General features: G+C 41.9%; 4 protein-coding genes across 7 annotated transcripts in view; 2 read left to right on the top strand and 2 right to left on the bottom strand.

Moving 5' to 3' along the window:
- cxxc5a (CXXC finger protein 5a) overlaps positions 1-1,626 on the top strand; it is a 9,507-nt gene extending 7,881 nt beyond the window's left edge. The window contains exon 2 of the mRNA XM_076102665.1: positions 1,498-1,626. Within this exon, the coding sequence (XP_075958780.1) occupies positions 1,498-1,542 (45 nt within the window). The 3' untranslated portion in view covers positions 1,543-1,626. The remainder of the gene's footprint in view (positions 1-1,497) is intronic.
- A 44,667-nt stretch (positions 1,627-46,293) lies between these two features.
- Positions 46,294-61,317, bottom strand: LOC142960457 (uncharacterized). 3 transcript variants are annotated; one of them, XM_076102296.1, is made up of 8 exons: positions 61,167-61,317; positions 59,929-60,447; positions 56,858-57,005; positions 56,541-56,643; positions 55,454-55,492; positions 55,316-55,357; positions 53,705-53,981; positions 46,294-47,491 (listed from the first exon to the last, which is right to left on the bottom strand). In XM_076102296.1, exons 2-8 carry the CDS (start codon positions 60,113-60,115, stop codon positions 47,268-47,270), a joined length of 1,020 nt encoding a protein of 339 aa, XP_075958411.1. In that variant the 5' UTR covers positions 60,116-60,447; positions 61,167-61,317; the 3' UTR covers positions 46,294-47,267. The 3 variants fall into 3 exon arrangements, with proteins under 3 accessions (XP_075958411.1, XP_075958412.1, XP_075958413.1); XM_076102297.1 differs by lacking the exon at positions 61,167-61,317 and adding an exon at positions 60,559-60,693; XM_076102298.1 differs by lacking the exon at positions 61,167-61,317 and adding an exon at positions 60,535-60,645.
- Positions 61,318-63,646: 2,329 nt separating this feature from the next.
- On the bottom strand, positions 63,647-72,490 carry puraa (purine-rich element binding protein Aa). The gene is made up of 2 exons (XM_076101579.1): positions 72,349-72,490; positions 63,647-67,940 (listed from the first exon to the last, which is right to left on the bottom strand). The coding sequence occupies exon 2, from the start codon at positions 67,858-67,860 to the stop codon at positions 67,003-67,005; it is 858 nt and encodes a 285-aa protein (XP_075957694.1). The 5' UTR covers positions 67,861-67,940; positions 72,349-72,490; the 3' UTR covers positions 63,647-67,002.
- A 2,095-nt stretch (positions 72,491-74,585) lies between these two features.
- On the top strand, positions 74,586-140,350 carry nrg2a (neuregulin 2a). Of its 2 annotated transcripts, XM_076102118.1 has the most exons (11): positions 74,586-74,994; positions 106,184-106,352; positions 107,610-107,728; positions 126,494-126,614; positions 130,113-130,171; positions 133,547-133,570; positions 135,106-135,208; positions 135,527-135,650; positions 135,796-135,923; positions 136,116-136,337; positions 139,517-140,350. In XM_076102118.1, exons 1-11 carry the CDS (start codon positions 74,586-74,588, stop codon positions 140,169-140,171), a joined length of 2,133 nt encoding a protein of 710 aa, XP_075958233.1. In that variant the 3' UTR covers positions 140,172-140,350. The 2 variants fall into 2 exon arrangements, with proteins under 2 accessions (XP_075958233.1, XP_075958234.1); XM_076102119.1 differs by lacking the exons at positions 74,586-74,994; positions 130,113-130,171; positions 133,547-133,570; positions 136,116-136,337 and adding an exon at positions 129,633-129,709 and having other exon boundaries at positions 106,207-106,352.
- The last annotated feature ends 3,829 nt before the right edge of the window (positions 140,351-144,179 follow it).

Genomic DNA, 144,179 nt, shown 5'->3' with positions numbered 1-144,179 from the left:
GGTTTCAAACTGATTTCTCTGAACTAATGGCCCATTTGCTTCTAATGCCGTTGTAAAAAAAAAAGGGGGCGGCGCAACCAGATGCACACAATGTTAAGGCTAATTATACTGAGATTACACATTATTGGAATTGCGTTATAAATTGAAACATTTGAATGTCTTCAGTAAAGGGTGTATGACACTAACAAGCCATACATCCTCTGTTTACCTTTTCCATTAGATAAGTGTGATTGTTTGCCTGGGTGTGTGTGTCTCACAGTATGTATGGTTCCATAGTAAACCCTCTGCTGATGCAAAAGTGAATCTGAATCCATCGCGTCTGAGAATTTTAGCTCAACGGTCTCACTGTTTGGTGTGATTTCGGGGGTGTATTGTGAGTGTCGGTTAACGTGCCACTGTGTGTGGAGGTGTGTGACTGTACTTGAATACATATTGGTTCGGTGTGAGAGTGTGTGTGGGTGCATAAATGTTTGCCGAGCTCCTACTGCCTCGCTCCAGGCAGAGCTGGCTAACGGAAGAATCCTCGCTGCAGAATCGAGTTGCACTTAGCAGGACGCCAGCCGCGCTCCGGCTCCAGGGGCCCCGAGCGTCTCTCTATCTCCTGACTGGCAGGCCGCTGCCGAGCCCTGCAGCTGCATGCATGTGTGCCACTATTGCTCGGCGCAATCAGAGGCACAGATAAGCAAAGTGAGGGAAGAGTGAGGGACGGAGAGCGGTGGCGTGGGAGAGCAACGCGTGTGGTGGCTAAATAATAAATGTGGCATATCGGGTTTTGTGTGAAGCCAGGACTGAAGCCCGTTCCTGTGGTGGTGCTGAGGCGAGGGGGGGGAGGGGGGGGGGGGGGGCAGCTGTTGGGCCAGACGATGCAGGATGTCGAGATTTCACACACACACACACACGACTCATCCAGGGAGAAAGAGAGGAATAGAAGTTAATCGATTAGTTGGTGGACATTAATAATTTAAGTAATTTGTCAACTAGAAATACTAAACATTCTCTGGTTCCACCTTCTTAAATGTGAAGATTTTGTGCTTCTGTCTGTTATTGCATGTTGAATATCTTTGGACTGTTGATTGGACAAAACAAGCAATCTGAAGACTCTATCTCACCACGAGCTCTGATAACTTTTGATTTGTAATTTAAAGAAAAACAACAACCGGTAGATTAATCGATAGTGACAATAATCATTAGTTGCAGCCGGACTACAATGGGAATGCAATCTAAATTTCGTTGTGCAACCCTGTCGTACAATGACTAATAAAAGAACATGTAACCTTGTGAACAACAGAGAATTCAGGAAACAGGAGGGCAACATCATGAGAGCCTCTCTGTCAAGGTGTGAAGAAATTATAGCTTCTCAGTGAAGTAGTAGGTTTGGGATTATATTTGCAAACACTTGTAAAACAAATGTGCTGCTTTTCATTAACAACTCCAACCCTCTCTTCTCTCTCCCCTCTCCTCCCCTCCCCTCCCCTCCTTGTCTTCTGTTTCTCCAAGAAGGTGATGCTTCCTACAGGAGCGGCGTTCCGGTGGTTCCAGTAGGACTCCTCCTCCACTCCCTACCCAAAGCTCTGCCATCAAGTGCAATGCCAACTCCTGGATTGTCTCCAGAACAGACACTGGCTAATAAACAAACAAGCAACAAATAAAATTATAGAGAAAAAAAATAACAAAAAAAACAAAGCAGAAAAAAAAAAATCAATCGGGTAATGGATGCACCTACTTATTCCTTGAACCAAAAATGAAACGTAAAGAAAAGCATCTATGGCAACTTTCATTCCCTTTTCTATGTTTCCATTTTGGTACCTTTTGTCCTTTTTCCAGCAGGTTTTTTTCTGTCGCTTAAACATGGAACTGTTCATTGCCAGAAACAGAAATGACGGACTGAGTGTGGACAATCAACTAATTTCTGTGTTTGGTGTTAATGTTGTTCATGTGTGGAAAGATACAGTACTTGTGTAGAGAATGTAAATTTACAGCTATATTTCAAAACTAGTGGCTAATGGCAAACATTATTGTAATTCTTCACCATTATTTTACTTAAAAACATGTCCGTTTTATGATTCTTTTTGTTGAAGAGTCTAGTTTTCAGACGGATCGGTGGTTGTCTTTGAAAGACAAAGAAAATGTTTTTAAATTGTAACGCTGTTGATTTTGGATTTAAACTAAACTGAAAAAGTCATGTTATCGGCCCACTACTGTAGTCTGTAGTCTCCTCAATCAGCCCTCCTCTGCATTTCCAAACTTTTCCTTTAGTGATACTGGCAGCCTTATGTTACTGTGGCCCCACTGAGCATGTGCCAATACTGCTCAGGGCAATAGCACTAAGAGACAGCACTTGCTCTGAGTCTACCCTACTGAACGCACTGAGACAAGATTCATTTTTATTTTTGTTTGTTTGTTCATTTGCTATATTTTCATGGTTTTGTTATATTGCTGGGTAGCTACAGCTTTTTGAAATAACCAATCTTTGTATTTGTTTAGAAAATTCGACTGGTTTTGTGAATAAAAAGGAATGCATGTAATTGTGTCAAAATTTACAATTCTGATGTTTGTCTACTTGTCTATTTGCATGTTTTTTGTTGTTGAAAAAACAGCTGGTTTGACAAAAAGAAACATTAAGTATACATTTTCCATGAATTGAAAAAAAGTATTCCCTTTTCTTTGATAATTGGATGGAGTTGGGAAATTCTTAAAGATTCTGACGTGAGCAGAAGTCATTAAAGTAAATCAGGCGGTGGTATGGATCACCAAGATGTCCTTGGTTTGACTGAGACATTTCTCTCACGGCCTGTGTAATACCTTCCTATAGTGGAATGACTGATGGAGCCTTGCTGTGCTAAAAATGTAACCAAAATTATTTAAAAGACGTTTGAATAAGAACAATTTTTGATTGCAGTGTTTCTTCAAAATGCACAAAACCTCTTGAAACTTCCCCCAAATGTCTTTTTTTCCAGATTATTTTTACTCTTCTCTAAGACCTTTGTGACATTCAACGTACTCCATAACATTTAGAGTCAGAAAATCATTAATAGTCATGGATTACTGATGGGAAGTTTTTGTCCTCAGACCTATTAAGGCTATCGAGAAGAATCCTGGATAAAGTGTCTCGCTGTGTTTAGGGCTGGATGTGTTCTGCATACATGGAGTGGAGTTTGGATAAAGACATAGATAAGTGAGAGCAGTGCTGATTTAAAACCTTAGAAAAAAATCACACATGGGTCTCAGTGTAATTACTGATTCTAATGCCTCAGGTCTGTGACACCAGAGTGAATTTCCATTTCCTGCTCAGTGAGGATTCTCAGTGATTTTTCTTTCACAGCTCCACAGTCACTCTTTCATATCCAGGTGGGGAAGTAGATGCAGATTTCTGCCGCAGCCGTAGTGCTGAGTGTTTTTAATTAGTGGATATCCACGGTGGAAGGCCCAGTATGGTGGGCTTGTGTACGAGCTCGTGATCAGCTTGGCGAGCGGAGGGTTGGCGAGTGTAGCTATATTCCCAGCCTCCCCCCCCGGTGACAGTGCTGGGCTAGTGCCATCGCCATGGCGATGGGGGGAGTGTGTGCGTGAGTGTGTGTGTGTGTGTGTCTGGGGTGGGGGGGGGGGGGGGGTGATGGCTGAGGCCTTTCATTATTAATGTGCACCGCGGCGTCCTTACCTCCTCTGAGCCCGCACAGCTCACTGCCTGACCTGCCATCCGAGGGAGTGGGGAGGAGGAGGGGGGGGGGGGGGGACGAGGAGGCAGAGATAAAGAAAGAGAAGTGAGCCAGAGAGAAAGAAAGATACAGCACAACTAGTGTGTAGTGTGGAAGCACACAACTGGAAAGTAGAAATTCATTCATGTACTTTTATTTCACACCTGAGACGGAAAAAGAAGAGATTAAGATTTTCAGTTCGGGGTGTGGTTGCAGGTGACTGTGGCGCCTGCCTGCTGAGGTGTAACGGCCCAGGGGCTGGGGGAGGGGGGGGGGGGGGGGGGGGGGGAGGAGGTCAGGTGGTGGTTGAGGTTGTCTTCATGCAGAGAGGGGTGTACGGCTTGGTGAGCAGGCCTGTCACACTGGGAAAATCCTGGAATCTTATCACCGCCTCACAGACTCTGAGCCGCACTGATCTACTCACCCTCATTGCCAGCAGACATGCCCTTCCCCCATCCAAATGCCCCTGCACAGGCTGGCCCCTTCTCGGCTCGCTCGCCACCTTCCTCGAACGGGGAGATAGCAGGAACTGATGCAGTCCAATTGTTGAGGAGGGAAGAATGTTGCTTGTAAAATGCAGCTAACAGGAAGTGCAAACACAAGCTTTGCAAGTGAGTACACAGGCCAGAGTGCTGGGGAGTCAGCAGTGACTCTTTTTTTTTTTTTTTTTAATGCATGTCCATGAAGTCACAGTGAGGAACACAATGTGCTATATGTGAATATCAGAGAGAGAGAGAGAGAGTTTCTTAAAGTTACTTAAAGTAAACTTACAAAGCAACATTGTTACAGGGGGTTTAGATGTTTTGCATATTTTCATTTCAGTATCATGCAGACTGCATGAGCAAAGACTAGACAGAATGATGCCCCATTAATAAGAAAAAAATTTGATCTTGATAATGTAATATATTAATGGTCAATGACTTGTACCTATCCAAGGATGTCACATTTATTTCTGTGGAATAAGGAATAAGGGTGAAGACGTTTGTCTCATTAGGGTTCACATAATGTCCCTCTGTCTCTCCACATGTTACAGCAGCAAAAACAAAGGTCAGACATGATGTAACTCTTTTAAAATGTCTCCTTTCCACTGTGCATTGTAGTCTGCCACTTTTTCATTTTGGACTGGTTCAAAGCGTCTAAAACATTTCTCATTTATCCAGAAATAGACTTTAAAGTTATCTGACTGCTCAAAGATGTACTCCTGTTCATTCTCATAAGGAAAGTATGGTAGCAGGTTACTGATTGCTATGCCAACTGTTGTAGCAACAAAGGTAGTCCTATTTGGTCCTATTTTTTATTATGAATTCAGTAACATAAGTATAATATGATTAACATTAACTGCTCTTGTATTAAGTCATTATCTATGACGCTATGAATGATGCAGTTTGCAACAGTATTCAGTAGTACAAAAGGTGCTATGTGGACATTATTGATAATACATGTCTTCTTAATATTTCTCATAAATGTCGAGGTAGTTTTGAGGTCATTCTGAAAAAGTCACGACTAATCTGCTAATTGAAAATAAACTGCAGTTTGCCAGAATGCTGAAACACTGAACCATGAAATGAATGCAGCCAATACTCCTGCTGAGTATTGATCTTTTTAAATTGGTGCATTCTCTATTTAATTGATTTGATAACTGAGTATAAAGAACATGTAATAACGCTGATGAATTTTGCACAACGTTGCTTAACCTACTAGAAGCAACGACAGCTATAGTGATGATGATGTGATACAGACGGGTGCTGGGTGGCTCAAAGTATTAATAACAGTGTGTTATGAGAAAGCTAAAGAATTTACAAGAGGTCATTGTTTGATCTGCCACAATTAGGACAGATGTTCGTCATGTATGAAACATTAGGAAAGAAGATAAGAGTTAACCAGGAAGGACTATACATATACTACTACATATTCCTATTTTTTGTCAAATTTCTTCAGAAAAATTACAGTTTTTAGGTTGCAACAAGTTATTTTGGTTTAGTTTTTGGGTACATGTTGAGTCTGGTTGCACTTACTTAACCCTGACCACCCTGAGTGAGGCAATATACTACACACAGTTTTGTACATATATGGTTTCATAGAAACAGTTGAGATTGTCCCAGTGAGATCAGGCTTCTTATTGAGGTACATGTGTTAAATAACAAAGGATAAATCTCCCTTTGGGTATGAATGAATGTTTACTCTCTCAACCACCAGCACAGCGGCCCGCCCACACACCTCTCACACACGCGTATATATTTTGGTTGAGACAAAATTACTTTCAGCTGTTAGTATATTACAACAAAATGTGTTGATTTCACTCATTTGTGACAAACACACAACTGTCACCTGCGCAAACACACTGTGTTCATCGTGCTTTCAAATAGTAGCATACAGTTGACACTTAGCTAACACAGGCTTACGTTGGCTGTGCTGTTTCAGGAAACCATCTGTGTCTTAGTTTCATTTAATTATTTGAGTTGTGAAAGCATCTCTTTACTGCCATGATAGTAACACCCGTCTGTACTTTAAGAAAATGCTTAATTAAATCCAAAAATAATGCAAAGTACTTCCTGTTGCAGGGTAAATCCATAATATAAAAGTAATGTCTAAATAATGCCTTAATGAATACACAATAGGCTATAGCTAAAAACATATTGGAGTTACACGTTTCTCAGCTGTTAGAGTCTCACTGAGCGCTCATTCGATGATCTGTTTTACCTTTTTAACCTGAAGCACTGAACAGATGGAGTCAGGAAAGGGATTTTTCTGGGTATTTTTGCTGAAACAACATTAAAAACAAGAGCCAGCGACAATCTGTATTTAGTGGAGAGTTGTTCGTTTTGAGTATCTATAATTTCTACTAAGTGGTGACTATTACTGTAAAAACTGCTGAGCTCTCAATGCTTTCTGTTCTGTTGACGTTATTACAATAAAAGCTGGTGCTGTGAGGAGCTGTAAGACAACTTTCTGTTCAAACTTAACTGTACTGCGTATTCCATATAGTTCGTATAATCAATTGATCAAATTCACAGTCGATCTTTAAATGGATCAACAATCACATTTATACTATATTATGGCTCAATACAACCCGGTCTCGCTCCCAACTCGTCAACCCGTGTCGTTATGAGACGCTCAGAGCAGCTGACTGAGTGAGATGGTCTACACAGGTCGGGGTCAAACACACATAGGACTTTCATCCAGGAATCCGCTGTACCTGTCCCATGTGACACTAAAAGTAAACGTAAACGTATCCTAAACCTAACCTTTGTAGACGGAAGTTTATTTGGAAAAGACGCTATAAATGTAATGAGTGGGACCTGACACGCAGTACCTGACACGTCCAAAGCTGATGCTTGAGGGGTACGTAGAGCGCGATGGTTTGAAGCGTAGGCAAGTTGGCAAGATGGGAGTGAGAATGTGTTGCGCTATAAACGGAATACAGGTTAAGCAACTTGAAAAGTGGTTCAATTAAAGGGCAATCCACTACCGGCAGAAGGTGATCCGCTAGTCGCATGTCGATGTGTCCTTGAGCAACACACTTAACCCCAAAATTGCTCCCGTGCCTATACGGTGTATGAATAGGATAGAATCTGAAGTGTAAGTCGCTTTGGATAAAAGCGTCTGCTAAATGACTGTAATGTAATGTAATGATCTGAGATTTGGCCTTGAGATCGTGAGAAAAGCCTCCATGTCAGAGATGGATGGTTTCATTCTTTTCTTTTTTGCAGTCACTGTCGTCTCAAAGTCAATGGGTCTTTTAAATGGGTATTTAGTTAGATGCCTGATATACGGTGTGGGGTTAACAAGATCATTTAACAGTTTGTTCTACTATATTAATGTTTTTACGTGTCTTTACAAAAGCGATTGCAAACAAGTGGCTACATGAGAGTACAAAACGTCATCACAGTCCGCCTTCACAGCCTTGTTGTGTATACTTGCGCTCATGCTACTGTGGTGTAGTTCATTTGGTCACCCTACAGCTAATCGCTCAGTGATCTTTACTTTTGTTTATGCTGTTCCTTTGTAACACAACATAATGATGTAATATTTAGATATTTAACAACGGGATGTTCTTACAAGACAAAAACTAATAAGTAGAATAAAAGTTACATCTGGCAGACTTCCTTCTCCATCAGTTTGTAGTATTTGAATGTATTATTGATGATCAGCAGTGCTTTAGGGATGTCTGGGGGCATGTTCATCAGAGAGAAAATTACAGAGGATCAGCACAGTTTACAAGTGACCTTGCTCAGGGGGGCTTTAAGCCATTGTGCTTTACCTGTGTCACACACCTAGTAAAATGCAATTTAAACTGTATTTAAACATCTGATGCAATCACAATGACTCTTAGGTCAATAAACAACGTTGTAAAAATGATCTTGCAATGTCCGTCTAGCGAGGAGAAGCTCGGGCAAAAACACACTATGAACACACTGTGAATAACAACCACAGTGATTGTGTGATCATTTTAGTTAATGCATGACCCATTACAATATGCATCTTAACTCATAAAATGTTTTGAGATTACTCAATTTTGAAATTCATAATACACTTGACCTTTAAGCACCTGATGTAATTCTGAAGTGAAGTCACACCGCCTCGGGACAAACAGGAGGTCAGGGCCGTCAATGAATAGGGCTTAAATATAGCTGCTTTAATATGCATTTGTTTGTATGCTTCGGCAGACTGAGATGTACTGTTGCAGTGCACAAGATCTGCTCCAGTCTTTGACTACAAGGGCCATCAAGTCAGAGTCTGTGCTAAAACTATAAGTAAATCTCAATAAGTCATTTTCAACCTCTCGGATGTTGATGTTTTCTATTTGTAGTTATTTTCTGCAAATAGACTTAAAGCTTTTAAAGGCAACAAATTAATATAAGTATTAGGTTCTTTTTTCACCCCGCTCACCGATTTGTTATTCAATGTATACAGAAACCCCTGAATCCCTCATGCAATGATATGATATAAAATACAAGACCCATGGTTCAATTATGAAGCAAGATCCATACTTTATGGAAGCTCCTTTGAGTGTGCAAAAGGGAATGGTTTAAGTGTAGTCAGATTAATACACACACACACACACACACACACACACCATAAATAGTAGGAGAAATAAGGCTTGAAATTCACTGATGCACTAAATCATATTACAAACATAAACACATACACTTCCAAACAGACACAAAACATGCATACTCTCCCTTTCTCTCTCTCTCTCTCTCTCTCTCTCTCTCTCTCTCACACACACACACACACACACACACACACACACACACACACACACACACACACACACAAACAGACACACACACATACACACACATACACACTAACACATCTACACACACGCTCACGAGGACAAGTAGGAACAGATTAAGTCCAAATCAATGGCTGTGGCTGGACTGGGAGAGAGATTTCACCCAGGGTTCTCGTTAAGGTCTGACACATGCGGCAAAGGCTGGAGGGAGTGTTATTACCAGGGTGATGGTTGATAAGACACTCGTTTCTCCACGGTGCGTCTCGCGGGAAAATGCATCATGCAGCCATGGAAACCATAAGGCTAGGTGATATGCTATAATTGGGCCAGCGTTTTTAACGGTGCAGCTGCAGCTGCCAGGTATGCCGCTGTCTTCAAATGAGAAATTATAGTGGAGCCGGAGCAGAGAGGATGCGTCCGATTTCCAAGAATGTTTTTTTGTTCTTCCTGTGTGGTTCCTTATTTTGATTTGTTTCATCAAACAGACTTGTGCGGAGAGGAAGTGATAATTTGTGATAAACAAGTTGTATTCAACGACAAAAAAATCAACTTATGAAGAATATAAGAATTGTCTGTGTGATTGGATGAGCAAAGCATACACACCTATCATGTTATTTTAAAATAGCTTGCTGATATTTTCCTTTCTTATGTCCAGTTAAAAACTGCATCAGGAATCAGTATAAAATGGAGGAGGAAGACGAGGGAAAAGGAAGAGGAGGGAGTAGGAGGAGAAGAGGGGAAAGATAGTCGTCGGCCAATCCCTGCTCAGTCTCTGTAACTTGGTTGATTACGATCAATTTCCCTGGTATCGATGGCCTCCCTGGCCCTGAGCTACACTCCCTCCTGCACTTTGCATGGTACGTGCTTTGTGTACCATGTCATGACTCACACTCCACCACACCATCCACAGTCCCCTGGCTCTCCCACCTGCAGTCCCCCTAACCTGGCCTTGAGGAAACATCAACAGCTGTAATAGGAGGGATATAATCTAGCTATAAAAAAAACAAGTTTCCACTTCCATGTTCTCACTGTCAGATAAAAATCTGGGTTAATGCAGTATCTTTAACTGATTGGCTGGTGAGCGTGGTAGGTGTAAAAAGTTAGGGTGTGTTACTGCAGCAGTGAAGGCGGAAGGGAGATTTTTTTTCTTCCTGTCAGGGCTGTTGAAGGATTCAGCTCTCGATGAGAAACAAGGTGGAAATGATGAGTTGAAGTTTGGTTATGACGTGTCGGACCGAAAGCCCGAAATCTGTATTTGTTCTGGGGAATGCAAAACGGTCCTCCCTCCGGCATGTGCGAGGGCGCATCACGCTCTATCTCTGCACACTTGGCACGCTCTATCCGAATTAATTGCATCTCTGCGAGGGAGAGGGGGAGATAGATAGAGGGAGAGGGAGAGAGGTTTAGTCCTTCTGTTGGGCTGGTCTTGCTACAAGGGGAGTCATTTAAAATTCTGCCTCCCATGTGGCTCCTGGTTTTCACTTTAATGACCCCCCTCCTCTCTCGCTGCTTTTTTACCCCATGACTTTCCTAGATTTTGAGCTGTAAGCTCAGTTTCCTGGATGCACGCTGCTGATGCACACCTTATTAATGCGTGTGTGCACATAAATAATGCTTGTTTATTGACCAGCATTAAAGCCATTCGTGACAAAATACTGAATGCACCTTCAGTCTCCCCCTCTAAGCCTTTTCCTCGCTTCCTCCCCCTTCCACCTCCACAATCAACCATCGCTGCCATCAATGATCCAACTCTGTGCTACCTATGCTTGCTTACCAATTATTGTGTAAGCACCACCTTTTCTCTGGGAAAATGGCCGCTACACCTGTTGTCAAGCTGAAGGATCTTTGAATTAGTCTTTGCACTGGACTATGCTGTAAAAAAAAAGTAATCCTTTGTTTCGGAAAAGGTGAAAATCACTGCGGTTTCCTCTCGTATACAGTATGGAAACAAGTATCTCGGTAATAATTCATAAAATCAGGATCATAACAAACATATTGACCTATCCCGGTGGTTTTAGAGGTCCAGCTCTACATACGTGTATATGTGTGGTGTGTATGTGTGTGTAGCAGAGGCAGCTGAAGGCCCTGTGGACGGTGAACTGCTGCAGGGTTTACCGGTGCTACGTGCTACAGCAAAGCTTCGTAAGATAGGAAATGGCCTCAATAAGGCTAATAGGCTCGATAAAACTGAGCTTTCTGCATGCTCTGCAGGGGTCTCACACACACGCACACACATGTATCTGTGTGTGTGTGAGGTGGGGGGAGAGTGGTGTGGGCTGTAGGACAGCCACGGCCCACAAGGTCAGAGTAGGCAGTGTATATGGTTGTTTTTCCCTGTTTTTTCTCTCTCTCAGCGGTGGAGCTGTGTGCTGCCTCCCCAGGTCTCTCCTCTATCTGGTCAATACCACCATGCAGCTTCTGACGATCAATGGAGGGTCAATACCTCTCAGACGCCTGCCTCTTTGTGCTCTCACTGATTTAGATACCACCTACCCAGGCCATCTTTTTTTTTTTTACTTTTTCTTTCTCCCTCCCTGTTTTTATGACCCTGAACTCTCTCTTAAATACGTGAACCTGCTGAAATTAGACACTCAGCAGTAAATCTGAGAGGCAGAGCGCACGTTCTCTGCCAATCGGTATAAACCCTATAGCCCCTCATCAGGTATGCACATGGCTGTGGTGGCCTATTGTCTGCAGAAATGACGTTTCACCTGTTTCACTCGCTGAAAGGGAGACAAAGAAAGTCCATTCACCTCAGAGAGAAACTATAAATACAGCACATACCCACTTAACGCTGTAGTTAAGCAGGTTTTCTCACAATATTTCCGGTTCAGGCTGACCACACAATGGACTCAGTTTGGTTCACCTGTAGATGGGGCTAGATTAAGTCTAAAAAGTCCAAACTCTGACATAATGGAGCTTGCAGAAGTTCATACAGGACATTCAGTCATGCATGCTATCAGCTGACCCATGATCACACAGTTTACGATCAGACTGACAATAAGCTGGTCTGTAAATGCCGAAGTGGCTCACACTCATTCCTGCAGCACATTTGCACTGCTGCTGCTGCTGCTGCTGCTGCTGATGATGATGATGATGATGATGATTGGTCTTTTAGAAGCTTTCCTGCACCACTCCTCCCTGTCTGCACACGTTTTTACACAGAAACAATCTGTTCTTAATATATGTGGGTGGATGTGTTCAACGACCCACCTATATTGATATATACGTGTTGATATTAGGTCGTCAGGTAATTCTCCTTCCTTACTCTGTGTAATCCTTACTCATTGTTCTGTAGGAAAATTATTGGGATGGGGCCTGAATCTGAATTAAATAGAATATAATTTTATAAAAAAGGCCCATCACAACTTTATTCTTCGGACTTTTAAAAAAAATGCAATAACCTCCCCCAATATCTCAAAATAATATATTTATGGAAAATACAACAAAAATAGTGGAATTACAACCACTCCATACATTTGAATAAAGAGCTGCAGCTGCCTTCTGGGATGAGAACAAGTTGAAACACCCTTCCCTGCTCTCCCAACAAACAAAACAGAAATTAAAAGGACATAACCCTCCCCTCGCTGATATTTTGTGTGCAGTCCCTTAGTCACACTTGAACTTGAACTCGGCCTCAGTGAAACCTGAGAAGCGGAGCCAAATAAAACTCTCTTAGCACTTGTTGCATTAAATGTGTCCGCCTCCTTACAAAAATAAGTATATTAACCTGTTCTGACCCACTCGTCTACCCTCGGGATGCTTTCATGAACTGCTATACATGAATACGAACATGTACATGTACTGAAAGATTACTCCAACATCGTTTACGTCATTATGGTCATTTTTCAGAACGAACACCCTGTCACAAAAATCAACACAGCCTGGCAGTCCAACATTGTAAGAAATCCTTGAAACGTTTATGCCGTTGCACGGCAAGGCCCTGACAATCCAAAAATGTTTTCCCACTGGTTTCATTTCGGCAGACCTCCAGCCAAAGAGTTAATAAAATGTCATCTAAGTATTGCCTGTGGTAAAGATTACAAGTTGTTTACTTGACTACTAATCTGCAATCCTTGCTGAGTTCTTAATACTTTGGTCACGTCATCCGAAGAAATTTATCAGAGAATTTCTTGAAAGAAATCATTAGCACTACTGGTGCAGCTGTTATTTGACTACATTTGCTGCGGAATAATGGCAGTGTGACATCTGTTGTTATTCCACTATTAAGGTACCAGTTTCCCCCACTGATCAACAAAACAACTCACTCTCTTTGTACCAAAATAAATAGAAGCGGAGGACAAAAAAATGTGTTCCTTGTTCCACAGCAACTGTAAGTCAAACATGAAGGCCTGCAAAGACGTAACAGGAGAATCTCAAGTTATAACAACAATTTATTCAGCAGCCAAATATTTTCTTCATTTCTCACTAAAACAAACTCAATGACCATGATGCATATTAGGGGGGGAAAAATAAAGAAATATTGATTGTTCAATAGTAACTGAATAGCAAACACAAGCCGAACACAGTAGGCCATTAAAAACACCCACAGAGCCATTTGGCATTGTTCTACTGGAAACCCATTACTCTTCACTAAAAGAGAATCTAGTGGGGATAAACAAACAAACAAACAAACAAACTGTATTAAAAACGGTGTTTTTACCAAAATGTTGGCCACTCATTGATAATCAGAACTGAAACTATCTTTAGCTCCAAAATCAATTAATCTGCTTTAACTAGCATAACAGCATTAAGTGAAGTTATATGAAAGAACAGAGGAGACTACACATGAACAGAATGTCTGAAATAAAGTGTGAGGTTTGTCAGATGATTGACGTGTGTGTGATGATCACACTCAACAATCTATTTCACAACTTCTTGGGCCAATCACTTCCCAGTCTGACACATCAGAATCACCTTTATTGGACAAGTCCGCATGCACGTACAAGGAATCAGTTTTTTTGGCACCTCTCTTAATGTACTTACACAGAAATAGAAATAACAGCTTGGGACGAGGACAACAAGGCTGGACAAGTAAAGGTGAAGAATGGACAGGACTGTTAGTAGTGAAAAAAAAGGTGTAAATATAAATATTATATAAATAATATAAAAAAGCACCAATGACCAACAAAAGAATAATAAATAAAATGTCTACATTCAATGCAAGTGATCTGTGAGTCGTGATACGTGTATTCGGAGTCATAGATACAATATTTACTGTTGTAAGTAAAATTACAAACTTATTTTCTGGTCCATTCTGTCGTTTGTGCAACCCTCTCCATTCTGGCAAGACCATGGCAACAACTACTTTTGAAATCCCTGTGTAATCATCAGCAGTTCAGATTGGTGTATTTTTGGGTAAGTCTGAATCAGAGGCAAGGCAAGTTTATTTGTATAGCAGAGGGCTAACGAATTGTATTCAACGAGATACTATTTATTTGATTGTACTGCATCACAGCCAATATCATCTCTGTGCTCAAGCAGGAAGTAACTAAAGCGAACAGGACCAGCAACTTCTAATTCATATTAATTCATAACTGCAAAAACGTTGTCTGCTTTGGTGATGTTTTATTCTACTGTTGATTGTAAACACATATACATTAGAAATACAAATGATTTATAGTAAAGTGGTTTAAACTTTATATACTGCAGTTATGGTAGATTAAGGCACAGTCGATTTCTCCTTGGAATCTCTCTCTTCTTAACAGCTGACAGACACGGATCCATTAAAGGGAATCAGTCATTACACATCCGACCTGACTCACTCTTGACCTCCCCCTTTTGCTGCAGATGCAGCAACTTTCCTCACCATAGCGGTGAATGCAGGCGGGAAATCTGCAGCTGCTTAGAGTCCCATACTTACTAAAAGAGGATCACATTAAACACATTAGTTAATACTTTCAGTCTCCATCCATCTCCATTTTATGTCTGTGCTTGTGAGCTAGAGGTGTCATGGTGGGATTTCTGCTGTGATAGTCTGCAATGTTTTTTTTTTTTTTTAAATAGTCTTGCTGAAATGAAGAAGAGAGAGGGAGTGCTTAACACATGTGTGGGCACAGGCTAACATTCAATCAGGACAATAGTAAACAAGAGCGCAGGGGCACCCAGATTCAGGTTTGAAATAAAAAACAAACAAACCCAGTATGAAAATGACCTAAATCTCACCACTGTGTAGCACTTCACACTGTGACAGATCATTTACATGAAATAAAGAAAGAAAGACCCAAACCAGCGATAAACAATACCATAATTCATAATAGAAAATAAAGTTGATATGGTGTCCCTGAAAAGGCAAAGTAAAAGTGAGGCAGGTAAAGTCTGTTGCAGCAGGACGGTTAAGAAAAAGGTTTCAGTGTAATCAAATGCAGTCGTTGACTAACATCCCCTTTCCCAAAGTGACGGATGATTGGAAGGCCCCTGCAGAGCCCATGACATAATGGTAATTGTCATTACCGGGGTTGGAGTGCGTGCGTGACTGACGCCATTAGAGGAAGTGCAATTACAGTAGGCTTTGGTGACCTTGCTGACGAGTGGAGGTCAGGGCTTCTCATTAGAGTGTGGTGGAAGGCAGCCCAGTGTCTCTGCTGTGCCAATCAATAAGAGCGTAGCCTGGTCGGCGCTAATCATAGCTTTGACGCAGCCTCACGGCCTGCCACCCCCCATCAGCACACACCCCCACCAACCTTCCCCTGTTCCACCTTTTAGCTCCCTTATTCCAGAGCACGAGCACCTTTCTCTCTCTCTTTTTATTTTAGAGTATTTCTGTAATAAATCCTTAGGTTACACTTATTGTATATTAAGCATATTATTTTCATTTGTACACGCATAATGAAATACTGCGGGCACTCATGTGATGTATAGCTAGTGAGATACTGCATTAGATCACGTTGAATTGAATAAATTGTACAGTTTTCGCTTTCCAAGATGCGGGTGAATACGACCAGTGTGTTATGAAAAAGAGGCTGAATATACCGAAGCCCAGGTTTGGTAACTTCAAGTGGAAATTTGCGGTGCAGCCTATTGTTTCTTTCTATTCCTCAGACCTTTCTTTAACGGCCTAGGCTGTGAAACCTGTGGGTGGTTTCAAAACTTCCTTTCCTTTGAATTTGACCCTCAGTGTGCAGTGGTGAATGATGTATGATCAACAGTTTTGAACATCAGGTGCACTGACACCAAAAGAAACCCTGACGGTAAGCATAAGATTTTGGCAAACGTCTTTCTCTGTTTGCGATGGTGAGGTGATGTAATCTATGGACATCCATTATTAACCCCCGAAATGCTGTCAAGACTTAATAACAGAGATACTACAAACACACAGCACTAGATACCAGTGGGCCTTGTATTAATGTGAGAAGACATCTGTATTGATTTGTTTATTTATAAATCTCTTCTCCATCAGTTACCAGAATATCCGTCCCTTTTGGACTGGAGGGTAATGTGCTCTGATCCTCGTGCACCATGTTCAATTTTTGCTTCTTATTCTATGTTTAGATTAATATGAATTCTATGCATGTACCACACTTAATATTTAATTCTTTGCTGCTTGTCCAATGTTCAAATTACTATGAATACTGTGCATGTGGCACACTTAATCAGCTCAAGATATCAAACGTAAAAGAAGAAAAAACGTTTTATTTTTGATTGACCCGAAGAGGTTCTTATTAAAATCAGTCGTGATCTATAATCTGACAATGTATGTTCTCGAAACTGTTATCTTCAGTTTAGTAAAACGGGACTCGGTCAAAAAACAATAAAAATCTAAATTGATAATTTCTTAGATTTCATCCATTTAAAACATATTAATTTAAGGTGTCATATGCAGACTTTGGCTTCACTTTTTGCGCGCTGTCATGCCGCTGCACGCGCACTCTTTAGTGGCAGCCTGTGAAAAACTTTCCTGAATTTCTAAATATTTTGTATGTTACTTGTTTTACCTGTTGGCTCTTGTGCAACAGAGAAAAGATTCTCAAAACCAACATGCACTGAAGAAGAAGAACCAGATTTTTTAAAATATTTGCTATTACAAGGAATGTAGCACAACTAGCATAGCAGTGCTCTGTTGATATACATGTGAAAGTGCAATACAATTATTCTGTCCCTAAAGTCAGCGAATGATCGTGATAAATAACCAATGTGGATCAAATTAGTCGTGAATATCATTTTGTCCATAGTCGTGCAGCCCTAGTTACTCCAACTGTCATCAAAAACATGTTCAATAGGTGAAAATTGACCAATCGGTGTCTGTAGGAGGTCCGCCTTGTCTTGTGATTATGAGTCTATTCCACTCTGTTTCCATATATTTCTATTCTTCATTCATTGTGGTGAGCAGAAGGTTTGCAGATGAGATCGTTCAGTAACGTGTGTTACTGAGATGGAGGCCATTACTGAGCCTTCGTTCAACTTTCTTAATGTTGTTTCTTTGCTCTCAACAATCTCCACCAGCACCAGGAGGAGAAAACCCCAGCAGCCCAAAGCTGACCCGTCACAGTTCTTACGGCCCCCACAAGGCTTTTCCGTAGCTGCTGTGTAGCTCCAGACCTGTGGTTAAATTCTTGAGGAGGTTCACAGCAGCTACACGCATTATACAAAACAAATTTGTGGCACAATCTTTCTGAGACATCCCAGGACGCGTCTGTCACCACAGACGCCAGGAGAACCTTTCCTCGGCCGTTTTCCCACCTGTCATCAGGCGAGATGAACTCTTAATAAGCTGAAGGAACTGATAATGCCGCGGCGTCGTGTGTAGAAGTTGGCTCCGTCCGCGGCGGTGTGAGGTATGCGGTGTGGCTCGGGGGCAAAGCAGTCAGGAAAACGGGCTGTGAGCCAGTTGTCTACAGAGACAGAGGGGGGAGGGGTGGCCGGCCAGAGGACTCGGATCCGCCGCAGCTCTTTCCTCACTGTTTGCACTCCAGTGGGTTAGTCACTAGGCCCGCCTATTAAATCAAAGGCCCCCTTTGACAACCACTGCCAATTATGCCCAGATGAGATGCCCCCCACCCTGCGTCTTTCATGTCCCTACCTGGGTTTTGTCCTTCTCTACTCTCGTCTTATCTTGCTTCCACTCTGTTCTCTGTTGCTCCATCTGACTTATTTTTTCTAGGTCTCGGTCAAATGGGAAAACACTGTGTTGCATCTTTGATCGTCTGCTGGTGTCTGTGCAACTCTCACTCAGCTCCTCTGAAAAATGAAGAAAGAAAGTTGTTTTTTTGTTGTTTTGGCGATGGTAATTGTAGCTGCGGTGTAAAACTTGCATCCCACGGCTATTGTGGCTTTTTGTGTCTTGTTTGCTGTGATCCAGGTTGTTCGATTCTGATAACAAGAACAGGGTCAGGAGGGACGGGAGGATCAGGACTTTTCAGCCGTGGATTCTAATGTCAGTTTGTCGGTCCACCACTTTGGTCCAGAGTGAAATATCTCAACTATTGGATGGATTGCCATTACATATTGCACAGACATTAATGGTCCGCAGAGGATGAATCCTACTAACTTTAACTTTCACAACAACAATTTAACTTCGACAACAATTTTGGTCATAAAACAATTGTTGTTTAATGACCAAAATTAATGACACCCCCACAAGCCTCAGTGTTTCCTGCTAATTAGGAAAATATATTGTTTCCCCTACGTGAGGGTGGTAGTTTTGAATTTTGAATAAAAAGAGATGATACTGGTGTGTGTGGTGTTGGTGAATTGTTTTCCAAACACCTTCTTTTTTTTTTTTTTAAAGAAAGCACCTTGAGGTTGCCCCAAGCTTTGCTAACCTTTCTCTCTGCTCTCTCTCACACACACACACACACACACACACACACACACACACACACACACACACACACACACACACACACACACACACACACACGCACACACACACACACTTGCCACACATTTAATGTGCATACAATGTTAATTTTCTGAATTAACATTTGTGTATTGCCCTTGATCGCAGATTATATTCCAAGCCTCTGATTGATGATAATAAATAGTGTTTTTTACTCACTGTTAACCAGATACTGGTTACCTACTGTTTGTACTTCAAGGCCTACTAAAGTTCAGTCTTAAAGGATAAGGATGGCGATATACTCTCAGAAATGAAAAGACCAAAATCAACGATGCTTCAGGGCCTATTTTCAGCCACAGCTTTGGCACTCGAGTGAGTATTTATGGCAGCAGGACGGTGTATGTGGGACTGATTCAAAATAGTCTACAGTGCCCATGTTAATGAAGAAACATAACACCCAGTGCAGAGATGTGGTTCAGTGTTGATTTGGAAAACAATGGAGGTCTATGGCACAGAGGAATGAGCTTTAAGGGTTTGGCTACACAGGCAACACTAGATACATGCACACAGAGTTTCTATTTATTCTAGTATTAATACACAGAGTTAGGCTGCCATTATTTTCATTGATGCTACATTCATTATCAATTGACCCTTTGCCAAGTCCCGCCCCTCAAACACTGACTGGCCAATCATAGCGCAGCATCGGCAAGCTCTCACCAGGGTCCTACAACTACTGCTCTCCTCCATAAAGCGACTAGACAGCATGAATGCCAATGCCATATTTTTACTGAACATCGGCCCATAATAATAATCACATTTATTTTTCACTTTTCTGATCGAGCAACTTCACGAGGCATTCAACTTGCCCAAACACAGAGGTTACTTTCCCTGGGCAAGCTTTAATGTCGAGCCGTGGATTGTTATAGTGAATAACGATCTACCCGGCTTTACAGGAACAGTGTTTTTAACTTCATTGTCTTCTGTCTGGATTGTCAGGTGATGTGATCTGTAGCCTTTAGCTTCTTTCTTTATCTTTTTAACCAGTTTTCATTGCTGAATCAGTTTGACATTCCTGATATATCCTTCAAATGCATATTGTAGAACCTTTTTTGTCTGCTTCTCTATGAAATAGCCTTTTTTGTTTTCCCAAAAAATGAGATAAGGGTAGCTCTGACAAGTTGGTGGAGTTGCAGCGGTGGGCATGGTTTGGTGAAGGGTCAATTATCAATATAAAGGGTGAGCTCTTTAGTTTAGTGCTCATGTTGAACACATGCAGCATTTTACTGCTGCACTGTCAAACACAGAAGAGGTGTCACTGCTGACAATCACACTAAATATTATGCTGTAAAGTAGGAGTTGGTGTGTACCAATGGAAAAAGTTAATTGGGTAAAACAACCTTGACAAATTCAACGTTACACAGAAGAATAATTCACACCCATCCTTTCATTTTTGGAACAATTTTAACAAACCCGTTCTAATGAATGGAATTTTCAACTACATATTTATGACCGGTGGAAAATGGACTGCATTTATGTATCACTTTTATACCTTCCCAGACAAAGCGCTTTACAATTTGTGTATCATTCACCCATTCGCCCTCTCGAGGAAGGCGCTTGTCTGTCCATCGGGATTAAACTTGGGGTCGAGTTTCTCTCCAGATCGAACCATCAAACTTGTGATTAAGTGTCAACCGCTCTACCTCCGCCCACAGCCGCCTGGTGTAGTAAAGCTTTATGAACATAAAATGCTAAATAAGAGCCCTTAATAAAGTTTGATCCCTGAACAGTATTCACCAAACTATGTATCCATCCCTGTGTGAATGCAGGAGTGTTCATAGAATTTCAGAAATTTTCAAACTAATTATTTTTCCGGCTGAAAGCTATATGTGACTGCATGAGTCTGGCCCTTCAGCAAATGAATGAAGAGTTTGTCATGAATTACTTCTTGCTGTCATATTTATTAGGAAGTGGAGTACTGCTGCAAAACAAAATAAAAAAAGACAGTAAGAAGTGTGTGATTTTCTTTCTTTATTCATTTGATGTCGCGTGAACCTCATCCAGTTTAAAGCTTATTTATAGTATGCACAAAACAAAGGCTCAACGATTACGATCAGCTTTATTCATAAAGATTACATTTTATGAAACTAGCAACCATGTTTGGGTTAAAACGTTGGCTGACAGACCTTGCTGCTTGCTGTGTTGTCGATGTCTGTGCATCGCTCCAGCCACTGGCTGCCTGTGGCTGCTCGTAATGGATTGTAAACCCTGGTGTAGGCAGCCGAGGGAGCCGCACCCCATACCTCCAGGCGATGCTCCAGCCCTGCACGCCGCTCGAACTCTACGCTCTGCTTCCCTCTCTTGCATGGCCCTTCCTTCTCTGGTTAGCATTCCACCCAGCTCCAACTCTGCTACCCTACAGTATACCTCCCAAACGCTGGAATGACCTTCCCTCTACCGCCTGAACAGCAGAGACATTGTAGCACCCACCATGTAGTATCACGTAAACCAGCACCATTCCAAAACCCTGCAAAACCTTAGTTATTTTTATTGTAGATTTAATACTTTACACTCAAAGCTTTGTTTTTCTGGAGTCCTTTATGTCTCCAAAGCTCTTATTTCACCTGCTTCTCATCATAGCTCTTCTTTGTCTTTTATTATGGAGTCGCATTAATATGCCATTCCACATACAGCACTCCTGACCCTTAACTAATCAAAGTCGTACTAAAGTATATTTACTGTACATGCATGTATCGATTTTTGGCCACATTTGCATGTACCTTGTCTTTCTCAAAATAGAGATATTACCTAAATACCTGTATTTTCCTAAAAAGCAATGTATAGACTGATACTAGAAGAGTGAAAGTGTGTCGCGGTGTCCATATTTGCCTGTGTTTTCATATTTTGCTGTGTTCAGGGTGTTTCTGGGCATCAACCTCGATAGAAACGTGGGGACCAGGTGCCTGAATGTAAGCACGCAGCCAAGCGTCATGGTCTCGTTGAGCCGGGGAATGAATGTTGTGTTTGCAAACAGCAACCGACAAATCCTACTCATTTTGCCTTTAAATATAAAATGTTTCAAAGTGGATAACCACAACGTCAAAGTTCTTGATACGGCTGACAAAACTGACCAAAAATGACATTTGAATATTTGTTCTTAAGAACACATAGGTTCAAACTATTCCAATATCTATTTTTAGCATTATGTCCATGAAGCTGTGTCCTAAATGTCCACAGGCTACGCAGCACTGCGCAGCCTGCTGTTTTGAGCTGAAGCTTTGTTGGACGCCCTGTTTCTATTTATTCCTGTCGCTCGCTTTGGACACGCAACGGCTAAATCGTGACGTTGAAATGAGGAGTTACCTATACTATACAAACTCATTTCACTACAAAAACTTAAATAAGGTGTCAGCTGGCTGGCGGGAAATTACCAGGGAGCTGAAAGTGTCGTACTAGCTGTTGGCTATATTGTATGGTATGACATTTCCAGTAAAAACATTTTTAAAAAAAAGAATATAAATGTTGTTTAAAACGTACAAATGTCGGAAGGTAGCAAGTACAACTCGCCCATCTTTTAAATTGGTTACATCTACAGTTTGATCTGGATGGCACAGCTCATGGGTACGTGGTTTGTTTACATGACGTAGCTTAGCACTTGCTGTCTCTGAGATGAGTTCTCTGCCGTTGTTACGGTTGTTGTTGAATTATTCTTGTTGAGTTATTCTTCGTTCAGCTTGACCTTAACCTTTACATTTTTTTTTCATTCCATGAAAGTGATGTGTGACTCCCGTCATGTGGTGCATTCAAATTTAGAATATTCGCTGACAGCCCTAGTTCCTGAGTGACAAAAAAGCAAGTTCACTTACCCTTTGACTGTCATTCTAGCGAAAACAAAAACATTTTCATTTATTATTTATTGTTATTATTACTATTTATTTATATTAATTGATATTACAAAGATGACAAATGTGACTTTCACTACTGCTGCATCAAGGATTAGTGGGGAGCTCAGAAACCTCATGAATATCATGGAGCAGGCGCTCAGGAGAGGATATAGTGACATCGCCACCAAGCCAAAAGCAAGCTCAACAAGGCAATCGGACTGGAGAGTCAGGTTGCCAACAATGACTCATACTACAGGAAAAGACTCAACAGCTCTCCTTCCCCTCACTCGCCAACAACCTCAGACCCCCCTTTATTGCCTAACCGAGCAATAAATCCCCCCCCGTTCAGCCTCCCCCTACAGAGAGCAGAACTGATCTATTTGACCACAGAAGATGCCATTTGTGTCATTTGTGTCATTTGTGTCATTTGTGTCATCAGAAGCAACGTTTGTTTGCATATCAAGTCACATTTTTTCAGGATCACATGTCAGTTTTAAAATATCCCGCCGACCGATTCACTTCTGTAGAGAAGGGTGGTGTCGCTGTGATGCAAACGCACCCGGGTCTTTTTTTTAGGGAAACAAATAGCTGTGCAGTTTGTGCTGTGGGGTGCTTTTCATGGCAAGGACACCTTCTGACCGTATATGTGAGAATGAGGAGTCTCTAACGTAGTTTCAATCACTGCTTATGAACTCCCGTCAAACGAGGCAGCGCAGATCAAATATGAATCATGATTCTGTCACAGTATTGTCTATTTTTCGCCTCATATGTTTTCAGAAACGTATTTTAGTGTATCGTTTAGTGGACCTGGCTGCCTTTTTTTTAAACGGTGGAGCCAAAATGAAAGCACAGCCCACTGACCGGAGTGTACTTTATCGTTTAGTGCACTAAACGTTCTGTAAATATTTGGGGTGAACAATGGGCAATACAGTAACAGAGTCTGGATTGATGTTCGATCAGCAGAGCCTAGTTGACAGCTGAGTTCCTGAGCTGGGAGTGTATTCATTCATATAAAAATAATTCTAAGATCATAATGAAAAGTTAAAAAAAGCTATGCAGCTGGTTCACTGAACCAATCGGTATTCAAACAAATACATTAACCCATAATAAATGCAAACGTCTTTGTGTTAATATAATAACAATACATGGTTGGTCACTTTGTGTACGGGCTGTTGCTTTGTAATCATCAAACTCAGCTTTTGTCACACATTATCCATCTAAAATCCCAAATAAAATCAGATGTAGCACATCTCTCCATTGAAAATAACATCCACATTAACCTAACCTTGAGACGAGGGGTCTAAAATACTGTAACTTTATGTCCATAATCTCGAAGGCGTTTCTTTATTTGTGTGGTCACCACCAGTTTGACCATTTGCAGCAACCCGGCGCACACTGACAGTGAGGGAGAAGGGAAGAGGAATGGCCCGGTCTGAGTGGGTTCACTTTTCACTGGGGGAGACAAGATGCTTGTTTACTGGCCTCATTATGTCAGCAGCTGTCCTGAGCAGGTCACACTATGGTCCTCTGTCCACCTACTGAGACCCATAAGTCCAGCACCTGACAATGGACACACTGTAAAGGGTTGCAAATAAGAGAAAAGCTTGAGAGGCTCTTCATTTAAATTGCTGTCACTTGGCCTCTATGTGTCCAAGCATAATTGTAGAGGAGGTGAAATAATGGCCTAATGGTAGTAATTAATTTAAAGGTGGAATGAGTATTTTTGGACAATACATATTCACATATATATGTCATTTTCAAAATAATTAAACAGCCCTAAAATACAGCCCATGGATACAACAAATGAGGAAGCTTTTTGCTTTACATTTTGATCACGCACCACCTGCCTTTTAATTGATTTGTCCAGTGCTAGCACTCAAGATGTCGACAGAAATGTGTTAGAATTGGTCCGGCTGAGAAAATATATTTTACACACTCGTGTTGTGAATCAATCAGGTAATTAGAGTTATTATGTTTCAGGTTGTGTGAAGTTCTGTAATTGCTAAGAAATCGTTCTTCTTTCTACAATTTAATGAACTAAAATAAAACATGGGCTACATAATCTTACCATCACAATACTGCATAATATGCCAACTGCATATTCACAGTCATGCTTCTGCCCCAAATGCGTACATGAATGTGTTGTTCTTTCCTCTCTGCAGTCCCCACATCTATAATCCCTTTTATTGAAATCCGTGTCACCTGCCGCCTGCGCAGTCCAGCACCCCGAAGCATTAGACGGCTGGCAAAGTGACGGGCACTGCAGTGAGTGCAGAGATTGGGAGAGACATAATGTCTTTCATTTAGCTGTGATAGTCGGCTTTTAACATGTCGACACATTTGTGGATTATTCCATGTGTAAATTTAACTGGAAGGCTGCAAGCAGCTCATCAGCAGGGTGTCCTACGCAGATATTTGAGCCAGTGAAAGCACCTAAATTTTCACTGACAGTGGTACCAAGCTTGACATCTTCCCTGTTGTTATGGCAGCACACTGTCACCAGGACTGCCCACACTGTTGGTCAGGCAGACGGAGTCATGGTGGGCATCTTGGCTGGACGCTTGTTGCCTGCCTCCCCGCAAGTATATTAGCATTTCTTCTTCCCTTTTAAAAGCACACAGCCACACCAGACTGAGCATTGTGTTTGGGGAAAGATTGAGATGGAGAGGGTGAGGTAGCCCACGCCACGAGGGAGGTAGGGAGAAGACGGAGTGAACGAGAGAAAGGAAAGCCAGAGGGAGAGAGGAAGAAGGGAGGATTGAGCAGAAGGAGCGTGAGGCAATTTTGCAAACCTGTGATACATTAATTATTAACAAACTCGGGCTAAATGCGTAAACTCTCCCTCCTCATTCTCTCTTCTCCTTTCTTCACACTCGCCTCCTGCGCAAAACGATGGTCACATGCAATCTAGATGTGCGCACACGCACATGAACACTCGCACAAAACCCAGCGAGGTGGTGCGTGAGGCTCGTAACATGAAGTGGAGCATGTCAAAGGGCTGGGGACGGTGTCAGGCACAAGGCCCACAAAGAGTGGGAGACCGGAGGGAAGAAGTCAGCAAGGATGACGTGAGGCAGAGAAAGGAGGAGGTATACAGCTATAAAAAAAAAAAAAATAAAAGCTGAGGCAGAGGAAGGAGATAGTAGAACTACAAAGTGAGGATAAGACAAAGATATAAACAACAGGGCACTGAGACAGATTGTGGGGAAGGGGAGTAAAAAGAGTGCTTGTGTTCTTACAGTTTGGGTGGATTCAGTTTTTAAGAGCTAATGAGGCTTCCAGCTCTGTTCATGAAATAAATATAGACAGCAGGAACATGTGGTCTCACTTTGAAATGGGAAAATGATGGATGAATAGGGGTATAGTGTTAAAATGTAAAGTGCACTAGACAAAGATTAAGTGTGATCTTGTACCGCAGTTGAGGTAAATTCACCCTTTGTTTGGAGAGCAGCGGATCTTTTACGCAGCTCGGTTAGCTGCTAATCATTAATACATTAATAGGGTGGTCAGTCCATTTGGCATTCAGTATTCTCTAATCAATTGAATAGAATGTTGCAACGGCATTACATGAACGTGCCTCTGTGTGTGTGTGTGTGTGTGTGTTGAGGCAGGCACTGCTTGAGCGGTCACTCTGCCCCTTAGGCTATGGTGTGTTTGGAGGGGAATGGATCCTCCCCCAGGAGTGCAGGGAGGAGATGTGTGTGAATGTCCCTACAATACTTTTGCTGCAGTCTGTCCTCTCACACAACACTCGGGTATCCGTGAGCCTACGTAGACGCAAGCACGCACACACACACACACACACACACACACACACACACACACACACACACACACACACACACACACACACACACACAGCATCCAAAAAAGATTTGGACATTTTTGGAGTATCGGTCATCATCTTCAATGACTATATCTTTACATGCCTAACATGAACTTGTTTGCGACAAAATAATGTAACATTTCCTCATGATGTATTGTGACATGATAATCCAATAATCTGTTATTCAAAGATCTATTCAGCATTGTATTCCTGTAACATTCCTGAACTCGCGATGTACAGTTAAAAGTACAGTTCAAAAAAAGGAAATGATGAAAGTCAATGCAGCAGAGCCAGTTTTATTCCCTGCATTCTTCTTACTTGTCAAAACCTGGCACCTACATTACCCACAATGCAACTGAACAGGTGAGTATTTGGTCGGAGATAAGGGTGTGTTATGCTAGTATCAGCTACTGTAGCCTTGAGCGCGGATGTAGAACTAGATACAGCGTCGGAGGAGGCGCTCCGTTCATGTGAAAGTTGATCAGTGGCGCATGAAGCAAAAAAAGTTTGACTTCTGAGAATAGAATCCGAATGAAGCCCTCGGTCCAGCCTTGCTCTAGTCCAGCCCTCGGTCCAGCCTTGTTCTAGCCCAGCCCTCGGTCCAGCCTTGTTCTAGTCCAGCCCTCGGTCCAGCCTTGTTCTAGCCCAGCCCTCGGTCCAGCCTTGTTCTAGTCCAGCCCTCGGTCCAGCCTTGTTCTAGCCCAGCCCTCGGTCCAGCCTTGTTCTAGTCCAGCCCTCGGTCCAGCCTTGTTCTAGCCCAGCCCTCGGTCCAGCCTTGTTCTAGTCCAGCCCTCGGTCCAGCCTTGCTCTAGACCAGCCCTCGGTCCAGCCTTGTTCTAGTCCAGCCCTCGGTCCAGCCTTGCTCTAGTCCAGCCCTCGGTCCAGCCTTGCTCTCGACCAGCCCTCGGTCCAGCCTTGATCTAGTCCAGCCCTCGGTCCAGCCTTGATCTAGTCCAGCCCTCGGTCCAGCCTTGATCTAGGGCTTATTCACATGAAAAAAGGAAGAAAAATAACTCTGGAGCATTTTACAACCTTTCACACCTAATAAATTAAAAAAGGATCATTCACGTGTTCGTAGTGGTAAATTGATATACCTAAAAAAGATTATCCGCTGATATTTGGGGGGCAAAAAGTATTTTTGGGCCCCATGGCATCATGTGACGGACCCAGGAATTGTAAATCCATCGCTTGGCCACTATGTAATCTTTGCTTCAAAGCAAGATTCTCTTCCTGGGGGCTTGTTAGCCTCAAGCTGAGATGAGTTGCGGTCTAAAGAGGTCTGGTAAGCTCACTTCTTTCTAACTCCACAACTCCGCATTTCTTTCATGTTCAAACTTGTAGTTTACAGCTCTAAGCGTCGCTGACTTCACTTGAGGCAATTTAATCAGACTTCACTCAGTTCCTACCGGAGCGACAAAGGCCATGTAACCTTTTTTCAAATATGCCGTAGTCCTCTCCAACACCTGTGAACAGTCTTTGACGTGTAAATCAGTGGTGTTGAATTTGAATGCATCATTCATCAGCCTCTAGAAACATTAATCCAAGAGAGTCTATTTTAAATTTCTAAATTAGTTAAGAAACCTTAAGCTATGGAGCCACTTAAGAGTCAGGCACAGATTTTCTTTTTGAGACCCTGGCAATATGTTTTGCATTCTCGCAATACTTTTCTTCCTTCTTGTCATACGTCTATTTTAGCTTGGCTGCCCTCAACAAAAGCTTTTGACAGTAAACAAACATAACATACGCCTAAATTACACTGTGTTAGAATAACACCTTATAACGCCTTATTAGACCCAAAATATAGCCTATACTTATTACAACAAAATGTACTTTAATTAGAAAGCAAACAGGATATTCTAATACACTATTAGACACCATTTGAAGCTACAATGAGGAACTTTTATTTTGTGTGGATTTTGAAAGTGGCTGTGGACAAAAGCATTAGGGTTTCCGAGTCCTTTTAGAAAACCTATTGACTTTTTTCAAGATGTGTAAATGTTGTTATGCCCATTAATATGATGATAATAAAGCTACAGTATCCCTCTCTCAGTTTCAGTAATAATACACATAATACATATGTGCTAAGGGGACTAAATGTAAATCTGTATTTTCATAACCTCTCTGTGTCTTACCGCATGTTCTTCACAGGTGAACTTTCGTCATGCTTCCACTTAAATGGCAACTGAATAAAATGGAGACATTTGAGAAAATGAAATGTTCAATCAGTGACTTCAACCCCTCACTGAGTTGAAGTGTATAAAAGGCTTCCTGAACGTCACAAGAAAAACAAATCAGTGTGGAAGTATTTTTCCGGAATTGATTAATATTAGTTTTGTTTGTATTGTTCTTTTGTTCAGGCGCATGATCGCTATATTTCATTCTGCCCAAAGACAAAAACAACGTCTTATAAAATATCCAATATGCTAATGCACAAGCAAATAGCCCTATATCATATTATGCACCTTTATATCACAATGGGGAACTTTACATTAGAATTGGCACCATTAATGTGGTTTGACAATGGCCACCTTGATGCTTGCAGCGGGGTGTATGACATTTCTGTGATTTCAAGGGGGGGGACAAACCTCTTTGTTTCCGATTCATTTTAGCACAGAAACTCCTCTGTGATGCTGAATTACTGCTTGGTCTCATGGTGTGCAAGTCATATTTTGAATCTTATAGCTATATTCTGATGTTTGCAAAGTCTGCTTCCTGTTAAATGTCCTCATTTGCTCATCCTACACAATTATATGATATGAGCAGTTCTGGTATAATTTCAGTGTGGGAATTATATGTTTTGAAAGTGCTAAACACATCTAGGACCTTAAAAGTCACTGAAGTGCAAACTTTAAAAATAACGAGGTCAAAATGGTGCAACAAGCCGGGTATGTGCCTCATCAGGCTGCTTTGCTTTTGACAGCTTTGTCGTGTGAAAGGTTGATCCACAATATGTTCACAACAGCTTTAACTGCTATAAAAGCTCAGTGAGTCAGTGCAATCTGTTTGACCATGATCATATTTCTCAAGAAAACATTATCAGAACATTTCTCAAATGTCTGCCAATACCTGTTCCAGTCCAACTGTACCGCACTGTGCCATTTTGCCAATGGCAGCGGTAATGCCATGTCGACTTTTACGCCTGAGAAAAGCCAGTTGTTCAGGCGCTTCACATCACCTCAGAGCTTCACATCTTTCCTCGAGCTAAATGGATCCGGAGATAAAGCATCCTAAGTGGACAGTAGTCATCAAGACTATCACTGCGAGCAGTTGTGCGTCATTTCAGAGCGATAATGTGGCCTATAAAATGCCAAAATAATTACCAAGTTCTGCTCTCAGAGACAGTCATAATGGGTTACTGTGATTTTGTGTCAGCCATATTAATAAACAATGTTCCTGCTCTCTCCTTTTTTTTCTTTTACCGGTTCTAGTTCGGCTTGGAGAATGAAAGTGGCTGGCAGCTTCGGCCTTGTCAGCTTTACAGCACCACTTGCCTGGACTTCTCGGCTTTCCGGGGCTGTGAAATTAGTGATCGCTGCACGCTCTCTCCCCGCGGGCAGTGACGTAGCCTCCCTGCAATCTGCGGACCCCGTCTTGTTTACCATGCTTAATGAGTGTGACATTTTTGCCGTTTTATCACCTTTCATTTTAATACAACCGATGTTTTAATGATCAAATTATTTACGAGAGCACGGTGTAGAAATACTGCTACGAGTAAAAGTACTGCATTCAAAATGTTACCTAAAAGTTGCATAAGTAAAAGTACAATAGTATTGGAATTAATACTACTATACTTAAAGTACCAAAAGTAAAAGCCTACTCATTATGCAGACTGGCCCTTTTCAAATATGTTTACAGTACACCTATATTATTGGATTATAATTATTCATGCATAATGTGTTCACCACATTAATGTTACAGCTGGTAAAGGTGGGGCTACTTTTAACTACTTTACTTAATAATTAGGCTTTATACTACTTAATAATACATCATAGTTAATTAGTTGATCTGTATTTAGTATTAAGAATCTGAATCTACAAAGTAACTAATAATTAATATTGTCAAATAAATGTAGTAAAGTTAAAAGTACAATATTTTCCTCTGAGATTTATTGGACTCGAAGTATAAAGTTACACAACGTGGAAATATTCAAGTAAAGTACAAGCGTCTCCTTATTGTAATGAAGTACTGTACTCGAGTAGCCTGAATGGACTTAAGTTCCACCACAGCTAGAACAAGATCACAAAGTTCTTCATAGATCTGGCCTCTCAATTTTCCAGATTGATGTCTTTGTTTTCAAAATGTCTGAGCATGCTCCCAGACAAGATGACCTGAGGTCCACCCACCACAGCCTCGCAAAATCCTGTGGGAAAGACTGGAATAGTTTGGCATTTTGACTAATATTAGGATTGACTCAACACAAACACATTTAGGGTCAGTTGATCGTCAAATATTCCAGAGTTACCATGGTAACAAATGTTCTTTCACTTACTTTAACAGGCAAAATCAGTTCACACATTTTGTAATTACACAGGGGCAGATATTGCTGTATAAAGATGTGTTATTTTATTCTGAAATTAGCCCTAAATTCATCTTCAGTAGGATTAGCAGTCTATGACCCCTAAGCCGAATCCCACAGTCACTATATCTAAGGATTTGATTGGTGGGGCTTGTTTGGGAATGCCTGAGACACGAGAGTCGGGGAATACATTTCCTTCACTGAAAGTTAAATCTGCTGTACCGTGAAAAGATGCATCTCAGAGACTAATTTGATCAATAAAGCCAGTAATGTTTTCCAATAAAATTAAACTAAGGGCATTTGTTATCCTTAGCATCCTTAGATTAGGTTACTCAATTTGTGACAAACTTGCCAAAGTACACGATAGTAGAATAAATACATTTCTGTGTTAGATTTCTACAATTATATTTCTACAGTACATGAGCCTAAAACCTCTGCAGCAATGACTGAACAAAGAGGCAAGAGAAGGAGTCCGCATGAGTCATGTTTTCAAGTCTTGCCAAGATGGCCAAAGCTCACCTGAAATTGTTATAGTGTCATGTACTGAGTGCTCAGCATCTGTGTCATTCCATGTTTGAGTCAGACACACAGGATATCATGGCTGTTCACCAGCACTCAGGATCTGATTTACCAAGGCTGTCCAACTAAGGTGGACGCCTGCAGGTCGAATGATGGACAAAGGCTGGGTGAGGGTATAGTCATTACGCTGTCACACATACGGCACCTACACTTTCTCTTTTACTCGGACCATAATATCTCAAATAATATCCATAACTCCACATCGATCTTAATAGCACTCGAGGGCAAAAGGTCATCTGGCACTGCTGACTAGACGATCCACAATTTAGTTCAGACAAATGATGTGATGACATCTGAGCCAACTCCATCTGCTGATAAAGGCCATAAAGGAATTTTTTTTAACCTTTGAACAAAGCCAGGCTAGCTGTTTCCCGTTGATTCCAGTCTTTGTGTTAAGCTAAGCTAACAGGCTAATGGCTCCAGCTACATAGTTAGTGTACAGACATGGTGCTATCACTCTTCTCATCTAACCCAAAATGTCCAACTCTTAATGTCCTAGTATTTGCACATATTTGCCCAGAACCCTGCCTTCGTTGACGCCCCTCTGAGAACCAAAAACCTCATAAGATTCCTCTTCCTTAGCTCGTCACACATGGACGACTATAACAGACCAATTGTACTTGGACAGTGTCACGGTGGCTCTCTGTGGGCTCTGCCTCTGTGGTACTGGTCCCAGTGGACATGATCTCTGAGGACTTCTCTCCCTGTCAGCTGCTTTGTCTGAGGAAAGAGGAGGAAGCACAGTTTGATGTAGCCACTGAGTTTCTGTATTAGCACTTCAGCTGCGACTCAGTTGCAAGCATTTAAACCACAGTTCTGTTATTATAAGTAATATTTTGTACCTGTGCTTGTGGACAGCGCTGCGCTAAAACCCCAATATTTAGAACGCACTTAGCCTCTCCAGCTGCAATGACCGTGTAGACTGTGAGGATGGTCTCTTTGGCCTCTACAGCCTTGCTCACCATGGCAACACTTCCCACTGTGCTGGCCCTGCAGCTGCATTAGTCGTCTGCACACTGCATGCAAACGAGACCTCCAGCCCCCGTAACACACATACATACCCCGTAAAGAGTACATATATAACACTTCCCTTCATAGACATGTAGGCAACATACACAATCACACTAAAGCAGCCGTTTCCTTTAACTTTCAGAAGGTAACTCCATCAGGCAGTAGTTATTATTAGAGGGAGGGGCCTATTTCTGCGGAACATGGAGTAAACAAGAGTAAAAGAAAAAACTAAACTCATTATTTTACATGCGTTCAGTTTAGTTTTAGTTAAGTGTTTCAATGTTCTTTTGAATCTTGTGAATGTATTTTACCACAGATGAAGGGTAAAGAGTTGAATCAATGCTTTGTACTTGGTTCAAAGTACTTGGGGTCTTTGGTCGGTGACACTGAGCAAGAAGCTGCCTACAAGCCGTGCTACTGCCTCCGCAGTTCAGACCAGAGGAGCCGCCTGCTGCTATCTGGCCCGTCTACTCTTTTAACAACTTTTTTTTTAACAACTTGATGAAAGCACGGGGGACCTCCGAGGTACTTGGCCGTGGTTACACTTTACACTTGTGAATGTGACATGCTTTTCTGTGTTACTTTGCTGAAGATGACATTTCACCAAATCAGCTTTGTATCCTCTGAGGCTATATATGTAAGGCAGCTTTTCACACTCTGTATATTTTATTTGCATAATGCGCTGTAATTACTGCGCTGTACTGTATTGTTGCCAAACTGAACATAGGGCACCCGCTCTACAGGGTGACCTATGTTCCAAGGCCCTTGGCCCTCTGCTGCCTGTGGCCCTCCCCTCTCACCTTTCCAGTCTGACTTTTTTGTTTATAATAATGAAAAAAGGGAGAAAAAATAAGTCTTAAATAAAAGAGAAACCGAGGAAATTTGACACCGAGTGAAATACTGAAGAGTTTCTACTACAAATATATTAAACACGACATATCTCAGTAAAAACTGTGAGCTTAGAACTTTCGTGAAAAGATCCTTCAGGATGTACACGATGCTTAACTACTGAAGCACTTGGTAGTTCAGACAGGTCATCAACATCAACCCTTTTAAACCCTCCAGACAGCCAGGCTATGTCCTCATCTCCACGTATGTTTGTGGGCTTGTTAGTTGAACTTCGTATCTTATTGTCTACAGGGTTTTATTTTCTAACAGGTGTTGGGGTGATAATGGTGTTCCTACAGACTTTCACTACCCACGTGTAAACCTGTATAACCTTTGAGCAGCAAATAGCTCACGATGTGTGAAAGGTTTAACAGTAGATCATTTGTGTCAAAGAAATGTGACTCATTTTTGCTACTTGTCTACTTATGCTCTCTGTCAAGTAGAGTTTCAGTTTGGCTGTAATAACGTGTTGTCACGTGTCGAGTAGGCAACATTCATGATAGTACACAAAAAGTGTACTTTGTTTCAATACATTTCAGTATTCATAATTCATCATTCTGTATATTCATTATATAATGACTATATTGAGCATATTGAAACTTTCTATTATTTCTTCACTGTAGGCTTAAAATGTGTCGTTACCCTCCCTTGCAGAGCACAACATCATGTCATTCATGTTGATTTTGTCGGGGGAAATCCAATTTTGTACAAGTTTTCACAGTGAAAAAAAAGGTGAAAGCTCTCAAACACACAGACAGGCCTGCGTATAGTGCTGCCACATTCATTAGATTACAGCTTTGGTTTCGTACCACTGGTTTTATTAGAACATATAGTAGTGGGCTGAGTGGGAATAATTATTTATATCGTGTTGGATGTAATTATTGAAATATGTATGCATGTGAAGATCTATAATTTAATTGTATTTTAAATATGTATTGTATATTGGACTTATATTTGTAATAATTACGTTACTTGTTTTAGTAGTTGTGTCTACCGGCGCAGATAAATCCGGTAAATGCATCTCTTTTTCTGTTATGAGATAAATGTCCTTTGGTCCATAACAAATATGTTTAATAAACTAATGTAACACAACTTTAGCATACCACTTCTGAATACATAAACAGTGTAGAAGTATACTTGAGTACACTTCTTTTTATACTTATCCCACACTTGCCACAGATTAGATATTTTTGTACCTTCGTTGCTGTAGCTGTTGATTTCCATAACAATTATGATGAATTAGGGAAAAAAAGAAGAGCCTCCTAACATTTCAGCTTACATACATGCAGTCAGCTGCACTAGAGTAACATAATCATACAGGGATCCTGTGCTCTGTGTGCTGTTATGATTCAGTCATCGTTTCTAGAGGCAAGGGAGCGGAGAATATAGCCGTAGGACACATTTCGAAAGGCAAATCAATTTACTGCAATTGATTGGAACTGGTTCGGTGATGTAAATGAATGCACTGACTACATCTGGATTGCTCGTCGTTACTTCTACCTTAGTATCATCTGAGTATCAGCTGAGTTTTATTACAGTGTTGAGTCTTTTCTCTGTATCAGATGACTGTCACCAGCCTCCTATAGATACTAACCTATACATTTAAATTCAGAGCCTTCAAATCATTGCTGTTAAGGCTCAACAAGGTTTCATAATACTAACATTTGTATTGGCTTATTTAACCAAAGTATTTGTATTAATACTATCACAAATCCAGAAAGTGGTTGGACATAAACTGTAAAAGTGGCTAATAGTTAAATCCTTACTTAGAATACTTTAAATCCTTGAAAAGATTATCATTGCTAATGTTAGCAGCTGTTCAAAGGAGATGCACAAGGGAGGACATTTTTGCAAATATATCGGTCAAGAGGCAAAGTTGTAATCTCTGCCAGGTGCTTTGACAGTGGGTTGAAAAGCAAGAAAAGAGAGATTTTTGTATTTCACTCTTTACAAATGTGCTAGAGGAAATGACACAAAGTTGAATGTATTTTCCAAACCTAAACGTGTCAGGGATTTTAGGATTGGTGTAGTATAGTGTGTACAATAAATTGCATGTATTTGTATGCAGTCTGTAACAACACATTACATGGAAAAGTCCAAAACGTAACATTTACTACATGCATTCAATTGTCTATGCTGTATACACATTGTAACGCAAGCATTACCAACAAGCATGTTTATGTCATTTCAAAGAAGGTGTGGTTAGACGTCAGCCGTCACAGAGCTGAGATGTAAATTCAAGTCCGGCGGCTTCCGATTTCAGGCTTGTTGTACGCAACATACGTGTTTAAGTGTCACTCTGACTTCATTCAGACATTTATGGACGACAACTGTGAGGGTGCTTTTATTTACCACTCAAAGATATCTTGAGATGCTTTAATTAAGTTGGTTTCATTTCTAAAGTTTGAAAACAAGCTTCAACAGAGCCTTGGGTATCTCATGTCTGACATGAAAGTGTTTCATACCAAGATGTATTCATATTTAAACCCATATACTCTGCACACATGCTGACCCTGACTGACTGGCCATTTCCCAAACCCTAACCACAACCCAATAAGGGGAAACTACCTTGTGATAGATAGAATCAAGTTCAGCAAACAACACATTTTGAACAAACTCAACATTCCCAATGCTCCTCTATTTAAATAAACTGGCCTTTACTTTCTAACTGATATCTTATTGGTTTTACACAACTTATAATTCGAAGAATCTCACCTCAAATTCACATCTCATATGTTTAAAAGACTTATGCTATATCACATTAAGGAAGAAAGATAATCAAAATAGCATCTTTATTACAAAACCACCGTATACATTAGGACAATAATTATTAGGTGGTAAAATAGGTAGTCAAAAATGTAAGGATGTTTTGATTGTGTAGAAGAGAGATGTGCACTGACGGACATCAAATTGAATGCAGCTCTTGCAGCTTTAGTTTTGAACACGGATTCATTACTTTATATTTGTGGTTTCCACTGTCAAGCATGGCTGTGGATTGGATCTGTTGTTCCTACATGTTATCAGTAGGTTGGACTAATGTGGACACAGCATGCGGTGTGTGGCTTGCCTCATTGGCTGGACTTATACTGTATATATACTGCTCTGTGCGTGTATGCATCAGACATACATGCATACATGACCAAGTGCCATAGTCCTCTAGATCGCGCACACACACACACACACACTGAGCCCCTGGTTTGTCCCCCTGCCCACTTCCTCTGCAGCCTATGGTGTTTCCGCTGGGGTGAGACAGTGCCAGCTCCCTCCCTCTGCTTCCCAGTGGGGTCCTGCCTCCCGGCATCTGTCAGGGCAGCTGTCTCTCCTCTCCACTCTGCACTGCACCACACTATGCCAGGCCTCCACATAGGATCGTGAGCGACACGCGCACACACACTTGCATTAATACGCACCAAGACGCGATAGGAAATGTCCTCATAGTTTTATTGTGTGAAGTCAAATGATTTTCTCAAATTGAAAAGCCAGATTTTCTCAATTGATTTAGAGCACTGAATTGCCCAAACTGCAGACACCATCTTACAAAAGACTGCAGTCGAATGAAATAAACTTGTCAAACCAAGGGGTTACTAAGTCTTGCTTGTGTATGTTTGGTGTTTCTTAAAAGCCCCCAATGACACCAAGATGTGCTCATAACTCCATCCTGTCAAACTGACACAGTCGTGCCTTTTTCAAGACAATTCACGCGGTATTGGACTAAATATATCTCATGCTATTCAGACGGTGAGCTCTGTCAGGACAAAGAGGGTTAATTAGAATAAAGATGTAATATGAAAACATGCACCCACTCAATCAGAGTCTAGTAAGAATAAGCGAAACCAGCAGAAGCTGCTGTTTTCTCTGTGGAAACTTACACACTGAATGGCCTCGTATTACTCAATTTCATTCGTTATTCATTTTAGTAGAACTGGAAAGAGGCTGGAGACATAACAGACAAACAGGGGAGGAGGGAAAAAAAGGAGGAGGAGGGGTAGCTCGGGGTCCAGGTGTGCCAGAAGCTCCAGGAAGTAAACATACAGGCACTGAGCTGCACAGGTGCTGAAAAATTATCCTTTTCCTAGCGAGGCCCTGCAAAGCGGATGTGGGTGGGGGTGGGGGCACTGAAACCAGGAGAATAATATGGAAAAGGATAGGACAGTGAACCAGAGAAGGTTGTCCGTGACTCTATTTGGACCGCAAGGCTGGAATAAGCCCAGCATCAACAACCTGCTCCTGTCTTTGCTGGCAAATCCTGACAAAACACACCCAACTCCCTCCGCTACCGTCTACACCGTGCACTCTCACAGGTAGCATGCACACAGACACTCACATGAACGCAAAACGTGTGTGCATATACAGACAAAAACCCAAACGTCTCTTCTCCACCCCCTCCCCTCGGAATAGAGGTCCATCCAGCACAGATGTAGCCCTGATTAATTGGGCGCAACGCAGGGAAGTGGGTCTGGAAACTACCTGGCAATTTCCCGCAGCCCATCCTCCCCCACTACCTTCTCTCTACCTACCCCCCCCCCCCTCCTCCTCACATTTGGATCACGTAAGTCAGCAGGTGGGCTGCTGGGAGGAGTGTCTGCCGTGTGCCGTTGATATTCTGCCTGCGTCCAGCTTGCTGGGCGCCCTACATTGCAGGCACTCCCTCTGGCAATGCTTGCCTTGGCTCTGGGCTGAGGGCTGGAAACGCTGAGAGCCTGACAGAATCCATGGGCGCATGTACAGGTACACACACACACATAACCCCCCCCCCCCCCCACACACACACACACACACACACACACACATGCAGAGAATGGACTGCTCTCCACTGCCCAGCAGAGCACATCATAGAAAGAGAGAAAGAGGGAGCAACGAAGGGACGAAGATGGCTAAACAGAGATGGTAGAGGAAGAGGAAAGGATAGACATACTGTATATTTACCTCACACTTTTTCAGTAAAGCATGTGGATTACCGAGCGGAGCACAGGAAGGCTTTTTAATGAAAGCACAGGAAGGGGGCAGCAGCTGGTGGCATGTGTTTGAGCCGGGAGGATAAGACCCCTTGCGCTCGCCAGCCCCCCTTCCTCTCTCACTTTCCTCATCTCCTGCACCCCCTTCATCCTACCATACCCCCCCCCCCCCCCCTCCTCCCTCCATAGAGAATGAAGTCCTTTGTCCGTTCCACTACTGCCCGTCCTGCCCGTCCTGGAGTCGGGCCTGAGCCGGGGGGGCCTTCTGGTCAGCCAGCACCAGAACCAGAGCAGAACCAAGTTGAGCCCTTCACAGAGCTGGCTACAGCCTGCCGCCACAGACCAACACAAGTCCCCAATCACCCTGTGCTGGGAAAGGAAAAAGAAAAATGAGCAAAACAGAGAGAGACATCAACAGAATGGTTGGACAATACCAATGAGAGAGATGGACAGAAGGAAAAACACAGAGCTGTGTGGCCAAAATGTACAACAGAAAAAGGGGACATTTCACTCTAAAGTCTTGCAGCCACAAGATGTCTTATTTTGAATGGGGAAAAAATGCCCAAAAGAACAAAGGAGTAAGTTATTGTGCTAAAGACACAACAACACATTGTTCTAGATTGATTGGCCAAGGAGCTCCGCTGAATTTACTGAATGAAATCAATGCGTATTTATTCCTTTCTGTCTTATACAAAACTGGATTGGAAATTTGAATGCTACGTAAGTAAATATAGATATGTAATAGATATAATTGGAAATATGTAAACTTATTACAATGCAATTTAATGAATTATAGACAACATTACTCATCCCCTGTATACTCTCCGTTACTCATTTCCAAATATGAATCATCCATACACGTATGTATGACGTAAATAAGGAAAAAGAAGAAGAGAATTAATAAAACGAGAGTAGAATCTGTCGTTGAGTGAAGTTCTGAGTTGAAGAATAAATAAGTAAATGATACTCATGGGTGTTGAATCACATGAAGTTATCTGGTTGTGGGAGAAAAAGTCCAGAGCTGCTCACAGTATCTGTCTCAGGTTGCCTCGATGGCGTTATGTGTGTTCAGTAAGAGTAGATATGAGAGGCTCCACTCATCAGAAAGGCTTGGTGCACAAAAGACCTTGTGTGTATTTCAGTAATTGGATCTGCATCATCTCGTTGCCCCTCAGACCCTAAACCACTGCTTCATCCCCCTATGCTTCTTAGCATTCACACATAAAAAGTGCCGTCATTCTGTCTCAACACTTCCATAGTGTTTCTGAGCTTTTATGCAACAGCAGAGTAGAAACGAGTAAAAATACTCTGGGAAAGTTTGGACAAACGGGAGGCGTCGGTGCTCTTGTTCTTTGTCCCCACAAAGCTTTCAAGGTTCTTGCCTCTGATTGGCTTTTAGGATATCTGAGAGCTGTCCTTGTTTTTGCTGTTTTTTTTTTTTTTTGTTTCTGCAGGTGACCGGTCTTTTCATTTGTTCAGCCAAGGTGGCTTTTGAAAGCTCATGCGAACTGCGGAGACCTTATTGTGCTGATTTTAAACAAGTTGCTGCTGTTGCTTTTGTTAACGTATCAGTTCCTGTGCACCCGAGAGGATTATTCCCAGGAATGAATATCTACAGTAAAGCTACTACCAGCTGTTCAGAACAGCGAAAGCAAAGTTAAACCTTCCTTAAGTTGGCCGTTATTGTGTTTAAATTAGTCTTTGAAAACTGCAGAAATGTATGTCAGAGTAGTACTTTTAACCTCCTATTTATCCAGGACAATCCCATTTAGATTTCAAGTCTCCTTTACAAGTACTTGTACATGTAATAGTGATCTACTTCTTAAATAAACAAATGAATGTAGAAACTTTTAGAGTAAACTTCTCTTCCACGGGGAGGTCAGACTAGAGGGTCGGCTGCAGAACATCAGCCTGGAGCAGGTGAGCTGTGAGTCAACGGAGGGCCTTGAACCTGGTTACTCTAACACACAGACTCCCCTGAAAATCTATTTATATATTATATATTATTAACGTCCTGTGACCCTGGGTGAGTGTAAATATCATTAAGACCTATAGTATATAATCATCTTGTTGCTCACAGTCACAATGTTGTGGTATCTGGTTTGCTACCATGCGGTGTTTGAGGCAGATTAGTGTACTGCCAGGCTGTCTCATGCTGTAGAAACAAGATGAACACAACGTCACACCACGTAGGAAGTGTGTCCGTATGCTTGGCTCTGCTGTAAAGATGTTGCTACCTCAATATCATCTTATATAGAGCATGACATCACTTATAAGTGAGGTTATAGTGATTTCTTTCAGCCGTTCTTCATCCAACGTCTGTGTTAGTTCCCCTGTTTCAGATTTCTCAGTTAATAAACTCCCACTAAATTTCTATTAAAGCTGCTATTTAGGCTATTGTACTGTACAAATGTCCATTATTTCCATGTTTTTTTGAATGCATTGAAAAAGAGGAAAAAGCGAAAACTCTGAGATGGTTGAGGAAAAACATCATTTTCATTTGAGTTACAGAAATATAATGGGCCATAAAATGTAATTGAATGGTGTTACACGAGTGGATATTCCTTGATCACAACTCAAAGCTTAAGTTAAAGAGTTTCAGATTCACAAGTTCATCACTGCAGCTGAATGGTTGTTTTATTGAATGAAGCACTGCCTTATCCGTCACTCTGTGTTATCTCTTACTATGTGTGTACGTTTCATGCACAGGTATGCGTGGGAACATTTTTCTGTTATCTGGATAAGTGCGATCATTGTTCCCTGATCTCTGTACTGTTGGTATTCTTGCTTTCTCTCTGTTGCTGGAACAATATGTGTGTGTGTGGTATTTAGCTGCACAGGTTTTCACAACTTTGTATGCTTTACTCCAATCTCACGGGTGACTGGTTGCACAGACCTGGCTTGCTTTTCCTATCCCATAGCCATTAGCCAATTTCCAAGTGATTTGAATGTCTTGCCTCATTTGCACCTCGACACCTCTTCCTCCTCACCTCCTACAAGGAGGAAATACTGACCATCTTCCCGGCAGCTCCAATGATCATGTGCCTGTGACATCTTTTTCTGGCGACCACTAACGTTGGATTGGTCACCGTTCTAGGGAGTAAAAGCTGGCTTTTGTTGGTCCTGTGACTTGGGTGCTGAGGGCGCCCCCTAGAGACGGGGGGAGTCATTACTAGTGGTCCCTGATGAGGCTGGTGACGACGACGATGACGACGATGATGGACGGGAGTTTTTCCTTTCTCCGTGGCTCCTAAGGTCCTTTCACACATGCTCCATGAAAGAGTGTTGAATCCTTGTCCTCCTGCACATCGAAGCATGGCAGGGAACAGCATCCACGCATGGCAACACCAGCCCGACAACCATCTCCTAGCAACGCACGTCCTCTGCCCCAGGAGGAATCTGGAGGTCTCTGCTGTAGTCACACCGCGCATTTCCTGGAGGGCAATCAGCGTTTCCTCATCACTTCTCAAACTCCCATCGCTCTTGCCCCGCGTCTCACTGCTGCTCGCATCCAAACACTTCATTCCAACTGGCTGAGCTGTTTTTTTGGAATGAGTCGTTCTTGGGATGAAAATAACAAGCCCGCAAAATTTAAGACAAAAAAAGAAAAAGCGGGGAAAGTAAATTAGCCTGGATTCTTAGAAACTGCTTTTGGCAAAGTGAACATGAGACCAATGCAAAGAATACAACTTAAACTGAGATTATTTTTTTTTGTCACCATTTTCTCAATTGTATTCACTTGTACTCGTATATCACCATATTACCAAAAATATGTGTCTAATGTATGATGCCAAAAGTTTTCCCTGACCGTGCATGACCTTTTTTGATTTGCCTTTTAAGAAACAAAGCAACAAAAAGATGAAACTCCAATGAGCCCTCGTGTGACAGAAGGTAATCAAAACAGCCTCTGCACGCAACTGCTAACATGCGTGCATGTTCTTTCCCCTCCGTGCTACAGTCCCCATAGCTTCCTCCCAGCCCCGTCACCACAAACTACCGTTCCCACAGTATTCCCGTGACTCTCGGCTGCTCCCCCTCTCTTCCCTCGAAGGGCCCAGACTCCACCAAAAAGGCAGGAGGGCTGCGTTGGCGAACAGCGAGCTGCTCTAGCCCACCTTCCTCACATCTGAGAACCTCTGTGAAATCCTAATCCCCAGAGCAGGGTGAAGCGCAGGCCCAGCTTGCCTGACCTCTCTGGTTGCCATGGATACAGCGCACTATAAATAAAACAGAGGGGGCTTTTTTTTCCCGAGCAGTTTGGCAGGGCTGTGTGGCCTGCTCACTGGTGGGGCTTATTTTCTCCCTCCCTCCCTCGGTCTGTCTCTCCTCACTCTCATTCTACTCCCCTTTTCACTTATTCTCTCAATCATTGAGTGTCCGTCCTCTTCCTCTGTCTCGTGCTTCCTCCCTCTCTCCTTGTCTCCGTTTGCTCATTCAATATTTTCATTCAACCCCTTCAAAACCGGAACACCTGTATTAGTACCGTAGCTGTATTGAGACTCGTTTAATTCTTGCAAGACACGGCAGTTTAACAAGTCGTTGTTCAAATTGAGAAAGTAAACACACAGACAGGCAACTTGTTTGGCTGGTAGCAATTTAAATCTGTCACGTAAACACACAAAGGGCCGTCTCGACAGAGGCCAAGTTAGTAAAAAAAAAAAAAGGAAGACTTTCGTTGATTGTTGCAGAAAGGCACCGAGAGACTAGGGAGGAGTGTGCTTGCGCACTGAATCAGGACTGCGCTGCAGATTTTTGTCTGGCAAGGCACATCTCGGAAGGCTGGAAAATAATTTGGTCATGGCTGTGGGAGGTTGTTGCGAGTGGGAGGCGTGTGTGTGTGATGTGGGGGAGAAGGTTTGAGGGGTGACTGGTTGGTGGGAGGAGGAGGAGGAGGAGGGGGGTCGGGTTTTGACCGTCTCGCTGTGGTGAAAACATGCTTGACACCTCATTCCTTTCCAGTTAATGTGGAGCGGACTGCAGGATGTTAACCCCTTAGCCTGCCTTTTGATGCTTGGTCTCCGCTGTTGCACAATAAGTCCTCAAACACTTCCTGCTTTACAGCCGGGCTGAAACTTTCCACGGCAGTCCATGGAGGATATCAGTCCTGCCAGTCGTGGGAGGGACGCTTACAGTATACATTATTTTCTGGTATCATGTCTACATTAGCTGAGTGTAATACTGTGAGACAATATGACAGGCCTGCTGTGCAATCTTCAGAAGCTGTCATGATGATTTGAAAATTTGACCATCACATGCCAGATACTCTTTGTCTGGGAGAATTTTGAAGAGTAAGCTGCATTTCCTGGACCATCTGCCTCGTATGAATTACACAAAAGACAAGACCGGCACCAGCAAACATCCACAATGTTGCCTGGGAGACAGAGGTCACATGAGAGGATGAGTCACAGAAACCCAGAAACTACCTCGAAACCGACGCTATCGAACGGCCTCGCTATCGCGGTGCTCTTTACAGTTTGGCGACACGCAGAAGGATTAGTGTCGTGTCAGTGCATAAACGGCAGTGAGACGGTGCCCTTGGCAAAAGGCAAGTAAACAGTTAAACTTAATGGGGCCGGAATGTGATACCTCAATAAGAATCCACTTCAGTGGCAGTCACTATCCTTTACTAGCTACACACACACACACACACACAGCCCTGTGTGCATATCAACCTGTGTCTGACCATGGGTCTACTGCTGCTGTGTGAGTGTGTGTGTGTGTGTTCATGCAGACCTGGAGAGTAGGGAGTTAATGCAGGGAGGGCTGTGGCAGTCCTCCTGCCCCTCAGCCAGATTAATCATGCAGGAGAGACACAGCAGGCCCCCGTTCATTCTGCCTGGGGGTGAAGCTGTGCCCGCATGCTCTCCGTATCACATGGCCCTGGCCCCCCTCTCCTCTCCTCTCCTCTCTCGCTCTTTCTCTCTCTACTGGGGGTGCTGTGGATGGGGCTGGTGATGGAGGAGGCGGAGGGGGTCTATTGGTGGTGCGGTGGAACGCCACAGCACGCAGTATAGCTTTCTTTCTCTTTTTTTTTGTTCCTCTCTTCCCCCTTCACTTCCCCTTCTGTGGGTGTGAAGCGAGTGAGGCAGAAAAAAAAGAGAGAAACAGGCGTCCGTCTCTCCTGCAAGGAGACAACAACAGCCTCTTTTTTTTTATCTCCCGTCGGAGGGCCCTGACGACAGCAGTGGCCAGGGTCGGTGGATGAAGAGAAGTGTGTGGGGCGGGGGGAGCGGGGGGGCATACCAAGGGACTTGCCACAGATATCTCCTGGAAACTGCTCGACGATGTCTGTGCGCATTAGAGAACAGCCACGGCCATTGTTGGGCTCATTGGGAAAGGGTTATCTAGGCGGCATCGCACAGTTGCGTGTTTCAGCATTTTGCAGTGTGTTGCACAAGCACTTACAGTGTGTGTGCAGTATAGAGCCATATATGATTCATGTTGTGTTATGCTGCAACTCTTCAAGATGAGCAGCCTACTGTCAAGTTGATTGTGAACGGTACATATGCGCCTTTTCTGGAATTGGCTTCCCTGCGGACTGTATGTCAAAGCAAGATGCACTTTTGGGAAAAATAATACCGACACTGGTGCCTACCTCTCTCTCACACACACACACACACACACACACACACACACACACACACACACACACACACACACCAACATCCATGTGTATTTGGACAGAAGTGCAGTGTTTTGGAATTCATACTTTGACAAAGAGACTTCATCAATTGTTTTGCTGGACATTTCCAATCACATCAAAAGAACCGTTGACACGCTTTTTTGGTAGAATTAAAGCATTGTCTTTTCGTACTTACCGAACAAAGCAATGATTTTACATATGTTCATACATAATTGTAAAGAAAGTAAAGTGAAGTTTTGGCAGCAGTATAACAGTTCTACAAGAGTCACCAGCCTGACTTGTTTCCCTTAGCTTGTAAATGTGTACTGGAGAGGTGAACAAGACACACTTTCACCCCCAGTAACAATCACTATCAACTTGTTTTAAATTAAGCATTTTAAAGTACATTTTCAGTGGAATTTAGTTTTTTTTTAAAGTCAAAATTGAACTGCATATTTGGCCAATTTCCTGCCATTTGGACTGAAATATACTCTACCATCATGTTGACTAGTTTATCATATAACATGTTGGCCATATTGTATGAGGTTTGTGCACTGACATTTTTTTTCTAACTTCAGTGTGCAACTAATTCTGATAGGACTACTTCTTTCTCTTCTCTGCCATTTGTAGTTATTGATAGTATAAAGTATAATATGTATACTTTTTAAATCTGACAGCAAATAGCTCCTAAGACACAGGTGCTACTCTTGCTTCAACACCCATAACCAGATTCATTAATGGACATTATTCTGCCACTTTACCGCAGCAGAGGGCCTTTCTCACTTCTTCATCACGGTAATGACACATACAATGTTAGTGTTGCTTTTATTCACCCCAGTGAGCTGATTTGTACAGATTAGCCTGCTGCCAAACATTAGCTGAGGTAACTGCGATCTGCAATGGAAGTTACAGATACAAATGTGAAAATATGCCATGTAAGTTTAGCATTGGCAAACATTTGAATTCCAATTCAAAGCTTGGGGAGCATCGCTGGAAATTAAGCAAGAGTTGTCTGAGCACAGTAATAACAAGCGTGGGGGTGGATGTGTGGCCCTGCTGGAATTCAAATTTTACACTGGCTCTGGTGAAGCATGCAGGTCTATGTGTTGAGGCTGGACATTTAAAAACTGCATATATTCTCAGTGAACTAGCTGCAACCTTTATGGCATGCTAGTGTTGTGGGTTGCATTCTGCTAATCAAGGTTTCTCATCTCATACAAGACATTAAAAAGAAATGTGTTTATTTCAGTGTGGAATTATGAAGATGACAAAAATAGAAAAAAAAGAGAGTACTTAAAAGATACAAGGTGCAAGTTAGACAATTTTATTATTTCTTTGATTGCACCATACAAGCTTGACAACAAAGATACAAAATGTCTCTCACTTTACAAGTGAACATCGCAGTAATGTTAAATATCCCATTACAAAACATCTTTCTCCCTATTTAAAATGTAAAAAAACGTAAAAAGTACAACCCAGCATCTCTAAAATAGTTCTGGAAATATTGCAGAAGAGTAACACGGAGCTGGATTATTTGGCAGCGACTGTCTGACTTGATCCACTGGGAGTGGCAGACGATGCATTTGGCACTGTCACTGGTCCACAACAGGTCGCAGTGAGGCTCCTGCCAGGTGGCAGAGGGAGACATACATTGCATTGTGACAAATAAACAACCCTAAAGTATTCCCAAGGAGGAGACAGCAAGATGAAGGAAGACCCTACTGTGCCTTATTTCTACCCCATTATGCCTGCCCATGCCTGAACCATGCCTGAACCACACACGTGTGTCTGCATATGAGCTCATGCAAACTGTCTGAAAATAATGTCATTGGTAAGTAAACAATATCGTGTGTGTAGGGTTTGTGAATTAGACATTAAAAAAAACGTGTGTTCTTCCCGCATGGTACACAAGGTGGAAAGCATCAACATCAAGTGAAAACATGTGATAGACATCAATTACCTGGAAAAAAATGAAAATACATACACGTTGCGATCAATTGCTTTGGAATTTCTTTCCCACGAAGAGTGTTTACAGTACTGAAGCTTCCAAAAATACAACAAAACCATTACATTCAAGCATTTCCATTGCTGTGCTTTGGGAGTGATGGCAACATCGTGAACATTACCATTTTCTTCATTCTCGCTTTTGTGTTGTTCATCCCATTGACCCACTGGCCGAGGCTCCACCTTAGGTGTCCGACATTGTTCAGCGTGGCTTTATTTGATTCACTGGGATGCGTGAAGCTGGGTGGGCGTCTGTGCATCAGTGTGCGAGGATTACCTGACAGTAGGTGTGGTCGTTAGACGCAAGTGGCCAGGCTTGTTGGGTAGAGGTGGCTTGACGCCGCGAGAGGGGGTCTGTGCGGGGGTTGTAGCGCCTTCGGTGCTGAAGGTTTTCATCAGCTGGGCCACCCGGCCGCGCCCTGCGCAGGTTGGTGCGCTCCCTGATGACCCGGCCTCCACCGAGGCAGCCCTCCGAGGCGCTTCTGATGCACCAATATCTGAAAAAAGAGAGATTTAGATTTCCTTAAAATATGGGACAACCTGACAGAAAGGGGTTATTCATTTAAATTCTTTATTTTTGGTTTTGTATTTAAAAAAAAGTTAAACAAATAAAAATTGGAATTTAGATTGTGTATTTTTTTATTTCAAAATTGGCTGATAATTGGATTTAAAAACTCAAACTTTAAAAAATAATACCATGTGCAGAATCTATAATGCCAGAGTTTATATAAATACATGTTCTTCAAACTGTATTTGTAACTTTATTTGTAATTGCATTTTCAGGTTCTTTGTTTTAAGTGCTCCACTCTGCACCTGCTGTAAACTGTCAGATCCTGAAATAAACTTTTTCCTAACTTCCTTCGAGGGATTTTGGTACATAATCATTGCTTCATTAGCATTTTCTCTGTTTTTCTCTTCATTGTGTATTATGGGACGATTTTCTGGGCTGTGCCTCAAGGGGACGTTGTTTACTGTAAACTACAGCGGTCAGTGTCTCATAGCAGCTGGAAACACAACACCATTAAGGAGCATGGGAACATAAAATCCAGGTGAAATTCGGTTTAAAACCATTAACCATAAACAATGAGAGTTACACATTTAACGCATGTATGCTATTGCTGCAAAAGCAGGAATCCAGTCTTTCCACACTACCTGATACATGTCTCCCTCAAAATACTGCGTCTACATTTTTCCTCACTCCTTTCTACCTGCTTTATTCTCGCCTGCCTTTATCCCACTCTGGCTGAGCAGAGGTCATCCTCACTGGAAGTGTAGGGACACAGCTGGGTGTTGTTGGTGTGTGTGTGCTTGCTGAGGTACTGTGTTTTGAAGAGGGTGTAATTGCGGGAGGAATGGAGGGAACAGGAGTAACTGAGGGGAGGGGAGGGGAGGGGAGGGGGGGGGGGGTGCCACAGGGACGGCAATGGAGAGCAGACAGACGCTGCTCAGACACCAGAAGGCTTGAGGAGCCACATATTTTTAGCGTCATCCCCGGGGGACAGAGATATGTGAGAGCGCCCGCGTGCACGGCTACAGACTCCTACAGACTCACACAAGCACACACGCACACACACACACACACACACACACACACACAAAGTGAAGTGAAAACATGCACAAGCATACACACTACACACAGTTTCTAACGGTTGAATTGAAAAGACACACGCATGTTCTCGCGTTACATTCAGGTCCGTGCATGCTCACACACAAACATGAACCTTCGCACAGCCCTCCTGCTCATGGATTCAGTCACGCATGCAGCCGTCTCTGACTAACACTATCGCATAGCACACACACACACACACACACACATAGAGGTGGGGTACAGCCAAAACCACGCAGGCACTCCCAGGGCCAGGAAGCCTTTAAAGCTCTTGATATCTTGCAGGCATGAGAGTGGGAGACCTAAAGTTGCCTTTAAGCTTGTGTTATTGTTTATTGTTGTTTACCGCCTCTCCTCGCTCTCTCTTTCCCCCTCTCTCTGTGGCTCTAACACCTCCCTCCACCTTCCTCTTCATCCTCCTCTCCCCCCGTCTTGCCCTGCCTCCCTCTGCCCCCTGACCCGCAGTTCCTGTGTTAATGTCCTCTCGCCGCGCTGCGTGGGCTTGCCTCTGATTGTCTCGTTGTGTTGTGTGGTCACCACGGAAACCTTGGATAGGCTCCAGCAATTGAGGCTGACACACATTCAGGCACGCACCGAGCACACACACGCAGTCGCACACACACATAGCGCACAGACACATACACAGGCACATACACACCCACGGTCAGAGAGTTTTTTGAGCTCAGAGCCTCGGTGCAGGGTCTGAGTGGAATGCTTAATGGAGAGACGGAGAGAGAGAAAGAGGAGGAGAGGGAGAATTGCTGCTGTGAGCTTGGACTGTCGTAAAGAAATAATACAAATATATATGTGTATATATATATATATAGATATATATATACGGATACACACACATATGTATTTCTTGAAGTAAAACCCTAATTATCCGCCACAGGTAACCTGACTAACCTGTCTTAACACACCTAAAACATGCTCAAGCCCCACGCCTTTCTGCCCGAAACTCTCCCCAGCAGCTGCACTCTTAGCCCTGTCAGCAGAAACCGTCATTAAAGCTACCTGCGAAAACACCTATTGAAATGAAAGAGAAGTCTCTGCATTAAATCACTCGCCAAGATTGATTAATCTCCCATTTGAGCTTTCGAACGCCACTCCTCACATCTCAGTCCAACTCGTAAATGTACAGGGAGGACAAAGAGGAGGGGGCGGGAAGTGCTGTCACTGACCAGGCTAGCGCGAAAATTAAAGACCAATCTTTCTCTTTAAAGACCTCCATGTCTCTGGGAGAAAGAGGGGGGGGGGGGGGGGGGCGGCTAGGGAGAGGAGGTGGGGGGCAGAAGTGGGGCAGAGGGCAGAATTCTCGAGCAGCATGTCTGTGGACTGAAGGGCAGGGTGGAGAGGAGGTGTGTGTGTGTGTGTGTGTGTGTGTGTGTGTGTGTGGAAGCAAGGAGGGGGGGTGGCCCTCCTGTGTGGGGGCTGGAGCCCCTGTCACTTATCAGCTCTGGCTGAGCGTCGCCCAGGGCTAGAGTCGGGAAGCAGCGCTGGAATGTGTGTCCTTCCCTCTGAAGGTGAAGAGAGAGGAGAGGAAAGCACGCCCGACAGACAGCGAAGGGCTTATAAACACGAACACACACATATGAACACATACCGCCAGCTGCTGGAGATTGATACTCTTTCATGCTCACGCATATATGCTAAAGTCGTATGACTCTTCCACTGACTACACTACACGCTCCCCGTATTATCTGGTAATGTGTCTTCACTGTCGTTTTTATGCAGATGACACATGACATTAACATAGCAACAAGTTATCAGTCAGCCTCATCATTTTCAGTTTTTACAGATTTTAAAGGAAAAATCCCCGGTTTGTAAAAGCCCTTGTCCCTAAACGGTTATGTTTCCTGCTGAGAGAGGACACTGATCATAGCAGTTTGCAGTAAATTAGGTCCTCTTTGTGACATTGACAGCACAGAAGATGCTTCAGGTTATAAACACTGAAGAGAAAAATTGTGAAAAAAGGGATTAGTAACTATAGCGAATCATTTGCATGGTGTAAATAAACACTTTCTGATGCGTACACGTTTTGTTCAGCAAGATAATCTTCACAAATGAAAGCCACTTTGTGATTTTAGAAGCGTCAATTCAACCGTCAGAAGTAAAAAGCCAACGTTAGGCTATAAACTAAGTACTCCACGGCACAACAATCATGACCAGGTTCCTCAAGATAATCCACAAACCTTGCTGTGAGCGGTTTCATGTCGGAACTATGGTTGAGAGTACAACTGTACAACTGTACAACTGTACAACTTCTTGAATTCTCAAGTGTTGTAGAAGTCAAAACAAGTTTAGTCCAGCTCCAGTGGGCACTTGTACAGATAAATGAGTGTCACTAACGCAGATTATTAAGTTCATCTTCTACAACTGTTGTGTGGGCCACCGTCTCTGCTCACAGGATGCAGGAGTCCTTGCCATCACCCTCATTCTAAAGAAAACAGCTGAGGCATGAGCCTTATCCTAATCGGCCTCCTCCTCCCCTTTGGAACAAGCTTCCTGCCATTGTCAAGGACAGACACTCTGTCAAGTATTTTTTTTTTTGTCCACAGTCAGGACACATTTATTCGGCACTGTGTTCAGCCCACCTCAACTCCCACCACGCCAGCTGTTCCTTTGCCTTTTCCTTCATTTGTCTGTTATTTGCTGCCCTGGCATTGCCCACTGGTCTCATATCCAGCCACCAACGTGGGTGCAGGCACACACACACGTAAACATGCCTGTGCCACCATGATTCATTTGTGTTGTATCTTTTGTTATTTTCTTTCTATCCAGGTTTTAGTCATTTGTGATCTGTGAAACTCATCCGATTGATAATCCGCCTCACTCACCGCACATGCCTCCACAAACAGATTTCATACTTGACGCATTAAGAGCACAAATTCACTATTTGATTATCATAATCTATGTTCCGCCATCTGTAAACATGATTTTATAAACACTTCCAGGATTTTGCCTCTTGGTGACAATATTAAGAGAATGTGAGCTCTCTTGTGTCTGTCTGGCTTTTGGAGAGATTTTCACAGCCTTCAAAATCTACAATAACCTGCCAGGAACGTTGCAAATGAATTCAGCTATCTAGATGCTAGAAAGCACGCAGGCTTTTTTTCTGAGGGAAAGGATCTACATTGACAAAATTTGACTCTGATAATGTTGAACTGATAATATATCAATTTTTTTCATACATTTCAAACTACACAAGTTAAACACGGCATTGACTCAGCACAACATCTCAAAGCAATAAGAAAAAGTGCTCTTGCAGCTGGAACAGCGATGCTATATGTTTCGTTTTGTGTTCGCTTTTTTGTTGTTTATGAGCCACATAAGAGTCAACTCTCCTAGAAAATATTCAAATACTGAAATTATCTTACGTTGCATTTAAGCTTTTCTGAAAAAAAACTGAAGTATGTCTTCCCACAGCAAGTTAAGCTCCAGCAAAAGCAGCAATGTGTTTTGCAGTTTGAATGTGCTGTAGGATGAACATTTTTCCAGCAGAGGGACCTTTTTATGGAGATCAGGATTTCTACCCGACTGCACTTTTTTTCTACAGTTTCACTGTTTTCCACTGGATGGTGCTAATGTCCCCTTACACGACCCATTTTTCTAAATAACTGGGTCACTGTATGTATGCTGAATGAGTGTTTGGTCAATTCATGAATTTGGGTGCTGTGTTCAAAGAGGACGTCTGGGATTCACAATGGTAATTCAAACTAGAGGTAATCTGCACAGCATACTGAAAGACCTATAGTGACAATAATAGTAATGTCAAGGCCCAAGATATCTGTTGAGAAGAAAAAGATCCCTACGATCTATGAGCCAGGCAGAGATATTCAAGTAACACCGACCATATAGCAGGCACAAAGAGAGATACATCATCCTACTGGTTTGTGGAAAATGGTGGTAACTAGTTTAAATGTAATGCCTGTAATTGGTGTAGTTAATCAGTTAGTTTTGCCACCACTCTCCCCATTACAAAGTTACCAGTTCTTACTGCTTTATTGACATCAAAGGCTGCCAAATAGCAGAGACAACATTGTGTAAGGCCAACAAAAAGGGCCCAAAACAGTGTGTCCAATCCACCAAAGCATATGACCTTATTTCCTTATGTCATTAAACTAAATTACAATTTAAATTGGGGGTAACTGTTACGAAGATATTTAATTAACGTAAAATGATCTGATTATTGACCAATTAACATCAACTGAGTGCAGGGTTATAGTGCCAAATAACTGAATAGCAGGGGAGGAATGTAAGATTTTAATTGAGCTAAATTTGACCATTTACTAAAATAGCATGGCTGTTAGAGACCATGACGTTTTGAGAGTTTCCCATCATTTCAGCCCACATCACAAATCCTGTATTTCTGTTCTGGAGGACCAGTGGTCCATCTTACCATCAGTCTGTCAGACTTGATCTGGCTGTATGACCAGGCACCTCAGCCAAGCTATAGAGTGTTTATTGACAGTTTCCCTGCCCTTGACAATAGCGCTAAGCTACCAAACAAACAGGTGTGTGGGAGCGATGCAGTGCCACCACGACACAACTCCCAGTCACAGAAGCTTTTTTGCCCCTCTTGGCTGGCCTCTCCCTACTCTGCCAGACCATAAAGATTCCAGCAGGCTGAGGCACTATTTGGCGAGCACGTTAGATTTGCAGAAATAAATCCTCCTTCAGTGCTGCAGCACTGAGAAACCTATAGTATGAAGTTTGTTCAGACTGGTTCTGCTCAGCTCCCTGCAGCCATCATTGCTCACAGAGAAGAAGCAGTAACTTGTGACGACTGTCGTGTAGGCTATAGTTGTGGATTTGTAGATTTAATTCTCAACCCGCATCTGTGTCCAGTCTTTCTCCATTACATATGCAACATCCAACTAAAAGAACACAACAGAAGTTACAGAGTAGGATTTATGGATATCCCAATTTCAGGGATGTCTGTATTGACTGTTTATCCATGATGACACCAGCCATCATTAATGTTGCTGTTTGTGTGGACTGGAAAGATATGAGCTCATTTAATGGACATAGAGGAAGATTTTCTTTCTTTCTTTTGACATCAGACCCGTTATGGACCCTTACCCGGGATCCTATGCTCACTCACCTTTCCCGCTCTGCGATTCCTTGGGCTTCTGAGCTTCCTGTGAGGACAGGCCACCTTTAGTTGTGTCCATTTTGACAGTGCTGCTGGGGGAAGGGGATGGTGCGGCGGTGGCCAGCCTCAGATTTGCGAGGCACAGTCTGGTGTTGACAGAGCCTGGTGCTGCATTTGGAGAAGCTGGTCTCACATTGACATGGCTAGCTCTCATGAGAAGCCTGGCACAGATGGAGGGCTCGCGAACTGACTTCTCTTCAGTCACACTGGCTGACTTCAACTCGGGCTGCAGAGGGAAGAGTGACAACAGGGGGACAGAGGAGCGCGATCAGTGTTGACGGCTAATTCACATACAGTGAAATTACCATCATGTTTGATTAAATCATTGGATAAATGATTCACCAAATGACAGTTCTCCAATGACTACACCGTGCATAATGACACACACAGAACTATGACCACTGATTACGAGTTTAAGGATGTGCGGAGAGAAAATTATAAGGTGACTTGGAAATCAAGCAGCCTCGCAAATCTTCCTTCCTGATCTCACGCCTTCTTAATCAACAATCTCACTCTCTCCTCCTCTCCCAGGCTGACTCCTTCCCCTCTCTAAATCAACTGGAGAAAATCTGCAGCAGGGCTAGCAACAGCCACTAATACATCTGCAGCACCAAACCAGCTCCTTCCTGTTCCCCAGAAACAAATCACTCTACCTATGTACAAGACATTCAACAGAATAATGCATCTTGCAAGGGGAGGCTCAGGCTGTCAGACTGGCCAAACCACCTAAGGTGTGGATTTTCATTGCCACATCGGCATGGGTTGCCCAGCGATGTGTTGGGGCCCGTAAAATAGAGAGTCTGGTATAGAAATAAGAAGTGAGGGAGAGACGTCTCCTTGTAAAGAGGAGGGAAAAACAGAGAACGGAGGAGAGCTCACGCGCCCAAACCTCAAGAGACTATCCCACAATCCCATCCATCTGCGACTGACGCATTCTCTATCTCTGGCGTTTTAATTCCCTGATCAAGTTCATCAACCATCTGTTCTAGGGCAGTCCAGAAATCCTGCCTTGCCTCTGTGATTCAGCTGTTCTTGCAGCGCGTGTCACCTACACACATACACGCAATTGCGTGCACATGAACACAGAAAGAGAAAGGAAGCAAGGGGAGATGGAGAGCATCCTCCCCAGACAACCCAAGGCTGGAGCGATGATGGAGCCAGTGGGAGGACAGTTCGGTTCAGCTGTTCCCCCGGAGAGAGCTGTGAGGGGTGCGGCGGCTCAGACGAGCAGGAACACAGAGAGAGGGGAAAGACGATCCGCAGAGAGGCTGGGAGTGAGGGGACAGCTGGCACAACCACCATTTCCTGTTACTCACAGAGGGTGTGACTGCCATGAAAAGACACGTAGGCACACCGACACCACATTTCAAAGAAGCTGAAGAGCGGATTAATCACACCTGTTTTAAAATGTGTCGTGCGGTGTAGACAACACTAGAACCTAAACTGTTCTTTTGCTTTATACACCATCTTGAATGTTTACAAAGAGCGGCAAAATGCTAAAACTGGATAGCAGCAACTATAAAGAAACAAACAACTACAGTTACTTTGATTCATAAATACCTGCTCTGCTGCTGTAGGTGATGAATGCTCACTCACTGACACCTGTGGGTTTAACGAAGACATTACACAAGTGTGACAGGCCGTGATGCAACCCCAGAACACAGAGCTCAATTATAGCAGGCAGTTGCTCCAACTCACCGGCAGAGGGGGTACGGTGCTGGTCTCCTCACACTTCCCCTGTAGGGAGAGACAGTGACATGTTGGAGGACACTAGAGGCAACACATCATCCTCCTCAACTTTGAGTCAGTTAGGTACTTTAATGAGCTGGGAAGTTAAGTAAGAGTTGATCGTAGAAAAAAAGAAATATTGCAAATGATAAGTCGACTATTTAGAAACATATCTGTGCAGTGAGTGTGATGATGCGAGTGCAGGAACATCAGTGACTGGCTGGGATGCTCATATTTCCACTGTGCAAGCAGCATGCAGCTTTAGCTCAGAGAAACCGTGGCGGTCAGGCCAGATGAGACCCGGCTCGCTCCGGCTCAGTGTGTGCGAGGTTGCCATGATAACGCAGCAAATCTCTTTTTAAGAGAGCGTGGAGAAAGCCCCAAATTTTCTTGTTAAATGCATTTGGTCTTTTCAAAAGATACTTCCGTCTTCACATGAAGTTAGGTTCAGGCAACATAAACCACTCACTAAGGTTTAGGAAGAGAGTGCTTTACGTTAACTTGACTCACATGACTAACCACTGATGTCAACAAAATGTCAATGTTTACTCTTAGTTTTAGTTTTGCACACAGCGAACAGCAAAGGCCTTGGATAAAAGGATGAAAACGGCACGGCTGGCGATTTCCACACGTTCTTAGAAGCAACATGTTGAAAGCGTGGTGCGTCTGTATCAGACGCTGAGGGGCACTGACCAAATATCAGCATTTGATAAGTTGGGAGTGAGACCGGGTTGATTGCGGGGAGGAGACAAAAAAAAATAAGTGGTCTGACCAGTGATTCACAATGTCAATCTTTTACACCTCTTTTGTTTCTATCAGTCTTTATATATCTTTGCGTTCATATACGGAGCGGTAAGTTGTTCAACCAGCCCAGTTAACAGAATAATGATTTTCCTATATTCTTTTGTTTTGTTTGATCAAATAATAAGAGGCCTGAGGAGACAATCACTTCACATAAAAAAAAAACAGAAGCAAAAGTATGAAATCGTCTCTGTTCCCCAGCTTGAGAATCATGACATGTTTGGTTTCTTAGGGTCACAGACAAATGGCTACACACCTTTAAATTCAGTGAAATTCCAGGTTGTGTATTACGAGGGAGGTTCTCTCTTTCAGTTCTGACAGGTTCTGTGGTTGTTCTGCTCTTCAAGATGGTTTGATGGCTGCAAAACACAATCAGACCATGTCATTTAAAGGCTCTACTTGTCATTCATATGCCACCTCATGATTAAGGAAACAGAAAGCCCTGATAACCCGTCAAAGTACAGTCTGTAAACAACACTGAAACACTAATAGATTGTTCCATGTTACATATTGTACACTGCGTGTAATTAAACAAAACAATACTGTCTGTGTTATATTACAAAGGTGTATTACTATGCATTGTTCTGAAGACTCTGCGCCTTCTTTTCTCCAAATCCTGAGCAGATGAATTTGGAGCTCAGCTCATCCAACTCCCCCCCGATCATGATGACCGCCACATCTCCATCCCGACCCAGCAGCCAGCTCACATTCTTACTGTTGGCTGGAGGAAACACAAACACAAAATAGTGAATAGAGTTAGTTTGGCACTGAGCATGAACATGTTTTATACATCTAACTAATGCAAAGATTCTCTATTCAAAGAGGGGTTCAAGAAACAAAAAGTTAAAGCACTATATGATAATTTTACAGGAAAGGCTGAGTCTGAAAACAGGGTGAGTGAGTCAGCATTTTTGCACTTCTGGTTCCCTCGTCTCTAAGTCAATGTTTTTATTTGAATAGGTTTTTGGGGAGATGCCTTAAGTAAGATCTGTAGTTAACACGAGCTGAAAAGATGTTGTTGTTTTCGTTTAACGATTACGTCAGTAAATACCCCTCTTGTGCATTTTGAAGCTTTTAAGCGTCTTAAAAAGGCGGCTGCTAACAAGTGCCGATATGAGACTAGCGTAGTTCTAGTTTCTAGCCTTACATCAGCTTCTTACATTTGCCGATACAAAAGTCATAAAGTGATTTGCAAAGACTATCTTGCTCGACAAAACGTGCAAGTATTACAAGCTTATTTTCTGCAATATTGCAAATTCCATTTGGCTTTTTGATGAGGGAACTGGTGTGATGCTAACTTCTAGGTTGACCTACAAAAAAGGATGAATTGAGGCTGCTAGACCAACAGGTGCAACAGCTGGTGGGACCCAAGCTGCAAATCACAAATGAGAGCGGACCTTCATAGATGATATGAGCAGAGCTGCCAGGGAAACGCTACCCTCGTTTTTTGTATGAATATACTTGTGAGGACCTTCCACTTACTGTTTTCATTCCATAATCTCAACAAAGTCTGGCACATTTTTAAACACAATTCCTAAACCTAAACTATCAACACAATATGTGCGAGGACATTGAGTCTACACGCGAGCACACACTTCCACGACATATAAACATGTCACTGTTTTGTGACTAATGTTTTGGGAGCATACAGAAGTTACTTTATAGAGAGAAACCAGCTGACATGGGCTCAGAGGGAGAGAGCTCGTTGGGTTTAAAAGAGGTTAACATATTTCCATAGTGAACTGGTTTTGCCAGCTTGCCCTGTGGATCGTATTGTAGCAGGGCATACCAGGGTGACAAACGCAGCAGTCAGAGAATACCTTGGTAAACAAGTTATTAGCCCAATCTGACAGCTACAACAACACCTTTGTCAGGGGAGATGAATCCTGTCAGCTGAGTAAAGGGACGAACCGAATGTGACTGTGTTGGCATAATGTCCTCGGCCCCACTGACAGACATCATTTTCAAACTTTTGGCATATCTTCAGAACAAGGCCAAAGTAACTAATCTGAGTCATGTCTCTGCCTGGTGTGAATGTCACCGGTTTGCACGCAACATAACACACCATGCACACAAACGCAGCAGCATATAGTCATGCGTCAGAGTACATAAACACAAATGACCATAAAGGCAGCCTAACCACAGCAAAAGTCCCATGCTCCAAAAAAGGCTAAAGGCTGAAACTGTTACCGGCAGCCGGGAGAGACGCCGGCTTCATTCAATGCATGAAAACAAACTTGGCATGTGAGCTCTCCCACAAGGCCGTCCAGACAACTCTCTCTTTGTTTCTCAAAACACATGCATTTCCTGCATGCTTCCTGTTTCGCTCGCTGCTAATTGTTTGAGGGATTGAGTCTTGACTCACTTCCTATTTTTACACGGAAACACAAACTATCCACCACTTCCTCTGCGTTTGCAGCCTGTGTGGAGAGGAGCCGTGTGGCCATGTGATCTCAGCCTGCAGTCTCCATCCAGCCTGCTCAGGACAGCTGCATTGGTCATTAAGAGATAGAAAGACCACTGTTCTCTCACTCTGTGCCACAGCTGATAAGTGCTTTGTTATTAGCCAAGACAAGGCAGATCACATTACTACGTCAATCAGTTAATGCTCCAACTGCAGAGTGCTAGCCGTTGATTGGCTGTAAGTAATATTTAAGTGGGTTTTTCAGCAACTTGTGTGTACTTCCAAACCTTCTGTAGTCTGCTTTGTCATCTACAGTAGGAGTCCTTCTTTGGAATATAAAAATAGAACCATTTATTATGTCAGTCATAGTACTTGCTACCACGAAAGAGAAAATGCAGACAGGCAAGATTCTGAACAATTCGTCAAACCGGTTTCAGGAAAGACTTGTGGCCTTCTGAGTTTCTAGTTGTTTTGTTTGACTGCATGTATGCCGTTGACTCAGACTCTCGCTTTCGAGAAGAAGATGATGAACCCATTTAGCTTTCACACTACACCTGCATTCCCCCCCTCGCCGACATGTTTTTCTGTCAATATAGTTTCCATCAAACGCACGCTCCACACATGAGCGACACCTCTGACACAGTGAATATTCTTCTCTGAGTTCTCTGATTCAGGCTCACGTGGTGTGGTGTGACAGGGAACAAAATGATCTAAGTGAGAGCAAAATATTTGTGTATGTGAACACGTACACACGCAGCCAGCATACTTTACAGTCACCGTGACGTAAATGTCCTCGGCCCCACTGACAATCACAATGGCACTTCTTCAAACACTATTAGTACACGTCTCCTCACACACTCATTTCAGAGTGAATATTATTTTACTGTGACATCTAATTTACTTTGCTTGTGTAAATGTTAGCGTCATCTGCGAGTGTGATGTCAACGTGAACTCACCGACATCATCAATCTGCTGTAATTGTTTAGGACTTCGGATATAAATAGAACTCCATGCGAGTGAAGTATAAACGCTCTTTGGTTTCTGTCTGTATATATCGTGCTGCATTACAGACACATTAATGTGGAGCAGCTGGTGTTTGTTAGCCCGAGTTTTCATTTCAGGAAACTTTAAACTTGCCAAATGGCCTTCTGGTAAACGCTGTGCCTGTCTTGGCCTCCAGCACACTGTAGATAAACAGGAAGAAGACAACTTCACAAAGGTGATGTGTTGGTGTGGTTACCTTTTTTTGGCTTTGTTTGTTTGCACTCAGCGTCCCCTCCTTCACTCTCTAGTTTCTCCTCCAGTTCTTCCCAGCGTCGTACCTGCTCCTGGCGCATTTTCAGGAACAGAGTCTTTTTCTGGTCCTCATTAAGAGCGTCCAGCACATCGGGGTCGATGAACATGTCCTTTAAAATCTGCTGGAGCATGTTGGCGGCTGAGTCGTGGGTTAACTTGGCACCACCTGGCCAAGTGGTTGGAGGTAGGAGGTGCTGCCCCTTGGCCAGCAGCTTCTTGAGGTGGACAGCGTTTGGTTTATAGTCTCATGTCATCCGAAGAAGACTTTCACAGCTCCTTTGATCCTGAAATCACTCGTATTTACCCCCATAAACTCTTCTTCATCAATCGAGGTGCATGCTCATCCTCCTAAGGTACAAACTCACACACAGAATCCTGTTTCCTCTCTGTGTTGTGCTGACGGTCTCCCCACCCTACTGAGATGTCAGTACTCTTTGTCTTTGGAGATCATCATTGGGACTTTCTACAAGAAAAGAAAAACAGGAAACACTTGAAACAAACATTTGGAAGATTCAGTTGTGCGCTATAGATACTACATTTTTTTTCTTACGTCCTATATATTTCTTGATCCCACCTTTGTCGCATTCAGTCATTCCTTTAGAAAGTCGGTTTCAGTTGGCTATGTTGTCCCTCCCTTCATGAATACGGAAGAGCCCAAACCCTGTTTCTAAACTGACAAGACTGTAGCCCAGAATGGGAGGAGATTCCAAAGCAATGGGACTGTTTCTGTCATCAGTAACCCACCTCCCTCCTCCCTCCCTCCCTCCCTCCTCCTCCCCCTCCCCACCACACATCCCTTTCCAAACCCCTGTTCCTTTCTCCCCCAAACTCCCATGAGATAGCGGCTCCATTTTAACATTGTCAGTTCCTGGTTGTAAGAGGAAAAACAACAACAACAGGGTCGTAGGCCAGGACAGCATGAGCCGGTTTCTTTAATAAGGAGATTGCAATGGACTCCTCCAATCACAGTGGGTAGTTAAACAATGGCTACCACATAAGCAGCACTTGGAGGGAAAGAAAGCTTGTCTCAGACTGAGAAGTATCACACTGCTGGAATACAGATGTGTCTACTAAGCACATTGTAGGGTGCAGAGAAGGCAACCCAGGGAAAGGGAAAGTACGTAAGTGATACAAAACAAAGGGGAGTTGTAAGAGAAGGGTAGAATTCGCTGAAGTACTCACAGTGGGATGTAGACAGCCGCTCCGCAGCAGAGTATGCTAACTAAGCTGAGAGAGTCAGAGCGGCTATGGGTCCTCCTTGTCTTTGTGTGTATGACTGGGCTGATGACATCACAGCATTCCATAATCTCCCTCCCTCTCTGCCTCTCTCTCTGCCTCTCTCTCTCTCTCTCTGTTTCTCGCTCAGGCACATACACACACTCTTTTTTTTATTTAAAAAAAAGGGGAAGACAGCAATTCAGGAAGTTGAACTCACACATTAAAGAAGTTGTAAAAAAAAGAGAGAAAAAAGGGCACTAAATCCTATAACCTAAACTCTCAAGCTCCCTTTTCAGTAACTGCTCTCCCACCCACAAAAAAATCCACATTTAAACACATTTTACATCAACAGTACATATATATATATATATAAATAAATAAAAATTCTAGTAGTTTATACATAGCCTACATTTACATAAACTAATAGATAGATAGATGTATTTTATTGATCCCAAATTATTGTGATACAGGTTATATACACCATAAATATACCATAACTAGTACAACTAGAATATAAGATTGCAGTTTTTTAAAATACATATTAAAATGAGGTAGAGAGAGAGAGAGTATAACCATGTGTGAATTCCCCATGTGAAAGGTTATTGAAGGAGCACAACAGAGTGGACTGTGGTTCAAACCTGCATTTAAAAAGCTGAGCTAGCTCTAATAGACAGAGGTGAGGTGTTGTAGAGGCGTATTGCTTTGAGGAGGAAGGATTTCCTGTATCGGTCTTTGTGACAGCAAAGCTGAATCAGCCTTAGAGGAAATAGTCTGTCCAGTGATGAGAAACGTATGTTGAAATGTGGTACATTATTACACATACTGCACCCACGCCTTCTTGTCTCTTCTTCCTTTAAATGATGACTTTGTACTTAAGAAATTTGCATGACGGATGTCTTGATATAATGCCAAGTACTGTGACATAAAAACATGAGCTCAGGCGGTGCAAATGTTACGTTGTGTTCAAGGAGGGTTTATTTGAACTAAGCAATCAAGCTTAGTTAGTGGCCTATCATGAATGTAGTATTTCTCAATTGCATGTACAGATGCAGGAAGAAGCTCAGGAAGCTCTGGTAAAAAAACTGTCCATGTGCCTTGAGGCATTTAATTATACCACATCGAAGCCATCTTCTCTCCCTTCTGTTGCTGAGCCTCTCATTTATAGGTAAAGAGCATCCTCTAGTGGTCAGAACCATAGAAGCCTGCAAAGAATTACGTCACCACCATGGCCAAACTGCTTCAGCATATAGCACAAAATAATTAAGATGAATAAAAATGGCAGCAACGGGTAACGAGGAGGCAGCATTTCCCGACATAATGCTGGAAAGCGCAGCAACACCGCAGCACAAACAAACCCGCATGCAGGCGCTCGTACACAAAAAGGTAAAAAGGTGGCAGGACGTTGCACAATGTAGCAGCACACTCATAGTGCAGTGCTGTCAGGGAATGCTCAGGTGATGTCGACCATTGTTGCAGCTTCAATTAAATAAGAAGAGCTAGCAGTGTGGCAGCTGAACCTGTTTTCTTAGTCTTCCCCAGCAGCATACCTGTGAGCAATTATTGCTGACTGACAAACTCCCAATCGAAAATAAAAGGATTTAGTACACTGTGCTTTCACAAGCATAGTCTCGTGCTTCCAAAGCAGGTGATGACCTAAACCAATCCTCTGTGTGGGTTTGTGTTGCCATCTGGGCTGGAATCCATCTTCAATTCAAGCACATCTCCTTCCTCCTTTCACCCTTCCTCCTGGCCAGCAGGGGGGCCAAGAGGCTGAGAGACCCTCGATTTTCCCCCACAAAGCCCAGACACATAAATGTCCTGCAGAAAGGCCTTTGAGCATGTCCACACCCTGCACTCTGACCTCTCTGGTGGTGGGAAGTACAAACTTAACTCACCCTTCTATTAACATTTTTTTGTAATGTGGTTTCTTCTGGCGCAGTAGGTGGTCGAGGAGAAGGTTGTTTAAAGTAATAAAAACCCTCTTGACGTAAAAGGCCCTGCATGGCGACATCTCCCCCTGTCATAGCAACTCGTTTTAGAGGCAGACACAACACCGAGGCAGCTGATGATCCGGTGAAGGATAATGCCTGGCTTATTCTTATTAATATTGATCAGATAAACTATTCATTATCCTCTTCTACATCTCACAATTAATAAGCATTACACCAGAACTGTAGCTTGGGACTAGACACTTATGGAACTTGTAAATAGCTATTAACTTAAAGTATAAATAAACTCTGTGACCCGCTGTTCTTGTGTGAATCACTATAGCAGTCGGGAAAACCTCAAAACCCGGATCAGAAATGGTTATTTACAAACAAAACTTTAAAGACCCGGTTATGTTGGGTCGGGATCAATAAGCTGTCCTTTTTCAAATGATAAGTGAAGCTCATAGAACAGCAGTCGTTGCATACAGATGATCACAAATAGCATAGTCGGGTTGATTAGAGAACAAAGTAATGCTTTATTTTACAGCCCAGTATTATACATACAGTACTAATGTTGAAATTGCTAAGAAGACATGAGTCATCAGTAACTTGTCATTGCAAAGTTTGCATTTTAAAGGCTGTAAAATTAAGCTTTAGTAATTAGTATCATTGTAAATGTAGTCAGACATTGTGGACAACACTACATCAAAATCAAACATACTCTTCATCAGTGAATTGAGGACATTTTGAGAAGGTCTTTTTTTTTTTTTTGTCTCCAACAACAAACGAAACATAAAGAACACGTACATTTTCAATGTAGATTTTTCCCTCATTGGGTAAATTAAATTTATTTTTGAAATTTGTCAAATGTACATAAATTATATTTAATGCATCAAAACCAAATGAGCAACTCAAATACTTTCTTTATCTTAAAAAAGAAAAATAAGAGACATTCTTTGTTGAGATAATTTTAAACAAGTATTGGTCAGGCATTTCATTAAAACCTGGGAAAGCAAAGTGCTACACACGACAACCACTGAAGACAGTTCACCATACACCTTAATGAGAATTGGACTGAAGCACCTTTTCTTAGCTTAAAGCTAAAATAGAGATTTCACTCATTTTTTTTTTTTTTAAGTTTTCCTTTTCACAAAAACTCCATTGTGTTTATAGTCTACCTTCAACAACCCACTAAGCCAAGTTGGGCCTTTTCCTAAAGAGAGGCATACTTGCAGTGAGCATTTCAAGTTAAAGTACTTATGTGAACTGCTTAACCCGACAGGCTGCTAAGACCGTGGTTTACTATATTTTCCTCCAGGATGGAGCTTTGAGTGCAAATAAAGGCATACAACTCCTTCATGAGAAATAAACATGGAATTCAGCCACATGCTTTCAAATAGTAATCATATATTTAATTGATATACATATATTGCCACCATTGGCACATACGATATTGCACACAGTGATGAAATGTTGCACAGAAAAAATAGATATATTTTTTGTGGGCGAAAAACATTCCAAAATTACAAAGAACGTGGAATAACGCTGAAAAGGTAAAACTAAGAAAAAACAAGAAAAGAAAGAAAGCAAGACATGCTTGCTGCTCCCCATAAATTGAGCGACTCACAACTTACACATAACTACCCAAGCCGTAGAACGAGCGTTTCAAAAGGGAGGGCCTGTCAACGATACTTGATATTATTTCATATTATTACTACTGATGTTCCCAATCGGCCCCTTGCTCCCCCCTCCACCACTAAAGCGCTGAGCTAGTGAAGAGCCAACTCCTCTGCATCATCTTGCATCTAGGTGACCGCCCCCCTTTCCATGTTTACATGTAGGCCGATACCTGGATGGCTGGAGAATGGGGATGGCAAAGAGGTTAGGAAAGAAGGAAGGGTAGCAGGAGGAAAGAAAAATAAAAGAAAGGTTAAGAGGTTGTGTGCACTAGCACACACAAGGGGGCTGAGACACAAAAAAAAAAAAAGAAAACTGGAAGAAAGAGAGGAAACGATAACCAAAAGAAGCCAAACTGCGATCCAAAGCACCAGGCCAGCGTGTAAGCATGCGGAGCGTGTAAGGCACCAGGCCAGCGTGTAAGCTGAAGAGGATGCTCCCAATCAGGTATCGTTCAGGCTCTACCAGAGGCTCCAGAAACAGGTGGTCGAGGACCGTCTAGGTTGCTGGTTTCCAGTCAATCTAAACACGGGAGCGATCGTTAAATTCTGAGGTAAATCTGACATTTATCTGATTGTTGCCAGTTTCTCTGGAGTTTACTGACAGAGTTTATAAAACTGCTATCACACATCTATGAGATGCGACCGAACTGCTCTGGAAACCAGTTGTTTTTCCGTGTGGCAGCCCAAATATTTACAATTAGACCAAAACAGAATCTCATCACCCCCTAGGCTTACAAATCTAAAGTGGAGCTATGGATGTGTGTCCACTGAACTTCACACCTTCGGGTCTTAAACTTAGAGGGCAAATCCACTGACACACTGCTGAAGGTTCACCAGTGGGTGAACTGAACCCTCCTCACCTCGATGGTGATATTTCGATTTCTGTTTGCAAGGTCACTCCTTTCACGATCGCGCTTTGAAAACAACTTTCACTACAACTACACCAAGCCTTTGGATGGAAATCACTCAGTACTCCAACTTGAGATCGGTACACTACAGGCGGATAAAGATACGTATGGAAGAGTCCTTGAGCCAATATTTTGGGAAAACCAACGAAATCTATCTTAGTGCAGATTAACATGCAGCAACAGCACTCCTTGGCCCCATTTGGACTTTTATGACTTGAACAAGATCACAAGATGTTTCAGATGTACTAACCAATAATGCTCTGCTGAATTTTTTGATTCTTTTTTTTTTGTTAGTTTTTTTCAGACCACTACGCCAATCAGCACAGTGTGTCGGGTGTTTGTCTTGTTAAGAAATCTGCAATTCAGGCCATTTGCTACACGTCGTCACTGCATTTCCTCTATCGATTACACATTTAGTACCTTTTTTAAAATGAACACATTGCATTAACAACGAGACACAAAGGTAGTCTATAATATATCCATCCGCATGGCAACAATGTCAACTGAAACAAAACTACAATATTAATATTTCTTTGAATGCCTCTGGCAAACGTCACCGAGAGCCGTCGACCAGTTCAATATATATTTGATTTTTATGCAATGCATATTGCACGACAAATAGAGCACTTATTTCATTGGATGAAAATGCCTAAATGGTCCTTTTTATACTGCATGACATCTAAAACCAGTTTTCGAAGCAGGCGTAGCCCTCACATGATTAATGTGTAAACACATCTCTACTCACAGGTAAAAGGGAAATAGGATGGCAAGTACACGCAACAACCTTTTACCGAGTTTTTGAAATTTTGTTTTTTGAAAATTAAGAATATCCGATTTGTGCTGAAGTCATTAGCTCACGTGAGAACAGGAAACGGGGTTTTCCTCCGGTTCCGGTTTGAACATTGTAGACACTTCTTTCTTTTTTTTTTTACAATAGCTTTAACTGGTACAAAAGTTTTCTGTTAATAAGGGAAATAAACACTCAGTTCAATATTGTTTGTCAAGTACGAAACAATGTTCAAATATAATGTTATTACTTTGTTTAGCAGCCTGTTACTGTATTAATGGTGGATAAGTGGGGTAACATCCAGCGATGAGTGACAACATGTCATAACTGTCAGGTTGTGGAGGTTTCTTATATTGTGGGTGATGCTCCCTTGGAGTTAAACCATTACAGTTAAATCTTTAGATTTCTTTCTTTGTACAGTAGAGTTTTTAATTATATTTCTCTTGTTATTTTCATTACTCTTGCATGTTTTTTTGTTTTGTTTTGTTGCTATCTATATCAATCCTCGTCTCCATCGTCCGCCTGCATCTCCTCTTGTTGCTGCTGCTCGCATGCCCTCTTCTCGCGCTGCTTCTCCTGGATCTTCTTCATCTCCTCGGCATATTTACAGAAAGTATTCCCAAATTTGGACCACACTTTGTAGGGCACCGTGATCGAGTTGCGGTACGTTGGCTTCACCTCGCTCACCCTCATGAACACCCCGTACTTATTGGATCCGACGTCGAAGAAGAATCGCTTGTTGTCCACAGTCAATGATGACCCTTCGGGCAACTCTGCAGGTTCGTCCTCTACACCGTAATCGTCAATAAGTTTAGCCAAAGCGTCACGAAACTCAATAAGTCCCTGTGCAGGCAAAGCGATCGTCTGGCCTTGCGTGGATCCCAAACCGGGCCCCCGGTTAACGGTCTGTCGAATCCTCAGGAACCGTCCCCTCTGGTTCTCTTTCAGATCCATATAGTATTTCCGATTCTCTCGGACCAAGAACTCGCTTTTGAGTGCTCGCCGGGGCTCGTCTTGCACCAGCGCCGGGTTGCTCGGACCCAGCTGGGCGTAATGTTCGATGAAGTCCCCCAAGTAGTCACGGAACTCGACCGCCACGGACATGGAGAGAGTGAGGCGGCTCTTGTTTCCACCGGCCCCGACTTCTGCTATCTTTAAGAAGCGGCCTTTCGCGTTCTGCTTCACGTCCAAATAGAAGCGTTTGTTTTGGATGTCAACCCGCTTCGACGCCAGCTCCTGTGTCTCGTGCTGGAGCCCGGTTGCCGAGCCCGCCCCTCCTGTCGCTGGTTGCATGGAACCGAAGCCTGGGCCCGTGGCTGCTCCTCCCTGCTCACTACCACTGTCTCTGTCCGCCATGATGCTGCCTGCCTGCCTTCTCCCTCTGTCTGCTGCAAAGCCACGGCCAGCTACAGCGCACGCCGGAGCTCTCGCGAGATCTACACAGAAAGGAATAAAAAGGCGAAGGGGGGCGGTTAATGCAGAGCGAGGACGCTGCGTTTTGTCATACAGTGTAATGTCAAGAGCTGTCAGTCATATCGAAAGCCAAACCAACGGGATGAAGAAACGCGTCTCCCGGAGTCTGCTTCAGTTTCGATTCGTCGAAACAGCTTCTGAAAGTGATGGTGTTCATGGTGTTCATGGTGTTACCTGGAAAGACCCGAGCATGCCCTCTGCTTAAAGCAAGAGTAGACTGGAAGAATACATCACAAGTGTCTGTGCAAGTTGAATGTGCTAATATATATATTTTTTATTTACAAAAAACAAGTTAGTTGTGTTAGTTTGACACAATAATTGCTTATCTTACGTTTAAGGGTTTTGTCTATAGATACAAAATTAGGCCAAGCTCATTGATTTCTTACGACTAAACTCATGTGAAGTCATAGCAATCAAGTCCCTCAAGTAGCTTAAACTTCAACAAAATGAAACATATTTTTAATAATTTAACTGCATTGTATTAAGCTAGTAAACTAATAAAATAATATCAACAATAAGACTAATAACCATGAGGGAATCATTGTGTCGCCCACTACCAGCCCTGTAGACCCACAGCTAATTGATTCAAAACGACTTCATCTTAAGCTATATTAACTTTAAGGCCTAAATAGAATAGGCTAACAGAAATGACACAGCATTGTAATTCATGTCAATTATTTATTTCAAAACTTGTGAATTAGCAACATCACACAATATGTTTCCAAAACGTTATAATTTGTTCTCTCACAACTGAAAATTAGCTTTCCTGGCATGACAATGACGTGCAGTACTGCCAAATAATGTCGTTTAACCCATGTTAATGTTTTTAGGAACTTTATTTAGGGACGCAAAGCTTACCTCCCCACATTGTGTCAAATAGGTGATGTCAAAAGCAATACAGATATCCATTTTGTTAAGGTTCGAAAGAGAACAGGTAAGAAAACTGAAACTCCTTCAGTGACGTGTAGTTGTGTTCAGCTTTAAGTCATTTCAGACGCAACATTTTCACCGTGGAAAATGTATGAAAACGTAATTTAGAAACTTTAAAAACAACAAAGCCTCGGCCTACAGTCCAAACACACGTCCGCCTGTAAACTATCTGGACCTAAATCTGCAGCATAAGTGCATGTAGCACACGAGCGCGCTCACGAGAAACACATAAAAGCATAATTTCTCATCTTTGGCCTTGTCACCACCAAGTCACGTCATTCTTGACTGGCAGTCCACACCTTACCGCCAGGAGACTTTTTTTTTCAATGTGTCCTCACCCAGGTAATGTCCGCATGGTCTGACCGTTGTGTGTGTTGCAGTAGTGGCTATGCCGCTAATAGGCCCACCTCTTATATTTAGGGATCTACCTGGCCAACTGACTGCATGCTGCCATCGCATTAAACGACAAGTGATGTTAATTGTACAGCTATTTTTTTTTTCTACAGCAGCATATGAAGTAGAGGCCTATTTGGATAAATCTATGTTGGATTCGCCTACCCATAATCTGCTGTGCTCTTATTGTGCATATTTAGACGTTAGTACAGCGTAGACAGTTATTGTTTTTAAAAAGACCAAAACATGCAAATGTTTATACGTAGGCCTTCACATTCATAGGCTATTTAGATCTTTATATATGAGATGATGTGGTGTAATTATTGGTCATGCCCAAGCTGATTGCAAATAGCTTTCAAATTTTAATTTAAGCATTCAAATTTTGCATTTACATGTACTCCAAAAAAAAAAAGTAACCAATCAACACATTTTTAACACATTTTAATAGCCTTCACACAACATATCTTTTATGGGTCACTTGTGAAAATACTGTTCCCATGCTGGTGATACTTTCTCCACAGTGTATCGTCCTTCTTGTCCTCCTGCGTAGACCTTTCACTAGAACCATCTATATGCTACATATGGCCTTTTAGAAAATGTTGCTTAAATTCGTTTGTGCGAATTTGCTACTGCTATATGCATCTATGAGTGTTTAATATTTTTCTGAAACAAACAAACTTTGGCATTCCTTGCAAAACATATAAGAAACTGATAAATAAGCTTAGTCCTCTATTTTGAAAACAGCTGTAAGAAAGACGCCAGACTTTTATATTTGAGTCATTAAACCAACAATTTATTTTCATGTTAAAAACTAATTAATACGACTTTTGTTCTCATTATTCAATATTGCCTTTACATATTACGGGTTAATCATTTCTGTCAATCAAGTCAAATTGAAATATTCATGAGAGTAACTAATACAATGTCTAAATGAGAATTTCACGTGCGTTTCTAACCTAAACCCTTAGGCTACATAGATGCAGAATCTCATCTCAAACCTCAAAGCCTTCTCATTTTTAGTACCGATGTATCTCGGAGACTCTGTGAGTGCGTAAAAGCGTTCAGTGTTTAAATTGGACGCTCATCCAGAACTCTTGCAGTCAATATTCGTTATGCACTTCACACAGATTCGTCTTAAAAGTGTAAGCATTGATCCTCAACACTTTATTTAGCTTAAAACGAGTTGATTATTATAGGGTACTGTCTGTGATCCTTTTTCGAGGTTTTTATGACCTCATTGTTTGAACATGCTTATCATTTTATTTTTCTTCCTAAAAAAAAAAAAATAAAATAAAAAAAATAAAATAAAAACTTACCACATTGACAGTTTTGTCGGGAAAAGATAAGAAACGTGAACGTTTCTTCAGTGTAGGCGTCCCAAAGGCTGGCCTGAGTGGAGTTCAGTAACATGTAGGAAGTCTAACCCAGAAACTATACTTCCAATCTGTTTACATTTAACGATGCCTTTCATTTATTCTATAAGCCTACTAGATACTTATAACTCCTAATTATGTCACACAGTGAAATATTAAGACATTTATTATATTTATAATAATTGTAAATGTCAAATGTTGCTTTGTACTTGTAAATAATAAAGCTTTCCACAATTCATTGCCCTACAATACTGAAATAATCCTCAAGTGAATGATCATATAACATAAAGTAATATTAAATGGACAAGTTTAGGCCAATATTGTGATATGGATAGTCTGAATGCCAAAGGAGAATTACGTTTTATGCTGGCAATTGTGAAGTAAAAGGAAATAAAAAATAAATAAAAAATACTATCATATTAGAGAAATAAAATATTTAAATTAATTATTGATAATATAACAACCATTAGGTTTAAAACGTTCATTTATTGATAATAAACCTAAAATAACGTTGACGCAACATTACGTCTACTCTGCTTGGCGAGGTGAGAATGCCGGACAAAAGGAGTTACCATAGTTTAGTCTCTTCTATAACTTTTTTTATTTACCTTAAATCTAATCGTTTAGATTTATTGTATAAAATCATTCAGATGTGCCCTGCAAAGGTCACGCGGCCTCCTGATCTGCTCCACGGCAGACATCACGTCTTCTCTCACAAAATCAATAATGTTTGGGGAATTAAAAAAGTGAGTAAATTATTAGGGATCGTATTAAGACAACCCAACATTCACGTATAGCCTAAGGAAATTAAAACATATTAAATAATAAAAAGGAGGACAATTCATATAGCTTGTTATATCATTTTGATGTTCAGCAATCAAAATGATATATGCTGAAACTTACGCGTTTATCCTCAACTCAGCAAAGCAGCGGCTGGCCTTATTGTGTTTTTTGTTCTTAACCAGGTGATAAACACGAGTATATATGCATGCAAAATAGGTAAGTAATTCATACATAGCTTATTTTAGTTTAACTATGGTGTTGTTTTGGTATGAGATATATGTTTTAAGCCTACCTGCGTAAAATGTAATATCAGCTTTCCTCTTGGGGCCTATAATGGCTATAAAATGTACCCATTTATGATATAATCCGGCTTTCTAATCCAAAACCTCACCATGTTACATTTCTGCCTAATTTACTTACCCAGCAGTATAGCCTGTCATCTCAGATGCTCCAACAGACCTCAAACAACCTGTCAATTTAATAATCTATCATCAATACGCCTATTTTTCCGACCAATTTTAACCATGAATATTAATCAGTAAAATCGGTTGTGATTGGATGCCGAAGCCACGTCCAATGCAGATTTCAGCCCCAAAAAAACAAAAACGTGCATGTCGTCTCGTTTTTTTAACAGGCTGCCGCAAAGTTTTGCCCTACATCTCAACACCGGGATGCAGTAGCGCTGCTCCAAATGCAGCTCCATTATTATTATTATTTCACAGGCACGGCTGTATGCTCAAGCATGTATTTTGCTTCTGTCAACCCTGCGAGGCAATTACATATATGCTTGGCTGCACGTTAGGACACTTAAATGCTGTATTGGCATTAACAATCCGGGATGACATGTAAATAACGCGTCATTCCGACCAAGCGAGACCCCCCATAAACCTACCTTACACCGCTCAGTCCGCAGTGGGCACCGTCTCACAGACACGACCGCGAGCCGCAGAGGACGAGACGAGGCAAATGGCACATGTGAATGCGCTCGGAGGCCTTTGTGACACCGCAGCAGACCGCTTCTGCCTGCTTTCACAAAATGGACAAGGAACGGCGAGTCGTGGCACGGAGAGAGAAACACACGCACAAGTTCAACGCCGCACGCTTCACCTCTGATGTCAACACGCACTGAGGAGGAACTCAGAGAACACGCGCCTCCCCTTGGTGCGATCGAGGAATTGCAGCTTTGCCTTCCGGTGGTAACAGGTAGGGCAACAGTCTTTGCAACTGTGAGGGAAGAAAGCAAGTGAGCGGTGCCTGTCGACACCGTGTCCAATTTGGGGTCGATATTATGTCGCGTGTTTCAATCTACACGGCTGCATCTCTGAGGAGATGAGTGTTACATCCACGCACACATCTTGTGCTCCATACTGTGATGAGTGTTGTTTAAAATAAAAAAAGCCCATTGGCGCTTCTTGATACAGCAAAGAGGGCTTCAGATCACACAGTAGGCTAATACATGTTTGTATACATTGTCTTACATCAGCACTCTATGGGCCCTAATTTATGAGAGTGACATTTATAGGCCTGGTAGAATTTCAGCACCACGGAGAGCAGCCAGATCTGAAGAGCATATGTGTTGTTGTGGGTGTATTTTATACACATTAGTTTGTTCTGAGCCTCCCAAATCCTATATACGCAGTCCACACTGAACATATTTTATTGGACAGGATTCAAATGTGGTACCCTGTTACACTTAGAGAAAGTATGTTTCTAACAGCTCATAAATACACTGTGGTCAGCAGATGTCGCTCTTTGTGAGTACTGTCAGTTTAACATCCTGTACCCGCATTCTATTTGGCTTAAACCAAACCATTACAATCATAACTAAAATCATAAGCATCGCTATTGATGATGACCTGTTATATTGTTGAATTATGTTAGGTTTTTTGGCAAAGTGTTCCCTCAGAGTCATAATATCACGTGAACACATTCAATTATTATATTAAGAACACAGAAAAGGATACTTTCATTGATTTTTCTCCTTCTAAAGTGATTTATGTTGTTTTTTTTCTATTTTGGACCCCGTGTTGCAGCTGTTTTAGCTGTATGGATTTAATGCGGTGCTTCAACATCAGTTTTTTTAGAGGCAGAGCAGCGAATGTGACCTGAATGCAGGGCATGACTTAATGGGATGAGACGCAAAACTCATTCAAAACAGTCTCTTGAAGAATCTGAAATGCTTTCGCAGCCTTAGTCATCGCAGCCATATGATTTTTTTAGGCCCACCGGACTATATATGCGGATGCATTTTTCAACGTGAACCTATTTCCTTATCGGAGTAATGCCTTGGCTACAGTGAGATGCGATTTTGGGGAGGGACGGTCATGGATTTAGGATTCCGTTTGTTTCATTGTAACGTGAGATCGCCGCTGATGAAACATCATGGAGTGATTGACATACAGTAGCTGGGTTTCGGGAGAGAGGAGATCGACCCTTTGGTCCGTCGGTTGCCTGTATCTCAGTGCTCCGATCCTGCGTTTTTGTTTGGTTTTGGCAATCGGCATTTTCTCGCCGTCTGTGGCTAGTGGGGAGGCGGATAGAGAGCCACGGTGGAAGGCGCCGTATTAGCGTTATAGCTGCCGAGCAGAAATATTTTTTTATTTTTTGGGGGGGAATGAAACGTGGCTTATGTTTTGCGACCGGACTACCAAACTTGTGGTTCACTGCAGCATTTTGCGTCTTTTCCCTCCGCTGCAGATGATACAGAAAACCATCATAGCGGTACCCCACCACTGCAATTTTTGGGCAAAGATAAGAGTGGCGTCGTCTTGCAGTTAAGGCTACTATGGCAGCATAGGGGGGGCATCTTCTGGAGGGGAGAATCCGCCAATTCCTCGCTTAGCCTATATCTACGATGCCTTATTATTAGCAGAAAGCAGTCACTGGATTTGAAGCCCAGCATCATCCCGCGGTTTCCCCCGTTTCAAAGCTGCTGTTTACCCATTAGAAAGCGCTCGAAAAAGCAGTGGATCCCGATGGCATGGACACTTATGCAAGGTCTGCCGCGCTGCCGTGCTACTGGAGCCTACTTGCTGTCTCTTCATTTAACCCAGCTCCATCGCCATCGCCCCGCAACCGAGAGAGCCCTGCCGCAACGCGACCAGCGACCACCGAGCCAAAGCAGGCGGCATGAGGCTTGATTCAGTACATTTATCCATGCTGGTCATCGGGGTCTCATTCGCCTGCTACTCCCCGAGTTTGGATTCCCTGCAGGACCAGGTTTACAAATCCACCGTGGTGATCGAGGGCAAGGTGCAGTCTACGCCTGTGAACGTCTCCGCGGAGCCGTACCGTGTGAATGTCAAAGTGCTAGATGTTTGGCCCCTAAACAGCGGGGGTCTGAAGCGAGAACAGCTCGTCACCGTGGGGGAATTTGGATCTGAGGCTCTGTGCACCAAAGTGAAGAAAAACCACAAGTACATTTTTTTCATGGACCCCACTGACGAGCCCTTGGTTTTCAAAGCATCGTTTGCGCCTCGGGACACGATTGTGAAGAGCCTAAAAAAGGATGTTGGGAAGATCTTGTGTGAGGACTGCGGTAAGTTGATGTATTGTGGATTACCGGTGAAGTCCAACCCGGAAGAATGAACGGTCTGTTAACAGCGCCTGGTTTAGGGCTTTTGGTAACAGCCACTCTGGTGAATTGTGGTTATTTTGGCCACAGACATGGTTTGGAGTCAGTGGGTACCAAATAGGTGCCTAAGGGGCGTCTATGCAGCAATTTTCGACAACTCTCGCAGGCTCCCATAGCCCACATGATCAATCAAACTCTCTTTCTCTCTTTCTCTCTCCCATTCTCTCTCCCCTGAACCGCATCAGACATGCGCCTCGCACTGTTGCTTGTGAGGAATTGCAGTTTGTGTGTATCGAACTGTATCTGCATCCTGCAAACCCGCATTATACTTAAAACGTTTTAGGCACATTCTAATGCATGTTTTTACTTCATATGGCTTCGTATGCAGTTTTTGTGTTTTCCCAGATTGTAGCGGCTTCTTATGTGAACATCGACCACATGCAGTCCATGGACCCGGTATCATTTCAGGACCAGGGACAGCGGCCTGTATCGCCGGTGTCACGTGTGGAAAATCACGCTGCCCTAAGCAAACTGGTTCCGAGGCTATATTTAGGCTCCCGCCCTGCTTTAATGCTTTAATACCCTACACTATGGCATAGGCTATCGTAGTCCTGTGTGCACACATGCAAACATAGGGCTAGCAGTATGTGGTGTAGTCCTAACCTGGAACTCATGGGGTTGTTGTTAAAAAGTACTAAATTATCAATTCTACCACCCACACTTTAGGGTTTCTCCTTTTTAGATTCATGCACAAGGAGTTCAGGGTTGGACTTTGGTCAGTAGATGTCACCCTTAGGTGGAAATTTTAAATCCCACCAGGCACAATTTATTTATGATACGGTGTTATTTAGTATATCCATTGTTAATGATGGTATTCAAGTGTATTTAGATTGTTTCATTCGTAGTTTCTCTTGCCCACATGTCTTGCTGTGAGATTTCACCAATGAAAATCGAGGCCAATCATTTTGTTGAGGCTATTGATTGAGAACATACTGTTGCACTGGTGTTGATGCAGTAGGCTGCACACAAAGACTGTCATTATTAACGTGCATGCGAATTCACACACATTTGTGTTTCAAAATTATGCATTGTTTAGCAACTTACGGGTCGCTTTGTCAGTAGTTTTGCGAGAGCAACAGCTCAAACGCCACAGAGAGTGTCTTTCCTGCTCTTCACCAGGGTAATATGAGTCTCTATCCTGCTTTAATTATAAAGTAGTGTCACTATCTGCAATTGGATCTTAAAAACAGCGCTTGTCACAGAGCCGCTCTCTTACTTGTGTCTACAACTGGTGTCCCGTGCTGGTCAGCCTGCAACACCGCTTCAAAATGTGAGGCAGCTCATCTTAAATACTCTGAATGTTTTTAGCCAATTAGAGAATGTGTCACGTATAATAAAACGTCTCTTTTACTACCATCGAATAGCACACACAGGTGTTCTTCCACTCAAGTATTGTGGTCTAGAACATGATGTGTGCATCCCTCTTGCATCCTCTTAGCCTGCACTCATGAGACACAAATGCTCCCCTCTCCTCTTGATTTTGCCATACCCACTCTGGTTTTAAACTCATCATCCCAATAGAGAGGTGACACAAAAGGGGCCTTATTACCTCTTGAGTTCCTTGAACATCCCCCTTCTGCCACTTAGATAAGCTTATCAGTGACGTGATCAAACTGGCACCGACAACCCACTGTATTACCTGAGGGAGTTGCCACGCCCACTTTCAGGGCCTCCGTTGATCTGTTTTATTTAGTTCAAAGCACCCAACAACATAGCTCATGTGGTATTGGTGGGCATTGTAGTTGAGGTGCTTCTTACTTGTTTGTGTGATTGATCTATTCACTGTATCTTATCTGACCACGCCTCCTCCCTCATCATGCCATTTTAAACAGACAGATAAACAGTCAGTCCCTTGACAGCTTGTCCCTTTGAGTTAATTTATTCAGCAGGGACTCAAGATCAACAATGTTCTGTTTACTGTTTCTTTCGCTCATATTTAGTCCGCTAACACCAAAACAGTGGATCTATATTTTAGGCCATTACGCCTTGAACCTTGAACCTTGAACTGCTGCATAAGCAGCTTTGTCAGGGTCCAGATATTGCTTTGAGGCCCACTTAGCACACATCCCAAACTTGCCTTAAATCCCTCTGGTGCACTAGCTCCCCAGTGTGTGAACCAGGGCACTGAACGTAGATACAAAGTGATGCAGGTGTTGTGTTCCGGCTGCCTGAAAAACAGCCTAGCAGTGCCTGCCACCTGCACCCCTTCCTTAGGGCTCAGCTGGGAGCTCTGGGTTCCTACCAAAAAATAAAAGGAACACACCAGCAAATACTTTTCTCTTGCTGGAGATTACAACAAACAAATGCAAACACACGCTCATGTTAAGCTATCAAATCTGTCCGCTCATACTTGCTGCCAGTGTCTCAAGCAGATCAAGTTGTATCTGACTGGAACTGCAACATTATTGTACTGTAAAGAAAGTGCAGTACAGACTGTAAACATCTCAGTACTGTATCTAAAAACATGGCATGTATTTCCTGAAAGTCCAGTGCTGCTTTGTGACATGTCATATGAAACAACACCATCATCTTTAAGAGGAAATGTGTCTAAAATGTAACCCAGGCACATGCATGTTTGAAACATTTGTTTCAAAGAATAAGACAATTCACATGCAGTGGACTGTATGCTGTATGATTACAGCCACCTGATATGGCATTATATGGCCCTATTCGTCAGTGCACACTTTGTATTGCCTTGCCTATTTAGCTGTTGATGAATATATGTTGTTAGTCTTGGTATGAAAGCACTGAACGAGGAGGCCGCCATCTAAACAAGTTAGCATGTCGTGATTATCCTCTATTACCAAACTTTGTTCATTGTGTGCTTTGTACTATGACACAAAGGAAAAATGACATCTGCCTCAATGAGAGTGGATATGTTTGCAATTTGAACAGAGTCTGACATTGCTGTACTTAGAACTGTAATTGCAAGTGTGTCACATCTGCCTTTTGAGCCTTCATTATTTAGCATAACAATAGTATTGTTGTCCCTCTTGGCTCAGTCTAAATCTAAAGTCTGTGGAATGAATGTGATAGGTGAGGTTCCTAGCTTTTTGTCTATCCAAAGACCTCATGGAAGAGACCTACATAATTGCATTGTTTTGTGTGGGGGTGTGTGCAGACTGGTGGGAGCATTGTGTCAGTAAAATCGGTGCAAACACTTGTACACAGAGAAAAAGGTCATCTGAGGCGAGGAGTAACACATCGCCCTAAAACCGCCTTCATACTTCTCACTCTGCAGATTTATTTATTGCTCATTAAGCCCGTTTATGTCTCTGAAGTAGATGAATGTAACACTGTCGTCGTGAATGCACACTCTATCACTAATCTGTCACCGTGTGGTCTCATTGTATGCACGTAGCAGCTGCTGCATTGAGGTGGGGGACAGGCCGAATATTGCCTCAAGCTGTGCATTTCTCTGTGAATTGGGAGACTTCCTTAGAAGAGCTAGATATAGGACATGAATGACAGCTGCTGATGGCTACTGGGTTCTGCTGTTAAACCACACGTTTATCCGGCAGAACAAGCATTCACCGGCTGGTCATTATACTCGGCTATAGCGCACTCAAGGGCAATGTAGAAAACAGTTGTTGATTGTGACAAAGGCACTCGTTTACTGTATTTCACCACCGAGATTATTGTAGAACAGGATGTGTTTGTTTAGATGAGAATGATTGAAGTGTTTTCAACTGTCAGTGCTGTAGTGTCTATAGCCCAGGGCAGAGGAACAGGCTAATGAGATTGGCCAGCAAGAAGCATGGATTTGTTTCGACTGTATGCTTGTCGGGATTGTTTTATATGTTCACTGAGTCCTTTATGTAGACTTTTGGCCCTGGTGAATCGCCGCTCGGCTGCTCTACTCTGACAAGACAGCTTGATGTATATTTATAAGATGTAAAAAAAAAAGGGCATGGCCATTTTCAGTACTTGGCCCCTCATTTTCCTCTCCTATTACGCATCTTCTCACAATCACTCAGTCTTTTACTCCAAATTTCTAAAGACAAACTTTTAGAAGCTATTATTGTGACAGAGTGAGCATGTTGGGTCTCTCGCTCAATTCTGCAATGATGGATGTGTTTTCCTGTTAGAGTTGAGGTTTAGTGAGTCAGGGTCATGGTTGATACCTGTCTGCAGAGCACAGATTTGTGCGTTTTGGTGTTTTGGTAGTAGTATTGTGTAAGCCAATACTTTGTCTAGTCCACTACAGTGTCAGTTGATTCATTATTTCTGTAAAGCATTGTGAAGCTCTTAAGAAGGATGCATGCTTGCGGAGGTTAGATGACTAATACAGGAGTGAGGAATTTAAATTCATGTTTTGCGCCAACTTTGGTCTTCTCAGCATTTACTTTGAAGCGCTGCACATTCAGCAGTCCTTTCAAATTGCATCAGTCTAGGATTCATTATCCATCTAAAAATTCAGGAATGTTTTGGATCAAATTTTCTTTTCTTTTTTGTCGAGATTTGTTTTATTAAAAAATAAATGATGCTCAATTTACAGCGCAGTTAGGTTCATAAACATTTCCCTTTGTGCTTGTATAAAATAATTAAAAAAAAGGAAAAATAAACATATAAACGGACACGCAAATGTACTTGTGGAAAAAAGGTAAACATATTATAAACATAACAATGTTACATCAACTTAAATATATATCCAATTATTAGTGATAGTAAACCCTAACCTATAATAAAAGGAAACATGAATAAATAACAATAATAATAAACACAATCCATTTTTTTGGTGATGAATCTTATTCATCATAAGTATAGCCTAAATCTGTTTCCCATTTTCATTTTGTGGACGTTTTGTCATAGTCAGGTCATTTTCCATTAATGAAAGCCGGCCCGTTCTCATTGCCAGTGCGTCAAATACCGACGCTTTGACACACTCCTCGCCGTCTGATATTGACACACAATGCACCCTTGTTTTCAAGTTACTACAAAGTGCACCAGAGAAAATGCTCCGAGTGTGTTATGACGTAGTATAAAGGCCCGAAAAAACCCACAGGGAGGGCTCAAACCAACACAGGAAGACCTGGAGACCAGTGTTAGAGACCGGTGTTACATTAGTGATGTTTGTGACTTGTTTTCTGTACTTGCGTTACGTTGTTTACGTTTTACTTAGTTTACGTACTTATTTTAGGCCCAAACATGATGTTATTCTTCAACCTAACTAGGTGTTTTTGTTTGAATTCACAGCGATAGCCAGGTGTTTTATGCGACCACGCGCTGGGTAGCCCAGTTAAAGTTCCACCAAGGGCTCTAACAAAGCGTCAGTATGTGGCCAGATGGAATGAGAACGTGTCGTGATACCATATATAGCAGATGTTAGTCCTTTAGTTGTCGTTGTACGTAACCTATTGTATAGGTATGTTTCAAAAGAGGATTCTTTTGGGATAGCTGGGAAAATGCCTTTTTTTTTTTCTTTAACTTAATGTCTAATTTGTAGGTATTGTGCGTAGGAAGGCTGCATTTTTCAGTTACTTGTTGGTAGTCAAATGTACTGTTAATAAATCAATCATCAGCCGGTTGGATTTCTCTGGACCTAAAGCCCATGTAGTATAACTATTTGTCTTAATATTTCATAAACACACTAAATTGAATACTAAAGTGCTGCAAAAATGCTGTAGCGTGTTGTAAAGTGTGATTTTTGTTTTATACTTTTTCGTATGTCGCCAAATGCACAAGGTGCTATAGCCATTGTGCTTATGAGTGTGCATTGCCTACTGCTGCTGTACAGCTGGAACTAATACAGCCCTGCAATAATCAGGGGTGTGTATTGTTAAGAGGATCTAGTCTGTAAAGCTGCAGTTAGTTAAGCTGCGTGTCATTCACTGTCCTAACACTCTTACCAAAATGTTTTGCCGGCATTGCCCAATGCATTTCAAGGTTTGCATGTTAAAAATACCATTGATAGCTCTGTGTAGTTTACATGGTATGTTCCTCCATTCCGTTTACCCACACACACAATTTTGGAATAGTAACAAGTAGCAGCTCGACCCCCTTTGTTCGATTTGATTTGATTTTTAAAACGTGGTTAAACACAAGTATATGACATCTGTGGCATATAAAAGTGAGAGCACATAAATAACACAGATGTGATCAGTATGAGTAATGAGCTCTGTCCAGGCTAACCCGTGTTGTTTTCATTTACAGGCCAACCTAACATTGTGCTAGTTAATATTAAAGCCAGCACACTAAAGCAAAGTCCCACAACTGCAGTGTTAGATGTGTAGAAATATAATTAATATCAGCAGTTTGTAAAGAGCATAATGTAAACTAACAGTTGCCTAATACATCCAGCTAACGCAAGGCAGCATAATCATTCATTTGGAGTCTTGTTTCTTGCCACTTTATGAATGTAAGTCCAATATTAATTATCCTTGTGTGTTTGTTTCGCTCTTTACCAAGTTCTGCATTTGGGTTTGAGCTTGCTAGGTGGTTCTGTAGTAGCTGATTAGTCGCTAACTTTGTCCGTCTCCCGTTTGGTGAAGGGAAAGTGGCGTAATGGTGGCGTAGTTTGATTTATTGAACCTTTTTTGGTAAGAACAGCTGCCTGGCAGGCTAGCCAGTAGGAATTGAGGATAGGGGGACAAAATCTTCCAAATTGGGCCCCTCATTCATACTTATTCCAGGTCGTTTCATTTGATAGCATGTATCTTCACTCTAGCTTTGAACTGAGCCAGGCACTGCAGGTTTTATTTGACAGTCTAGCTCCTCACTTTGGCCACGTTCAGCTTCGCCTGTCATACCTGGTGCTCCTTCACATTTTCTTGTTGTTTCTGGCGTTTCTTAAAGAGAAAGAAAGCATGTTTGCCATTAGCAGCATACGTAGTTTGGACAGACAAGTCATCTTAATGACAGCTACAGTGATGTTAAATAATCCCATGTAGCCAGACCTCTGTTTTGTTAAATTCACAGAGGTTTAGAGAATTGACAGCAGTATAGTTCTTTAGAAACCTAACGGAGTATCTTTATTTGAGTCAGATTGACAATAGAACTTTCTCAACGTGTACAGTTTGACTTGTCATACCAAGACAAGCACAGGTGTAACAGGTATCAATGGTTGCTCCGATGTTCCAGGACAATCTATAAACTGGGAGCTCGGGGTTCCTGCCAAAGAAGACAAGGAAATGATCTTTTGATGAAGATAGATTACAACAAATATATGCAAACACAGGCTCATGTTCAACTATCAAATCTGTCTTCTCATACTGGCTGCCAGTGTCTCAAGTAGATCATGTTGTATCTGATGAACCAGAATCAGAACCATTTATTGCCAACTTATGTTACATACAAGGAATTTGACATGACGGGTGGTGCATGACATTAAACAATCAACAATAATCAACACAGTGCAAAAAGTAGAAACATATTAAAATTGACAGTAAAATATCAAATAAAGTGAAATATAAAATAAAGTGCACAAACCAACAGATAACCGGACTATAAACAAGTGAGATGTACAGTAGGTGTAATGTGATTATATTCAGTTTTAATACCCTTTTATTCCAATTTTAATGTTATATTAAAAATGTTACAGCTATATTGCTCCTGAGTTCATATTGGGTTTATGGAATTCCAACAGGATTTGTGTGAGATTTGTGGAGATTTTCTGGATTACACTCCTAAAACACCAAAAAGGAGAAAGTGAAAACAAAGTTGTGTTTGACAGACTACAGTGGGCTACAAACCCTGGATTATACTCAACATACTGATATCACAACAGAGATCCACGTCAGATGAAAAATGACTCCCTTTGATGAGTTACAGCACTGTTTGCTTGTGAAATCTCTGGATATGACACAAAACTAAGTTGTCACTTCCTAACTCTGCTCTAATGTGCTTCACCACAGAACTAAAACACTACCAGCCATTATGAGTGGTTTAACATGGGTTTAGTTCTACATGAGTGGTTTAACCACTCTGTGACAGACATTTTCCACACACTTTTCTGTCTAACATGCCCTTTGATTTCACACACTCCGAAGCAACGCTTTGGATGATTATGAATTGACATGCTGTAATACAGAACTGGGTCTGGGTTCATGGAGAATAATGGGATTACTCTAAATTCAGCCGGATAAGAACAATGAGAACAAGTCTGCAATGCCATGTGGTTGAAAGCTTGTAATTTTACTCAAATTTAAATCAATTTTTTAAAGAACTTAAAAAAATATTTCTTAGATCTTGGGGACTGGTGAAGTAACAGTCTGCAAAGGACCATGTCAGTGAAAAAGGGGACCGATAGTTTGATCGTTTTCGGCTCAATATGCATCTTGCATTTAAAACTTGTTTTGAGCTCCTTACAGTGTTCACACACGTATTAATAACCACTAATAATCTTTTTTGTATCAATTTCAGGTTATCAATATACAGTTGTGTTCTATTTTTAAAGTCCTTTTGTAGGTACAATTATTATAGCAAACAGGGAAATATATTATTATGAATGTGGTTGATATTTTCTCAGTTCATCTGCTTGTTCCGCTGAATGAGAGCCAGGCTCTTACTTGCTGCTAACTTTTATTAACCAAAGCTACATGCATTCACATAACAAGAAACAGTCATCGTTTTCTGTGTTTCGTTACAAGAAACCCTGTTGTTTTATATCGTACTCCATCATTGGTATATATATCTATGGTACAGCTGCAACACTGCAGCTTGCAAACAGCTGGCTTACATCAGACAGAGGAGCAGGATTGGGTCGGCTGCTGGTGGTGAGAATGCAGATTAGTTTTACAGTTAGTACATTATGTCACAACCAATAATCTCCATTAATCTCTGGCTTAAATTCATAAAATGGGATGAAAGCTGCTTTTGGAGCAGCAAAACAGAATTTTGATTATTTTCAGGGGGGGGGGGGGGGGCACATGTCTTACGGGTTTGGTGATCAAATTGCTTTTGGCTTTGTCTGATGCTGTCAGTATTATGCCATGAGATCATTTTGTATTTGTGTGTGATTCCACAGCTGCATCCACACGGCCTGAATGAAGAATATACCTTGTATCAAAGTAATGATGGCTTTTTTTTCATGTGGACTTTAAGAGATGGCCTTGATATGCCTATGGGAAGATGAAGACAGCTCATGGAAACATCTTGAAGCAATTATTGTACCATGTTACTAAGATCTTACCTATTTGTGATGGATCATTGTGGGGTCTAACTTCATTATTGGAGGGTTGTTTGGACATTTGATTACTGCTATGAGTATGCCTTTCAATCACAGATGTCACAAGTTCCATTACCTGCGAAATAACTTGAGGTTTACTTTACATTTCTAGAATATCTAGAGCATCAAGCTGTATTTACATCCAGCCTTCACTCCCTTAAATCTCATCTCTCAGATACACTGTTGAACAGGAAAAACAGTCCCTTGCATTGAAGTTGCAAGCACAATAAGAATACACTGTCAAAATGCATAGATATTTTGTTAGTTGCAGAACTGAAATTGATGAAAATATGAATAATCCTTTATATAGTTTAGCTATTTGGACGTTGTCCCTGCTGTTACTGCCCATCAGCAAGCAGCTGTTTGTTCAGTAACAACCAAACCTCTATTTATTAACTATAACTGTAATCTGAAATGACAAAAAACATTGCAGTATTTGGCTTTAGCTTCTGCGATCACAGTTTACACCCCGTCTCTCTGCTTTTTCAATAATTAGGACTCCATTTTTCAGCCCACTGAAGAATGTTGCCTTCACCACAATGAGGCAGTATATGATCAGGATCAGGAAGCAGGAGAAACACCGAAAAGTTGAAAGGGATGAGTCCGTTGGGAATGTCACAGCAGTTGTTAGACTCCCTGCCCCTGCGGCTGGAGCTGTGTCAAAAACACTCAAAAGCCCACAGTCACGGCACAGGCTGTGAGATATGCACCAGGATAACAACTGTGAAAGCCACGGCCATTTGGATTGTATTTTGTTCACAAAAGCAAGTCATCTTTCTGGTGTTACTGCTATGCTTTTAATACTGCAGTCGGCTATAAGCCGGTGTGTTCTTTTGACTAAACGAACCATAATGTTGTCCCTCAGGGAGAAGCCATCATGTACAGTGTTGGACCGAGGTCAAAAAGATGTCCAGTAATAACTCTGAGCGGTTGTGTAGATAGAAAAATCCTCGGCTGCCTCCAGTGCTGTATATATTAACCAAAAAACAAAGGATCAGTAACTTTTACATACAACAGTATTAGATTATATTAATACATTTCAAACATGATGTCCTGAATACAGTTTTCTTTCTTTTTTTAATGTCAACAAACATTGAACTAAATAAAGCAAGTGCCAAACATTAAAATATCACTGCAGATGAATCACAAAACACGTAAGCGCTGAACAGAAACCTGCTTTTCCCAACCTGATACGACTGTTCAATGGGTTTGTATTGGCCTGCTCTTCACGACTTGTATCCCTCTGCTTCGTGAAGGCAGTTTAATACTGTTTCTATTTGTGACTGTAAGGGGTTAATTTTGTCAACAATCTTTCATGCTGTGCACAGAAAAAAACATTTTAAATATTTAATTACATGCACTGGCTGCAGCCTGTAAAGGAAGAACATTGCAGCCCAAGATAGCTGCAAATGACTGAATGATTCAAAAGGCAGGGTCAACTTAAACAAGAAATCAGGGAAGTTAAAAACAGGCAAATGTACTGTCCAACTAATTTAGGTGTACAGAAAAGAAGGCCTTTTTGTATTTTACTGTAGTTTAGCATGACCATGAATTTGTCATTTTGTAACTAAAAAAACAAATCAATCATTCACCTCCATTTATAAAACATTATTTTCTGTCTGTTTTGGCATGGAGTCTGGAGTGTGTTTTATTCAGAAAATAAAGTATTTTATGCCCCGAAGTTCTTCTACATGTGACTGCAAGATTGACTACTATTTGGGTTAAAACGCTGCCAACCATTTCTTTCCGAGCTATTAACATAACGTATAATTGCCCATAACACCAGGCTTGTTGTTAGGACTGTCAAGATCACACAAATTACTGTTGAGATAAACATTGTTTTGGCATGTTGTGTAGAAGTAACCTACTATTGCTCCGTCCAAGGAGGCAGGGTGAAGCTGGCGGGCACACATTTTCATGTTCTTTCACTTGTAGATCTTTCTAGCTGTGGGCGTAGCACCACGGAAAACACATTCCATAATATTCCATAAACTGGTTTATAGATGTCAACAGTGATCCTCAAACGCAGGGTATCAAAGGTTTGTGTAAACAGCTTAACGTCGTCAACGTCAATCTCAGCTTTAATTTATTAATAGTGCAATGTCACACAACATCTTGAAGTGCATTGTCTTGTTGCCAATGTCAATGAAAGACACAAGTTAAAACTTGAGCAATGTTGCAATTTTGGTATGCTATGTGTCTACATTTCTGATGCGTGTTTGTGCATCTTATTATGTTCGGTGAGAGGTGCTTTGGTGATGCTGTTTAAAAGTGTAAATGTAAGTCTGTGCTGTTTAGAATATGAAGCTTGCAGAATTGATTCATTACAGCAGTTTGTGCATGAAACCTGCTCGTCAGTTATTCATTTGGGCTTCTTCTTTGCAGCGGCTCCTCACCAAGGTGTCTGGTAGATTCACAGGAGATAGCCTTTTCACTGCAGACTCATTCTCTGGAATTCATTTACCATAGGCCCCAGGCCACTTCTTCACTCTCACCATGCACCCGTTTCTGCATCAACTCCTGGTTTTATTGGTATATTTGAGAATGTTATGTTAATGTCATGATTAGAATATCAGAAACGGCGGTGATAAGGCCATTTTTTACGTCATGGTATGGTAATAGTATGGTCTTCCAATACAGGGAACTGAGAATTTACTGGGACTGGCATGCTACTTATGTTCAGATACAAAACTATGCTTACCCAAATATCCTACCTTTAAGACCTTGTTTAAAACATACATGAACTAAAACTCTTTATTAATTATATTTGTCTGCATCAAGTTTAGCTTCAGGGAGTCTCAAAAGGTACAAGAACATTTCCTCCCAGGTCTGTGTAGATGCTTGCCAGTGCTTGGGTGTGTTTTTCTTTGGATAATTGTCTAAATTTCAGTGCATTCGCTATAATACTGTGTCTGCAAGCTTATGCATGTTTTCCTACGTCAGTTGTGAGATGGCTAGTTTTTCTGCATTTGCGCAGCACGATCAGCGCCATGTAGTCCGGAACAAATATCATACGTTGAAGTGAGTGTTTGTCCAAAAGTGTAATATAACTGTCTTTTATAAATGTCCAGAGAAAGCTGACAGTGTCCACGACAGGAACTTCAACGAAACGAGAGGGAACAAAAGGACCATGGGAAGGGCAACTGTGTTTGTGTGCAGCATGCCGAAGTGTTGAAAAGAGGGGCTGCCAGCACTCCCGCTGGGCGCCTCCTGGTGTGTTTAAGGGACGTGTCAGGCCATGTTCACCCCACACACACAGCACGTATCCTGAGAGAAGGTTTGTTTCCTCAGGTATGTTGTAGGTGTGGATTGATGTGTGTCTTAACATGAAAATACTTTAAACAGAATGGAATGGCTTGTTAGCAGTGTCTGGAAGTGGACCAAGAGAAGAATCATGTTTCCCTCAACAGTGAAGGACTCTCAGACTCAAGAGAAAACATGCTTTCATAGTTGATCGGAGATGAATTGCCTAATTCTGTGGTCCGTGATTGAGCGATACCTTCCTCAACGTAACACAGAGGAGGAGCTGATAAAAGATTATGACGCTGCTGACTCATAGAGCGACTTGTAAACAACTCGACCCACACATTCCTGGATACTTGCAGTATGTTTGTGGATATTTTGACACATTTTGATTCACCGTCGTCCCACTACAGGATGACCAGATACTCGACACCCACAGCGACCCATGCGTGCTGTCTGTGTTCCTAAGAAACTGTGACGCCATCAAGTTGTAAATCCTGGAGCTCTTCCAGAGTGACTGATTAGGGAATAATAGCAACACATTCCCACAGGGGCCTCATCTATATTCATAAGGGACATACTTAAACTTCACAAACAGCACACTTGACGGTTAAATTCACACGCAAAGTACAAGGGACAAAATACCGTTGCTGATTTAGACAATATTAAGTTCTGATAAATAAAGATAAAAGCATGTCTGTCTGTGATTACTCCGGCATGTATGTGTGCGGGGGTGAGTGTTTTGGTAGTCGGCTGTTACTCTATCCTTTACCCTTGCTTTCTTCTGACCTTCCACCAGTGCTTCTGCTCATTATTGTGTTGCTCTAATCTGGAGGGGACAGGACTGGGTGCAGAAGTGTATTTATCTTCCTGCACAAATAGGACCTCTTTCCGTCTGGTCCCTGCTCAGCTTGTTGTTGAAAGATAGTGAGCAGCGTAGAGCAAGCTTCAGTATGTGCGTGTGTTTGCGTGTGAGTGAGTGCGTGCACGGGTGAACTGAGATGTGTCCCAGCTGGCCCACAGACCAGCACACTAACCATCACCTCACTGCAGCAAATGCAGACAAAAGAGGTATATATCTCCCTTGTGATATTGATAGCCCTTAACTCCGGGGATGTTTTACCCAAAATGACAAAGCAACATTCCTCACAGAGGTCTGTTGTACTTGTAAAAGCTAGAAAGATCAGTGTTACAGAAAGTCCCTGTCGTGTGAGCCCTGTAGCCCCGTTTCCGCTTTTCCTCCATCACCATCTGTTGGGATGTGTACTTTTGCTACACATTGTCTAGGCATGTTTCTTTTCATTCCCTTGTTGTCTTCATGACATTAGGATTGCAAGCAGGCAGTTATCATACAGCCAATGGCCAAGGGCCAGGAAACCGCTGCAAGCAAGCCAGCATTGCAAAAAAAAGAAAGAAAAGAAAGTAGCAAAGGACATCTTCTCATTTTATCCTGCGAAAAGTCTGTGATGCCATGCTGATACAACTATTGGTCAACAGTTTGAGTTCATTTTTTGCGGTCAACAGGTTGACACTAACCTGTGCTCCCCTCAGTCTGCAAATATGGTTTTGTATTTACTACTGTATGCCATTTGAGCAACAATTAATGCTCTGTTGGCTAAAACTCAACTATTAGATTTTAGGCTAAAGCTTTTGCACTGCTCCTCCTTCGCTAAGCTGCTCAAACCGCAGTGGCTTGCCTATTTAGAACAATTACAGCTTTATAGCTTTAACCTCCTTCTTAGTACCGGGGTTGTCAGTCACTGGTGCGCTTGGCGATGAATTTAACTGCTTCTGGAGGGGTGGCGAGGGTTTTTGTGGGCCTCTGCAGTCATCCTGTTGCTCTGAGATGACCCAACCATGGTTCTGGCTTCCTGTCAGCCGTGCCTGGCTTGCCAGAGCACAGTGTGAGGCCATCATGGCACCATCCGCTGAGGCCACTCTCTTGCCCACATATCAAGCTCACTCAGTTTGAGACCGCCTTGATCTGGGCTTATGGCGCCAAAGCGTGATCTAAGCTTACACATGCGTAGTGGCCTGTTTTCCAGGAAAAGCCATTGTTGAAAAACAAACAAAGAGATAAGACAGACTGTTGATAAGCCCGAGCTCAGCCATGAGAGGCAAAAAGCAGAAATGCAAATGATTTGACCAAGAAGCTGCTTTCACTCTGTGTGACACTCCTCACAGTGTCCCCATCGTGACATGTTTATGCTGCTCTAAAAGCACATTCTGGAGATAAAGGACAAGTGCAGAGCGCAGAAGGAATTTGATTTGATATGAAGAAGAATGCCAAGCAGAGAGCGGATGCACGCATGTTTTTGAAGGGGGGGGGGGGGGCGGTTACTGATAAGAGCACAACCTTCCTTTGTTTTGCCTCGTAGTAATTTACACTACTGCAGTTTAAAGTGGATTTTAAACATGTATGAAACGCTGATGGATGATTGAAGTGACATTCATCATGGACTTATTTCAATCCACAATTTGAATGTTTATATACTATTGTAGTCATGGGTCTGCTCGAACTAATTTGTGAAGGCTGGGGAATCTTTCCAGAGATTAAGTCATTGGATTGTGTATAATACAGGGTCATTGTGTCCAAGTGTTGCATGTACAGACAGTACAAATTATAACATTTATGGCTATTCTGAACATTGAAAATTCTCTTTTAAGACTCGGTAGCTTCTTGGATTTTTATTCACATATTTGTTTTGACACATGATATGCAATGACGACATGTAAGATGTATAAAAAGTTTAGTCAGTTGCGTTTTGAATGACAAATGTGTGCGCAATGGAAAAAAACAAATGGAAAAAAACACACAGCCTGATATGCTGTGATTCAGATGTGGTGTCCTAAAAGTCTGCTTAGTAATTGAAATACAGGGGAATGGTTTGTATTAGGTCCACCAGGAGTGGAAAGGAGTGGGTCATTTTGAACGCATCAATGACCCATGTGCTTCTTCTATTTACACGTGGATGCACCTGTGTGTTTGTATGCGTATGCGTATGTGCGTGTTTGAGGGGGTATGTTTGTGTTTGAGTGTGACAGTGTATACTTTGTCGGCCTGAGGACACTTAGATTGAGTGCGTGTTGTTCTCTCTGGTGAGAGCACACATACGTGTTTGCATGAAGACCTGGTTCTATGTGGGTGTGTGTTTGATAAACTGTGAGAGCATGTGGGAGACTGTTTGTCTATTCATCTGGGTAAGAGCAGGAGAGAGAGAGAGCAGAATGAGGAGGTGGAAGAGATCGGCTTCCAGCCTCTATCTTCAAGTCAATCTGATCACAGTCACACAAACCTCTTTATCTCTCCCTTAGACTGAAGGGAGGGAGACAGGCAGAGAGAGAGAGAGAGAGAGAGAGAGGAAGAAAAATAAATACGTTTTAAAGAGGAAAAATACAGAGGGAAAGAGAGATTCAATCGGGCGGCCTTAAGAAGATAGAGCAGATTTATTTTTTGTTTAAGAGGATCATCACAGTCATGCTCAGACAGCATCTGTCATTGAAGATTTTTGTGCTACTTCGGTATCACAGCAATAAGCTATTATTGTCCAAATGAGAGGCTCTTTGTTATCAGTGAAGAAAGATATAAATGAGGATGTAGCACGTCAACTTTGATACAAAGTTGTATCACCAATGTTAACCAGCAAGGGGAACATCATTTTACAGTGTTCGCTATTGTTGCCAAAGTGGAAGTTGAGTTTCAACTGACATCCTCTCTAAAGCCTCTGCTTTGTCCTCACACACACACATAGGACACACACAGGGCACGCTCTCTCTCGCATACTTCATCATTCAGCCATGACTGATTGCAAAAAGAGGCGTCAATTTTCAGTCATAAAACTGAAAAGCACACAATTGTGTCTCAGCATGTCCGTCTGTCTGCTGGCAGTACAAGAAATAGTAAAAAAAAAATCAAATAAATCAACATGAGCTTAATTGCAGGTCTGACTCAAATGTATGGCTGTCATTTTGTATGCGGCTCTGGCAGCCATTCAGATAAGGAAGACGATCAGTAAGAGTTTGGAGGCACAGAGATCACATCCGGCAATTGGGCCGTGTGTGTGTGTGTGTGTGTGTGTGTGTGTGTGTGTGTGTGTGTGTGTGTGTGAGGCTGCCGTGGTGCTGGCCTGTTATTCCAGTATCATGCCCCATTGGCTGATGAGTTGCTATGCTCATCACTTGTTCCTCTCAGCCCCAATCAAACCTGTCACAATATGAGTCAGCCTGGCCGTAAGTGGGAAAGATGCCTCTTACCATTAGATCAATCAGTTATCTGACACATCGGTCAGATTTTATCCAGCGAGGAGTCACATCTGAACGCAGGGAGAGGCTCTGGCGGTGTGATGTGCTCATGAATGGCTGAATAGTGGCAGATGGAGGCTGGGATAGAGCTGGAGAACTGAACAAACTGAGAGGCTAAAGAGCTGAAATCTCATTTTCTCAGTGGCCTTGAATGAGGAGCGTGCTCAGTGCTGATGATTGTCATATCTCCCTCTCTCCGAGATGCTACTGCAGTGCTTCCCAGCAGGCTTGGCAGAGGCTTACCCCGTGGACATCTCTCTTATGGAGCGATACAGTGGCCAGGCTGCAGCTGCTCAGTGGATACCGCTCTCTCTGTGTGTCTTTGTTTGGCTCTCTGTTTCTCTGCCTCTCTTCACCGCTCTCCCGTGTTACCTTTCTTTTATTTTATGCCCCTCTCACTCTCCCCCCCCCCTCCCTCCCCCATTGTATGTCTTACACATTATCTTCTACTTTCTCGCTTGCATCCTTTTTTTTTTGGGTCTCTCTCCCCCTGTCTCTCATCCTCAATCCACCTTTCCACATCTCTCTCACATACTCTAGTTGCTACCCTTAAGACTGCGGTTACCATGGTGACAGCAATGTGCTGCGGAAACGTCAAAGAGCTGCATCCACCCAGGATCACTTCCTTGTGTAACACTTAAATGCTTGATTTTTAACCAAACAGCCATGCTTGATTTGAATTCGCCTCTTCCGTTTGCTGTTTGGTAAACGAGACGCTGGATGTGATATCTGGTCTCTTTCTGCGCTCCTGATCTCAGCTGTTGCTGAGCAGAGTCATTAGTAACACTCAGATCTGGAATCTCCGTTGACCTTGAGAATAAAGCCCCTTCCTCGGGCCTCCAGATGTCACCGATACCGATTTGTGTCGTGTCTAGTCCGTGCCAAGTGACACAAGTCCTCAGTGTCTCATGTTGTGCCATTTCTACAGAGAGCCACTTGCACGGACTCTATACATTTAAACTAAAAAAGCAGCAAGACTGGCATTATCAAGCAGATTGTGTTTAACGCAATCTCCTGTCTGTACTACAACAGATAACTGCCGCTGCATGTGCAGCTTTTTATTTAAGTGATCGGGCCGCCTGCATGTGTTGTTCCAACATCACACCTCAGTGCACGCTGAAGCAGATGCCTTGTTGAAAGGTGAATATTAGCAGGTGGGGCTGTTTTCTGTCATCTGATGAAGAGGACATTATTTCCATTACCAAATCTCTTCTCCCCACCTGTTTACCCTTCCCTTTTCCTTCCCTCCTCCCTTTTTTTCCCTTGTCCTCTCCATTTATTTATCTTAGAGGTTGTCCCCCCCCAACCTCCACCACCACCACCACCACCATACCTCACCTCTGATAGTCAAGACTACAGACATGTGTTAAAAGCAGGCACTATACGTTCCTTCAAGCCTCCGCCACCCACCCACCCACCCCCACCCCTATACACTTTGTTGGCAAAAAGGCAGACAGATGTAAACAACACAACCTAATGGCTGTTTAGCCATTATGTCTAAAAAGATAAACTCTGGTGCCTGTGAAAGGGCAGGAGTGCTGTTGAGCTGTATCAATGTGATGATGTGCAGGTATGCTGTTGTTAGGAGGGAGCTGCTCAGCTCCATCATACAGGAAAGCTGTCTCCCCTTTTTTAGGGTGGGGGTCAGCGAGGAGGGATTAGGAGGCAGGCAGAGATGGCGCCTGTGGAGCATTTATGAGCAGAACTTTTAGGGCTTGGCCTCATTTTTCCTTCTTCTTTTTTTTGTGGATGTGCTCCTCAAGCGATGCTCCTCCCACACTGGCCCACTGTGCCCCTCCACCTCCACACCCCGATCCGAGGACGGCCCACGGCTGTTGAAAAACAGCAGATGCTTTTGAGTAGACTAGAAAAAAGAGAAAGAGATTTAGATGCACATGTCCATGACCATATTTGTGTCTGGGTGTGAAAAATGGCGTTCATTTCAGACACTTGTTGTACTCCACAAGCTCGTATACGAAAGCTCAACCTTGTTCAAGGCTCTTCACACAATCTTGAGGACAAAAAAATAAAATAAAATCGAACTTAATTTTATTACAGTGTGCAGTCTAACAGGAACCCATTTCCTTCCCCTTTCCTTGTGTATGTGCCTCTACTTTTTAACATATCCATGTTGTATGTAACTGCCAAGTGGGACACAGCTGTGGTGAGTTGTGTTCGCAGAACTCACACATTTTAGCATACATACTGCTACATGATGCAAATGTTAGAATTCTTCACAGTTCAGCAGCAGCTCGGCAAGTTTGTGAAAACTTTGAGACAAGAGCTGCATATTGATGTCCAAACTAACCTCGAGGTTAACCTGTTCCCAATGCTCCTGCATGCCATATGTGCAGTACACCCTCATAACTCATGTCAGCTAATGTTACATTTCACTAATTTGCATCTTGTGTGGCTCTTCTTGAAAGGAGCAGGTTGAGAAAAGCTGTGAGCGCCACACAGACGGTCTAAATCTATATTCCATCATCCTGAAAGTGCCATTTCTTCTGTCCTGACGTCACATATATACTCACATTTCTGACACATACATAAACCACACTCCCACCCAGAGACACACGGGCCTGGGAACGAGTCTCATCTTGTTGAGACATAGAGGAGGAAGTGAGTGTTGAGGTTGGGGGGGGGAGATAGAGCGGCAGGGGCAGCTCTCTGACACACCGTGGCCCCTGCCAGCCCTCGGTTACCTCTGCTGACAGATTAGATCATCGAGAACAGCCACCGGGAGGAGAGGAGAGAGGAAAGAGCAATTTGTTTGTGGAGTAGGAAAAGCCCTATATTGTCAAACCTTGGCTTTGGTTTGACCCCTCCAGTTTTGTTGCCCACAGATGAGGCTTATGCCATTGAGTGTGCTGACCTGTTGAGACATGACCCTTCTGCTGCCCCCCTTTCCAATCCCTGCTTCTGCCGCCGCTTCCAAAGAGACGTGTAGGCTCCTCGGAGGGCTGAACTGAGACAAACCCTGGGAGGGCCCCGCAGATGACTCACCTACAGATTTCTTTTTTCACTCTGCCGTAGTTTCGATGCATTTTTATTTTGTTGCCACTTAGGACAGCCGAGTTCAGTCAGCATGAAATTAGAAAAAAAAAACTTACTTTGATACAGCAGCTTAAAATAATACTGCGATCATCATCTAGTCACAGTTTGGGCTACGTCAAATGAAGACAAACAGACGGGCCGCGGCGTTGTTGTTGAAGTCATGTTTGCATTAGATATTGTCTCAAATATTCTCTCGCTGTATTAAAGTCAGGCAGGGAGTCGATCGCCACTCTTAGAAAGTTCTGCTCTTTGATTTGTTTTGTTTTTTCTTCCGCCACACATGTGCTGCTGCTGGCCTTCAACTCAGTCTTGCCCCACCTTTATATGCGTCTCCCCTTGCCCTACTTTCCTCAAACTGTCTATTGACATACATAGAAAGTACAGAAGGTGAGATGCCAAACTTTCAGAGTAGAAAAATGGATTTGACTGATTTGCAGAAGGCCACGGTCTGGTATCGTATGCATAAAGCTGAGTTTTAAAAGTTGAAAGCTTGGTTTAATAGTTCTTTATCCTTGCTGCTGCGTGGACATTGATGACACCTGGCTAACAGCGACACTGAAAGAGCGAGATGCAAACGCAGACAAGCTGCAACTCGCCTGTACCACTGAGAGGGGGCTGACAGACAAGAGAGGTGAGGAAGGGGAGCAGCAAAGGAAGCCATGGATGATTTTGTCTAATTTTGCAAGAAGCAGTCTGTCGCAGATTGTGATCTGACATTCGGCACCTCGCACGCCGCTCTCTTGCACATATCCACAGAATATGTGCTCGGCAAATCTGAACCAGATGTGAAGTGTTTTGGGACCCCGACATCAACCTGGCAAGGGCATGTCTCCGCCTGAATTATCTGGGTGGGGTCAGCAGTGCAGAGGGGACAACTTAAGTGGTCTCGCTACACTTTTTTGCACGGGTCATTAGAAAAGAGAAGATGCTCCCGAGGTAGGAACTAGAAACAGAGTTGGCTACAAGCAGGGCCAAGACGAGCTTGAATGGGAAGACTTCAGATTTCTGTGTGGACAGGGTCTCTCTCTCTCTCTGTCCTCAGCTGTGGCTGCAGGGCCTGGCAGAGCCACTGCCTATCTGATAGATCTAGTGAGGGAACAGTTGATTGCCTTAAAGCAATGGGAAATGCCTTACTTGCTCCCTCCCTCTTTCTCCCCTCCCTCCCTCTGTATTCTCTCCCTTTTCTCCTTGGAGTGTCTTGAGCAGTGCCTCTCTACCTTTCTCTCCCTATTTTACTCCCTGCTCCCTCCCTCCCTTCCTCTCCCTCTCTCTCTCTCCCTCTGCCCTGCTGTGAGTAGGTGGTTCCTTGCTTTACTTGATTGGTGTGAGTCTATATAGCAGGAGAGACGCTCTAACAGGCTCAGAGTCTGGTGGAGCCCACTTGCCACACGTTCCCAATAGGACTACCTGGGTTTTTTTCTGTGTCTTCTCCTGAGAGGATTTACTTTCTTCTGACAGCATGACGGAGAGCAAGAGGAAAGATAAGAAAGGGAGAAAGAAGGGCGGTAATAAAGGACAAAAGGATCCAACAACAGGTAAAATGAAATTAAAGGTGGTTTCTGTGTAACATTGTATGTATATACAAATACATATATGTTTTTGTACATTACATTTATGTGTGTGTGTGCGTGTGTAGGAGACAGAGAGAGTCTTGGAGAGAAAGAGTGAGATTAAGTTTGTGTTACTGTTTCGCGGAAGTATGGGACAAAGTAAGTATCCCCTTGGCTTGTCAAAGCTTGCCGCTAGGTTGTCACATGGATCGGTCTCCCGATGGGGACAGCGTGTAGAGGCACATCTGGTTTTGGCAGCACTTTGGAATTGCAAGGAAGTGAAACGACATGACTTCATTACAAAAATCAACTAAAACTGAAGTTCCAGCTAAACCAGCTCTGGACCTCACAGAGCCAAAGCACAGTTGTATCATAAGCTCTCTGAAAAACAAATGAATGGCTACAACCGGGCTTTAAAGACTTTTGTTAATTCATGGCATGGTTTTCACAAATGTTCTGCCACATATCACAGGTTTGAAAGGTTTTTTTTCCTCTCCATAGAAGTGATGTATGTATAGCAGAACACAATGTTTCATTACACACTTTTTGACAGGGTTTAACAGTTGCTCAAGTTGCTTTCGTCTTAATTGTGAGTATGTGGTGAGTCAGCCAACATAAAAGTCTGTCTGTATGTTAGCTTTAAGCTACTTTGACATTGAATTGAAGCGCAGCTCGTCTCTCAGAGTCTTCAATGTGCTGGCTCAGTGGTGGATCCTACAAGCTGCAGCATGTCACTGTAGTTTGACCTCAGGTCACGGGGAAGCCCAACCCCCCGTTTCAGTGACCCTTCAAGGACAATACCATGACTATCACTGCAGCTACTATGGCTGCTCATTCTTAGTGTGGACAGATACTGTAGACAGCATCTCTTGATGATGGTAGCCATTTTGTACCTGCTGATGTCACTACTGTCAGCTTCCAACAGATAACCCTCAAGACTGGTTTTAGCGGGTTTTTTTAGATATATTTTTGCAGGCGTTCTAGATATTATGCCCCTTTTCAGCTTAAATGTGCTACTGTAGCTGTTTCTGGCATCCGTGGTTCATTTTTGTGTTTTATTACTCGTGAAAAGTTGAATGTACATAATTGCATTGTCCTCGTTCCAAGTTTGATTGTGAGCTATAAACACGTGAGATAAACAGCTCCCCGAACTACAAGAGACACAGAATGCTCGCAGAATATTTTTTGGCGTCTTTGTTAATCAATGAGCACAGCTGCCGTACACAGAGAGAAGAGCCGCGCGAGATGAACATAGTCAGGTTTATTTTCTCCTTTCACAAAATCTAAATAAACTATACTTGTCTATTGTTTAATTTCACCAATACGCATTTAACATTGTAACTGCTGTTGTTCATCAGTCAGCTGATAATTCTAATGTCAGTTTTAACAGGCTTTGAGAGCTTTTCTCTTTTTTGTGTTTTCTCAAAGTAGGTTTACAGTCCAGCCCCAGAGACAAGATAGGAAGACCGTAACTAGGAGCATGGTGAATGGCAACTGTAAAATACCACAACGTCGATCTAAATCAGCTTTCTCCATGAAGAGCAGTCGGCCCATTACCAACTGAAATCCAATTAATTCCAGATAAAAAAATATTTTACTTCAAAGGTTACGTGCTGGCTAAAAGCAAACCAGAGCTGTACCAATTTTTTAGCTGATTGTACTGTAAATTAAAAAGGTGTATTTCAGTCATTTAGCAGACGCTTTTATCCAAAGCGACTTACAATTCAGATTCTATCCCATTTCTACACCGTAGGTAGGCACAGCTACGGGAGCAATTTTTGGGGTTAAGTGTCTTGCTCAAGGACACATCGACATGCAATTAGCGGAGCCGGAACCGGGGATCGAACCACCGATCCTCTGATTGAAGGACAGCCCTGCTATCCACTTAGCCACAGTATTGTGGTTTTATGATCTATATTTTAATTAAACTGTACATGTAAAAGCCCAAACGGGGACAAGAGTGGAAAATTAGCAATAGCTATAAACTGTCTTTGCAGCAAACTTCTTTGCAGAGCTATGTTATATTGCATTGTCCCATTCAATACATTCAAATTCAAAATTATCCAGAGCATGATGATCTGATCTTGAATCATCAATTTCCTCATTAATGAGATTTGTCGTCATCGTGGGTGAATGGGTAACCTGTGTGAAACGTCATGCTTACTACCCTTAGTAAAATGGAGCTTTCAAAGTTGGCCATGATGACAACATGGGTGTTGCTTGTTGTGTCTGCACTAGTCGTACTTCATGCGTAGTGTGTACGCACCAGGTGCTCTGGGCCTAAGGCTCCTCAAATGGGTCATCCGAAATAAAAGGAGAGGAACCAAACACCACTTTTAAAGATGGATCCTCTACCCACTACTTCAGTCTGATCTGGCTCTTTAATAAATGCTGCCAGCCTGTAATTATCCACAAATGACATCACTTTGTTGAGGATGCGGTTTATCAATAAATCATGTTCAAAATAAATATCAAACCTGGAAGCAAGTCTGCACAACCAGACGTGCAGCTATGCGTGGTGTCTCTATTAATTAGAATATACAGCATCAGAACAGTATGCCAGCTTCCTGTATACTACCTTTGTTGTCTGCTCTGTTCAAAAGATAATCAAAGATCCTTTAGCTAGCTAGTTTGCTGGCGTTCTGACCAAGCAGCTCAGACGAACCCAAATGTAGTGAAATCTGCTCAAATAGACAAATGGAGGTCAGTGCCTGTTTTGTATCTTGTGCGGTTTTGCATGGACATTGCGTACATCCACCAAAATATGGATATATGATAGTTTAGTTTGGACAATTTTCTGAAAGTGCTACCTGACAGTTATATTTAAGCATGTGAAAATACATAGATGAAAAGCAAATTACAAAGAATTTAAGATTAGATCTTTGCTGCCAGACATGAGATGGATCTTCCCTGATTATTGATTGCAGTCACGTTGTTCAGCATTCATTCTCACTTTTTGTTTTGCAGTCGTGGTCGCTAATATGGCTGTCATATGCTTTGGATTTTTAAATTTTAGACTTGATATTCATTGCAACTACTTCAAGATGTTATTTCTACAAACTTTTTGCATAGATGCAACAGTACGTTGCATTTTGGATAATGCGATATACAATGTATTGTGTTTGCGTGAACGTGGACATCATGTGCTCGTGTGGAGATGTGTCAAAGTATAATTGTATGTAATATAGCCTATGGGCGCTTCGTTGAGGGCGTTAGGCTGTCAGGCAACCATCACCGACATCGCAGGAACAAGACAGTATTGTCTTGTTCCTGCGATGTCACTGTACCATACTTTCCCAGAGAACTTAGTTTCATACCTTTTATTAAAAGAGATTATACAGCACGTACTTCTCAGCTATAATTGCCCTTTCACTGGCTATGACGTCCTCTGGATTTGGAACAGAAAGTATTTCAAAAGTGTTGATTTATGGAATTCTGCTGCCTCAATGTTACATGATAATTTCCTCTCAAGTCTCTCGTTTTTTTTAGAGGCCTGTGTATTGTGGCTGAAAGTTGACACTCTTTAAATAATGTTTCAGGGCTTTTCTAATGAAGCAGGCCGAGGGTTAGAGAGGGAAAATACCCCCGAGGGTTGGAAAAACTTTTTTATGAATAAGACAAGGAGAGCAAAATGCCACAGGCATTTCATCAAATCTCATCGATACAATGAATGTATACCTCTCGTTTACAAATAGTAGGACAGTCTCTGTACAGTCTGCCTGACCTAGATAAATATCCTTGTGTTGGTGATCATTTCGTAATCCATTCACTTCTACCATCCATCTTATATTCAAGACAAAACTCAACAAGTTTGTTTTCTGACTGGGTTTGCGTACGTAGTTAGGGTGGTAATAATTAGCTGTGGAAGTGAAGAGTTGGCTCCTTCATTTTGTGCCAGAAGCGTCTTTATCATGTACTAACACCTACCACACATTTATAATTGAAATAGAGCTAGTCAAATTATTCATCAACAACCAATAGACAGAGGAGGTGGTGAAACTCAGACAAGCTCAGCTGACAATTCAGGTATGATCTTGCTTTATATAATTGCTCTTACAACATTGGCTTTTAGTGTGCTGGTGCAAAAAAACAACTGGAAAACTAATCAGAGATCCAGCTAATACAACTTCAACTGGCCTCTACGTTCAGCATTATAGTGCCTATAAAACACCTGGAAATCCGTGCATGGAGAATGTTTTGTGTGTCACAGTCTCAACATGGCTAATCAAAACCACTGATTGGTAAGCAAACAGAAGTCTCTTGAAGGGTGGTTCTCAAAGGAAATGTCTCGAGACAAATTATGAGAAACTTTTGAAATCGCTGGTTTACCAAAGAGCTTCCATGTAATGTTGTGAGTGCATGTTATACACATAGGCTTGCAGTGCTGTTAGTGTTGACCATTTTTCACCAATTACTTTAGAAGTGCCCTTCACTTCACTATACCAACAGATAATAAATACACCTATCTTTCAAGAAATGACATTAGATGTGGCATGTTTGGTGTGCCCACTTCATGATTTCCCTATCCTTCTCTTTATGTTTGTTTCTTTTGTAAATTAGTCGGCAGTATTACACAATAATGCCTGTTGATCAATGTCAGAAGCCCGGATTAGAAAGAGGGCAGATGTAGTTTTAATCCAAATCACTGTGTCCATCTGATTACACATCTAGCAGAAACAGAGTAACAAGTCCCCTTCTCTGTAACTGTTGAAGTGGAAAACAGTATTCCATCTGGATTGATCTACCAACTCCTGTAGTTAACATTGTCTCTATGCAGAGAACATCCATTGAACTTATAGTTGTTTATCTAAATGTTTTCTGGAAATCTTCATAAGAAGTCACAACAATTATTATTACAAAAGGGCAGTGAGACCACTAAAGGTCACAAAACTAAACACTGAGACCACTAAAGGCTAGGACTTAGATGAGTTTCTACTTAGGTTGTGCAAAAGTAATGTTACTTTAGTCTTTTGACAGTTTGCAATGAAACGTACTTTTATTTTGTTTTGGGCCGAAATCATTTTTGCTGTAAAATTATAGATTTTGTGAAGGTAATTGAAGCAGACCTGAGTTTAACACATGGTAACTTTGGACTTGTTGGCGGTTTTAGCACTACAAGATGTGGTGGTCATAGAGCTGACTGTCGGCAAATATGTTCTCCCTTCGTTAACTACGGTAACTTGTTGTCATTTAGTTCTTATACTTAGGCCTGTCACGATAACAAATTATGTTGTGATAAACAATATCATTGTAATTTGTATGATACTGTTATAATGATAATATATTGAATCAAGTAAAGTCTTTTAAAGTGCAGTGCACTTTTAATTCTTCAAAATATTCCTGCGTTAGAATTGGAATGTGAGAACAATATTAAAATAGATGAAATAAACAAAACATAAATTAACAAAATGGACTCTCAGGCTCTGTTGACAAAATGTTTGTCTAGTTAAGTTTAGTCTGTCATCAAAAATGATTGAGGTCGTGTCCATATATATTATTGTGACAGGCCTAGTTATACTGAATATTCCAAAACATTCAAAAATAACAGTTCACAGATAAAACTGCAATATTGATTGCTTAACCAATGAGACAAACGTAGAAACGGTTTTGTGATCACTGTGTGGAGGAATACTTATTCTCTGGCAGGGATGGACAGAAACACAGTGACCGTGGTCGATTGGTAACATTTTGGTTTCAACATGTTCAGGGCACCAAACTGACCAGTTCTGCTGCTTGTATGCAAATATAAATGATTTGGCTGCTTTTGGTCCCAACTCACCCAAAGTGAAACCCTGTTAGTAGCATCTCTGCAGAGTTTAGTGAAGGAGAAGCAGAGTGTTTTCAGTAACATGTAAACAATACAGCAAATCATTATTTGGGGAAAGTACAGTATATTGGTTGTGGTGGGAGGCTGTTGAAATGATCTCTTTGAGCAGATGTTGTGTTACAGTGACTAGTGCGCAGTGTCTGAAGACCATTCCCACATGCAGAACCCATTTCTCTTGCTGTCTCGCCATGTCATTTGTCTTTTGACAACGTGCAGTGAACTGACATAACACCAGAGTAATCAGGGATACTTTGTCTAGAAGGGGAAATACAAAGGCATGCCTCAGATTCCTTTTCTAAGCCCCTGGAAGTAAAACAGAAATGTTAACTCAATAATGCGAGCAATCCATTGTTAATTCATCAAGTGACTTTGTTTTTGAACCTCTCTCTGGGCTGAGGTTTCCAACTGTTACCCAAGGCAAGAGCTGTTGACACGCCGGTTAGGCTTCTATTCTCAAATTTGATTTTTATAGTCCATGTCTGCAGCTGCCCCTCCGCTTCAAAAAGAGAGAATCAGGCTGTTGTTCGGGCAGGGTTTTTTTTTTCCACTGGTGTAATGGAAAATGAGATAACCATTTGTCTCAGAGAAATTATTCTATTTCCGATGATATGGACTCTTTATTATGCTGTTGGAAAACATGAAGTAGAATACGTAAAATGAAGATGCTTTATCTCGAGTACGATGGACTTGATAGTGTTGCACTTAAGTTTTGTCCATCAAAGTATCGACTTTATGATACTCTGTTTTTTACATCTATCATTCCAAACATGAGAAACTACTGTAAATCACTGACCAAGCTGTCACGGTACATTATTTTATTATTTTTAGAAGTTTACGGATGTTGAGAGGCATTCGTCTTTATTAATTAATTTTGTGTTACGCAGATTAAGGAGCTGGAAATACTTGGCATGACCGTGAAGACTAATCTTGATGCAGTATAATGTTAAACATCTGTATCTGAAAGCTGGAAGTGTCTGATGGACTCCCGTGTCTTCATTAGCATGCTGTAGATGGAGCAGACCCTCTTACACATCTGGCTTCCTGGGCTGATGAGAAGTGCAGTCCTGTGTTTCTGTAACTATTCCAGGCGAGGACAAAGTTTGTTTAATTTGCTTGGCAAGGAAAAAACTGTGTCCAGGCGAAGTACAAAATATTCTTACTTTATGGCGCAAACTCATTCCTGCCGTTCTCTGACTATGAGTGACACGGCATTGCTCGGGCATTGTGCTGGGTTTGTATGCAAATCATGTTTAGATGCAGACTTGAGAGCATGGACATTTTGTAAGTCATCAGACACAGCAGTATTCTTTTTTTTTTCTAATTAGATTCAAAGAAAAGTTTTCCTGCTTAATTAAGTTTTGAGACTTTAGAGCAGCTCATGGAAATGTGTGATTACGCTGCTTTTCAAACATCTGTGTCATTACGTACAGTACAACTGATTCAGTTAGCCGGCCAAATGTGAAAATTAGGAGGATAAGCAGACCCTGGAGCAATTTGCAGTCTGATCTTTATTTAACATCAAGTCCCATATAGTATGTTGCATTTGTTAAATACCAGAACATGTTTAATGTAGAACATCTGGAGTATTAGGAGTCTCATGTTCAGTATATGGTCTTGCTGGAGGCTATCGATAAACCCTCACCATGCAGAGTTGATTTGATACACGGCATGTGTGCTGCCCATATAATGTTATGATTTCAGCCTTTTTTAAACATTTTTTTTATTGTCTCAAACCCTTTTGGGACAGTGAAATCTCCAACTAACAGCTGGAGAAATCGCAGCACAAAGATCCATCCTGATAATAAGGTCATTAAGGTTACAAAGTGTCTTGACACAAATGCACATCTGTGTTAGAATCTTTGTCTTTGTTTTCCAAACTCCATGAATATCGTCACTCACATTTTCCAACAGGAAGCTGCTCACAGATAAAAGTCCACTGTCTTACCCGCTACAGAATAATTTTAGGAACAAATAGATGCTATTGAACTAAGAATAGTTGTTTTTCCATTGATCTGAGCTGTTTTTGAGCTATTTAAAATTTGACATCTTCCCTATCTGTGATTCCAATGGAAATGAGCACAGCGTGTACGACAGACAGACAGCTCTTTTAGTATATGTGGTGTTCAGTATTGTGCATTAATCTTGACATCTCCAAATGTCAGTAAACATCAAAGGTCGTCAGCGCTGTCAAGGATCACTCCATGATCCGGCTACTGTACAAATTAAGGTAATTCCACTAATAGCATATGTATTTCTTAAATAATCTAGGAAAACATCTACATCTCTGGGCATCAGACCTTAAAGTGAGACAAAAAATGTATATGCAGTAAAAGGATGGATGACGGTCGACTTTTGATCTGCATCAACTGAGAGGTTGTTCAATGTCAAAGAGATCCACAGCTGGAACTGAGAGCTGGAACCTCTGGCTCCTATCAGGAGTATTAGTGCCAGGCGACCAGAGGTGGCAGGTCTCACAAGGCATACTCACAAGGCACAGTACTTCATTGCGGAGCTCTAGAATAGACACATATGTGCCAGACGAAGCATCTTTGCATGTGATCACTTGTGTATGTGGCTTATACAGTGAGCTGAGTTTGAATCAATAATAAACAACAGGATGCAGAACCATGAGAATGACTATTTCCCAATAGCTGACGTATGTGCTTTGTTGGCACATATCACATTGTCATGGCAGCGGAAAATGTGAAAGTATGAAAATGCTGTTTTAGATCCAACTGAACCCCAAAACATAACTGTCCACTTAAATCCCCGAAGAAAAAAGAAAAGCACAGCATCATTTAGGTTTTTTTTTTCATGCAAACTTGTCGTCATTACCAGGTCAGTGAAGTAGGACAGTCTCTCAAAAAGGAGGACGGGGGATTATTTTAGTGCACCTCTATTTCAATGTTTAATTGAAGTCATTACCTGTGTAAACTCTTCACTTTGCTTGTCATGCTTTGTTTGTCGCCATTATCCTGTAGTGATGAGGCACAGCAAACAGCTGTAGTTTGTAGGATCGCTCAGTTTAGCATATGCATGAAATTGTATATGTTACACGTAAAGAGAGGGAGTGTTTATGTGTAAGAGGGGGGGGGGGGGGGGGGCATCTTGGCCAGCCCCTGGTTGACCCTTGTTCACCCCTTCTCTCTCCCTCCACCCTGGATGAGTCTTCTCCTAAACATGTGTGCAGCTGTCAGCTGGCAAGTGTTGGTGTGTGTTGTGTGTGCGTGTATGTGTGCGTTTGGACAAAGATCATTTTTCATATTTCAATTAGGTTTTTTTTCTCCTGAGAAAAAACAAGGGAAAAAAGTAGGGAATATACCGGGTTTTTTTTAAGACCACATTTTTCGTTTCAAACATAACATATAATAAACAGTACAGTATAATATATGACCAGGCTCAAGAGAACATGAAAGTTGTAAAAATTGACTGAATCTTCAAAGTGTGTGATGGAGCAGGTTTTACAGTTTTGCTAAGTACTGTAGCAGATGAAAGAGTTATAATAAGTTATATCATTTCCTTTTGATGTTTTCATTACAACAAACTAGTTATTATAGAGTCAACGTTTTACTGGCTTTTCCTGCTTTTACCCCTTGCCTTTAATTGCGCATCAGCTTGTTGCAAATTCATGAGCTAGTGGATGTTTGCTAAATATTGCTTCAGGTGTTTTCATAGCAGCAAAGACGGAGTGAAATTCAGCCTGTTTATTAGTCTGAGGCAAAGTTGATAATGTCTCTAGTGACAACATCTGGTGGTCACATGAGAGAGTTGTTGGCTCAGTCCGTAGAGATGATGATTGGCTCCTCTGCTCTGTCCTTCTTTGTCTCGCTGTTTTTCCTAAAACACCAACACACACACAAGCCTAAATGAACTGTGCAAACCAAAACTATAATCAAGTGTGTGTCTATGGTGGTTAATAAACATTGACTATTTCTCTTTTTCTCCTTTTAGCTGCGGCTCCCAAGTTAAAACCAATGAAGAATCCAATAATAGTGGACGAGGGAAGCAAGCTCATAGTTAAGTGTGAGGCCACAGGGAACACAGCGAACTCCACCTACAGATGGTACAAAGATGGCAACGAGCTGAAGAAAAGCAAAAAAATCAGAATACGGAACAGCCAGTGAGTATAAGCCACCCGTGTCCTGTAAACCTAACACAAAGAGTGTAAGATGAAAAGAGACTGAGGAAGACTGAACAAGTTTTTGTTTAAAACCAATTCAAAAATCTATATCAATAGAGTAGTTAAAACAAAACATGTATCTATTGTTTGGGATTGTCAGGGTTTATTTATTATTGAAATGTAGTGTAATGATTATTACTAAATCAAGCCAATTTACCAGCCCTCCTTATGCTCATGTGTCTTTCTCATACAATTAAAAAGCAACATTTAGAGGAAATAAAGCACATCCACCTTCACTTCAGTACATTCACAAAGTACCACTGGTCACGTTTTGCTTGATGGAATACAACCTCTGGCTAATCTTCAGCCAGACATTGACGGGTATATGACTGACCTTACGGGGTCATTGTAACACCTCATTTTAGCATGTCGCAGTTAAACATTTCAGCGACTTAATTACGAGTAAAACCAGACCAAAACCCACAGTGCCTTGCACAATTGCTGTTTCCTGTTGGGGTCCTGTTCCATGGATGTATTAAAAAAACTGGATACAAGACTCAAAGATGGTGCCCATTCGTTGGAATAAAAATTGCTCAGCCAAACAAGCTGCTGTGTGGCCCATTGCTCAGCCCATAGACTTTACAAAAGGATGACATCACTCAAATAAATGAGCCTTTTGCTCTTTATTAAGTCATAACATAAAGAGTCATATATTACCTTGTTTGTAGTTTGAGGTGTTCTTTCTTTAATGATAGCGGCCCATTGGGAAAAATGCTGTTTGGGCTGCAGAGGATTTATTTTGTTGCAGTTCTACAGTCGACCACTGGGGAAACTTAGCAGCACTGGCACCGCCATATTCAGCTCTCTTAATACATCCATGTGAGACAATATCTCAAAGGTTTTTTAGGAGAAACTACCCAGCAGCAAAAAATAACTTAGTTAGACAGCACTACAGTAAAACCTCCTACTGATGTAAGGATATTGACTTGGGCTGTAAAACCAAGAGTCCCTTTTATAATAGAGAATGCTAGGTAACACTTGGTGCTATGCTTGCTTATTGTAAGCAGCTTATCCCCTCAAATTTGGCCCCAGAGAAAGAGATTATGTGTACCTATCAAGCAAAGAGTTGTTGCCATGCTGCTGCATGCCCTGTTGTCTGCCTCTCTGTCCCCCATGTTTCCACTTGTTGCGTTTCCATGCTATTTCCTCCCTGCCCCGATTCCCCTGACTCAGCTGTGCAAGTGTTGTCTCCCACAGGAAAAACTCCAGAGTCCAGATCAGCAGAGCAAAACTGGAGGATTCTGGGAACTATACATGTGTGGTGGAGAACCAACTGGGAAAGGACAACTCCACTGGCACTGTTAACGTGCAAACCAGTGAGTACTGACTCCTACGCAACAAGTGAAGAGGCACTAATGTAGATCGTTGATGTTCTTATGACTGCTCTCTTGCCAAATGAGAGATGAAAAGGAGCCATCGCAAACAGGCATGTGACAATGGTAACATGCATGAAGAGCAACTGTCCACACATGTGTCTGTGGCCCATTAATCAGTGGTACATCGTACTCGGAGACGAGTGGAATTTAAATGCAATGTATGGTTTGATCTCTGTTTTTAACATTCACTGCAGTCTGCTGGCAATGTGAAATCCAACATAACTATACTGCACACAGTGCCTTTGACCGTCACTAGCACACAACAAAAGCAGTAGAGTGCAAAATGCAAAAGATAGCTCGACAGAATATGAAGGTATATGAAAGTTGTAAAAAAGAAAAGAAAAAGAAAGTGTCTTTAGAGTGTGTGATAGAATCTAACAGGCTCGTTCAGCAGTGGTGTGTGTGCATTGCTGAGTTTTGCAAAGTACTGTAGCAGATGAGAGAGTTTTGAAAGCAGCTGCTTCCATTTGGTTGGGTGTTGAGTTTGTGTGTGTTCCAAGCAGTGCGGGTAGTGAGTGTGTAGCTGCTGTGGGTGGCTTGTTGTCTGAGTGGATGGAGCCAGTATGAAAGATATATATATAAAAGCATACACATACCTTACAGAGCAGATACAATTCATGTAGCTTTGCTTCTGCCTGGATCTAGGGAGGACTTGATGTTATCTTGTTCAGGACTGTCAAAGAACTATACGGCAGATTGTCTGGCGAGACAGAAATCGGATGTTCACCTGGAAGACCCGAAGACCGCTACATAATGTCTCAAGACTTTGATGCTGTGCAGACAAGGGGCTGTGATGTTGAGCAGAGTTAGTGCAGATGGCGTTTCCTTTTTATCAAACCTAACGTGCATGACCACATATTCATTCTGCCGCAGGTGAACCATGTCTGAGTTGACTAGATTCATATATCTGTTAATTTCTCCGCTTATGAAGAAAATACAGTGGCACTAGAGAGGAGATACTCTAATTCTCATTGCTGACCATGACACCACGATGACTTCCGTAAACATCCCACATTGGCATGAGAGGTATATTAGCTGGTAAGGAAAAAGCAGTGGCCGTGCATTTTATACCTGGGCCTTCAGTGCTGTCCTACTGAGCTACGGTTATTTGTTTATTGGTGTAATAATGCACGTATTCGTATTAAACCGTTTGGTACGAGGCTTACGAACCGAACAATACGTTTGAATAATACTAGTGCATTTGGAAAATGCAGAAGCTTAAATTGTGCGAAATATAATGTTTTCGGTGGACTGCGCTCACATAACAGACAACGGGATGTGTGACCTTTTGAACCCGGAACAATAACAAAAAACAGCTGAGGCCCTGCGTGTGTTCAGGGAGGCTAAGCTAACTAGCTTAGCGGGGAAACAAATGAATGAAAGAGAATCAAATGTCCGAAATAACCCCGCGATGACGGGATGCTTCGTCATTAACGGACAAGTCAGAATCAACGTATTTAACACAATGACAGTGTTTTCGTTTGCTGGCCGACGAACACGAACGCCGGCCGGCGAACGAGGACGCCAGCAAACACCAGCAAACACACATTCAATTATAAAATAGATATAACTTTGTGATTCTGTTTAGGCCAGCAGAGAAGGCTTAGCTGGCCCTGACGGCCCACCACTGGGAAAAAGGAAGGCATCACTCAGTGTCCTTGTATTCACATTCAGGCACAATAATCACTCCCCCTTCATCCTTTTTATTTGTCAAGGCCACCCTTTACCGCTATTGTTTACGGTTAAGAGAGACTTAAGCTGAGCTGCATTATCAGAGTAGCAGCTCTTTTCAGATAAAGAAAGGGCCCATTGTGTTTGAAAACACAGATTCTCAGTGCTTCCAACATCCAAGTTTGATTTCCAGCAAACAATAGTGCAAAAAAGAAGTCATCCATCTTGTATTTAAAGGCTTCACATCGCCTCTTTTTTTCTTTCCCGAGATCAAAAAAGCTTCAGTTGAGTTTTATAGCTGGATCATGTGACATGCAGCATACTGTACACTTGTTAAGACACTTTGGCTTTATTCCAGCGCAGTGATATATTTCTTTTTACTCATGAGCGTGCAATATTCAAAGGGTCAGTGACGCAAGATTCAAAGCCCCAGACATGCGGTGCTAACATTTATGAAAAATTCAACAGTAATCACTGAGTCATGTTTAATGGCAATTAAATAAAATAGGTTAATTTGTGCTGTACATCCTGCAAAGGTCGGGGGAATCCCTGGTGGTAGCACCTGTCTGCCTGAGTGTTTAATGAAGGCTTATGAACATGTGACTGGTGGCCCATGAAACTCTATATGATGATCTTAGCCGGCAAAAGGGCTCGTAATGCAACGATATGAAAGAAAATATAATATTACAAAGCGGTGAACAAGTGGGCTGAGGCGTACAGTAGCCACAATGGATAAAACATGACTGAGCAATTATACGGTACACTAGACACTGTTTTCACTTACAGCACACATTCTTTTAAACATGATATCCCCTAACTTCTGGTCCAAAATATTCACTGATGTTAAAACCGTGTGTATTTGTGGCACACATTTTTACACATTCATGTACGTATTCTATGCGTGGCTGTCTGTCAGCACTGACATTTCCTTTAGTCACTCTTGGATGCTCAAACAATGGCATCACTGAATGTCCTATCCTGTGCCGTGATCATCAGATGTCTGTCTCCGAGGTGTTTTTGTTTGTGTGTGTGCGAATGTGCCTGTTCTCTGTTAAATAAAAAAAAAAGTCCCATTGTGCTACAGCAGCACGCCTAGTTCTGTCATGCTTCAGGGGAGAAGGCAAGACAGGGCGAAGCTGGGGTGGTATGTCCATCGGCAGGGGAGGGCTTCGCAGAAACTACATACAGTACGTCAATAAAAGGAAATGGCAGCAAACTGCATGTTGCTGTGATTGTCATATGCTGATGAAAGGCTGAAATCAGCAGATGTTGAGTAAAGAAAGACACATGACGTTTGCGGAGAATGATTGTAACAATAATGGGCTCTCTCTGCCTATTAAACAGGTTGGATTTCAAAAAACATCTGTTTGAGGCTATTTGCTAGATTTGGATGCAGAGGACACATAATTCATTTCCACCAAGAGCTGCTTTGCATCCTAAGGTCATAAGATATATGACTATTGTGTTAAAGGGCTGCAGTGGAGTATGCCTGCCTGCTGCAGTATGTTGCCGAAGCAGCATGTAGCCGCAGTATTATCTGTGTATGTGTGCCTTTTAGGGAGGGAGAGCAAGGGGAGGGGTGCAGATGTAGATGGACAGAGAGAGCAAAAAGAAGAAGAGAGCGTGAATAAAGGTGGTGGGGGGGGGGGACAAAATGAGGGAATGCATGACAAGAAGCAGACAAAGACATTACGGTACAGAACAAGAGGGGGATACAGCTAGAGGAAAGAGAGACAGACAGTAAGGGACAACAGTATGGAGAGGAGGAAGACAAGAGCCCGCTGTGTTGCAGAGGAGACTTTCACACCCATTTTAGAATGCAGTAATTGCTTGCTAGCTTTGCCGAGGCACCTCCTGTATCTGGTACGTCTACAGTCAGCTACTAGGGCATGGGCTTTTTTCTACCTGTGTTGTGCAAAGCATGCTAACACGGCTTGAACCTGCTTCATCAATGTGAAGTCTCTGAGGAAAATGCAATCATTAGAAATATCGGCTTTCCCACTGACTCGCTCAAGACAGAAAGTGAAAGTCAAACATGAGCATCATCCTCTCCCTCACGGTGAGAGAGAACATAGCACATGGCTGTGCCTGCCTTGCTGTCTGTTCTGGTGAAGGCAGACTTTGGGAAAACCATCACTCAGCTCCACCACATGGTGAATACAGGCCACCACAAGCTCAGCAGCTCACACAGACTCCTGCACTGTACCGGTCACTGTTTTTCAGGGTTATTTTCCCCTCCCTTAATTTAGGGGGACAGGGGATATTTCTGCATTTCTATTCTTCCAGTAAATAGTCGTTCACGAGTGAAATTTCAGCTGTACCAAACGCAGCAAAAATATTTTATCAACTAGTTTGAACATATTTCACTTTGAGTTGATATGCATAGCATCAATTACACAAGGAGTGCTAGACAAACCTGACACGTAGCCCTGAGGTGTGAATAAATAGGAGTTGCCTAAACATTCCTTAAATAAAAAGTGATTGCTCCACTTAGTGCAAAATGTGTCATATAAAGGAGTATGTGGAGTCGAACAATCACTGCCACTTGCCATGAAAAAAGCAAAAACATATAAACCCTCATTATTGATACTACACATAACATCTGGTCATTACTCAGTCCAGCCAACAATATTTGTGTAGCAAGACAAATGCGACACCTTTGCAACTCTGAGCTGAGACATGGACGTGCAAATTGCCTTGGGCGGGAAAAATAGCCATAGCGTGTTCAAGGCTGAACCTAAACTCAAAGTGAACCCCTCATGCATTTCAAAGCACGCAGTACATTTCGGCTTCATGCCAGCCATGCAGTTTGACAATAACGTTGAATGATTGGACCTGTTTGGGGATTTTACTCATGTCTTTGTTGTTTGACCAGCAGAAGAGAAACGCACTCTGTCAGCTGGGCAGTGCCAGTTACTGTGTTATTCAGCACAGATGGTTGGATGTTCTGCTGAGGTGAACGTCTAAGTTGCTTGTTATCAATGTTGCAGCCTTAAGACTCGTTTTAATACTCTTTCCTTTTACTGTGGCTGCACTTTCGCTGCTTTTAAAACGTTATATCAATCAGTGGAGCAATTTCGTACATTCTTTTCTGAATCCACAAGACTTTCCTCCCCGTTTTATTGTTTGTGTTTTGCCAACTTCGGCATTGTGACAGAATGCGCACAAGTGTACAGTATGCGTGTGAGTGTGTGTCTCCTGGTGGTCTGGAATATCATATGTACTTTTAGCCATTTCTGTAACAATTGCTGCCTTTTTTCCAGAGTGGTGTTTGCAGCCTTATGCCCAACCCCCAGTGTAGAGGACTAGGGACCATTTGTTGTCCATTTGGTCTGACCTCTACCCTGTAATCAGTCCGGCATGGTAAGACCTGCTGGCCTTCTGCAGAACGGTGTAGTATATCATCGACTGTTTTCTATAAGGCCAGTGTGAAGGAGCAACGCGAGTCAAAGTTTGCTTGGCTCCACGTGGCTTCAGATTAAGGCCTCCCATTATCCTACAGGCTGCTGTGTTGTGATAAGCGCTTGTGAGGCAGCCATGTGTCTGCAGGCTGCAGGTCACATCCTTGGGGGGTGCTGTGCGCAGCTCCACTGAGAGAGTGTGTGAGCGTCCAGGAATGTGTTGATGGAAATCACAGCTGAACATATGATTGCTCCAACCTCAGCAGTCATGCTGGGGCCCACCAGCAACAATTTTGCACATGCACGCACACACGCGGGCCCGCACACACACACACACATATATACATATATACACACACAGACACATATATACATATATACACACACAGACACATGTGCGCACACCTTTACACGTATGTTTTCACTCCCCATCCTGAAGTCAAACACACACACACACCCCATCACAAAACTATTGCTTAACTAGCTCGAAATGACACAACTTTTGTGGACAAAACAATAATTCTCCGCAACAACGTGGCAAGGTCAATTTGTTGAGACTACACAAGGTGTTGCATCTTGGTCACACATACCGTGGCTGGATCTTTGCTTTAAGTAGATTGCACTCTCACATACCATATGCTGCATTTGACTTCAGGCCACTGCAGGAAGCTGAATTCACATGCACTGCTTATGTTTTAGCTACAGAAATAATCTACTAATCACAATTCAAAGTTATTTGTCGATGCAAACCTTTAAAGAACAAAAGGATGGTGCTGATTGGTGCTGATTTGGTATGCCAGAAAACCAGACCAACAGCAGAAAAGCATCTGAAAGTGATAAAGAATCAGAACATGTTGCACTTTTAGTGAGCAGTAAAGTCACCAATTGGCCATTACAACAAAGAAAATCATAAAATCGTTCCTCATACTGAATTTGCCTTCAGAGGACACAGCTACAATGGTCTATAACCATTAATTTCAAATTAAGATCAGTTGTTAGAGCCGATGTGTTACACTCCAGATATCCTTGAGTAAAATAAGTATTTTGTTAATAATTTAAACCAGTCAGCTTCTACTGTAATTATTTTTAGTAGAGTTTTAATATTTTAGCGACCTAATTGTCACATGTCATGTTAAACTATAGACAGGTGAAATCATGTTTAATGGCCTGTGGTCCGGTTCATTCCTCATACTTGGTGAAGATAGTCGGCGACACACAAGAGAAAAACGTACTAACTGATGTGATGACACTCTGACTCATGATTTGTAGAATATGATTCAGTAAACTTTAAGCCTTGAAATGGAAAGACATTCTTTTTTAAATGTATGTTTAATGTTACAGAGGACATGATTCAACACTAACAAACACCAGGCAAAAAACTCCCTCAGCCTTTTCTGTTTTCTTCAAGTAATTTGTCATATCGGTCCTACGTAAGTGAAGCATTAGAGTAACTACTTTGAACTAGATAAACAACAACTTCCTTCACTCCTTCTATGTCTCCATTTAGTCTGCGTAGTAAAAACAAAACTCAGTGACTCTTACTACGCAAGCGACAAGATAAACTCATGATGCAAAAGGATGTTAGTTGTGGTCGTGGCTGAATGTGGAGTATCTGTACGCCAATCAATTGTATTGATTGACGTGGGTAAGCAGCAGCAGCAGCAGCAGCCATGAGAGGAACAGACCTTTCACATCTGCCAAACGTTCTGTATTTACAGGCCACTGGAGAACAGCTTGTCAGGTTCTGTGGATCAAGCCGCAGTGCTATTAGTCATGCCCACTTTTTCAAAATGATCTTCAGTCCCGGGGTCTGGACAGGCATTCCTCCGAGGTGGCCTTCTGATTGCAACAGAATCTCAGGTCTTGACAGTTGGCGGGTTTGACCACAAAATCAGGACCCAATTTATGCTCTGTGGAAGAAATAAGATGTTGTAATCTAAAAGAAACGCATAGCACAAAACAAGTTGTTGTTAGCACGGGAATTGAAAATAACCTCGATGTAAAGGTCTAAATTTAATATCTGAGCAAATGCAAAACAATGACCACACAAAACCAACAGTTTAAAATTCAATTCATTATTTTCACCTTCCAAGCTAAAATGTCATGAACTTTTGTTATTATCACGTCTTACCTCACGACAGCTGGAGCATGTCAGAGTTCAGACCTTGTTTAGATTTTCATCCACGATAATGTTTAGTTCTGGAGGCAGTCACAAAGCCGTAACTGCACCCACGCTGCCACTTTGTTTTTGTTTATCGTCAGGGCCGTTCTGTATTAGCGGGCAGCATCCGGTACATCCGGGAAGATCCAGAGTAGATGGAAGAGTTTATGTCATGAGCGGATGAACACCCACAGCATCGTAAGCACACATCGTGCAGCAGCGCTGAGCCATCGGGGCACGGCCTGTGACGCTACGAACGGGTTCAGTGATTACATACAGCGCAGGACTGAGGAGGACTTGAACCTTACACTTCAAATGTCATCCAAAGGAATGATATATTAAGGGGAAATACTAATTCATGATCAATATAAACCAACTTGAAAGGACAAAGTTGTTGCATGCTTGTTTTACCTGTAAGAAAACAAACACCTCCATGTTTTGGCTGCTTTTGTTTGGCATCTAGGTATTTGTATTACCATTTAGGCCTGGGGCTCGTTTGTGTTGATCACGCGTGCAATAAGCATATTTGGTGGCGTTTTGTATACCACATTTCGTGAACCCTTCTTCAAATCTCAGCTCAGTTTTCAGGTGTATTCATGTATTTCTCCCATAGCAACAGAAGCATAGTCTACTAAGAACTCCAAAAATCTCAATTTATTGTCGTGGAAGATAAGTAATGTTAGGCGGTTGACTCATGACACATAAATCAGCCCCCTAATATATCGGTAATTTTATCGCTTTTTGACAAGTGCTATGCATGGAATGCGTTATTAGCTTTGTACATGTGTGGTAATGTGTTTGAGAAGAGGCAGCTGCTGAATGATATCATTGTCAGAATCAGAGGAAAAATAAAATAGTAGAAGATGTTAAATAAAAAGAAACGTTTCTCAGACCTTGATTACATTTCGCTTGCTCTCTTAATTCACTTTAATCTCGTCGATCCGACGCGATAAGTGGGCGCCCTCAATCAAATCTTTAACAAAACAAAGTAAGTCATTGAAAATCCAAACACATCTCACTTCGTAGGATATCCAGTAATCTGGCTGTGTTATGTGGGACAGTTAAGCCCTCAGTGTGAATGAGTGAGGATATTGCTATGTGTGTGGAAGGAAGCAGCTGTTACACTTGAAAAGCTGAGTGATGTGAGCAGGAGGTGACATGAGGTATCACTGTGTGCAGGGCTTTGTTAACTCTTCCAGGACCCGAGACAGAATTTATCTGAGACTTCATTAATAGCATTATAAAATATTCCCTTTCAGGCCCCCCCCCACTCAGCTGTCCTGGTGGTCTCTCCCCTATGGTGACCCCAACTGTTGATGACTGTGCACGATTCTGTTTTAACTTGCCAAACAACTAATAAACACTGCTGTGTTTGTTAATACTTTGAAAGGGGCAAAATTATGGCCGAAAAACGACTCATCGCGTCATAAAGGCTTGCTTGTACTGGGTAATATTTAGCAGTCTCTTGGAGGGCTAGTGAAAAAAGCCAGCTCTATTGTTCACCCACATCAAAGGAAATCCCCGCTCCTCCTATTACTTCGCATTTTTCAGAATTGGACATGAGCGATCCTGTGTGTCTTCAAACTTTTTCAAAGTTGTCTTTGAGCATGGGGGGAACATATACTTACCATTCCATTGCTTAAAGCTCAGAAGCGTACTACTATGGTTTGGTTGCCACAGCTGTCTCTCATCCTAAACCTCCCATTACTCCATCGCGCTGCTTCCTTGCTGTTTTGTTGGGGATTGTGTAACTGTATTCGTCACATCACTACCGTGGAGGTGAGTAAGTCCTTTCGTGGTGATTTTCTGTATGGTGTACGTCAGCAGAGCGTACAGGCCATTTCCTTTTCAGTGTGTAGGTGGGATGGAATAGGCCTCACTTTAGTCACAGGTACACTCAAAGTGAACTCATCCTTTAGTATACAGAGGGTGGCAGCCTAACAAAACAGCCGGGGCTCCATTGGCCGTTTTTTCAGGATGTACAGCGAGTGTGGGTGGTGTGTGTGTATATGAGTGAAGGAGGGCTGCGGCGCACACATACAAGCAGACCGTGTGCTTTCTGGCTTTTGGGGAACCGCAGAGGGGAAACCTTTAGTCCTAGCAGCTGGACACTACTGTAGCTGTGAGCACAAGACCCAAATATGGAGCTGTGGTATATGTCTTCTGTATCTGGTTCAAGGTTGCAAAGTCTGCCTTTCCTCAGAAATGAGGGTCAGCTGTTGAAGATGAAGGGCATAGGAGAGCTGTGGATGCTTCAGGTTCTGTCCTTTTAAAGTGATGAATTATGAAGAATCGTTTTGCGAAACCTTTTTGGGCAATATATGGTATAGTTTCTGTAGGTGACTTCTTTTTAAGTGCCTTTCCCCAGAACTCCATCCAGGTCCTGTACAACCGGTTATATGTCGAAAATATAGTCATGAAATGCCATTTAGACAGTGGCGGAAGAAGTACTCGGATCTTTTACTTAAGTTAAAGTAGCAATGTCACAGTTTGGAAATACTCTGTTACAAGTAAAAGTCCTAATTTAAGAATGTTACTTCAGTAAAAGTACAAAAGTATTAGCATCAACATATAATAATGGATTATGAATTTTAATGCATTATGTGTAAGCATCACCTTAAAGTTGCACCCGGCAATGGTGGTGCTTTCAACAAATGTTTCTACTGTTGGGTAACTTAATCCATAATAATCCATCATAATGTATTTGATTATGTTTTGTAATCATAAGCTTGTTCTGCAAAGTAACAAGTAATTATAGTTTGTTCACATCCGTTTTGAAGCCTCAAATTCGGCCTTTTGGCAGTCGCCATGTTGGATTTTTCCAACCAGAAGTTACACGAGAGGGTGGAGCTAGGTACATATCAATGTATTTTTGCAACCAGAGGAGTCGCCCCCTGATGGCCATTACAAAGAATGCAAATGTAAGGGACTTTTGCATTGGCGTCACTTTTCAGAACCGCAGGCCGCCTGCTATAACTATAAATATTTCACTCTAAAATGTAATGGAGTAGTAGTATAAAGGAGCATAACATGGAAATATTTAAATAAAGTACAAGAACATCAAAATTGCACGTAGAAACATGCAACCAAATGTACTCGGTAACATCCACCACTGCAATTAGATAAAGGATATGAGCTACAAAACTTAAACTTCTCAGTGAAATTCAGCCCAGTTTACAGTTAAATCAGGCTGGCTTCATGACAGTATATCACTTTGTCATCTAATCTTAAATCAGTCAGACTTTGCTTTAGTCACTTTATGAAGTGTGTACATCCCCCACGATGAATCCTTATGCCCCAAATATTACATTTTCTCCAGATTAAAAAGTGGTAGACATCTCCTGTTGTTGAACACTGACCTGCTTCAGCTGAGCGACATCTTGTTACAGTAAATATCACTTCAACAGCAGATGCATGCAGAACAGAAGAGTGTGTTTTCACAAAATATTCTATTCTATTTGTCCACAGGGCTTATACAAAAGATGTCACTGGGTTCAGTTGCTCTATAGTGGATGACCATATGTACCGTAAACATGTAGGGAATTTTCTCTTTGACCGAAATGATTGTGTGATTTGATTATTCTTTGGTAACTGTGTGTTGTTTGTGACTCATGTCTAAGCGTATGTCCCGGCTTGAGGGTGCCATTGTTTTCTGCAGAGTTATCATCTTGCTCCTGCTCACCTTGTGCTGCTCATCTGTGACTGCAGTAGCCAGAGAAAGATGCAAAGATGCACGCACAAGGATGCAGTAAACAATAGTTTCTCAGGTCAGAGTGGGGAAATTAAAGCAACAGGCATCCTCAGACCAAAAACAAGGAAGCGCAGTAACATAACGCTGAGCCTGAGCTGCTTTTGAAAGGACATAGCATGGAGCAGCCCTGTCTGGAACTGTGCCACGTAAAACACCATGTGTCACTTTGTTGCCAACTGCACACATTCTGGTGCCCGCCAGGCCAGCGGCCATACCAGCACCCGTTTGTGCAACCGCACCATACCCTGCCTTTCCTAAGTGCGCTTTGCTTCTTTGCACTGCAGCTGTTGTGCAATCACACACTGGGCTGCTCTTTGATTTCACTTCAGTGCTGAGACGATTGAGGCAGGCAAGACCAGGCATATCAGCTATGTGACTGAAAAATGGTAACAGGAGACAAGAATATAAAAGAAGACACACTGGTTGTGGCAGTGGCAGTCTTGATGAAGAGTGGGTGGTAGATTAATGTTCCTGGCAGGCTCCATTTTGTTAATTTCTAAACATTCCTGTTTCATATTGAAGGTGTTTGAATTGAGGATAATTTTCTATTGAAAAAAAAAGCTTTTAAGTGCGCTCTCATTCATAATGGGTTCTTTTGTGAGTCCTACCTACAGTAAATAGTAATTGAATTCCTCTTTGGGTATTTCTATGAAATCGTTCTTGCTCACTTTGTACAACATGCTGGAAGACACAGATGCTGGATGTTGCCATTGATTGGGTGTGCCGACAGTATAGTGTATGTGTGGAAGTAGGTGCGTGCATGTTTTTTGTTGGCTTTGGCAAGCTGAAATATATTTTCCAACTTAAGATCCTGTCGTCAAACCTTCTTTCTCAACCCACCCCTTCCCTTCATTACTCCTGTATCCATCTCTCTTTTTATTTTTTTCACTTCCTTCTCATTTGTTTCAGTTTTTTCTTTCATTGCTGCTACATTTGTCTGGACTTGAGCTCCTGTCAAAATATATTGCCATTCTACATCTGAAAATGAAAACATGTATTGTCATGTATTGTTTAGTTAAGAACATTATAATAGAGTTTAAATCTTTCATAAAGAGAAACCCAGCACATGTAATGTCTGCAAACAAGGTCCAGGCATTTATCTTCTTTGGTATTGGTGCATTTTTTCTCCGGCTTCACTTTCTATAGAACTGTAATACCACCGTTTAATACCACTACTCTTACAATATAAATAGCTAAAAACCACTGTCTCTTTTATGCAAGCATGATCTTAACCCTCACTGCACATCCTCTTTCACCACATCAGACCAGCTGTCAACAACTTCATATTGAACAAGAACCACACATATTTGGTGTTTTGTGCTTTTTTGTTATCTGTTTATCTTATTTATTAATTCCATCCTGGATAGACAGTCTTGTCAGATTAGAGACATGGCCCTAATGCAGTCCAAGTGTAGCAAGGATGCATGCAATATGAATTAGCCCTTTAGTATAGAGATAAAAGATCTTGGTCCCAGCTGTAACAGGAGACATGTCAGACATTCCCTGCCAAGTGTCTAGAGGTAAGGGGAGCGGCGCTCCCAACCCTTTTTCTGGTACATAAAACTGACTTGTATTTGTAATGTCTCTGCATGTCTGGGTGGCAGAGCCATTACAGAAAGCATCCAATGCGTCTCCTGAGGGGTCTGTACTTAAGACGTTCAATCACTTTCCCATCTGACAGATTTTTATGGCTTGAGTTTAAATTTTTTCTCCTTGTTTGAATTGTGTTGATGTAAATTATACGATGAAGGAAAGAGTTAAAGGCCCTGTGTGGTTTTGCTGTATTTTGCTACCTGTTGAGTCACTACTGCCCAGCTAGCACTTCATTTAGATTATATACAAAAAAGAAATGGTCAAGATGTTAATGTTGGATATGCATTTTAGTTTTTGGACCTTTGTGTCCCTTTATCTTCCTTTCTTCACTGCAGAAATGTAGTAATATCTGAGACACCCTGTTCTCGCTCACTGACAAACTCCCAAATAGGCTGCATCATTTATACATTTTATCCTGATAACATTGCTTTTAAGAGTGAAAACACAAAGCCATAACAAAGTCCAGAAGGAACCAATCCATCGCCGATTGAATAACTGCCTTGGCTTTCTTCCTGCGCAGAATCAGATTCTGTCTCATGTTTTGAGATGGCTTTCAGTTCAATTGCAGCGCAGAAGTAAAAAAGATTACGCCAACCAGAGGTAAATTATCAACATTTATCATAAATTAGGGGGACATGTTTTAGAACTCTGCACCATAGACGGGCCAATTGAACATGTATTTCATTACACAGTTCAGCGTTTGGTGCTGGGTTGTGAGGTGCAGCGCGGGGCTAGGAGTCAGTGTGAGCGCTGTTCTGTTTGCTGCATATGCACGGGTGCCTCAAGAGGAAAAGAAACTGTGCAGTAGGGACCTCTCTTTTCATTTTTACGATTTTCCTAGAATCCTTTGGAGAGCGTGGAAAGACATGTTTATGAAGGTTTCCAGATGGTCCTGCCTGCACCCCCAGCTTTTCGTTTCAGTTCTCGGGCCATGAAGGATTAATCAAAGTCAGCGGCAAGGGCTGATGGCTAAACACTGTGGCTTTTGCTAACCGAGAGGAAACCCCTCTTCAACTCCAACTCAGATTCAGCCCCAGGGCTACAGGGCCGAGGAAAGTTGAAACCCAAGGTTAAAAAAACCAAGCGAACTTAACTAATCCCTGGCCACATAAGTGAAAATAAACAAACTCTGTTTAGCAGAGCCGCTGATCTCCTCCATGGGTTAAAGGAATTTGTGTCCGACATCCAGCCAGGAAAGCAGAGTCAACCTTGACAGAAACACCTTAACTCTTGTCCCCTTTGTGATGTGGGGGATTGTGCTGCGTGATATGTATGGATTCTCTGTTAAAGACTTTAATGGAGTTTGATATCATTCTGGCCATGACTTAAATCCTTTCGCGGTGATTGAATGCATTCGCACTGCGAGGCAAGACGAGTATGAAACACAGAGATTAAGGTCTAAGGTTTCTCTTTAATCAACCATTTTTAGCCTCACCATTACCGTCTCGCCTCATGGGGATGCAGATGAAAGGTACTGTCTGTGGAAAGAGGATGACAACCAATAAAGAAACACAAAAGGGGAGTAAGAACAAAAACTGCTAATTTCCAAATAAGACAAAGCTATTTTAGTTAACAGTGCTGCCCACTGTTATCCGTCCCTTAATTGTCACTTCAAAACACTATTTAGAGGAAACAATCCTTCAGTTGACAGGACTAACTGGAGCAGGTGGAACAGAAGAGATCAAGTAGGACAGACAGAATTTGTGTCTTGATTGCTTCGTGAAATAAATTGTTTGAATTACACAGTGTGTATGTGTGTGTGTGTGTGTGTGTGTGTGTGTGGGTGCATGACAGTGCAATGTACTGTCTTTGTTGGACACATGCTGGAATCACTGCCACATTAACCCGGCTGAACAGCTGCTCTACGTGGCAATGATTCACTACACATGTTATTATACCAACTGTCAACAGGAATTGCTGTGCTCTGTTCACAGCAGCCTCACCGTATGATCACAAATGAGTCCAACGCCGTTCACATACAATAACTTGCTTCGGATAAAACAAACCAACACAGACCACATACAGTCAAACACAGATTGAGAAAAGACATAAACTTAAACTGCGAGTCTTTCAGAGGTCGCAGTCAGTGATTATGGAATATATATATATATGTAACCCTCAGAAACAACAAAGTTGTCCTACGGTGGTCGTGATATGTTGAAAACAAAAAGGCTAGCTATTGTTTCAGTCTCTAACATTGTTGTAAAACTGCAGATATGTTATGTTCAGTTGGAGACAGTTGGAGTTATTGAGGAAATGTATTTCCATAAAGGCTTGCCAAAAGTTATCTTGTGAGCCACACTGTACAATAACTTAAATAGTATTTTTCATCCCCACCACACGTCCCTACATGAGATGCTCCTCTGTTGTTTGTATTTGTATCTCTAACCCTGTTAATAAATTTGAAGGCCTTGTCGTTAGTTTTAATCTGGAGTAAACATGTGGTGCAACCTGAGTAAACACTGTTGGCTGAGCCAGATCACTGGGTACAGGGTCTGCATGTACCTTTCCTTGTATGGGTTTTCTCATAAGTGACGACCGGCGATTTCTGTGGTAATTATGTGATTCTTCTCATTTTCTGGTTTGTCATGTTAAAGTGCAATCAGACTCAAATCAAGGGGCCAAACAAAACGCTCAGGGTCACTACAACTTTTGCTATTTGTGAAAACATCAAAGGGGGAAGAGAGAGTGAGAAAGCATTTTGTGTTGAATTTCAAGTTTTCACTTCTACGTAACATGCACAATGTTTTTCAGTCAGTAAATGGCTTTTCAATTCATTGTACAGTAATATTGTTTCTGGATAAGGATTTTGATACAGAATGTTGTTCTTTGTTATTGCAAAACATAACTTGTTGAAGGAACACATCATTTACATCATATATGCCAGACGGGCACTTGGATAGTGCATAATCCAATCAACAATGGACAACTCACAAATCTAAGATTTGGCATCGTGAGTCCCTAATGTGGTTAAGCTTATGGCACCAAAAGCACTTTGGTTACATTTAGGGAAAGCTTGTGTATTTGGTTGCTGCTACATCTCATGGAAACACATTCATATGTTTTTTAAATGACCTGCTGATACACGTGCTAAAGTTCATGCTACTTACAGTATTTACTATGAAGACATGAAGACACTGGCTGCAGTACCAGACTCTCATACAGAAAGTCCATGGCATCTCAGGGTCGTCAACATTTTACTGCTGCTCAGCAGGTTTTTACATACTATTGTCAAGTTTTACAGGTTTATTAGAAAACCTGAAGACGGTGCACCCGTGTGATTTATAGATGCTCTGTGCATCAGTTTAGTTGCAGTTCCCTCGCTTTCGCCTCCAGCTGTTTGAATCAAAGAAGCCAAACTTTGACCTTTAAACTTGACATAATAATCTGAATCATTGCATCTCCACTTGTTGATATTTTCTGTTGCCTTCAAGTTTTCAGTGATTTTGTGCTCTTAGACAAACTGAAACAGAACTGTTCCTCACTCCTCTGTGCTACAACAGTGTGTCTGCTATGGGGAGTAATTGGAGGACACAAAGGAAAGAAGGGAGAATGGCAGAGAAAAGGAGAAGAGAAGAAAAAGATTTGGACACTTTCTGTGTTGTGTCCAAGATTGGATGTCAGTTGGTGACTGCAGGCAAATGGATTGTTTTTTTTGGGTCACGCGCCAACTAAAGCTAGTTGCAGCAGTTAGTTGAATGTTTCTAAGTTGTGGGGAAAATGGTACAAATATCCGATCCTGTATTGATGTGCAGACCAACATGTCATCATCCAAATACAAACTCAAGTCTTTCTTTACAGTGATGGAGAGTGACACGATTGTTTTGCAAAATTAAGTTGAGAAAATGTCACCACAAATGCATTTTATAATCACTGAGCTCCACCGATGTCTTTCTCTGGACACTGAATTATCTGAGAGTATTCTACCTTAATGTGGTTCTGGATCATTCTAATCCCAAATGTCATGCAAATGCAAATCTGGCCAACGGAGTACAGTGGGTGGCCCGCTGACTATTTTAATGTTACTATAGAGATCGATGCCCAAGGAACCGCTGTGTACAAAGGAACCTGTGACCTTAAAACAGACAAAAGTATAAGTTGCAGCTGGTTAGAATATATTTGGAGTTCAAAGAGCAAAAGCATTAGATCATGTAGCCTAGTAGTCAAAGTCATTTTGGGGCAACAATCACTTAAACTAAAATGCATTCTCAAAAAGAACCACATCACAGAAGTTACCTTTTTGACTAAAAATGATGAGAACCAGTAAAACGGTGAGTACAGAGAACCAGATTTGGTGTGACCAGGAGCCAAATAAACCTGTCCAGGGTTCAAACATCAGCCTTGACCCTTTCTGTGTGAAGTTTACATGTTCTCCAACTCCCTGTGTGGGTTTTCTCCGGGTCGTCTGTTTTTCACCCACAGTCCTCCCACATGTAAACCAGGTGAACTGTGATGATGTGTGAGCATGTTAGCCCGCCCCTGCAGAGGACTGATGATCTGTCCAGGACGTTCCCCTCCCTTTCACCAGTGCATTCTGGGACGGGCCACTGCCCCAGATAGGGATCAACGCAGTTTGTTTCGCTGCCTTTTGTGTAGCGTGTTTTACAGTTGAAGACTGCTCAAGGCTTCTATTTTGAGCGTAGGAGGTTGTTTTTACAATGTTTTCAGGTTCCTTCCTCCCAACAGCTTTGTCTGATCTTTTTTTACGAGGCGTTTTTACACGCCAGCACTCCGAGTGAGAGGTCAGGTGTGACGATGAGGTAGTTATGATTAACTGGTAGACTTGGAAATGTTTTCGGAACATTTCTTGAGGTGACAGTGGATGAGTGCTGTGTTATGTTGAAAAGATTGAAACGTCTTTAGGGAACTTTAGCAGAAGAATAACATGACAGCTTATGACTTACTTGTATCATAACAAATATAACACCTTTTTAACTCCAACAACAAAAGGTCAGAAATAAATCACAAGTCATCCGATTAAACCAGCTGCAGATTTATTTATTTATTTTCTTTGGATGGATGTTCGTAATAGGAAACCTGCATGTCTGCCAGAGCATAAGAACCACCTCAATACATGCCAACGGAAACACCCAGAGGAAGTTGACATCTTTTTTTGGTATTATAGGTAATTTAATAAGACATGACGTTTCTAATTTTAGTTTTAATATTGTGTTTGGATTATGCAAAGCGCTGACTCATACCGGCAAGTGAAGCTCACACGGGTGTCATCTGTTTGCTTTGTTATGCTAAATAGCATGGGAATTAACCTCTGTTGTTTTAGCTAAACCAGGAGTGTGCTTGTGAGCAAGGCAGAGCGCACTTCTCCAACCAGCGGAGAGAGTCGAACCGACTTCTTCAAGCGTGTAACAAATGAGAGCTGTGAAATCTATTCAGAGCCAATGGCCCAGCTGAGTGAAATCCTACTGCAAATGTCTTGTCACGACATTCTGCATGACACGAGCGTCAAGCTGCCGAAGCCGATGTAATTGTAAAGGTCTTGCAATCTGCTTCATTCCCGCCAACACCTTCTGCTAAGGTGCTAATAGCGCACACAGTTGCAATAATGTGTCGACATCTGACATACGGAGCACACTCCTCCCTCCTCAAGCCCAATCCTGCCACTGCGCACCTCTCTCAGCACTCCCCTCCCTTCAGATGTCCCTGCTTTGGTCCCGATAAGCAGACTTCATCCCAAACATATTATATCTATTCAGGCGGGGGGGATTAAGTGCAGATACATGACATTTAGGGCCATTCCAAGGACCTGAGTCAACGTGTAAACAACTCCTACGCTATTTCAGGGAAATATTTATCTCTCCTCATAGAACTTCTTGAGATAGTGTCAACATTGCTTAGAGGCACAATTACATTTGTGGATGGAAAACTAAGAGTTCTTCTGGAAATACAAGTGTATAATATGAGTAAAGCGGGGAATACTTGTAGAGATGCAAGACTATCATACTGATAAAAATAACAAGCGAGTTCATATTAAAGGAAAATCCTGTGTGTGATCGTGTATCATGATGCCTCTATATTTTCTTCCTAAAATCATCATCATTTAGAAAGTAAAATTGACAAAACAAAGATGAATTCAACAATCATGTGGTTTTTTTTCTGTTTTTTCTCAGTAACCACAACGCCATCTCCAGGCTCAGGCCACGCCAGAAGATGCAACGACACAGAGAAGGCCTACTGTGTGAATGGCGGCGACTGTTACTTCATACATGGTATAAATCAGCTCTCCTGCAAGTAAGTTACCTCCTTTTGCTTTTGTATTCGCCTCGATAATTTAACTTTCAATGTCAACCTTTCTTCCTTTGTGCCGCGGTCTTAACGAGAACTCCTTTCGTGATGTTTTCGCTCTAGTAATACTCCTAACCTCACATTTATTTTATCCTGCTGTTTATTTTCCTGATAGCACTTGATTTCCGCTCTTCTTTCTTTTCAGCAGCAGCAGCAACACATCACAGGAAAATGCTGCCAGTCTGCCTAACTACCCACCTGTTGTGTATTTTAACACTAATAATGGAGTGAGGCGGTGGTGTGCTCATCCTTTTAAGTCATGTTTAGTGTACAGGAGGGCTGCCCATGAAAAGCCTTTTTAAAATGTCACGAGTTTAGAGAGCAAATATTTATGCTTGTTAGAGGCCCCCAGTGAGGTAAATAGAATCATTGCTTACATTTGAGGTCCTTGGCAGAAGGGATCAAGACCCGTGTGTAAAGTGCACTGAAGCAACCTTGTATCTCTGCTTTTCAGGAAATAACAGGTTGACATCATCACTTTTTTTAACTTTGAGATTTACATTTCAGTTTGGATTAGACTCGAGGTGAAGAGACATTATTTGGCACAATCTTCAGGAGGAGTTTAAAATCAACAGTTTTTTAGAGTAAAGTGTGTCGCGATGCGTTGATTCAATCAGTATTTATCTCTTAGAAATTTTGATAATCAATCTATCATTTAAGTCAGTTTTAAAACAAAAGTTCCAAACAAAACCCCTGTTTTCCTTAGTCTTCCATTATATTACACTTAATATCTTTGCGTTTTGGACTATAGGTGGAACAAAACAATCTATTTGAATATGTCAACTTGTGCTTTTGGTAATTGTGATTGACATTCTTAGATATTTTATGACATTTTACAGACCAAAAGATATCACTTAGTTCAGACAATAATTGTCAGATGAACTTATAACACAAAATATGCACATTATCTCTCGTCATGGTCGTCATAGATTCCGTTGCTTGTTCTGTTCCACCATATGTCATGATAGCATAAGTCCTCTGGCTGGTTTGATATAGAACTGAAACACTGGCGAGGCTTCTGTGCCCAGTTGGCCCAAGGAAGAATGCTCGACAAGCAATGAGGACAATGGCTGTAACAGCCGTTCAATACGCTGTGTACAAATTGGAGGCAGCAATAACTCAATTGCTGCAGCTAATTCACTCATGGCCGGGGCATGGGTCCAGAAAAGTTGGATAATGCAGTGAAGGCCTGCAGGGATTTGTTGCCCCAAAGCCATCTCATTCAATATAGGCCAGGCTTCAGTGGGTATTACTCACTGGCTAAACAAGTCCTGCAGACAGCCAGCCCTACTTTAATGCCCTGCTCCTTCACTTTGAAGTATACATTTTGTTTTAGGGAGACGTCGGGTTAATACACGACCCAAAGGAAGTAACTCACTCACATGTTTTCTGATGATTTCCTTCTCGGTTATGACTTGTAAAAAAGGAATTTAGCCTCATTTGAACATATCAATCATAAAAATAAAAAAAAGTAATTGTCATTTTCACAAAAAGCATAAACATAAGAATGTCTTAACATTTAGTAAAATCTTTTTTAGTGCAGCAGAATCCTCAACGAGGTGCATTGGGAACTTTAGACAGATTACCTCTGTCTGGGACTTGAGAGAGCAATGGGTTGTGTAACTCTACTGTATATACAGTATGTAGAATATAACTATAGGTCCTGCTTCGCGTCTCCTAACACATGGTAAAACCTTCAGGTTTTTCCCTCCTAAATGTTTATTTGTGATCAAAGAATAATAAATAATGACAGTGACTTACTTGAAACTAAAGATAAAAGAGGGCTAATAGAGTTTGCAGCTGCACCACTGCGGGCATGTGCACGCTCATCTGATTTTTAAATGATGCAGTGACAGTTTATTTCTTTCATCTTTCAGCCAAGTTTCCTTGGTCTAGGTGGTGCTATCCCCCCAGTTAAACACCATCGCTCAGGATGAGTAATTTAATGCTGAATGTTATGGTGCTCCTGGGAGGCGTTGTGTGAAACCAGTAAATCACGAGCAATGACCTTTGTTGGACTGGTGGTCTAGTTGTGAATGTGAGTGGAATGTCGGTGCCCCTAAAAGACCAACTGCCCATCCTAATGGGATTATAATAAGGAAATATGGTTTGGCTCAACGCACTTGATGGTGCCGATACAGTAGTCTGTGTGCAGCTACAAAAATACATACAAACTACAGGTCACAACATTTTTTCTTGACTCTGATTTATATCTCAAACCACATTTAAAGAGAGCTGTCCAGTCATGTTTTCCCTTTAAAGAGATCTCCATAATGAAATTGCTGTTCTAGAACTGTAAATTCAGGATTTTATTTCTTCTTGATTTGACCACTTTACCTCCCTGTCCTTTGGTATCGGCCAGGTTATGAACACATACCAGGCTCTCAACAGGCACCAGCAGAAGAAAGCATATTCGGTTTTCTAGGTTTGAGTTATTAATCATATAGCAGTGTATTGTTTATTTACAGATACCTTGAACTTACTTCTTCATATATACTAATGATCATTTCTCTCATTCCCCAAAATACAGACTGAGCTCTATATATTACTTTTTATATATATCATTTGAAACCTGTTTTTGTAAACATGCCTTTTGTTTACTTTTTTATTTTTACACATCATTTTTTTGATCGTTATATTTTGAAGTATACTGTGGGTCACTTTGAGGAGCAGTTTTTTGTTTCTATTGCTTTTCTTTTCCCATTTAAAAAAAAATGTCTGGACGGTAAAAAAGTTTATTGGTTGTTAATAATGTATTAATTCATTTTTAATTGAAATATGATCGTTTGTCCACATTCATCACTGGAGTTGGATCGTCTTTGGAAGTGACAAAGTTTCTTGCTGTATCCATATGGCTTCATGACCTTCACCATTATGTTTGAAAGGATTTAAACCCATAATATTTACAGTGCACATCATTTCCTGTGTTTTCTCTTTTCATAACACTTGTCTGCTCCTTCCCAGATGTCCGGATGGATACTTCGGCCCACGATGCTTACAGACTGAACCACTGCGGTTGTACATGCCCAATCCTTTCAAAAGTATGTCCACTTGATATGAGCAGCTGAGAACAGAGACACAGTTGTCACTGGATTACCTCTGTGGACTCCTGCTGCACCCCCCCAGTTCTCGTCCTCTTTCTCCTCCTCTTTCTCCTTCTCAGGTCAACACGCATTGAGCTGTGCACTACACCATGTACACGGTGGTGTCATCCATGGGAACACTCTGCTTCTGCTGTCTGTAGTGGTGCTGTTGTTCTAATTCTCTCTCTCTCTCTCCCTCCCTCCCTCCCTCCCTCCTTCCCTCCCTCTTCACTTTTTCTTACGCATACTCTTCTTTTCACTCCACCCTTGCCTTCCCTCTCTTTCTGTTTTCTTTCTCTTTCTCACTCACCCACCACCCTCCTCCTCCCTCTCTTTTTGTGGCTTTGTTTCTTTCCATCAGGTGTCCAAATGACTTTACTGGTGATCGCTGTCAAACCTACGTTATGGCCAGTTTCTACCGTATGTCAATTTCCTCTTCTGTCACTCTGTCAGACTGTCTTTGTGCCATGCGTGCATGCTGGGTGTAGAGAGATTGCATTCATTTCCTGTTATTACCTAATAGTGTAGTAGCGTCTGTGACTTTCCAATGACTCATTCACAAGTTAGCATAGTTTCGTACAGTCTGTTATTGTGTTTGGTCTGCATGTGATATTGTGTGCCCTTTAACTCGCAGTGTGTTGCATGCACACTCTCAGAATACGAGCTGATGGTTAGCTTGATGGCAACAAGTAGGCGGCTGAATTTAGGTGCTCTGTCTGTGGAAGTTGATTGGCACAAAGTCAGCTGCATGTAACAACACAGTCAAATGGCAAAACACTAAAACCCTAGCTGTATCTTACCAACTAATGATGCTTGTTCATGCAATCAGCCGCAAACACAAGCATGTCCAATCCTATTGGAGCTGATAGAGAGATGGGTCTGATCAATTAGCATTAAGTAATAGGCATGTCAAATGACTGAATGACTGAAGTGGTGCACTGATAAATAACTGTTTGTTGGGGGCCAACAATATAAGTCATGTAGGATTTCTCCATAAATATAGTAGTGTGAAAATGTGACGCCTTTTAATGGGCATCTATGACTATGTAGGTCCTACAATAGCCAGCATGACAAAATTCCACTCATTCTTGATTGATATGAGTTCATCTTAAACATCAAAGTGAAAAAAAAAAACATCATGTTGGTGTTCTTGCTCAGTGGTTCAGTTTATACAAGTAGAATATACATGCACAAACATGCACACAGACATGTCTTGTTCACTTTCTAATCAGCCGCATAACTTCCTTAAAGACCTCAGTTTCATAAACACCAGCGAATTCTGCAAATTGCGTTTGGTGCTAACTTTGCTTCAGAAGTACAGCAACAAAATGGTGCTCTCACAGCAGATGACCTCAGCAACGAGTTCATGTGCTGCACTAGAGTGCCGTGTCAAAAAGAGTTTTGCCTGGGGTAAGAGAAGCCAACCCCGCACCCGTCCACACGGCAACATCAGAAAACACATCCATCAACTGTACAATTATACAACGATTAGATGAAGCTTTGTGGAGAACTACGGCTTGTTGATCTTCCCATCCACTATTACCTGTTAGCTGATTATATCTCAGGTAGCTTGGACTCTCTGAAGGAAGCATATACAGCACCAGGTTAGAGATACTGTATGGTAATAATATATAATTAAATACAAAGCCTACTTACTGCATATTTGTCAGAGTCATGTCTTTGCAAGCACATGTGGGTCCCATTCGATGTAACATTACAGTTGAATAACTAACTGCATCTGCTTTTGGAGTTGCCTGATGTTGCCGACAGAGTCTCATCCCTGTAGTCTGACTTGTAGAGCTCACACATACTGTTTGTTGTATGTTGGCTCAGAGTACAATGCGAAAACCCCCTTCTTAACTGCAAGTCATTTTATCTCACATTAAGTCGTAATGCACTGTGCTGAAAGTACTTGTTTTTTTTGGCAGAGCAGACAGTGCTGTGTGGGAGCGACACAGTTTTCTGCATTCTGTCTAACTTCAGTGCAGCTGTGCGACTGCATCAAGGACATTTATTTCCAGTTCTCATCCAGCCACATGAACACAGAACAGGCTTTGATTACTTAGTTTACATGTGTATGTGTTCAAATCAATAAACGGACTATTTGTAGGCTTAGATGGATTAGATTAGATGAAGTATGTTTTCTTTAGTGTATAATCACCTGAAAATAAGAATCGTTGTTTTTTGTCACTCTAGAATGAGCCATTCCTAACTACATGGAGAGCAGGTCCTCTTCACGTAATCGTCCGCCATGTTTCTACAGTAGCCCAGAACGGACAAACCAAACGCTGGCTCTAGATAGGGCCAATTGCGTTTTCATGTCTTTGCGTCCGCCAAAGTAGTTCTCCTATACGACTGGCACACAGGAGAAGTTTCAGTTGGTTGCAATTTGCAAACTAACCGGTCAACACATGCTCACTCCTAACTAGTCAAATATCGACGCTCGGTCAACGGCCCTAAGCTTCAAATTATGATGCTCCACGCACCTACATTCTATTAAAAAGATTTGAAAGAACAGAGTGAAAACCATCAGATCTAATGTAATGTCCTCTGTCCATGATTAAACTATCATCTATCAAGAACGTGCATGTAATGTTGTATTTTAGGCATCACCGCTTATATTAAAGGTTGTAATTTGAAATAGAAAAGCCTCCACTCCAGTCCAAGTGTATGATGTAATATCATCTCATTGGTTCAAAAATACACTTCCACGTTAGAAATCAGGTTTCTGAAAGCCACATTCAGACATGATAGATGTGATGGCTGTAGGCTTTAAAGTGAGCTTTACTTTTTGGAAAACTACAGTCGTTAATAGCCTCTCACATACTTCACATTTTCTACTCGGTTAAGGAGAATAAATCACATATTCTCTCAAAGAGCAGGCACACATGCACACACATCCATGTACTTAAAGACCCACCTCCTGGAGGGGCGCCTCCCATCCCCAGGTGATACCAAAGAGAAGGAGGATGGCTTCTGCTCCTCAGCCATAAGGGCTTGGCTTTACAAGAGCATGTTGTCACAAGAACAGCTGGGACTTACTTCAACTCAAGTAAAGAGAGTGAGCTGCCAGAGATATGGACTCAGCTGGTTGGTGTAGCCTCCCTTTGGTCTCACTCTGCCACATGATGTAAAGTCTATCAAAATGCTTCTTATTCTGGGTGATTATACCGATACTGTACAAATACACTCCTTTTAACTTGCCTGTTCATGTGATGGGTGTGTTCAGGAACTGACAGTGTAGCATTCCTAGAAAGCGGAAAACTGAAATCACAGGTAATCTCAGCAGATGACGCATATTTTCCCCATACATAATGATTGTGGCTTTGCGCCCAACGTCTCCTATTCCCATTAGGAGATTTACTTTAGTTATGTGATGAAATAGCACTTTTAAAACGTGAAACCTCGTTAAAAAATCACTTGCAAAATAAAGTGAAATAAGGAGAAAGAAACAATACCAAGGGACTGAGTTGAGACGTACAGTAGATAGAAACTGCTCACAAGAGGAACATCCAGAGCCAAACTCAAGAAATGTAGTTATTATTTATATTATATTCATAATTTAAATTTGAGTAGTGTAGCCATGTAGTTTTGTGTAGTGTGGTTTGAAGTGTGTGTTGCATGCTGTGAGTGTGTTCTCGTCTTTACTGACCACTGACAAGTGTTTGTTGTCTCAGTTGCCGTAATGCCTATTTTTGTTTGCTCCACTTTATGTTAGAAGGTGCCACTCTCTCTTAACCTGGTCTTTTGTTTCTTTTTGTTTTTCTTCCAACTGTCAACCCTCTGCAATGGCAGAGCATCTTGGGATTGAATTTATGGGTATGGAACAATCCGTTTTTCCTCTCAGGCCTAGCATAGCTACTAAATAGATGTCCTTCGTTTTGACTTGCTCCGGTTCCGTCTGTGGTGTGAACTGTTAATCATATCATCACTCGATTAACCAATCAATCTCTCAGCCGATCGTACCATAACTCATTATAATGACAAACCGTCAGCCGATGCAACTGATCCTCATCAATCATTATTAACATGGATGTCATCACCTGCACCTCTCATACATGTGCAATGGAAAAGTAGAACTATTAACAGAGTTTCCCTCTCACTCACTGTAGAATACTTTCCTTTTTGGACTGATTTTTGGTTTCTCATTCCGTCTGTAACAAGCATTATGTATCATGTTTGTAGCTACTTGATGTCTTTTCTCAATCTTCAACTCTATCCGATCCTTTTAGTCTCATGCCTTGTAGTCTTTTCCTTTTGATATGCCATCTCTTTTCTTTTTGTTTGTGTGTGATTTCGTTTCTTGCATCACCCCGTCGTTAGCATAGCAAAATGTAACTTTGAATTGTGAAATACAATACCTATGTTCCTGGCTAGAATTAGCCTTCAAGGAGTAGATGCTGTGATGTGAGCATGCAATGCTGTATTTAGAACCTAAACTCATGTTGTCTTCTATCTGCCGCTATTTCCATCCTCCTTCATTGTTAGCTCTTGTTTCCTGCTACCTTTTCCAGAAAAGTGCTTTAGTGGTTGAGAGTGTAGAATAAATGCTAAAGGGCGTCATTTCACAGGTCGTGTAATTATACGAGTACATTTTAGTACTGGACCACATTGTGTTGTCATACCAGCAGTAACACCATTTCTGAATATTATTTATTTACTGTGTTAGAAACAAAAGTCTCTCTCAACCTCACACAAGCTCTTCTCTGGTAAAGGAAAAAAAGCTTCAGTCAAGATTTCTCTAATTTCATATTTAATATTTCATGGAAAAATCACTTGCATCATAAATTACTGTAATATAAGATCTAATTACTGTGCTTACTGAATGCCTGAGCAGATGAAGACTTCTATACGTAAATGAGAATCAAGATCATGTCATGACATTTCTATATCACGTGTACATTTTGGTACTATACTGCACAGTTTGCAGGTTCTACTGGTCATCCGTTAGGGCCCAAAACTTTTATAGTATAGTATGTCATTTGAAATGACTTCATTTTTTAGAGTATACAGTTGCTTAATAGATTAGTCTAACTCTTGCTGAGCCCCTGCCCTCAGCCACACTGCAGTCCGCAACAGTTTCTGTTGTATTTGTGATTATTAGCGAGGAAAGGTTAGACTGTGTAGAGAGTTGTCAGAGAAGGGACGATGAAGCTTCATACTGCTCCGCATTATTAAAAGAAAAGATGCAGATTTACAAAAAAAAAAAGTGGGAACCTGCACCTTTAAGAAACTAATGTTTTTTTCCCCTGTTATTTCTCTCACTGTGTGCATGTAATGTGTGTGTGTGTGTGTGTGTGTGTGTGTGTGTGTGTGTGTTTGTGTGTGTGCATTTGTGGGTGTGATGTTGACAGAGGCAGAGGAACTCTACCAGAAAAGAGTCCTGACAATCACGGGTATTTGTGTGGCTCTGTTGGTGGTGGGCATCGTGTGTGTCGTTGCCTACTGTAAAACCAAGTAAGTCCTGCTGATAAATGAATCGGCTCTTGTCGCATTTCCTTTCAGATTTCTACCATCACCTGCATTTTATTAGGAAAAAACTGTATACTCAAGCTGCTGCTGCACTGTTTGCAGTGCCTGTAATACGCAGCGTAGGTGGGAATAATAGATTAGTGTGTTTACTGTTTTAAAATGTATCCTTTTGATATAGTTAGATGTAGTTTTTAATAGTTATTCTAGTTGTTACTTCAAGTAAAAAAAACACCATGTTAAATCAATACTTAAGGCATCTAAACAAAAAAACGTGAGAGAGAATGACTGAGATTTGCTCAACAGGAAACAAAGAAAGAAGATGCACAATCATCTGCGACAAAACATGTGTCCAGAACATCCCAATCGTAACCTTGCTAACGGACCCAATCACCCAGGACCAGGCCCAGAGGAAATCCCAATGGTAGACGTGAGTTTCTGAAAAGATTCCTAACGTTATTAAAGTAAACGCACACAGATGTACACCAAATGGTTTCATGCTCAGTTATATAATCAAAGCTTTTTTTTTCCACCTTTTTTTTTTCCATCTGCCAAATGCATTTTTCCCGACACAGTACATATCAAAGAATGTCCCTGCAACTGAGCGAGTCATACGGCATGCAACGGAGGGCTCGTTCCCTGCCAGCCATACCTCTTCCAGATCTCACAACTCTTCCACACGAGCCCATTCATCAACTCACAGGTAAGCATGCACCATACAGTCCTTGTGTTTGCCCTCGTGCCTACCTCAAATTCAGCACTATCCTTTTATATGAATACACAATCGCACACAGAAGACACACTTCATTTTTTTTAAAAGGATGGAAAAAAAAAAAAGAATCACACTGGGACATGCTGGGGTGTGTGCGTCTTAACACCTTTCTTTATTTTTCAGACAAGAGGAACGGACATGGAGCCTGGAACATTCTGACAGCATCCTCTCTGACTCGCCAGGAATGATGTCATCATCCGTGGGGACCAGTAAATGCAGCAGTCCTGCGTGCATGGAGGCACGGGCCCGGCGCGCTGCAAACTGTGGCTATTCTGACCCCCATCGGCCGGGCCTGCAGTACGGAGAATCCTTTGACTCGCTGGGAGACTCTCCGCACAGCGACAGGTGGGAAACAGGCCTGTGAGGTCGATATGGCACTGGGTTTGTCGTGAACATTTTGAGAATCCTCTAGAGGCCAGTTAGGGCACTCTGAGGAACTCAGTGGAAACTGACACACAGCAGATGATGAAATACTCTCAGGTAGGCAAGAGTGAAAGACGGTACTTCTTTCAATGGGAACTCATACAGTTACTAAAACATTATCCCATGGCCAGTTTGCAATTCTGATTGGTTAGCGTTTCCTTTCATGTTCCTGAAGGAACAATGTGACATTTTGGGAAATACACTTATTTTCCATGTTGTCCAGAATTTGTTTTATCTCTGCATCACAGAAAAAGGTCAGTATGAGTTTATTCCAGCTTAGCACAGAGAGTAGAAGCAAGAAGAAGCAGTTAGTTAGTCTGCCAGAAGTGAGGAAATATGTCTTTCAACCACCCTATATCTATCCTGAGGCTATTTCCATACTGAAGCCACAGAGATATCAATCTTCTCACCTGGGCAAGATCGCAAACAAGCACATTTCCCAAAAGGTTGGAATGCTCCTTCAACACAAACTAGAACATGTCAGCTCAAACACAATTGATTCACTCTAAATAATGTGCTTTCAGGTCTTCAGGCTCTCTCCTTTAGTAGTAGTTAATGACACCCATGGAAAATGGCCCAGTTAGGTAGAGGAAGTCTGTCTTTGTTGACCCTGTAATTGAAGACCCTTTGTTTAAGGTTTGAAAAAACATGCTAAAGGTTGCTATACATGAGGTCGCCATGCCCTTTCCTCTCGTATAGCTTATAAACAGGCCCTCATTGTATGTCTTCCTTCATGGAACTTCAATCATGCTCAACATCAGCCAATCCATTTCAGTTGGGTCACCATTAAAAAAGGTACCATTCAATGGAGACTGAACAATAGGCTAGAAGAAAAAGTGTCCACAAAGTAGACATCCTTTATGAGATTGCTTTTTAACAAACAGAGAAGTGGTCACATTCTCAGACGAGTGGGAAGTTTGAGGTATTTAAACCCTTGCACAAGGTTGTCGTACATACCAAACAATTGATTGAGCAAATGCAAAGCCCAGGTATCCTCTATTTAAATGTGTCAAAGGTGCACTGGTCGCAGGTATAAAGCCGCCTTTCCTTCTCACGAATAAAAAGCGGTAATAAAAACCAATCATGGTCAAATGCATAAAACCTCCAGTCATTAAGAAGCATTCACTGGATCAGTGTGCATAGTGACCTCAGATCATCTGCAGCAAAGGTGCAACTGGATGAGCCAACTGGTACCTTAACAAGGTTCCACTAGCTATGCAGTTTTAGGTACACAACATTCAGGCCAGCCAGAGGCACACTTGGGACCAGATGTAGACCTTAAACACCTAACACATTAACCAATGCTGCAAAATACTTACTTGAGTTGTTTAATTTGCATATCAGCACATAGCAGCTTCAGTCATGCCTTAACAACTGAGCCAAAATGAAAGTAATGGAGCAAGGAGTTCCACAAACAGAGCCTTGGCCAATGAGTTGTTGTGCAGAGCCAGATTGCATAACCAACATGCCCTTCGAGTCATTCCAGGTAACAAGCGCCTCTTCCATCACGGTGACTGCTTCAGCTGAATCAGCAGTGCTGTGGGAATGTCTCAGGCTTGTGTCTCACACGAGGCAATGAACAGTCGATACAAACATTGTCATCCACAGTCAGTGATATGTGAATTAGGAGTTGCTTTTCAAGCGTGTTGACATTCACGTTCAGTTGGTTATGATTAACCAACTAGTAAGACTGTCAGTCTTGTAAGTAAGTAGTACGTCTGAGATTGGTTTTCTACTCGGAGACACAAGTCGGGCGGATCTGGTTGAAGTTTGGAAACGATGTTTAAGTCAAGCCTGATGTTGCCTTACACATATAAGAATGATCCCAGTCACTTCCACACAGTGAGGCATACATTTTTAATTCAATACTGGTATCGGATTGATACTCTGTATCAGCCGATACGTAAAGCTCCAGTATTGGTACCGGGACTGAAAAAGTTTGATTGGCGCATCTCTAGTTTTTAGAGTTAGAGTCATTAGGGGGTTCTGCATCTTCAAGAAACTCCACATTGACTTCGGCATTCAGCCATGGTGCCCACATGGTCATGGCACATATTTGAACAAAGCTGACAACCACAGTACCAATGAGTGAATTGAAAAATGATACAGAGGATTCAAGAGGTTGCACCATACTATTATTGAATAGCTGACTGCTTATTGTGCAGAGTTACGGAGCTGGTTATGGTATTGAAGGGGATTTGGAATTGTATGGTCTGCATGGTGATCAACCGTTACACTAACTTGCTAAAAAACACACACAGTGGGTAAAATGCATGCTTCAAACTATTCCGAATATAAATAAAAGACCAGTGAAGTAAAGTGTTAATCTGCTTTCCAAGTAAAAGCCAGACTTGAAAGGTGTTATAAAGTAGGACACCGGGTTGGCTAGGTGATCTTGTTGGGCAGGTTGGTCCAGAGCCTAGGGGTGCAGAGGAAAACAGTTCACTCACAAACAATCTTTAGACTTAAAGCAGCCAAAACAGCTGCTCCACCGCTGACTTAAACTGATTGAGCGGCTCAGATATAAACAGGTTGTCGTCGAAAAACTGCTGCAAATTTTTTAGCATTCAAAACTTTAATCTTTTGTAAAGATAATCTGTTATGTCTAATTCATGTCTGAATTCTGAATCACTTTTGCAAATCATCAGCATCAACCAATAGGCCCCTATGTTTCATAAGACCCAAGGATATTAACAATAGAGGGGGATCCAGAATAGATCCCTGGGGGATGCCACATTACAGAGATTTACGTTCTGCAGACAGGAAGAAATCAGCAGTACCGGCACGCATTTTCCCCGAGTCATTTTTTTACCTTTCCGCCTGTGAAAGAACTTCTCAAAAAATAATTTGTATGTGAATGGTTAGGAAAGATTTTAAAAAGTAGTGCCAATATTCCCAGTGTGAAAACTACCTTACAGCAGTTCAACTAAAGGGCAAATCCAAGTTAACTCTATGTATGGAAAATACTTTTTTCCTTTGAATATTTTAGTGCTCATTTACAGCTTGCTAGTAGCTTTGCACTTAAGGTGCAATGTTCATTCTCACTTCTGTTCTTTGCTTTTCCTTGCTTAACTATTTACTCTTCTCTGTATTTCCTGCAGATACGTGTCAGCTCTGACAACACCAGCCCACCTCTCCCCAGTGGATTTCCATTATTCATTGCCCTCGCAGGTGCCTACCTTCCAGATCACATCCCCCAATACCAGCCATGCCATGTCTCTCCCTCCTGCTGTCCACAACCCTTACCCTCTTGAGGATGACCAGCCGCTGCTGCGCCGCTACCAGGTGCCCCTACACGATGCCCAGTGCCAGGAGCCCTACCGGCAGCAGCGTCGTACCTATCTAAATGACAGCAGGGGCAGCCTGCCCTCCAGCCCGTACCGGCTGGCTAAAGAAGAAGACTATGAGACCACCCAGGAGTATCTCTCCTCTCGGGAACAACCAAAGAGAAGTGGGTCCAGTGGAACTGGTAGCCGGCGCTGGCGGAGATCCAGACTGAATGGCCATGTGGCCCCACGTGGATATGAGGCATCCCGGGACTATGGCTCTCGAAGCTGCCTAACAGATAGTGAGTCAGAGGAGGACGGGGAGAGCACGCCCTTCCTCAGTATGCAGAACATGAATGCCGAGCCCTCCACCATCTACAGGCCGGTGGACAGTCGGACTTCTCACTCGTCGGGGCGGCACAGTGGGCATGGAAACATGCATACAAGACTTACACACTCACGCTCCAAACCGGACAATACACCCCATTAAAGAGTGAAAATGAACCAACAAAAATCAATATAGTATAGACCTGCATCTATAAGAAATATTTTTATTTTATATAACTGACAGATATTCTAAACAAATGAAATATTTATTTTCATTTTAGCAAACGTTGTCTACTAGTTAACAGCAAAGACTTTTTTATAGGGAAAACTCTATTTATATGTACATTTTGATTTACAGCATAAAAAGATGTGCCAGTTTTTTCACAACGTAAAAAAATAGAGTAATATTGTGGTGCCTTTTGCTGTATGCCGATGCCAGAGGGCCAGTGGAGGTTTTTGTAGCCTTTCTTATATGGACGCCTCATTTTTTATACACGTTTATGTTTTTTTCCTCTCTGGTTTCCTGTTTTACTTTCTTTCCAAGTTGCATTCTTTGAGGAGTCTAGCCCAACTGGAACATAACCCCTTCCATGTCACGCAATATAAACCACTTCAACATAAAGTGTATGTTTACATTAATATGATTTGCCTGTAGGGTTTATGATTTGGGATCTGATAGATACAATGTAGATCCTTTTTGCCCTCTGACTAATGTCTACAGAGAGAAAAGGAGAGAGAGAGAGAGAGCTTGTATGGTTGTGTATGTGTGTGTAAATGCCAGTGTGTGTGTGTAGGTGTGAAAGCACATGTCAGTTTGCTTGCATGTATTTGTGATCGTTAGATGAATTTCATTGTTTGTTGTGGTGACATCAAGCGTGTGGGTCTACTGGTGTCTCACCAAAGCTGACAGAAGAGTGTGGCAGATGTTCACTGAATAGTGCTTTATCAGAACAGTGACCCCCAGTGTAGGTGGACAGATAAGGCTGCTGTATGGTTGTGTGTTATGCAGCTCATTGCTTGATGTGTTTAAAGCTGTTTTGCCCGTTCCCCAGCCTAGTTAAGTCCCCTTTTATTTCCCAGCAGGTTTTCCCTCATGTTAGTCTGTTATGAGGCCAACAAACACTGAGCCGCCTGGCACAGGGTGACGCCTGCCATCAGAGGTGATGGCAAAACAAAAAAGATTGCATCTGTTTCCACTCAACTCAGCCCCTAGTCCCATGCCTCGTCATCCTTCTGTGTCCATTCTGTTTTTGTGGCTTGTGCTAAAGGCCACACAGTGTCTCAGGATTACCACACGCCCCCCCCCTCCAATCCCCCTCCTCTCTCTCTACCCCCTCCACCTTAAACCCTGTTCACCCTCCTCCTCAACTTAAGGTCTACCCAAGACTACGGTTCTCAGTTAAGAAACAGCCTACATGTTAACATACAGCCTACCAGTTCCCCGAACATTCCCATACAGAGAGCAGGAAAGCCAAGTGGAAGGAGCTCAGTGGAGAACAGCGCAGAACATACTAGACAATATAAACGAAATAGCTGTGAAACTTTGGAGGATCATAACAATGCAAAAATATGCAAACTTTCTATTTTGCTGATTGATTACATCGTTTTCTAAGAGGTGACTGTAGTGTGTTGTGTGAAAAAAAAACGATGTGATGCCTATAGTGTAGAATGATATAAATGCATATTTACATTAGTTAGTTTTTAAAGCCATTATGCAGCCATCTTTAAAGTTGTCAGCCTTTCTTGTTCACATACTCACGCCCACTGAACGACTGCGTCCATGAATTGTTTCATCACTTGGTTTAGACCGCTTCACTTTACACGCACACTTCCAAGTAACGTCAAATAGCATCCAGATAGAGTCTCCTCCGATAGTACCGTGTACTGCTCTGTCTTGTTGACAGATCTAGTCATTTCAAATTTATTCCGTAAACGATCATTTGAAAAGTAAACATTTAATTCCCCTGTCCTCCACTGAAGGAAAAGTCAATATTTTAAAGGAAATTCAAAGAATGTCGAATCCATTTGAAATGAGAGAGAACAGTTTCATCACTGTTGTATGTTTCTACCTTGTTAAACTATGCTGAATTATCAGATTTTTATTGGTTTAAGAACTCTTAAAAAGATAGATCTGCAATTCTAACTGCTATATGGTAAATGCACAGTGGTATTGTTATATAGAAAGGTCTTTGGTCACACCTCACTTGCAGATATTTCATTGAGTTTCTCACCTCTGGGTCTAATTTTGTACGTCTGAAAAATGTAAAAGAAGACAGTGCTCCTCTGGTTTAAATGTGATTCTCCCTTCACTTTGCCAGTCCTCTCACCGAAATGAGATGCTACCAGGCACGTCCTGCCGGTCTCTTCTGTTTGATTTTATGACCCCCCACCCCCTCACCTGACCCCCACCCTCGCTTGAAATGTTTGAACACCTCTCCTCTGCATGTCCTTGTGGTCACGGTTCGATGGGTGCATGGTAAAAAAAAAAGCAGCAGACAATTCTTTTCCAGTCAGTGAAAGTGTATTTCATTTAACATTCAGCAATAAAAAAGACCCTTTCCCACATGTCATTCCTGAAATATGCTAGAAAAAAAGAAAAAAATGCGAGATTGTCATAGATTGTAAAATAAAATGAAAAATGAATCCACCTGTTCATATGAGAAAATAAATCTTTATTCATATCATTTTACGATGTAGTTATTTCTCTAGAAAGCTTTGCTCTTCATTTTGATCCATCTTTTATATTGACTTAATCTTTGACTCTTCTGCAATGCATACAATACACAATGTGTCCCAGGAGAACGCTCATAAAATCAGATTTTGACATAAGTTTCATATAGTGATGTGGGGGTCGGAGATGGATTATATCAAACCTGTTTCACATGGTAGTCATGATCTCTGAAGTCGTAACTCATCCAGCGAGCACATAAAAACGAACACATCCAGCGTGTGAGACGAGCGTTGTGACAATATGTAACCTTTTAAAAGAAAAAAGTTCAAACTCAGAAGAAACACTTAGTTGATTCACTGTCACAGGATATATTGTCCTGATCAATTTAAAATTGTGATTGTTTCTGCAGCATTAATGCGTCTCCTGAGATAAATGTAAACATTTAGAACAATCTCTTGACAACCATTGTTCAGTAAAGACCAAAGTGTATTTGCAAAAAATGGATAAATGCATATTTGAAGAAAAGAAATCTTGGACGACTAATTGACAATTGGCCAACTGATCGAATAAGAAGCCTTAATATATTGAAACATTTAAGAAAAAGCATCTTCATGATGTAAGAACTATGGCGTAGATTTCATGTTACATTTTCTTAAATATAGATTCTTCATTAATTCTGCATAATTTCAATCTGTTGCGCAGTAGCATAGATTCTCCACTAGATGGTGCCGTAACAGCAAGATGTCTAACTCACTCACCAGATGACTTGCCGTTTTGCAGGGGTGAGTTGTCTCTTTAGTGTATCCAGTCATATTTAATTAATAGAAACACACTTTATAGATGATAACAGGGGTGTTCATGGGGATGAGTGGGCAGAGCTGGATGAACATGTACTTCTCCTGGTAATGCAGTTTGGGAGCAAACATGAAAAATCAATAGTTGGCTAAATCGTTCCAGTTTGATATATGGTTAACTATATAGTTAACCACGTTGGTTTACAGTAGCAACTTAACGTCATCCTGTTTGTTTCATTTGTTTATTCATTAACAGCATTCAGGGTTAATCTGACCACCAAGAGTTTATCGACCGCTAAATTTCAAATGTATCAAACTTGATTTTGCATTTCACAATTTAAAATGTTTCTGCCTAAACTGGTATTTCTCTGTTGTGGAGACGATGGGGGACAATCAGGTCCCCAGAATAAGCCCTGTTAAATCCAGAGCATTTAAGGTGAGTGAAAACAGATGACTGGATTTGTGAAATTTTGCAAAGTCTGATCCAATGCCATCGTTCTCATAGCACTTATCAAAGAAGAATGACGTTCAAAACAAAACCTCCTTCCTTCTAATATACTTAACTGTGTCTTTCAGAAGTGTTCACTGACCGTGAATGAATACACATGATTCAGTTTGTCCATTAAAAGTCCTTCAGAGATTATCTTTACTCTCTGTGAGACTCAACATATTTCATATTTTAATTATTTAAAGAGTGGGTGACATT

This window comes from Anarhichas minor, unplaced genomic scaffold (assembly GCF_050575085.1).
Source record: "Anarhichas minor isolate MPS153535 unplaced genomic scaffold, ASM5057508v1 ptg000027l, whole genome shotgun sequence".
Taxonomy (NCBI): Eukaryota; Metazoa; Chordata; class Actinopteri; order Perciformes; family Anarhichadidae; genus Anarhichas; species Anarhichas minor.
This window is presented reverse-complemented; position numbering and strand designations above follow the sequence as displayed.

Coding starts and splice junctions, on each gene's coding strand:
- nrg2a (XM_076102118.1), top strand. CDS start 74,586: ATGAGGCTTGATTCAGTACATTTATCCATGCTGGTCATCGGGGTCTCA. Junction 107,729..126,493: donor CACTGTTAACGTGCAAACCA/GTGAGTACTGAC, acceptor GTTTTTTCTCAG/TAACCACAACGCCATCTCCA. Junction 136,338..139,516: donor GACTCTCCGCACAGCGACAG/GTGGGAAACAGG, acceptor TATTTCCTGCAG/ATACGTGTCAGCTCTGACAA.
- LOC142960457 (XM_076102296.1), bottom strand. CDS start 60,115: ATGCTCCAGCAGATTTTAAAGGACATGTTCATCGACCCCGATGTGCTG. Junction 56,644..56,857: donor AGTCTTCAGAACAATGCATA/GTAATACACCTT, acceptor TGTGTTTTGCAG/CCATCAAACCATCTTGAAGA. Junction 53,982..55,315: donor CACCTACAGCAGCAGAGCAG/GTATTTATGAAT, acceptor TTCCCTCTGCAG/CCCGAGTTGAAGTCAGCCAG.
- puraa (XM_076101579.1), bottom strand. CDS start 67,860: ATGGCGGACAGAGACAGTGGTAGTGAGCAGGGAGGAGCAGCCACGGGC.